The sequence below is a fragment of the Pimephales promelas genome, chromosome 23, assembly GCF_988280905.1.
Source record: "Pimephales promelas chromosome 23, fPimPro1.hap1.1, whole genome shotgun sequence".
Lineage (NCBI taxonomy): Eukaryota > Metazoa > Chordata > Actinopteri > Cypriniformes > Leuciscidae > Pimephales > Pimephales promelas.
The window spans coordinates 512,095-623,830 of record NC_142791.1 but is presented as its reverse complement, the minus strand read 5'-3'; the positions used below and the strand labels follow the sequence as shown (position 1 = coordinate 623,830).

The 111,736-nt window shown below is 36.2% G+C and overlaps 10 protein-coding genes across 11 annotated transcripts; all 10 read right to left on the bottom strand.

The window, feature by feature from the left end:
• Nucleotides 1–903: 903 nt before the first annotated feature.
• tmprss2 (transmembrane serine protease 2) lies at nt 904–11,361 on the bottom strand. The gene is made up of 14 exons (XM_039678187.2): nt 11,271–11,361; nt 11,056–11,154; nt 9,705–9,981; nt 7,919–8,011; nt 7,720–7,836; nt 7,502–7,631; nt 6,121–6,228; nt 5,613–5,656; nt 5,174–5,336; nt 4,932–5,101; nt 1,758–1,856; nt 1,518–1,660; nt 1,280–1,432; nt 904–1,169 (listed from the first exon to the last, which is right to left on the bottom strand). The coding sequence occupies exons 2-14, from the start codon at nt 11,071–11,073 to the stop codon at nt 1,161–1,163; spliced, it is 1,524 nt and encodes a 507-aa protein (XP_039534121.2). The 5' UTR covers nt 11,074–11,154; nt 11,271–11,361; the 3' UTR covers nt 904–1,160.
• A 3,903-nt stretch (nt 11,362–15,264) lies between these two features.
• On the bottom strand, nt 15,265–22,611 carry acat1 (acetyl-CoA acetyltransferase 1). Of its 2 annotated transcripts, none has more exons than XM_039678185.2 (12): nt 22,436–22,611; nt 22,179–22,229; nt 21,959–22,076; nt 20,650–20,745; nt 20,433–20,533; nt 19,400–19,543; nt 19,093–19,243; nt 18,131–18,226; nt 17,507–17,620; nt 16,625–16,689; nt 15,659–15,816; nt 15,265–15,562 (listed from the first exon to the last, which is right to left on the bottom strand). In XM_039678185.2, exons 1-12 carry the CDS (start codon nt 22,505–22,507, stop codon nt 15,442–15,444), a joined length of 1,287 nt encoding a protein of 428 aa, XP_039534119.2. In that variant the 5' UTR covers nt 22,508–22,611; the 3' UTR covers nt 15,265–15,441. The 2 variants fall into 2 exon arrangements, with proteins under 2 accessions (XP_039534119.2, XP_039534120.2); XM_039678186.2 differs by having other exon boundaries at nt 22,179–22,226; nt 22,436–22,580.
• Nucleotides 22,612–23,275: 664 nt separating this feature from the next.
• Nucleotides 23,276–27,909, bottom strand: LOC120481608 (collagenase 3). Its single transcript, XM_089126586.1, has 10 exons — nt 27,710–27,909; nt 27,393–27,637; nt 25,475–25,623; nt 24,836–24,961; nt 24,584–24,745; nt 24,340–24,496; nt 24,052–24,179; nt 23,810–23,969; nt 23,635–23,738; nt 23,276–23,523 (listed from the first exon to the last, which is right to left on the bottom strand). The coding sequence occupies exons 1-10, from the start codon at nt 27,809–27,811 to the stop codon at nt 23,420–23,422; spliced, it is 1,437 nt and encodes a 478-aa protein (XP_088982712.1). The 5' UTR covers nt 27,812–27,909; the 3' UTR covers nt 23,276–23,419.
• Nucleotides 27,910–30,492: 2,583 nt separating this feature from the next.
• Nucleotides 30,493–35,742, bottom strand: LOC148969360 (collagenase 3-like). Its single transcript, XM_089126587.1, has 10 exons — nt 34,766–35,742; nt 34,383–34,636; nt 34,159–34,307; nt 33,060–33,185; nt 32,763–32,912; nt 32,573–32,690; nt 31,443–31,573; nt 31,100–31,259; nt 30,915–31,015; nt 30,493–30,844 (listed from the first exon to the last, which is right to left on the bottom strand). Exons 1-10 carry the CDS (start codon nt 34,865–34,867, stop codon nt 30,741–30,743), a joined length of 1,395 nt encoding a protein of 464 aa, XP_088982713.1. The 5' UTR covers nt 34,868–35,742; the 3' UTR covers nt 30,493–30,740.
• Nucleotides 35,743–40,122: 4,380 nt separating this feature from the next.
• LOC120483228 (collagenase 3-like) lies at nt 40,123–45,171 on the bottom strand. The gene is made up of 9 exons (XM_039678184.2): nt 44,931–45,171; nt 44,706–44,854; nt 43,442–43,570; nt 43,149–43,310; nt 42,953–43,076; nt 42,178–42,308; nt 40,854–41,013; nt 40,669–40,769; nt 40,123–40,598 (listed from the first exon to the last, which is right to left on the bottom strand). The coding sequence occupies exons 1-9, from the start codon at nt 45,080–45,082 to the stop codon at nt 40,495–40,497; spliced, it is 1,212 nt and encodes a 403-aa protein (XP_039534118.2). The 5' UTR covers nt 45,083–45,171; the 3' UTR covers nt 40,123–40,494.
• A 4,568-nt stretch (nt 45,172–49,739) lies between these two features.
• On the bottom strand, nt 49,740–54,593 carry LOC120483227 (collagenase 3). Its single transcript, XM_039678182.2, has 10 exons — nt 54,339–54,593; nt 54,016–54,257; nt 53,790–53,938; nt 52,457–52,585; nt 52,216–52,377; nt 52,010–52,139; nt 51,792–51,925; nt 50,293–50,452; nt 50,117–50,220; nt 49,740–50,030 (listed from the first exon to the last, which is right to left on the bottom strand). Exons 1-10 carry the CDS (start codon nt 54,441–54,443, stop codon nt 49,930–49,932), a joined length of 1,416 nt encoding a protein of 471 aa, XP_039534116.2. The 5' UTR covers nt 54,444–54,593; the 3' UTR covers nt 49,740–49,929.
• On the bottom strand, nt 54,515–65,178 carry LOC148969359 (collagenase 3-like). Its single transcript, XM_089126588.1, has 4 exons — nt 64,904–65,178; nt 62,087–62,233; nt 59,132–59,280; nt 54,515–54,633 (listed from the first exon to the last, which is right to left on the bottom strand). The coding sequence occupies exons 1-4, from the start codon at nt 64,999–65,001 to the stop codon at nt 54,623–54,625; spliced, it is 405 nt and encodes a 134-aa protein (XP_088982714.1). The 5' UTR covers nt 65,002–65,178; the 3' UTR covers nt 54,515–54,622.
• A 2,561-nt stretch (nt 65,179–67,739) lies between these two features.
• acer3 (alkaline ceramidase 3) lies at nt 67,740–73,131 on the bottom strand. Its single transcript, XM_039677896.2, has 10 exons — nt 72,903–73,131; nt 71,097–71,207; nt 70,938–70,990; nt 70,762–70,814; nt 70,413–70,494; nt 70,272–70,307; nt 69,909–69,967; nt 68,360–68,461; nt 68,038–68,142; nt 67,740–67,969 (listed from the first exon to the last, which is right to left on the bottom strand). The coding sequence occupies exons 1-10, from the start codon at nt 73,003–73,005 to the stop codon at nt 67,870–67,872; spliced, it is 804 nt and encodes a 267-aa protein (XP_039533830.1). The 5' UTR covers nt 73,006–73,131; the 3' UTR covers nt 67,740–67,869.
• Nucleotides 73,132–74,260: 1,129 nt separating this feature from the next.
• Nucleotides 74,261–80,401, bottom strand: serpinh1a (serpin peptidase inhibitor, clade H (heat shock protein 47), member 1a). The gene is made up of 6 exons (XM_039677868.2): nt 80,317–80,401; nt 78,931–79,017; nt 76,584–77,186; nt 76,412–76,510; nt 75,168–75,400; nt 74,261–75,088 (listed from the first exon to the last, which is right to left on the bottom strand). Exons 1-6 carry the CDS (start codon nt 80,396–80,398, stop codon nt 74,786–74,788), a joined length of 1,407 nt encoding a protein of 468 aa, XP_039533802.2. The 5' UTR covers nt 80,399–80,401; the 3' UTR covers nt 74,261–74,785.
• A 6,775-nt stretch (nt 80,402–87,176) lies between these two features.
• On the bottom strand, nt 87,177–104,776 carry pcp4a (Purkinje cell protein 4a). The gene is made up of 3 exons (XM_039675556.2): nt 104,643–104,776; nt 89,589–89,637; nt 87,177–87,824 (listed from the first exon to the last, which is right to left on the bottom strand). Exons 1-3 carry the CDS (start codon nt 104,649–104,651, stop codon nt 87,691–87,693), a joined length of 192 nt encoding a protein of 63 aa, XP_039531490.1. The 5' UTR covers nt 104,652–104,776; the 3' UTR covers nt 87,177–87,690.
• Nucleotides 104,777–111,736: the final 6,960 nt, after the last annotated feature.

Sequence of the window (111,736 nt, the reverse complement as noted above, 5' to 3'; positions counted from 1 at the left end):
CATGTTTCTGGTTAACTACCCATATACATTTTTGAACATTGTTTTTATATTTTGATTTTAAAAAGATTTTATGAGAAACAAATATTATATAAATGTTAATATTTTATGTTTTAACAATATATGAACTTGAATTATATATATATATATTTTTTTACAAATTTATAAATGACTGGATATAATTATATATGTATATTATATGCATATGATAATATCAAAGTTCACATATACAATCTTTAATTATATAATTAAATTATAATAAATCATATATTTAATAAGATTTTATATATACATTTTAAAATATAAATATAAATATAAAAATACCCAAAGTCATATCATTTTGAATTATTTGTATATATATTTGAGGAATATATTATATTACTATATTAATGTTTAGGTTTTTTGTATTTATTTTTTTACATATATGAATTTATTTTTTGTTTGAGGCAGGATATTATTATTTTTAAGGAATATATATGATAATATCAAAGTACATACTTCATATATAAAAGCTTATTAAAATATAATAAATAATGTCAAATTCCACAAACAAATGTGTAGCATAATTGACTCAGTATTTTAAGTAATTTTATATATGGGTTGTAATTTTGAGATGTCTGGAATGTGAGGGCAAAACCAGTGCTTAAAAATTGTGAAAAAAATGCAAGTCAGAGGACCTAGGATATATACTTTCCTTTATACATTTATATACAATTTAACCTAGCAATATTGATGTAGTTAAAAACAAGTACAACCATCCCTAAAGCTTTATAATAAAAGTATTATTTATGAACAGTGCAGATGGGAGCGGCGTCACACCATTGTCAAATAGCCGTCTGTAATAATGTAAATATGAACTGTTGCGATATCAAAGAAACCGTGACGCAGTGACGCACGACACCATCGTTAAGTGGAGATCTTTATCAAGTCATACAATTGTACAATTGTGTTCATTATACAAAACATACATTAGAAAAGTGCATACTGTAGCATACTGTGGAATTCACTTCATTGGCACTAGTGAAAATAAATAAATGGTTCTTTTAAATTATCGGAAAACATTGAAACACGAAAACAAAGTAAAATAAGAAAACACAACGGTTCCAGTTCCTTCGCTTCATTGGTTTGGATCAGTGGCTCTTCTCAATATATAAATATAAAAGTTAATATTTCTGAAAAAAAATGCAAAGAGGTATTTTAATAATAAAAATGATAAATTAATAGTATATTTTAAAAATAGGGTTTCTGTGACACAGTTTGGATTTTTTATTTGAATTCTCACCCGCATTTGTTCATGTATCCAGTCCAGGAAGTAGGTCACATTTCCGTAGACTCCGGGCTTGTTTCTGAAAGCACATCCATCACCCCAGCTAGTGTCCCCAACCAGCCACCATAGAGAGTTCTCCTTTGTGACCAGCGGACCCCCACTGTCCCCCTGTGTGGAGCAGCACTTATTTAACTCAGTTCTCTAATTTACTCTTCTGAGTGATCGAGCATGTGTGTGTGTGTGTGTGTCTGACCTGACAGGAGTCCACGCCACCCTCCAGCTTGCCAGCGCAGATCATGGTGTTTGTGATCTGCCCGTTATACACCTGTCGGCTGTTACACGTCGTTCTGTCGATTAGCCGAATTTTGGCTTCTTGTAGGGATTCTGAGGAAGGTCCTTTAAGAAAACAAAGAATTTGCTTACCAAGCGTTTCAATTTCTTATTTTCTGTCCGATTTTATTCACTTCACATGCATTTGGATCCGTTTTCAAACCTCCACTCTGCAGCGCACCCCATCCCGTGATGTACGCTTCCCGCGGAGCAGAGAACTGCATGCCTTTATTGGGCAAACACACCGGCTTGACGTTTGAATCTAGATACATACAAAAGAAAATGAAACATTGTCATCATCCAAACCTTTTTCTGTAAACACAAAAAGAGATATTTTGTAGAATGTTCAAGCTGCTCTTTATTTCCACACAACGGAAAAGCTTTGTAATTCAAGTCATTTGTGTCAAGAACAGGTCATCATACAAATCGTTATAATTAAAATAATTCTAGAGATTTTTACTAATTTTTAAAGCAATAAAGTGTTGAATAAGGTAAATGAACAAATTAGTTCAATCAAATGAACTTTTATGAGTATTTAGTGCTTTATTTTTAGTTCAACAAACTGGCACATTTTTTATTGATCAAAAATGTATATTTTTTTTAAATATAATTTTTTGTTGTTGTTGTTATGTATTGTTAAATGCAATGTTAAATATTAACATTAACTTAAACTAATGTTTAACAATATGTGTCACATTTAAAGAAAAAACTATCAGAGCAAGCTTGAAACCAGTGGTGTTATGGTTAACTAAAACTAAAAGTATATAAAAAGATTTTAAAAGCTGAAAATAAATAAAATATGATTTTTTTTTTATGGAAACAAAATTTAAAACCGGGAAAAAAAACAAAATTATATATATATATATATATATATATATATATATATATATATATATATATATATATAATTTGAAATGAAAAAAAAAATAATAATAATATATACAGTGTTTCCTCTAGGATTTTTCCAAGCTGTGGGGGCAGGCCCATTTCCCCGGTGGGGGGGCCTTGTCTCCCCAAAGTATTATAATCGATCATGCGCATCCCGTGTGCAGAATGATGCACTTGAAGCAACACCAAGTCACAGCAAGCAATGCTTCACATTAAAAAAAAAGAAAATAGCGAAGGGATTATATCTATAATATGCTTAGTAGGGCTGGACGATTTGAGGAAAATGTCATATTGCCATTGCAATTACTGAGGTCAATATTGCAATTGTGATATGCGATTCCGATATAATAAAATGGTTTCATGAGTCCAACTTGCTTGGTTCTAAAGTAAAATGCACACACAGATTAGTGATCATTCTGTGTATTAATGTTTATTTCTCAACTCAAACTACAGACAACAACTAAATGATTGATAACACCTATAATGATCAATAAACCATCAACCAAACCATCATTACAGTGAAAGCTATCAACTTTTTTAAAAAAATTATTAGGCTAAAAAAAAAATTTAAGAAATTTTAAATTAAGTGAACTTCAAACATCCCCACATAAACCCATAATAAAAACCATATTTACCTGTGCCCTTCCTGTCTTAACAGGTAGGATACAGAAATTGAATAAAGTTATCAAACAGTATGTTCTGCATGAATTATAAATTATATATAGAATAATCCTTATTAAAGCTACAAAAGTTCTTTAGTCAAGATCAGTGAGTAATTTTCTAATTTCCCTTTATTCTTTTAACTTTACTGACAGAACGCTTTATTCGCTGCTGGCCCTTTAAGAGCACCCGTTGCCGAGACGCGGATCTCACATGCGCCTCATAGCACAACTCCTTTCGTCCTTAAGACTTTTCTTACGTTATGAAGATACTCGACAAAACGACATTTTGGCATAATTGTGTGTGTTATTGTTCGTTCAAGCTCGAAAGAGAACTGTAATCTGGCACGCGTCAGTGCATGCGCATTATGGCGCGCGTCTTTCTGCGAGTCTCATTTAGGGCATTCACAGGCAGCTTTTCAGTTCTTGTCGTGCAAAATGCGAAAAGGCATTTGCACGAATAAGAACAGGATCGTGTAACACTAGTCAAAGGATGACAAAAAAGAAGAGATGCTGCGTTAATAGCCCTAATTTGTTTATTTCATATAAAATCGCGGCATTTTGCGTTATATAATTGCATAGGTTTGAGATCGCTATTACGATTGCGATATGATTAATCGTGCAGCACCAATGCTTAGTGTATTCTATATGCAACAGTTTTTTGAGCCTTTTCTTTTAACAGTTTTAAATTTCAGTGCGCATGAAGAACAATAGCACTCTCTCGACTCCATGCTGTAATCTTACATAAAGGGAATGTGAAAGGTATGGGCAATAAACTCCACTCCAGCAAGATAAAGTCATTTTATGAAAACCATCTACTTTATGCTTTATCTACAAATAAAGTATAATAATGGGAATATTGACCTTGAAGAGAGTGTCGTCGTGTCGCAAACGAACGCGACGAGCTGTGTGAATTCTGAATGGAGAATGACTGAGGCGAGATGACTTTCCGTTAACTTTAACTTAGCGACTAAAATTACACATTATGCAATGACTTTAGAAGTCTTGGAATATAGGGTGAAAACTTGATTGTGCTTTACAAAGTTTTTTATGCCTTTAGTGGGGCTTAACAAAATAACATAGGCCTAATACTATGCAGAATATCGGACGTCACTGAGAAGCTGCAGCCGTGGCGGGAGGATTTTAAGTGTGGCGGCCCGCCACGGGAGAATGAATGTAGAGGAAACACTGATATATATATATATATATATATTTATGGCTGTGCAAAAATTAATTGCGATTAATCGCATCCAAAATAAAAGTCTGTGTTTACATAATATATTTGTGTGTGCTGTATATAATTATTTTGTATATATAAATACACACACATGCATGTGTATATTTAAGAAAATGTGTTATTTATATATAAAATATTTATATAATATAGATTATTTATATATATATATATATATATATACAGAATTTAAGCACAAATAATTCTTAAATATATACATGCATGCAATGCATAGGTATTTATATATACAAAATAATTATATACAGCACACACAAATATATTGTATAAACACAGACTTTTATTTTGGATGCGATTAATCGCAATTAATTTTTGCACAGCCCTAATATATATATATATATATATATATATATATATATAAAGTATTTAAACTAAAATTAAAATGACAACTAAAAATATAACCATAAACCCCAATTCAAAATAGTACATAAATAATCCCAAAATAACACTGCATGAAAAAAATACTTTTATCACTATTATTAAATCATAATGTAATTTTCTCATTGGCTGGGAAATAAACGTGAATATTCAGTCTTACTTGTAATTGTGAGTGGACGGTTTAGCTTCATCAGTGCAACGTCATTTTCATTGGTTCTCGGATCAAAGTCGTGCTTGACAATCCGGCCGACAGAATTGCCGACGGCGAGCCGCATCTCACTACGGGTCAGATATCCGGCGTACACCGTCCAATCCCTTGCATTTGAGATCCTACACAAGTTTGTCATTTATTAGAGTTGGTTGTGGCTTGTTGAATGAGATGGACTAAATGAACGGCCTTACTCTTGAACACAGTGAGCTGCAGTGACGATCCAGTACGGGGTGATGATAGAGCCACCACACAGATGCCTTCCGGAAGCTTGCAGGCTGACCTGCCATGGCCACACCCCCTTCGACTGCACCGTCACGCCCCCCACGATTCGGCTCCCGCTGCTCCGCCCACAATCTAAAATACAATTCAGAAAACAGCTTTAGTAGATGTGAAATGTTTATTTTCCTAGTCAGAAACTATACTTGTATAGCTCGCCCCAAAATGGAAATTTAGTTTTAATTTAGTAACAGTTTAGCAACCAAAGTAGTTAACCAACAAAAGTAGCTATCTAAATTGAACTTTAATTTAATTTGATTTCATTAAATAGCATGCAGAGAAAATAATATTTCATTACAGAAAAAAAAGAACTCAAACAATAAAAAATAAAGAGATGGAAAACTATTATCTTACCAATACATTTGAGTGCCACGGCTTTGTTAGATGGACAGGACGAACTGAATTATCATAAGAGAAACATAAAATAATTTTTAAACAAGATGATTATATGGGATAAAAAAAAAACATTATTAACCAATAATTAATTAAATAAACAAAAGCGTAAAGTCATATAAAATAAAATATAAAAAATATTTTTTTTTTTCATATAAAAATTCAGTAACACTTTACAATAGTCTCATTTATTTACATTAGTTAATGCATTAATAACAATGATTTAAAATGTATTTACCTTTGATCATGTTAATTAAAACAAAAAGTCACTTCACAGCAGCATTAACTTATGTTAACAGTTTAGTGTGTATTAGTAAATGCTGAGAATAACATTAAAGATCAATAAATGCCGTAAAGTATTGTTCATTGTTAGTTCATGTTAACTCCTGTGGTTAGCCAATGTTAACAAATGAAACCTTATTGTAAAGAGTCACCAGAGAGTGTGTGTAAGCTGAGCTCAGTGACACACCTTTTACTGACGAAACTTTGTGTGGACATATTCAGAGCATCTGTCTTCACCAGCATGAAGTCCAGAGATTCTCCAGAGCCAATCTTCTCGTAACCCACGTACGTTTCCCTAAAGATGAACCACACACACACACATTACAATTCATTCAAAATACATTTTGCAAACATATTAAACATGTCACTGTATGGATACACAACTGATTAGACGTTAACTTTGGAGTCTGAAAGAAATGTCTCGTGCGCACCAAAACTGCAAAAATAATAAATTAAAAATAATTAATATTAGCATTTTCCATTTTATACTCCTGTGAGTTTTCAGCATTATGACTCCAGTCTTCAGAGTCACATGATCCTTCAGAAATCACTCTAATATGAGGATTTGCTGCTCAAGAAACATTTATCATCATCATCATCATCAATGTTGAAAACAGTTGTGCTGCTTAATATCTTTATGGAAACCTTTAATAAATGTGCAGATGAACGGCATTTATTTGAAATAAAAAACTTTTGTAACATGACAAGTTTCTTTACTGTAACTTTGAATGATTTCAATGTGTCATTGCTTAACCCTTATGCTGCATTAGGGACATTTTTGGTCTTTTGCAGTTTAATTTCTTTGACCATTTTGGCTGTTTTAATGCAAATGGTATGAAATTTGGCAAAATTGTGACTTTTTGGATACATGTAAAAAATGTGATCCCATTTTGCAAAATATGTATAACACACACTGTGTAGATCAAATAGTAACACTCAGCACCATAAAGACCAAAAATGGCCCATTGAAACCCATTAAAACGTTGTTTAAATCTGAGGCTGTCAGTAATACATGAAACATGATTTTTGCACAAACATCCTTTCATTTTGAAGCAAAAGCATTATATTTGCATTATATAGTGTATTCCACCAGATGACGTCACTACATATTTATTCCCTATGGGTGGAAATGCACCTTATTTTAGGCAATAGGCAATGTTTAATAGGTGGCCATTTTTGGTCTGGGATTTTTTGCAAAGTGGGACTGTGATAATCCAAATCTAAAGTTTTCTCTTTGCATTTAGTTTATTGAAAATAATTGAATTTTTGTGTTTTTTCCTCTTATACAAATCGATGGTTTCGCAAACAAAACTGGTAATTAAAGGGTTAAAATCCTGAAATTGAATACATTTTTGGTAGTTATGATGAGGACTGATGCTGGTTAAAAGATTTAACTTGGTAAAAGTGGAAAAAAATAATAATATATAATATTTTAGGCAATGTTTAATATGTGGCCATTTTTGGTCCTTAATGCACTCAACGGTGTTAAAAATGTAATGCAGCACAAGGGTTAATAAAAGTGAAAATGTCATACTCCTTTAATGGTAGATGAATCACACAATCATTACCTCTCGTATCCGATCTCCTCGCACGCTTTGATTCCGAGCTCGTTACTCCATCCATCTGAACACACATACTCCCATTTCCGGTTTACATTTGAGTACATCTGAAGGAGGAAGTTAGATCCATACAGGCGGACTGCAAAAAAAGAAGTAAAGCTGTGTACTGGGTTTCCTAAAGAGGGCATCAGGAAAGTCACGGTTTAACGAATGTCAGGAATTCTTACAACAATGCGCTTCATCTCCTCCTGACGGACAGTCCAGCTTTCCGTCACACCACTGCGAATAGCCGACGCATTTGTTATCTGCGGTACAGCGCTGCCCTTGCAAACAGTCAAACACACCTGTAGGTGGAGACAGAGGACGTCAGAAGAAAAAAACCACCGGCGGATGTGTTGTGTGACAGCCAATCAGAGAGTTTCTGACCATAAAACCAAAGCACTCCAACTATGATCCCGGCAATGACCAGCAGGGCGGCGACTGTGCAGACGATCCACGGCCATTTTTTTCTCCTGGAAGCTGTCAGACAATCAAAGTTCATAAAAACCAAAATTAAAAAGCATAAAATAATAAAGACCTTAAACGGCTTTAAAATGCATTAAATATTAGGGCTAGTTTAAAAATATTGATTTCTTGATTCTCATTTCGATTATTAAATCCCATGAATCAATCTTTTAGTCTGTGTTGTTTTCAGGTGAACATTATTTGTAGCGTGCCTCATATCCAATAAATCGCACTAACCTTTGAGCTTTATTACTTTTGATAAGAAACAAAGTCTCAACTTTCCTAATAACAAACGTTGGATTCATTTTGTGATTTCAGATTTTATAACAAAAGCGGGGCAGATTTTGAAAGGGATTATTACTATTTTAGACGAATACGTTACTTGCTTTATGCTTTTGTTTAGATTCCTGATCATTTTACAAAACTGTCACAAATTCAATGATGCATTTTTCTATAACGCTTCAAAACGAATCCAACAGCTCTATTGTTAACATTATACATTAGCTTTTGTTCTTTTATATCTGTTGTTGGTGGCAGTGATTAAAAGTGATTATGGATTACTTCAGTAAGGATTATACATTAAACATTTGAATTGTTTATTAATAAACCAGTGTTTTCAGTCAGCGCTTCAGTTTACGTGCCAGCCCCTCTGTTTCCTAATTATATTGTCTACTATATTTGCTTCTTGTTTATTAATCCAGTCAATTTGTTGATGAAAACGTTGATTAAAATGAAGATAAAATTTATACAAACCGAAATTAACTTTCTTTTTTTTTTTACTTTTAATTTTTTCACTTTAACTTTTAATTTTTTTTAACAAAATTTAATAAGTGGTCAGAATTATCAGAATTTAGAAAGTTCTAGTAGACTAACTTCACTCATAAATCATGAAATTTCACACATACACCATCTCTTGAGTTAAAAACATCGACATTTTAGGAAGCTAAATATTTTTTTTAGTAATTCTGTCAATTACACAAAGGTTTAGATTATTTTATGGAGCGGCCACACTGTGCTGTGCGTAATAAATATGAATGAACATCAGAAGGTATGTTGAAAGAAACAGTACAATTACCAAAACCGCTATCATGTCTCATATTATAACTATGGCTGTCAGTTTAATGCGTTATTAACGGCGTTAACGCAAACCCATTTTAACTGCTTTAATTTTTTTTATCGTCCAATTAACGGTCTTTTTGTCCTAGCAAACTTTGTAGTTTTTTCACATGCTTTTGCAATCCTGATCCATTTCGGCGTCTCGCGCTCGTCATCCACTCAAAGCCGGCTCGCAAGCCGAAACGTGTTTGCGGCGTGCCTGTTGTTTTGTTTCCGGTCTAGATCCGCTTGCGCTTTGGTCGAAGAAGCAACAAAACGTCCTCGCGCGGCACAAGCTATGAAATGAAAGGGTTTCAGAGCGCAGCGCTTATATATGTTAGTGTGAAATTGAACACTATTCCAATGTTATTTTCAATAATAATTTTTCCACTTTTACAAAATCAAGAGACAAAACTGTGTGATTAATCGCGAGTTAACTATGACATTAATTGCGATTAATCACGATTAAATATTTTAATCATTTGACAGCACTAATAATAACTCACTAAGCAATTAAAGCATGGAAAGACGTGAATTGTAAACAATGTGTTGCTTGCATAACGTTACATTTCCCTCAGAAAAGCCTTTCAGTGCCTTAAAAAGCATGAAATACCTCCGTGGGCTAGTTTAGCGCTGCGCTGGAGTCCAGGTGTGGTCGTCTGGCCGGTGATCACAGACGCTGCTTGAGGCACATACTGGTGCAGGTTGTGAGCAGGCGAGTATCTCTCGGGGGGATATGGCGGAGAGGGGTTCTGGTAGAGAAACTGTGGGTTTTGGGGACCAGGGTACTGAGGTAAAGCTGGGTTTATTCCAGAAGGAGGTGCGTATGGAGGGGGCCGCTGCTCCTCATGTTGGAAACCATGGTTCACCTGAGACCCATTGTCGTAGATCTGAAGGAAATTAGAGTTTTGTCAGTTTCTCAGGTTCGAAAAGCATTTTGCTCACGTATTGTGTTGTAATAAGGATATTTAACATGCATAAGGAAAGTTACGTGAGACAACAGTGCCCATGTTAATTAATTACAGAATGACTAACAATGACAATGAATAAACTGTTCCAGGAATATTAAATGAATGTTCATTATTTGAATCATTACTCGCCACTTACTTTCAATAATACTAAAAAGACTGAGGTATTTAATAGTAAATCATCTGATAAACATGTTAGTTCAACATCATACAAGCAGTAGACAAAGGAAATAAGCGTAAAGGAAATAAACACTGGTAAAAAATAAAGATTTTCATTTCAGATTTCATTTAGTCCAGTACAGGCAACTAGACATTGAATATATTATATAGTTACCACTTTCCACCAGAACTTTTTTTTTAATAAATAAAAAAGTATAAATTACCATAATGACAACAACTATTATCATTAATAAAGAAAGAAAAATAGTGGCAGGAACTATATAACATTCAATGTTAATATAAAATTCAGTGTTAATAAATTGCTTTGAAAACAAATCAATTACATCGATAGTTCTCAACACACACAAACCCACTAATATTATTTGAAATATTTACAAATCAACATTGTTCATTTGCACAGTCCAGTCCTGAATGAGTTTAAGTCTGTTTTGATTTTATTTAAATTTCATTCAGGCACAATAATTAGTTCCCTGTCTTTCAGAAAACACTTCCCTCAGAAAATGACTTGAACATGAGCATGAAAACAGACCAAACACTAACACTTAAATCAGGCCATCAACCATTGTGTTGTCAATGTTATCTTTACAGTGTTTTTCATGCATTTAAATCGAACTTCCTTTCAATTTTGAAAAAAGATTAAAGTACCATCACGATGAATCATTCATCAGCTTCGTCTTTGGTCGGGATAGTTAATGCTTTACAAATATATCTTATGTGTTGACAAAGAACTGCGGCTTTATGAAACCGACAAACAAACAAATGCCATTAGTGACTGAAAGAAGAGGATAAACATGTTCAGATTGATCATGTCATTACCGGATTCGTATTCCTCATCTTTAGCCTTTGGCTTCGTTTGGACTGTTCAACTCAATCCAAAAAACTCTCGAACTTCAAGCTCAAGCTCAAATCTGCTGACTGAACACACAGCAGAACAAACATTATTAGTCTCAGAAAAGGCTTTAGGTCTGTATGAAATGAGTCTCTCTGACTGATACATATTATAAATTAGACTTCTATACTGTAAAACTTACCTGACAGAGGGTTCTCCAATAGTGACTCTGCGTCTGCTGTGTGTGTGTGTGTGTGTGTAATGAGCAGCCAATGCCACACCTTTGCTTGGTTAACCAGCTGACCTAAACTCACAATAGTCAGGTGAATGTAAATACAAAATGACCCCTGCTGACCTGTAATAAAAGTTTATAACCACTATAAGAGGATTACAATGTATTATTGATAAACAAGTATATAATGTCTTATCGATACAGAACATACTGTAGATGACACTGCTTTACATTTAAGTTAAAGAAACAAAAGTGGTGAGACAAAAATAGGTAAAACATATGCAAAACATTCTTCTATTTAAAGATGCTTCCTTCTGGCTCGCTTCATGTTCACAGCTGTAGATAAGGTATAATAGTAATATAAGAGATAGTGCACATGTCCAACTAATTTCTGCAATCCTAATTCATTCATACCAATAGCCTAGTTCATTACTTTTTTACATATATGAGATTTTTATATTATTATTATTATTATTATTAATAATTAATATAATTTCTTTCAAACATGAAATCCATGGATTCAGATCCAACTCCTCCCACCTTACATATACTTAACCCTACCTATCTCCGCCCCCTGATCCCTAACCCCACCCCTCTCCACCCCTTAGATCTGGATCCAACTCCGCCCCCTGGATCTCGTGTACTGCTGCAAATATCTCCCTTTGCTTCGAACGTTGAGCATTGTAACTTTGCAGATGTTGTTCATCATATCATATTCAACCACCCCTTTAACATTTTTATATTGAAATTCTTTACGTCCCACTCATTAACGGTTCATCAGGCTCTTAACGACGTCATGTCTTGGAATATCTGAAGGGTTTTCCCACTATCAGACATTAAAACATAACACATTTCACAAAATGCATTGTTTGGTCAATAATTCAAGAAGATCCATACTTTAAAACTCTTGTACTTGCACAAATGTACCACACTTGTAATTGTTTAGTTGTAACATTTGTTACAATAATAAGACTGTTGACTTTCCCCCCATTTTTGTATTGATCTCTATGGCATTTGTTATGAAAAATAGCAACCTACACATTTTGAAACTCATGCAACACAGTTGTAATATACATCTATAAATATCCTATATATTTAATGAAATCACCAACCTGTATTATACATTTTACAAATATTTACCACATTAATAACAATAAAATGTGATTGATTCTAGAACGGCTGGTAAAGCTTTCTAATTTATGTTGGTGCAAGACGATTTTTCATCACGATTTTAAATAATGTTTGACTTCCTCTATAGCTTTTAAATTGAATTTAAAGGGATACTCCCCTTTTTTTTTTGGAAATAGGCTCATTTCACCACTCCCCCAGAGATAAACAGTTGAGTTTCACCGTTTTCAAATCCATTCAGATGATTTTCTGATATTTAGAAGAATATCAGTAACAAGACAGTATCTGACTTCCATAGTATATATTTTTTCCTACTATGGAAGTCAATGAGACCAGAAACTGTCTTGTTACTGATATTCTTCTAAATATCAGAAAATCGTCTGAATGGATTCAAAAACGTTAAAACTCAACTATTTAACTCTGGGGGAGTTGTAAAATGAGCCTATTTCCAAAAAAAAGTGGAGTATCCCTTTAAATGTTGGGCTGGTTGTACCTGCTAGTTTGAGGAAATAAATATTAATAAGGGCAGCTAACTGTAAACATCATAAAATCACAAGCTGGAGTACAAGAAATCATTTCGTACATCTTCCAGGAATCACCTGAATAATAAAAAGCTATAAAATCATCACAACAAGTGTGTGATGAAGGTTTAGTCTGTCACATGACGTAACTAGACTTCCTGTTCAATTTCCAGAAAGATGGTTTAAACATTGAGAAATCACTTCAACAAGCTGTAAAGATAGTTGGCTATATCACCAAAGTCCGCTATCACACACACACACAGAGTCCCCCTGTTGTTATTCAGTAACTCAGTCACTGGGCCGATACTTTGACATCACAAAACATCCTGTTAATGTTTGTCCCGATCCTCTACCGGTTAGTCTGAAGCACAATGACTTTTCAATGACAAATAGAAGCAACTGATAATTAGAAGCTGATAAACTGTGTGTTAGTTTTGCTAAGTACACAGAGACGGAGTTTTGTGACGGGACGAGTGTGGCGTCTGAAGGTGGAGCCAGAATGTTTTATTTAAGCTGCCCAGAAAAGAGCCTTCTCGCTTCTCTGGAAGAACACAGGATCCCTAATTTGACCCCTGCAGGGATATAGCTGGGACAAAGGGAACATATTTGTGTTAAACAGTGTCTAAAATGGTACCGTGACTGGAAAAGGTCTCTTCAGAACAACATACCACCACACTACTCTAGTTCAGTGTATAATATGTATACGGTGCACTTTTTCAGTTACAGGAAGTAATTCAATATTTTCAAAGCTCTTCTTGAATCATTATTTGATTGGGTTTAAATGCAACACGAGGAGGTCATTTTACAACGTAGCATTCTAGTCTGAAACGTGATGTGTAAAAATGCCTCCATTTAAAGACACAGACGGGGTACTACAGGTGAACGGGCCACATTTATAATATGCCAATTGTCTCAAAAACAATAGATTTTACAGAAAATGTCAGAACTTTATAGGGATACTCCAGATAAAAATAAAAATGCTGCCATCATTTACTCAACATCATGTCATTCCAAACTGTGGAACATAAGAAGAAACGTCTCAGTGTTTTTTGTTTTGGCTCATACAATGGACGCATTCTTCGTTTGTGTTCGGCAGAGGATAAAAAGCCACACAAGTTTGGAACGACATGTGGGCGAGTCAATAATTATTTTAATTTTGGGCCGTAGTTTCTATTTAATGTGATCAACACATATTAGTTTACATCTCATTTTGTTTTCTAATTGACAGACCATTTGTCATGGAAAATGAATAAATAAAGTGTGTAAATGTTAAGTCTTTTTCTGCTATTTTTATACATTTTTTCATTAATATTGACAAACTTGTTTTCATGTTTGTGAAGCACTTTGTGTTGCATTCCATATGAAAAGTGCTATATTAATAAATGTTTATTATTATTATTACTATTAAATAGACATACATTAGTCGCCAAAAGGGATTGGTTTGGGGATTTATGTTTAATGAGCCTTCAAGTTTGATTAAACCATAAAAATATGAGAAAAATATTTGATATTTTTAAATATTTTAAAAATGAGGGAAAAACAAAACACTACACTTAAGGTTAAGGTATTTATCTGACAAAATTATTAGAGGATAAACTACAGCCACGGGTTTTAATTTACAACGCAAAAATGCATAGAAAAACAAAAAGTTTGCAAGAAACAGCATAATCAGTCAATGATATTTAGTTTATTCTCTCGCTTTTGCATGTTCATGATTTCTTCGAACGACAGCCTGTCCAAAAATTATGTTCACACAAATTGACATTTCATTGCGTTATGACATAAAACAATTGCACTTAATAAAGTCCGTCTATAAGCAAAATATTATTAAAAATGGGATTGAAAGATGCTAAACAATCATAATAATAAAATAAAAGGTGAGTTCTGCTATTATCATCATTATAATTATTTTTAACGTGGATGTTTGTTTGGTTTTTGGATGGATGTAGCCGGGGGTAAATTTCCAAAATATTGTGGAAAGTGAAAATTGAAAAGTCAAAACCGTCATTTATGCACTGTCCATATTACCACTCATGCCTACATTATCTGCAGCACTCAACAATCACAAAGTAATAATTGTGTGTTCAATTAACAACTTACTTGTGGCATAAATTAGTTTCAGGTCACTGCTAGTCAGGTTGCCTCAAAGGACATTTCCAGGGTGCTCAGAAACAGAAGTCATCATCTGTAAACTTCTATATATACAATGTTAATTATTGCCGAAATGCATCATCGCAGTCTGTGAAGTTTTGTGCACGTTCTCCCTCTGGTGTTCATTCAGGGGAACTGCATTATGAGTATAACCATCACTCATCAACAGTCAATCAATAGTCTGTTTTATTGCTGTTTAATTAGAAACACTTTCATTACAACATTGACTGCACAGAATAAATATTACCATTTGGGAAGTTTGTATTTTATGACCATTGATAAGTTTTCCCCCTATTTTGATAAAAAAAAAACAAAAAATGACCTTTTCTGAATCTCAAGTCCTAATATTTCTGGATGAGGATGGAGGAAGCGCCGCCGCCTCCATTGCAGATTCCAGCCAGTCCGTACTGTCCCGATTTCAGATTGTGCACCATGTGACCTACGATTCTCGCCCCTGACATCCTAGAAATCGCAAAACCGTCACATTAATTATCACGCAAATCTAATTCCAGTGCGTCAATGTAGTGAACAGTGATGCATGAGAGGGATGCTGCTCACCCGATTGGATGTCCGAGGGAAACGGCTCCTCCGTTGATATTGACTTTGCTGGGGTCGATGTCTAACATCTTGATGTTGGCCAGCACCACAACACTGAAGGCTTCATTGATCTCCCACATGGCAATGTCTTCTTTCTTCAAACCGGCCGCCTTCAGGACCTGCACCACATAGATGTTCTTATGACACGTCAGCTTTGCAGTTAACCCTCTGAGGGTCCTCGGTCACTTCTGACCTTGAATTATTAAAAATCACAGCTTTATCGGAGTGTTACGAAACTTGGTGACATTACTGGCATTATGTATGTGAACACAAAAAAAAATTAGTTCATGATCCGAGCATGCTAAGTGGTCGTAAAAAAATTTGTCACGATTTTGGTCTTTGGTCAAAAATGACCCCCATAGGAAGTGAATGGGAAATTGACAAAAACACAAAAATTCACAATTTTTTTTAACAAATTTTTTAATAAGAAATAGTTTTTGAGATTGTTTCAAATAAATATTCAAATTCACAAAAAAAATTGTTCATAAACAGCTGGGGAATTCACATGCCTCTCCATAGAGAGCTGTACACGCCATCTAGTGGTCACACCATGATTCTACGCTTTTCTCTATACTGTAACCAGATGGTGCTAATTTTCTTCAAAAAATATTTTTTTTTCTGAAGGCCTAGACTCTATATTAAACTAAAATACTGCATTAATAATTAAAAAAATATATATATATATATATATATATATATATATATATATATATATTTCCTTTGAAAAAATAGACCATAAATATTGCATAAATATTAATAAATTCAATCAAATTGTCTCAAAATACTAAATTAAAAAGAATAAATATTATTGAACAAAAATAAATTGCATTGGTTTCACTGGGATGGAAGAAGTTTCATTTTTAAGCCTCCGGTCACTTCTGACCGGGAAGGCCCAGGATCAGAGGGTTAAGACAAATATCAGCTCACCTTCGGGACGGCAAAGGCTGGAGCGATGGGGAAGTCGATGGGGGCGATGGCAGCATCAGCAAAAGCTGCAAATTGACAAAAAATTGTGGTCGAGATGTGTAGGAAAAGCCAGCAAACATGCATTATCTGAAAAACTTCACTATTATAATGCAACAACTCAACTCCATGTTTTAGTAGCATGACAGTAACACAGCCGTTTTCCCAGTAAATTTTTTTATTTTTTTTTCAGAGAAGCAGTGATGTTTCTTTTTTAGCATTTTTAATAGGCTACATCACCACTTCTTGAAAAAAAATGTCTTTACTGGGAAAATGGCTGTGTTGCTGTCATGCTACTAAAACATGTGGTTGAGCTGTGGCATTCTAATAGTGAGTTACTCAAAGCCCTTCAGGTAACTTTAATATTTGTAACTATCCCCAAACTTTTATATTATCCAAAAATGTCTCAGACCCTTATAATATTTATTATAACATTAATTTATTATTACTATTCCTTGCACAATTTACATTCATAAATGTACATTTTTAAAAAACAAAACAAAATGATGATTTTTTTTTTTTAAATAACATTTAAATTTACTTGGCTCTATGTTGTGACATTTATAAGATATTATGCTTTAGATAATTTCTAAATGTAATGTATTTTAACCCTCCAGGAATATTTAGGGGGGTTTGAACAATATCTGAAAAACTGTTTTCGGACAATGTCATCAAAAGGTAGTTAGACTGTGGCTTAATAACTTCATTTAAATGATGAATGATGTTGTTCTTAAAAACATGAGCAATATTTTGGGGTAAAAAAACAAACAAACATTCCTCCAATCATTGCAGCATCTGTTGAAATGATCCGAATACAGCGTAAAATGATTTCAACATTTGCCTCACCAACAATCTTTGCCAGCGGTGTGACGCCGAGCCTCTTCGCTGCGTCCGCTGTCATGAGCACGAGAGCAGCCGCGCCATCGTTCAGCGTACTAGCGTTAGCGGCCGTCACTGTGCCTGCACAAACAAACGTCCCGAAACAAGTCTTTATTATCCTCAAAGCAGACATTTAAAAAGAGTATGGCTTAAAATTGTTCACTTAGGTCTATTTGTATTAAATTGTCTGATTACTCGGTTAATCAATTACCAAAATAAGAATTAACGACATCACTGGATTAGTTGAAACGTGTAGTTCAAACGCACCTGCATTTTTTGCATTTTGTGAAATTCAGTGGAATAAAAGACGAGTCATATATTTTGTCATTGAAGATTTCTTATAAACGGTGTAAAAAAATATCATCTCGGCTCATTCTAGCGAAGCCAATATTGTGTAACAATTCGTTATAATCCTCAAAGCATACATTTAAAATAGTGACACATGACTAAAAGTCATGACGAGAGACTATTAAAACAATGATTGAAAAGAATAACTAAAAATGTACAATCTTTAAGTACACTTAAGTGGCCTTATATTTCAGGTACAGTTATTTTTCAATATACTGTTACGGTTAAAGTGACGATGTTTACCGTTCTCTTTCTGGAACACAGCTTTCAGTTTGGGGACTTTGCTGAAGTCAACCTTCTTATATTCTTCATCTTCCTTCACAACAATGTCTGGTTTTCCTGAGAACATTTTAAATCACAATAATGGTGCATTTTAATATATGCAAATATACATAATATACATCCATCAGATATTTTAACGGTTGTTCAATAAAACCATGAACCAATTATTATTGCTTCATTGTTATTATATATGCATTTAAAGTAGGGCCGTGCAAATATTCATCGTGATTAATCGCATCCAAAATAAAAGTTCGTGTTTACATAATATATTTATTTATTTATTATATATAAATACATACACATGCATATACTATAAATATATATATATATATATTCATATACAACATATTTATATTTATATATATATATAATAGGTTATGTATTTATATACATGTAAGTATTTACGTGTAAATAATATATACATGCATGCATATGTATTTATATATACAAAATAATTATACACAGCACACACACATATATTATGTAAACCCAAACTTTTATTTTGGATGCGATTAATCACAATTAATCTTTGCACAGCCATACTTTTAAGTAATTTCAGAAGCTATCCTTCACTTAGGTCTATTTGTGTTATCAAAATTGTCCGATTACTCGATTAATCATCAAATTAATCGACTGATTACTCAATTACAAAAATAAGAATTAACAACAGCACTGGATTAGTTGAAACGTAGTTCAAATGCAACTGCATTGTTTTGCATTTCGTGAAATTCAGTCGAATAAAAGACCAGTCATATATTTTGTCATTGAAGATTTCTTATAAATGGTGCTAAAATATCATAATCTTGTGTAACGACTTGTCTCATGAGATAATATATCCTCACTCCCCCACGTATTTTAACTCATATGAGGCATTTTTTTGCAAATAAGGAATTTCGCAGCTAGAGTAGTGAAACCAAACCAACCTCTCTGAGGGATGCTCACAGGAACCACTTCCTTGGCCATGATCCCGGACTCCCACGCTGCTTTGCTGCGGCTGTAGGAGCTGATGGCAAACGCGTCCTGCTCCTCCCTGGAGAAGCTGCTGTTCTTGGCTGTGTTTTCAGCACAGTTTCCCTAAAATTTGGGAAATATGGTGGCGTTATACACAACCATGGCCTCTCCGGTGTTTCCAAACAACTTCTTTATTCACTCAAAACTTGATATCAGGCTAAGCTATCACGCAAATACAACGGAATCGGTCTTACTGGTTTATAAAAAATATGTACGTGCCATGTGGAATTTGTTGTAGACGTCCGTCAATCCGTCCTTAACAATCAGATCCTCCATCTTCACTCCACCATAAGGGGGCGCTTCTCTGGCCATGACATACGGAACCTGAGACATGCTTTCCATCCCACCAGCAACCATCACATCCTGGGAGACATCACGCAGATTCACTCATTTTGCTTTATTAAAGGAGTAGTTCACTTTTAAAAATCTTTTGCTGATAATTTACTCGCCCCCATGTCATCCAAGATGTCCATGTCTTTCTTTCCTCATTTGAAAAGAAATTAAGGTTTTTGATGAAAACATTCCAGGATTTTCAACATATAATGGACTTCAATGGGAACCAAATGGTTCAAGGTCCAAATGAGAGTTTCAGTGCAAACTGTTCAAAGGGCTTTAAACGATTCCAGACGATGAATAAGGGTCTTATCAAGCGAAACGATCCCTCATTTAATAAGTAAATAAAAAGTAAAAAAAAAAAAAAAAGTTTTATAAGCACAAATGCCCGCCTTGCTCTGTTCGTGACTCTCCTGTTTGAACTCGTTCATCAAAATGAAAGAATCTTTTTCGAGTCATTTGGTTCATTCAACGAAAAAAAAAGGAACCAAAAAAGATTCGTTCATTTTGATGAACGAGTTCAAACAGGAGAGTCACGGACGCGCATCACAGAACAGAGCAAGGCGAGCATTTGTGCTTATAAAACTCAAACTTTGTTATTTATTTATTAAATGAGCGATCGTTTTGCTTCATAAGACCCTTATTCGTCGTCTGGAATCGTTTAAAGCACTTTGAACAGTTTGCACTGAAACTGTCTTTTGGATCTTGAACCGTTTGGTCCCCATTGAAGTCCATTATATGGAGAAAATCCTGGAATGTTTTCATCAAAAACCTTAATTTCTTTTCGACTGAAGAAAGAAAGACGTGGACATCTTGGATGACATGGGGGCGAGTAAATTATCAGCAAAAGTTTTTTTTTTAAATGTGAACTACTCCTTTAAAGGCTCACTCTGTTTGAATCTGTGGTGTTTCACACTACCTGATGGCCACACATGAGACTTTGAGCGGCCAGCATGATGGACTTCATCCCAGAGGCACACACTTTATTGATGGTAGTGGCCTCAGTGGACAGAGGGAGACCTGCACGGCAAAGCAAACATTACACAACCCCGGCAGAACCAACACAAGCACTAAAACTTGCATTTGTAGATTCATCTCAGGCAAAGCACACAAAATTAAAGAAAAAACCCCCTCACCTGCACCCAGAACAGCTTGTCTGGTCGGTGCTTGTCCTTCTCCTGCTTGCAACACATTACCCATGTACACTTCCTTCACCTCCTCCAAAGGGATTCCTGTAGATGACATGCAAACCTCCGAACATCAGAACAAATAAGACTTAAAATTTGTAGATTTAAATAACACTTATTTCATGAATATGATTACATTAAATAATAATAATAATAATAAAGTGGCATTTATTATATATGCAAATAGCACACCTTTCTGATTTTTTATTATTATATTTTACATATGCATATAATATGCACTATTGTTTGAAAAGTATGGTCAGTATGATATTGAAAGAAGTGTTATGTGTTTACCAAGGCTGCCTTTAATTGATCAAAAATATAGTAAAACAGTAATATTGTGAAATAATATTTTCATTATTATATTTTAGTGTATTTTAAAATGCAATTTATTCCTGGCCGAATATTCAGCATAATAATTATCCAGTTTTCAGTGCCACATGATCCTTCAGAAATCATTATTTATTATAATTATAAATTTTGAATACATATCGTGCTGCTTATTTTTGTGGAAATGAATAAATTTTTTTCAGGATTCTTTGATCAATTGAATAGAAGAACAACATTTCTTTGAAATACAATCCTTACACATTTTGATCAATTTAATACATCCTTGCTAAATAAAAGTATTCTTTTATTTGCTCTGAACCCAAATATTAAATTTTTATTATATTTTTTTAGAAAGAATATATAAAATAAAAATGTGTATTTCTGCTAAGACTATCAAGGGCCGGTTGCATTAAATTTTGCTTAAGACTGTTCATAATTTGTTTTAAGTCAGTTACATAAAATTGTAGATTGGTTTAATTTGATACAGAAATTTGATAAGTAAGACCTTTAATTATTAATTCTGAGAACATGAACAGCTCCGAGTATAACGTCATGGGTTGCCATCTCGTAATCACGGTTGAACACAGCATAAGCCTGTTGCTTTGGTTAAGGAGGAACTGTAAAGACGACTGATGTTTGTTTACAGTGACTGTAGACTGTTAAGGTCTACACTAGCGTGGATGACATGGATATGCATGTGTTGAAAGACAAGTAGGACGTCGTTATCATTGCAGTGGGATGAACATTTTTGGTCCTGCGAGATATATGCATGTTGTGATATTTAGACCACTTCTATTACTGATTGCTATCAGGATGTGAATAGAATTAGACCAGTTCAACAAAAAGTCTTTATAAAACAAATAGCCAACCCTACATTTAACATAATGGCTATGCTTTCATGCAATTGGCCCCAGATGTCTAACGTTACCTGCTTTCTCAATGGCTCCTTTAATGGCAATGGAACCGAGTCTGGTGGCAGGCACTGTGGAAAGGCTTCCTTTGAAAGACCCCATTGGGGTCCTGACAGCACTGACGATGACAACTTCCTGTTCAGAGACAATTGAGAAAAGAAGTTCATATTCACTGAATACACACCTGACAGAAAAACAGTTCTGGCTCCATGAAGTGATAAAATCGCATTGACTCACATTTAGAGCTGGTCGTGAGCTGTAGGTCCTGCTGAGGTATTTATGTGCCTGCTAAGACATATTCATAAAACGGGTGTCCGTTAACATAATATCTGGTTACAGCATTTATACCAACAAAGACAAAATCTACAGGTTATAAAGGGAAACGCACTCGTTTAAAAGGTAAACAATGAAACAGGCCTGCAGTCAAACTGCTGCATGTGCCGTGAGTCGCAAACGTTCGGCTATTAATAACTATTTATTTAGTTCAAACTCACCAGATGTCTGCACAGATGAGTGCGTGTGCTGTACAGGGCACTGGATGCCATAACTGCGATGATAAACTGCATTCACACAAGAATAATTTCACCTTCAAACCTCCGAATGGAGTGGACGTTTGCAGAGAGCAGCCAATCACAACAAGAGGTGTGTCTGCGTCACATGGCGACGGTGCGAAGCATTATGGGTAGTGTAGTATATGTCATAGTTGTGGAAAAACTTGAAAGTAGAGCGTTACATAGTGAAATCTTTTTTTTTTTTTTTTTTTTTTTTTAAACACTTGTAAAAGGTTCTAGGAAATGTAATATTTGTCTCCATGTTGGTTTCATACAATGAAATACCATTTTTGGAATAGCTAAAGTAAAAGATTTAACAAAATGTGCCTTTTTATGAAAGGTTTTCAAATGTGTGATTTTGACACACAGTGCTCTCTAACTTTGATTTGGCTGACAAAAATCTGATGTTAATGATATAAAATAAAATCTCTTCAATGCTTTATTTATTTATATTATTATTTATTTTGTTAAGAAATAGTAATAATTGAAGATTAGGCCTATGGCAAACTATGTAGGCTATGCCACTATTTAAAAGGAGATTTGTGCCTTTTTATAATCTTAAAGTTACACCATACACCACAGTGTCTTAAATTCAGAAACTCATTTTACAAGAGTATTTATAAAAAGAATTTAATAAGCCTAAGTTTTAATGTATTTTTCAAACAGGTGAATAAGTTATATTGAGGATGTGCATAAATGGCTTGTTCACTTTGCAGGAAAAATGCATCCACTTTTTTTCTTATTTTTATTTATTATATTAGAAGATGCATTATAGAACTGAGTTGCAAGTTTTTGTGAATATTAATCATATTTATTTCTAAAATAAAAATCATACATTCATACATTGTGGCATTTTCTGTACAACATTGAAGAGGTACATTATTAGGAATACTGAGACTGACATTTTCTACATTTTCAGTTAAATGTTTAATAGCAGTTCAGCCATCCATAGTTCAACAGAACACGATTCACTCGTTTCGAGGAGAAATCATACTCCGTTTGCCTGGGACCATCTGAGAAATACAGGTAACCTAAAAATTAGAAGAAGAAAAAAATTCGGGAAAAGGGTTAATTAACAAATTAACTGATTTGTTAATGTTTTTTTTTTGTGTGTGTGTGTGTGTGTGTGTGTTTAAGCTCACCATAATTTTCAAAAGCTGCGTCCACTTGTGAGCCAATGCCAGGCAAATGATGCTGAATAGTTTTAGGAAAGCCTTTGTCCATCTGGCCTGTTCTTTCATTGAAGCTACACCATTGTACAAATGATGTTAGTTTTGATCTTATTTTAATCAACACAATATTATATTGTTTTCTCACCTCCAGTATTTGCTTCCAACAAAGAACAAAGTGCGTCCGGTTGATTTCACGTGTACGGCCGCATCAATCTTTTTCACATTTGTGGGAAATCCAAATTTGGTTATGGGTTTGGGATATCCAGGCAAGGTAGTGCTGCCTTTTATTCCCCAATACTGCTGACCTGAATGTGAAGACCACATGCACAACTACATTTACTGAAGCCAACGCAGCACTTAAAGCCTCTTGAGGAAATGAGAGTTTACCATTGAAAAGGAAGCTAACGTCTCTGCCGCTGAACTCATACGCAGCATCCACAGAGTCAATGGATGGCCAGGTAGATTTGATTTCATGCATTGAAAGTCCACTGTAGTAGCCTTTTTTCCAGTAATACCTGATGGACATAAAGGCATGATAAATGACATTTTTTACATGAACATTGCCAAAACCACATTAGGTATATAATTTTTTGATTGAAAAAAAATTCTTCAGCATTTCCCATATATATTGAGATTACTAAAATTAAACAATATCAATTAAAATGATATTCTTACCCATGTTTAAAGAAGTACAGTTCTCCACGAACGCTGGTTGCCGCATCAAATACCAAGTCACGCTTGCACGGCTCTGGTGGGTTTGGTTCAGGATTGGGTTTTGGTTCTGGTTCTGGTTCTGGTTTTGGCTCTGGTTTATCTATTGACGCTCGAACACCTGAAACATTATAGAAAATGGGTGAAAAATACATATCTATTGATTTTTTTATCTATGATAATAAGGAAAAACCCAAAAAACATTTACCATACAGGGCCTGGACCCCGAGCCGGTCATCACGGGGAAGTGTGTAGCCATTGGTGTTGACGTATCGGTAGGTTGGATACATGAGAGCTGAAGGGTCTCTGGAGTGATCTAGTCCCAGTGCATGTCCGAATTCATGAGCAGCCACCAAAAGCAGGTTTATACCTAAAGCAGTTCATGATTTTTTTGTTTAAATAAACTTGTAATCATTTACATACACATAAGCATGTGATTCAATGTGATTTGTGCATTCACCTCGTGAACTTTGAGTCCACGTCTCATCATCATCAAAGTGTGTGTCTCCTCCCTGCTCTGGACCGGGCGAGTTGGCGTGAGCCAGAACCCCATTAGGCCCATCAAACGGGTAAAAATCTCCATGATCTAAAAAATAATCATGATTTTAATGGTAAAATTGGTTGTAAATTTAACGGCAAAACTGTAAATTGGTTTACAGAACGTTCCCGTGCTATATACAGTAAATAATATAATATGCGATATAACTTTACAGTAAAATACTGTTAAATTTACAGTTTAAGTGGAAAAAGAACAACTCTTTGTATAATTTACAGTAAAACAGTAAATTGACATTCCCGCAATTCCCTGTGGCACTTCACATTTGATGTATTTTTGTTGAAATAACTATGGTTCCTCATAGTTTTTTTTTTTAGATTAATATCGAAAACATATTAATTTTTCAAAAGGTTAGTAAATCAAATTTTTTTTAACAATATAAAATACGGTTTATTACTGTAAATTTTAATTTAAGTCTGTAAAACCATTAACGTTTCTACCGTATTTTTAACGGTAACCACAGTTGCCGTTATTTTATTTTTTATTTCTTACTGTAGGCTAATATTGATATGTTTGTAAATCAGAGATGTGTTGAGAACCTACATCCAGCTTTAAAGAGAATCATGATATCAGCTGTGCCACTGTAGATCTGTTTGAAATCGAGTGGGATAACGTCACTGTAGAGCTGGAAAGCTTTGGCAATAATGGCATCCACATCTCTCTGGCTCAACTGGGATGTATATTCAGTAATTCTAAGAGAGAAGGGAGCAAATCATATTTAATATCATTAAAAGTCACCAATTGACAATTCCTATTTTTATGGAATATTGCAGTGTTTATTATAAATGGTTTATCCATACACATCATCATTTCCATGCACACTCAAAATAACTCTCCAACGATAGTCAGTCAGAAAGCTGGAAAGCATTTGCATATCTGGCAAGGTCTAATCTGACTGGTTGAACAAACTTGTCTTATTTGTTATTTCATTAATGAGCTAAACATTTCACATTTATGCATTTGGCAGATTATTTTATCCAAATTTTGGCAGAGTATTTTTATTTTTGACTTACATTGCAGTTAAAGGTGCATTGCGCAAGTCTCTGAGTTTTTGCAGAACTACGCCCCCTCTGGCGACAAGTGAAACTGCAACCACAAGCTGTTCTTAACCAAAGGAGCATCAGCCGCACACATCTTTTGTTACAGCCATAATGTCTTCAGAGGTAATAAAGTTATAAATCTGCAAGTCATTTTAAAAAGGCATTTGAGTAATTTACACACTTATGTGTGTGTGAGGGAAAAACGGGGGTAGTAGAAAACTTTGGTTTTTGTTTCCACCTATCTCCATGTTGAACTGTTTTATGTGCTTACTGTATCCACTTATGATTGTATTAGTATGAAAAAGTGTTATTTAACGGCTATTTTAAACATGAAATGTTGCGCAATGCACCTTTAAGGTATTTTATCACTTTTTGCTTTCCGTGGGAATCGAACCCACGACCTCGATGTTGATTGAGAACACTAAGCAGTCCCTCCAGAAAAACGCGATTATGCGATCGCTGAATTCAATGCAAAATCAGCCAAAGTCCGCATATTTATGCGGGGGCCGCATTTTTTCAAATACGCCGCACGTTCGCCGCATAAATTGCAGATTTACGTGCAAAATATGCGGGGTTTGCATAATTTCATAATCCTCGCATTTTCGTTGCAAAAAAGTCACATGAATCTTATCAGAAAGTTGAAAAATGTTGCGTTTGCTTCACACAAGAGCAGCCATTTCCCCCTGTTTCCATGGGAACGTTATGAAGTGACGCAATTACGCGACGCCAGACAGACTCACGGAGGCGATCGACATCTCACAAATCGAACTCGTATAACTGTCTGTCACACCTTCTACCGTCACATTGTTACTTAATAAACAACATAAGATAAAAGAAGTAGCATCAAACAGAAATTACCCGCACACATGGGGTGTTCGAGGCGCACATATAACACTGCAGAGAGCTCTTAAAGGGGCCACACCTTATTTACACTCGTTACAGTCTGAAATAAAACAAGATGAGAAATTAAATATTCCCAGCACTTTCTATGATGTAGTATGCTTGCTTATCAAAGGAAGAAATAAGAAATTACTCTTTACATTAACAGGATGTTGGGGGAATCACTTTTTTTCTCTTTTTCATCAAACCGCAATTTTTGCAAGTTCCCTCAATTTTTGCAAATTCCTGCAATTTCATCGCATAAAATTGCATAAATATCCCACATATTCCATCGCATTTTTAAAGAAAACGGGCCGCATAATCAATCAATTTTTGCCCGCAACAATCACAAAAAAAAACTCCGCGTTTTTCTGGAAGAACTGAATACTATTATGGTAAATGTTAAATATAAATCGCAAATTTTTTCACACATTTTTGGAAATTACCACCACAAAATCAGTCATTTTGATCGCAAAAATCACACAAAAAAATCGTGAAATCCTGGAGGGACTGACTAAGACACATGTCCATGCTAAACCAACCTGTATGTTACAACGCTCTGCTTCCAGCTGGGTCTGCCCTGGAAGTGGTTGAATTTGGCCACATCGGTGACTCCACAGCGTGGCAGCTTCATCGTCTCAAGAGTGTTTGAGTCCAGCTTGCCCGTGACCTCCAGTCCAAAAAACGCCTGCATGACCTTCAGCTCCTTTTCTAGATCTGGGAGGAACATGGTTCTGCTGCGGGATTCAGTTGCATTATTGTCCCTGTAGAACTGTGACAGATAAGCCTGGGGAGAACGAGGAAGGAACGTTTTAGCACGATTATAAGAAACATAAGAGTAAGGCGTGTGGGTACTGACCTCTGCTATTTGATGGTCTTCTGGTGATGCTGTCGTAGGTGCGCCTTCACAAAGAGCCGAACACACCACGAGTGTCAGAACTAGAGCTGTCGAGTGCCCCATACTACAGTCCTGTTCCTCTGCAGGGAAAGAAAAGTGTCCTCCAGAGTCTCTGTTTCTGCCTTTTATGAGTCTAGATCGTCTAAAAAGGGGCCTGTCCCGAGTTTTATCATTTCCAATCAGCAGTGGTGTTAGCGGGGGTGGGACAGGAGAACTCACGAGTTTCAGGGGGTTTAAGCTCCTGTCTGAACATGTCAGACAAAAGTTTATATTGAGGATGACTTCACCTGTGACTCAACTGAATGAGTCGCTTTAGGAAGATCGTGGGTTTTGTATTCCCCCCGTCTGCTCATTTTCATCCCCGGAGGGAATTTGTTTTATTAATTTATTATTATATTTTTTATTATAATTTTATATTGTTTTATTAAGTTTTATTAAGGAATTTGGGAATTAGTTAACTCAACTTTAACTTTTTTTTTTTTTTTTTGCAGCCTACATTACACTACGTTTACTTTCTACATTGTCTAAATTTCCACGTTCAAATTAAAAAAAAAATGTCATGAAATGTGTCGTAGCGATTGAGAAAACATTATTCATAAAAAAGGGTATACAGCTGTTTCCGTTCAAAGTTGCACATACAAAAATGTTTTTCCATCACATGTTCAAGATAAAAATATCATTACTTCCAGGAATTCAAAAAATATATATATATCTGTAATGAATGGGAGTTGTTTTTATGCATCAAAAACTTGCGTCAGATGAAATGCAATAAACGGTGTCATCTTGCATTTGTATTGCAATCATGCAATCATGTGAGACAGTTCTGGCACTTAATCATTGTGATGACGGATTTTAGTGCAGGGCTTTCAGTATGATCAACATTAGAAGAAGAAGAAGAGGTTTTATTTAAGGAATACACTATTTATTTTAATTGGTGTTAAAATATTAAATGATATAATGTCATGTAGAATGTCAGCCAGGAAACATCTCACAGCCTTTAATGATCAAGTGAATGAGTTCATTTGACCAAATTTACAAAGTATTTCAAGAGTTGTGTCCTGTATATTTCTATCCCATGGTAATATACAAATATATATATATATATATATATATATAGAGAGAGAGAGAGAGAGAGAGAGAGAGAGAGAGAGAGAGAGAGAGAGAGAAAAGAATGCAGATAAAGTGTGCTGATTTTTTTAAACATGTAATTTAGATACCAAGATGTTTGTTTTTTTCTTTATTGCTTTTGTTAACTTAAAGGTTCAGCTTTAACATCAGTTCATATAATTTGCAAGGTATACCAATAATTATTTTTATATCATGCACTCCAGACTCCAAATTTCTTTTCAGGTACAGTATAGTGGGCAGAGCTTGTGGCCTGTAAACATTTAATTTAATAAGCATTAAATGTTATTGACGATGTCAGGCTTTTTCGTCTTTGACTGAAGTTTTAAATAACCACTGGAATTCCCTTCAGGGCACATCCAGTGCCTATATACGTTTCCTAAACCCTGACATTAATGAAAGACGCAAATGCAAAAACACAACCCTGAGGCTGTTTAACAGAGGTCTCCAAAACACCCTTACTCTTGCCCTAACATGTACCCACAGGAAGTTTGCCCATATATGTCCCAGAGATCCTTTAACAGAAATTCTACTTGTTTTTATCTATTGAACTGGCAAAACACCTAGTGATGACAAGACTAATCTATCCCTCATAGCTCTATACTCAGAAATGCCTAATACTATATATCTGTGGGGTTGAAGAGATGAAGCGAGGACTCAATTGCAGGAAAATATGTGTTTTTATCAAGTATAAAAATTAAACAAATACAAACAAAAACTGCCCCGAGGGGGAAAGCCAGACAGACTTGATTTGATTTTGATTTGACTTGACAACATTATCTAGGCAGGACAGAATTATAGTGTGCCAAGTGCCACACGGTTTTCGGCTAATATCTCCGCGAATACGCCACCAAAAAAGACGAAACGCATATGCTTTTGTTCAGTTCGGCGAGACGGTTTGAAGGAACCCAGTGTCCGCCGGAAATGTTGAGTTTTCGACAAGATATTTGCGTTTTTTCGCTTCCGGGGGTGCTTTGGGGGCCTGTCTCGGGCCCCCGGGTGAGTCTGGGGGCGGTCTCTTTCGAAAGGTTTCGTCCCGTTCTCCACTCGATAAAAATTTGGCGTCGAAACGTTGAGTTTTCAACGAGATATTTGCGATTTTCTCCAGAGCTCGTCGGGCGCCATTTCAGAGCGCGGCCGACCGTTTTCGGCTTATATCTCCGTGACTAAAATGACGAAACATCATCTGCAAGACGTCTTTAGGACGTTTCCTGCAGATGTCAAATAGACGTTTAGAAGATGTCTCTAAGATGTATTGATTTAGAATGCATGTTGAAACTGACATCTTATAAACGTTTATTTGACATCTGACAGGAAACGTCCTAGACGTCTTGCAGATGAGCAAGCACTCTTAAAAATACGTCCTCCAAATGTAAATAGCACATCAAATAGCCTTGTGCACACAACATCTCCTCTCTCTGAGGACTCAACACCAAAATAAAAGTCCTCCGCAAGAATATGTAAAAATAGAACACAATGAATATTAAACAAAATAAACTTTGTTTAACAAAATAAACACTATTATCTGAGTCGGAAAGGCTCTTGAGTTAATGTTAACAGTATTTCCCAGCCAAAAACAATCCTTGCTTCCAAAATAAACATGCTCACATGCGCTTCAATTGAATTAGTGACTTTAGTTTATTTGAAAATAATCAATAACCTTTAACCATTATTGTATAAATAGTAATACACATTCTTTTAAATAGTTAACAAGAGTAAAATAGAAGTCCAGTGACAATTTTGACCAGCAGATTGTACAAAAACATGAACAATTCATTAATTTGAACTGTTTCCTATGCAAATGCATTTAAGTAAGTAGGCCTACTGTAGTTACGCTCCATTCATTTCTTGTTTCGGGGTAACTCGACTAACAGGACAGGAAGTGATCGTTCTTCAGCACACGGAGGAGGTTCCTGCTGCTGCTGCTGCCGAACTCATACACATTTGTCCCACTGAAGAGATAAATGTTATCTGGAAGAAAAGAAGTCATTGAGTCTTTGTATAGTTACAGATCTGTAGAAAGGAAGTTAGAAACGCCTACCGTCGATCAGATGGGCTGCTGTAACCTCTCCAGTCACTGCTGGAAATCCATCTGCCACTCGTTTGGGATTTCCATCCATCCTCTTCATCATCTCATTATAGCTAACAAAAAAGGGGAAATTATACATTCTGTCTTTTCGGAGCAGATTTTAAGGGCTTTTGTTTGTGATCCAGCACTTGACCCACCTATAGTAATATTTCTCAAAGAAGAGCAGTGTTTTTCCTGAGTTTTTGTCGTGGACGGCAGCACTGATTTTTGTCACAGATGGTGGCAGACCAAAGCTGCTGAGAGGCTTGGGATAGCCCGGCTCAACAATGTTGCTTTTAAAAGCCCAGACTTGTTTACCTATAAATAAATACAGGCCGTAAGTTTGTTAGTGTTTTTTTTTACAGAGATTTTAAAAGTGCAACACTCTTGAAGAAATCCAACGTAATTGTGTGATATATCGGCCATTGTCAAGGCCTTCATCAGACATGATTTTAAGAGATTGTTAGTGTGACTGTGGTTTCAGAGTGATCGAGAAAATACCTTTGAATAGGAAAAGTTTTTCTTCCTCTGGATCCTCGTAAGCAGCATCTACATAAATCGGGGCGTTCGGCCACAATTTTCTGATTAGATGTTTTGTCACACTTCCGCTCGGAGAACTACGCCAGACAAAGCTGCACAGAGGCACGTGAAGTCAATCATTTAAGTATTTTATGTATATATAATGTTCCCTCTACTAATATCGGCACCCTTGGTCAATATGAGCAAAGGCGGCTGTGAAAATAAATCTGCATTGTTTATCCTTTTGATCTTTCATTAAAAAAAAAAATCAAACCTTTCATTGAAGTAAAACAGTTTCATTATGAAATAAATGTTTTTCTTATTGGCACCCCTAGAAATTCTAATGAGTAAAATATCTGGAACTTCAAAAGGGACCTGGTTTATGGTCTTCTAAAGAAACTAAAGAAAAAGCTTTTTGGTAGCAAACCCACCAGATGGGTTTAGTGCAAACAAGGATAAAAGGTTCTCCTGTAAATATACCACTGGATCTTTAATGTTGTGGGGCTGTTTTTTAGCTGGAGGTCCTGGACGTCTAGTTCAGATATATTTGGAATCATGGATTCAAGCAAATACCAACAGATAAAATAATAAAACGTGACAGCATCTACTAAAAATCTTATAATGGACCATAGTTGGATCTTCCATCAGGACAACGATCCATAACACACATCAAAATCAACCTAATAGAAAATGAGTGATCTTCACTGAAGAGAAGAAGCACCAACACGGATCTGGGAATCTGAAGGATCTGGAGAGATTCTGTATGGAGGAATGAATGACCTCTGATCTCTTGTCAGGTGTTCTCCAAACTCATCAGGCATTATAAGATGAGACTCATATCTTGGAAAAATTATGTTATAATAATTTGGTGCCAATAATTGTGGTAAACGTGAACTAGAGAAAAACATTTATTCCATGATATGACTTTCCTCCCACATTCAATTGTTTTACTTCAATAAAAAGGTTAGAATTTTATGATTTTTTAAAAATAAAATATCAAAAGGATAAACAATGCAGATTTATTTTCACAGCCACCTTTGCTCATATTTACCAAGGGTGCCAATATAAGGGGACAGCACTGTGTAAACAGGATATTTGTTTTTGTGCCATACCTGTCCTTGAAGAACATTGTTTCTCCACTAAAAGTTGTAACAGCATCAAAAGGGTCACAAGACTTAGGAGGCGTTGGTAAGTCATCAGGTTTAATGAGGGTTCTGTCTCTGTTTGGGCCTGAAGGAAATACCACAAGGTAAACAAATAACTGAATAAGTTTCGATCAAACATTATAGAAGATCATATTACCATAGAGCGACTGAATCCCTCTGATGTCATCAGAGGACAGAGAGAAACGACCCGTGTATATGGAATACATCAGAGCGCCAGGATCACTGGAATGAAAAAGACCCAAAGAGTGACCGAACTCATGGGCAGCCACCAAGAACAGGACAATACCTGCAGAGAAATTACGTGGAACATCTTGAGTACAAGTTGATTTACTTGAAATCAAAGTGGTGATGAAGATTAATCTCAAAAAACTACATTTAGCAAAACCTAATGCACAAAACAAAAATATAAAAATAAATAAATTACATTGAGCACCTGGTGAATGGAAAGTGAAAAACTCATCATCATCGAAATGTGCATCTCCACCAATTCCAGATGAGGGAGCGTAAGCATGAGCCAAAGTTTTGCCTGGTCCATCAAATGCTATACCATCGCCATGATCTGAAGGAAAGAGTTTAAATTGAATTTTTAATAAAATAAGATTTTAGACATAAAAGGAACCTAAGCTTTATTTTGAAAGGCATTTCATTTGCAATTAACGATTCATTCGTTTTCTAATGACTTTTAAATCTTGAATCGTTTATGATGGCCAATAATCGATCATGTTTTTTGTTCCATTCATTGAAACATTTTCCAGATTTCCGAAATAAAAAAGAAAATACCTTATTTAAATGGAAACTTCACCATTATTTAGTCTAAGATAGAACTGTGTTGTTTTGTTAGTATCGATGGCGAGCACAAAGCATGATTTTGTTTTTATAGATGTGCATACATGGCCTTCAGGTAAAAAAAAAAAGGTTATATTAGTTTTGATATTGTCACTTTTGTTGCAATAAACAGAACAAAATAGTTTGTCTAGTTTATGCATTATGGAAAATAAGTACAGAATTATATAAATATATTTTAAAACAAAGTAAATTGTGCATAAAATCGAATTGAACGGTTCTGAATTTGCAAATTTCTCTATTGAATTTAATCAGAAACCCAGTGAATTGAACTGCCCAAAGATTCATAGCCCTAGTACAATATCCACACTTTAAAAACAATAAAATGAACTAAAAAAATGTAATGTGAACAGGTAACTTACTTGTTTTAGTTAAACCAACAATCATTTTTACAGTGCACCAGCTGGAGTGCCCTTGATTTCCACCAGAGGGCACTCCTTCGGTCTTTGCTAGACTACTTTTCCCAGAAACCTTTGTCCGAACTCAAGAAGCAGATCTTAACAACTTGCTGTCACCATTATTTTATTTTTAATTTTCAATTAACAAAGTCAACTTTCATATATTATAATTCCAACAGTAACTTAGGATCCTCAAGTAATAAAATATCACCATGTTTAAAAGTACACATCAAAATGAGAAGCACATTAATAAACAAAATATAAACATTTATAGATATAGAGGAAACAGACCTCCTGTTCCAAATGAGATCATGATGTCCGCTGTGCCAATGTAGATCCGGGTGAACCTCAGAGGAGTGACGTCTGCCCACAACTGCAGGGCTCTTCTGATGGAATCGTCCACCTCCGCTACTGAGATGTCAGGGGTGTAGTTCTCAATCCTGAGGAAAAGGACCACAGTCGCTTTCTGCTTCTCTTTTTTTCTGTGACACCAAGAGAACTCATATTATACACACCTGTACGTGAGCTTGTTGGTCTGCCATTTGGGACTGCCTCCAAACGTGGAGTACGCAGCGACATCTGGAACTCCACAGCGGGGCTTCTTCATCAGCGCCAGTGTTTCTTCGTCCAGCGTTCCAGTGACCTTAAGCCTAAAAAACTTCTGCATCAGTCTCAATTTACCAGCCAGTGGATTTACTTGCTCTTTGTTTGCAGAACTAGGGACACTAGGACGTTTATATTCCACATTGTAGAAGTTGTTCAGGTAATTCTAAAGAAAGCAAAAACAGAATCATTGGAAGAATTAGGCCTATGATCAAAGACAAAACAAATATATATATACACACACACACACACACACACACACATATATATGTGTATATATATATAAACCCCAAACCTCTGCAATTTCATAATCATCAACAGGCTGTAGAATGGGTCCTGCATGAATAACAAGCACCAGGCTTGCAAGAAAACCCAGCAGGCGGTGAATCCTCCTCATGTTGAGTTGCTTCTTACGATCTTGAGCTTCTCTTCTGATGGGAAGCGTCTGATGGGGGTTTATATACTCTTAAAACTGTGAGGTGTTGAGCAAAAGTCAAATCATCAGCCACACACTTCTGTGAGTAAGCCATCAAACTGACAGACTGATAATAATAACAGGATTTTCAACTTTCCTGACACAGTCTTTTCCTCCTCGCCCAGATATTATTTCTTTGCCGTGGCTTATTTTTTAACGGCAACATTTCCAACCGTTTCTATGTAGGCCTGTTATAAACAAAAAACAAGGTCAACATGGTAATAGGCTAATATGTGTTTACAGTTTTTTTTAAATACTTTACAAGCTTTACTGAACTGCTATTCAATTTAAAATAACTAAATAATATCAATAAATACATTTTACAGTGATATATAAATAATTTTACTCAATAAAAATACAGATTTAACTTTTTTATACCTTAAATGTATATGTATTGTTAAATATAATATAGGCTACAGATGTAGCATAAATTATAAATTAGCTCATTAACACCGTGTCTAAACTACACGCGACGCGACCCCGCGACACACGATAAAAAGTTAATCAGAGTTAGTTAATCCAGGTTAATCAGAGTTTTTGTCCTAAACCAGACGTCTGACAGAATGAAGAATTTACAATGGTTATGAGTAGCCTACACATTATTTATTTTTAGTTAAAAATAGGTCACTGTGCCACAAGCGATAACGGATTTAACGTTACCTCAGATTTTGAAAGCATATAATATAGCGTTCAAAATGAATTCTATGCAAACATACAACTGTACTTCATAACAAAATTAGTCAATGAGTATGTTTTGTTAATGTTTTGATTTTTAACAATGTTATTTCTTGATTTGATTATGTACCCATTGCGGGTGAGTGCGGGCCAGCAGTGCGCCTTCACAGAGAGACTCCGCCCACACGCTGTTCTGAATGGCTGTGATTTTTGATTGACGTGTGGCGTCTCACAGTCGCGTCGCCTGTAGTGTTGACAGACACACAGCTTGCTGTCGCTGGAATTTTATCGCGTCGCGTTTAGTTAGGACCATAGGTTAGGACACGGTGTTATACCATAGAATGTGGTTATACTTTATTCTTGTTTCTCTAAAAACTCTAAACTTACATTTAACCAATAGGCTACTAAGTTGTACCACAGTAAAACATTTTTTTAAATTATATATATATATATATATATATATATATATATATATATATATATAGCCTATAGTATATAAATATAAAGTATATTCAGTATAAAGTATATTCAGGCATCAGTCTTCTCCGTTGAAATCATAAATGGGGTCGCTGTGTCCATTTCTTTTACTGTCTATGAAGTTATGTCATTATTACGAGAAAGTTTATCATTATTATGAGATGTTAAGTCATTATTACGAGATGTTAAGTCATCATTTTGAGAAAGTTTCTCATTATTATGGTTTGTTTTCCTAGTTCATGGGACTCTGCCTGAATCTATCTTGCCTGTTTTGGATACTATAGGTTTTATTAGTGACTGTTGTTAAAAACTGGCAAAATAATGAACAATTATAGACCTATACCCCTAGCTAACGTCAACATGTTACAGAGATGTGGGTTACACTTTACAATAACAGTACATGAATAATTGATATTGATAGCAGCAGTGGAATCACTTAAAACAGAATGAGATTAAATCGTTGCTTCATTCAGTAAGGTTAAATGTAAATATATAGACTATCTAGTGTCATTCATTGATTTGTGACAGTTGCTGCCCATGTCAAATCTATAAACCATTTTACATTATGCCCTTTTAGTACATCTTTCTTCATATCTAGAACATGTTTGATTTAGTTTACCCAGAAATGTTAATTAATACATTAACAAGCATGTACTAACGTGTAGTTAAGATAATCACGCAGGGATTTGTATGACTCATGGTTAGTTCCTCATTGGTAGGCCTACTGTACATGTCTTAACTCATCATTAGTTCCTTGTAAAGTAATTATTAGGTATTATTAGTACATGATTATGTATGTACTGTTATTGTAAAGTGTTACTGACATGTGTATATTTGCTTTAAAGGAAATTTCAGGTCTTTTAAAATGATAATAGCCAGAAATCCACAACTTTTATGTGTTTTATTGATGCCTCTATGTTGCAATTTCAGAATTTTTTTTGATGGTTTACATGATCAAATGCCTTAGAGGATTACCAAAAGTAATAATAAGAATTGTAGTCTTGTGGTATTCACACCAGTTTACTGTTTGTCACGGAACTGGTAAATAGTGAAGCGAGGATTCAAGTGCATAAGGATTTATTAAATAAAAAAACAGCACAGGACTGCAAACACAGGGAGACTAAATAGGAAGCAAACAAAAGAGGGCAACGTTGATTGTTGGTTGGTTGGTTGTTAATGTTGGTAGGACCCGTTCTGCCTTAATAAGAAATCTTTTTTGATAAATGATTAGAAAAAGAATTATAAAAGCTTTAGCCCACAACAATGATTTTAGCTCTGTCAGGTATACATCTAGACTGTGGAGAGACATTGGCGCTCCTGCTTGTATATTACAAGTGAATGTTATTGTTATAACTTTTCTTAATTTATTTCTATGTACTGTATACATAGATGCATAACAGATGCAAAAAGGCATGAGCCTATGTCAATTCCATCAGACACACCTCCCATCAACCCACCAGAATACCAAATGGAGGTCTGTGCACTATAGGTGGAAAGAGGTAGAGCAGGCTGTGAGAAAGGCAAGGGCTTCATCATCTCCAGGGCCTAATGGAGATCCGCACAGAGTGTGCAAGAGTGTTTCAGGGGTTCTGCGAATTCTGTGGAAATTGTTAAAAGTGGCGCTTGTCTTCTGGGATGCGACTACCACCAGTCAGAGCATGCATGGATGACATGACAACCATGACTAACAGTAGCCTGCACTAATCGTCATTGGGGAAGTCAACAGATAATATGAAATTATTAATTTGCAAGAATGCAATTTAAGCCTTCTAAATCAAGGAGCATCTCGATAGTTAAAGGAAAGGTAGTAGATAAAAAAAAAGAAATAGAACATGGAATAGGTGGAGGCTCAAATGAGTCAGTCGGACACCAAAGTGGAGATTCTGGATTTGAGTGACATGTTCCAGGAAACAATATAAACTAATGTTACGTTGACATCGCCCTTGAAAACAGTTGATTTGCCATTTGTTCTTTTCTCAAACACTTTTTTTTTCTTTTTAGGTGTGTAGGGAATGCTTCCTCTAAACATGTTAACATGGGCATGACAAGTTTTTTAATTTAAAAATGTATATATATGAAACTAAGAAAGTAATATAAGAAAATGTTTGTTGTATAGACATTTTTAACCCTAAAACATGCAACATTTCTCATCGTTCTTGTCTTTTTTGGGACATAAGAACTTTTTTTTTTCCCCATCAAATTCTTTTATCACTTATGACAGCTTGGTATGTCTTGAGAGCCCCCGGTGGCCCACGAGGCTGGGGGTGGTCTCTTTCGAAAGGTATCGGTCCGTTCTCCACTCGATAAAAATTTAGCATCGAAACAGATTTTTCGCCGAGATATTTGCGATTTTCTCCCGAGCTCGTGGCGCCATTTCAGAGCCCGGCCGACGGTTTTCGGTTAATATCTCTACTCCACCAAAAACGACGAAACGCATATGTTTTTTTTCCCCCGACGGATACGTTGAGTTTTCGCCGAGATATTTGCGTTTTTCGCTTCCGGAGGGGATTTTGGGGACTGTATCTCGGGCCCCCGGGGGCCCACGAGGCTGGGGGTGGACTCTTTTGAAAGGCCTTAGTGATCCAGCCTCTATGATGAAAGGGCAGCAAATATCATATAATTGTCATTTTCGTCACAAAACCGTTCAACAGCAACTTCAATCACAGGTACTGCCACCAATAAATATGTAAGGCGTGCGGTTCAGCTGCCCGTGGATTGGTTGGAAGACGATGGACTTGAAATTGACTAACTACTTCCGCGGGAGTGCCACCTGTCAGCGTGTTCATCGCACGCCCATACATGAGAATGCAGATTACGCTACGTTTTATGAATGCCAATTGATTAAAACAATGAATAATGATCTCTATATTGATTATCTTGAGCCTGCTATAGCCTAATGTTGCTATAAATACATTTTCTTTCCAACTGTTTCATTCTGAATAATAAATAAGCTAAAATAAAAATATTATAAAATTATTAAAATAAATTAAATTATTAAAATATTATAATAACTGATAGTTATCAAATAAACGTAGGTCAGACCGGAGCTATAATACGTTAATAACACTTCTGCTAAGCTAATTCCTAACATTAGATCAGAACACTCCTGTCCCATACACCGCACGACCCAGAATGTTATCAGGTGGAGCATGGATTGAATAAATCATCAAAATGTAGTAGCCTACTACAGTTTTCTTGCTAATGCCTTACACATCTTCATGACGGTGAGAGGCACATTTTTAGGCAGTAAATGAACCAAGAACAACATAATCTAACTTGAACATTAACACACATAACTTTACTATCACAAAAACTTAAAGATCTTACTGCAATAACACATAAATCAACTCTCAATAAACAGTTACCCATAATAATGCACCCAGCAATATATTTGTCCACTAACCTGCAGCAGTCTTCTCATTAACAAAAGTATTTTTGTCTTTGCCTGCTTATATTCTAAAGCCTACTTGAGCTTACATTTTGAAATGAATTTGACTAATAAAAAGTGTGCATTGGTGCTTTATTCCTGTCTTTTTAAAATAGTTGAACGAATGAATGAATGATCGTAGATCAGAACGCCCGCAGCATATAGGAGAAGAATGAGTCAACTTCTCTGATAATTAATTAAACATTTTGGTCATGAACATGTAAATAGTAAAACGATTGACATTGAAAAAATGACACTGAATGATCGTACTGATGATATTCATCTGTTCTCACCAACGTAGACGAACACTGACACCCTGTGGTGGAATAATGGCGTTTTTTTTACTGCCGCAGCTTTCTCGGATTGGCTTTGGATTTAAACTTCATGTTCCGATGAGTTTTGAAAATTCTGCACACACAGTAAACATCAGAATTCGTCTGTCAATAAATTTTCCAAAATATAAAACTTTATTACAGACACTCATTTTAGGTGGTGTTTGTTCAACTCATTGACGATTGACCGCAGTACACTGAAAGTAAACATAACCGGAAGTAAGTGATAAGTATGATAAGTATATAAGCTCAGCGCAAGTAGTCCATTGACGACTAATAACTTTTTATTGAGCAGAGAGAGTGTTATAAACTCCACACTATTATCTGAGTCGGAAAGTCTCTTGTGTTAATGTTAAAACTAAGTATTTCCCAGCCAAAAACAAAATAAACATGCTCACATGCTCTTCAATTGAATTGGTCACTTTAGTTTATTTGAATATAATCAATAACCTTAAACATTTTTTCTTTTAAAAGGTTAACAAGAGTAAAATAGAAGTCCAGTGACAATTTTTGACCAGCAGATGGCAGAAAAACAATGAACAATTCATTAATTTGAACTGTTTCCTATGCAAATGCATTTAAGTAAGTAGGCCTACTGTAGTTACGCTCCATTCATTTCTTGTTTCGGGGTAACTCGACTAACAGGACAGGAAGTGATCGTTCTTCAGCACACGGAGGAGGTTCCTGCTGCTGCTGCTGCCGAACTCATACACATTTGTCCCACTGAAGAGATAAATGTTATCTGGAAGAAAAGAAGTCATTGAGTCTTTGTATAGTTACAGATCTGTAGAAAGGAAGTTAGAAACGCCTACCGTCGATCAGATGGGCTGCTGTAACCTCTCCAGTCACTGCTGGAAATCCATCTGCCACTCGTTTGGGATTTCCATCCATCCTCTTCATCATCTCATTATAGCTAACAAAAAAGGGGAAATTATACATTCTGTCTTTTCGGCGCAGATTTTAAGGGCTTTTGTTTGTGATCCAGCACTTGACCCACCTATAGTAATATTTCTCAAAGAAGAGCAGTGTTTTTCCTGAGTTTTTGTCGTGGACGGCAGCACTGATTTTTGTCACAGATGGTGGCAGACCAAAGCTGCTGAGAGGCTTGGGATAGCCCGGTTCAACAATGTTGCTTTTAAAAGCCCAGACTTGTTTACCTATAAATAAATACATGCCGTAAGTTTGTTAGTGTTTTTTTTTCCTGAGGATTTTACAGAGATTTTAAATTGGAAAAAAGTGCAACACCCACTCTTGAAGAAATCCAACTTAAAGGACAACTCCGGTGCAAAATGAACCTTTGGTCTAATTACACATTGCTACCTAACGTTAGTCAACCGTTATCTGAGATTTGTTTTCATGTTTGCCGAATGTAAATAGTTTTATCTCTAAAAACAGTTTAGCCTATAACGCTAGTATAATGCTAGTATATAGGGCATAGAGTAATGACAAATAAAAATCGCTTGTTATTACCACTAACAAGCTCAAAATAGCCCCACACCAACACGACAGCATAACAACGGTCCCTACATTCAAACCGAAGCATTGCGAACTTTGTCAGTGTCCATACAGTTTAATAAGAAGATATTTTATACACAGAGTCAACTTCGCGAATACAGGAAGAAGCCATCTTTGAAAAATAGTCCCTATCAGTCGATCTACGAGCGCCGATCCAAGTGCGCTGAACTGTGGAGAATCTCATATGATCCGCTGTTTCCAGAAGAAACACAAACCGTTTACTTCCCTTCAATATGTACACGTAGCCTACTGTTCACGCTCACCTTATCTCCTTATTCACATCTCACCAGCGCACTTGGATCGGCGTTCGTAGATCGACTGGTCGAGACTATTTTCCCAAGATGGCTTCTTCCTGTATTCGCGAAGTTGACTGTGTGCATAACATATCTTCTTATTAAACTGTATGGACACTGACAAAGTTCTCAATGCTTCGGTTTGAATGTAGGGACCGTTGTTATGCTGTCGTGTTACTGTGGGGCTATTTTGAGCCTTTTTAGTGGTAATAATAAGCGATTTTTATTTGTCATTACTCTATGCCCTATATACTAGCATTACACTAGCGTTATAGGCTAAACTGTTTTTAGAGATAAAACTATTTACATTCGGCAATCATGAAAACAAATCTCAGATAACGGTTGACTAGGTAACAATGTGTAATTAGACCAAAGGTTCATTTAGCGCCGGAGTTGTCCTTTAATCGATTAAAACCATGTGATATATCGGCCATTGTCAAGGCCTTCATCAGACATGATTTTAAAGAGATTGTGAGTGTGGTTTCAGCATTCCCAGAGTGATCGAGAAAATACCTTTGAATAGGAAAAGTTTTTCTTCCACTGGATCCTCGTAAGCAGCATCTATATTAATCGGGGCGTTCGGCCACAATTTTCTGATTAGATGTTTTGTCACACTTCCGCTCTGAGAACTACGCCAGACAAAGCTGCACAGAGGCACGTGAAGTCAATCATTTAAGTATTTTATCTATATATGTGTATATGACACCCTTGGTAAACATGAGCAAAGGCGGCTGTGAAAATAAATCTGCACCAACACGGATCTGGGAATCTGAAGGATCTGGAGAGATTCTGTATGGAGGAATGAATGACCTCTGATCTCTTGTCAGGTGTTTTCAAACTCATCAGGCATATAAGATAAGACTCATGGCTGTTATAAATTGTGGTACACGTGAACTAGAGAAAAAACACATTCAATTGTTTTACTTATAATTTTGTGATTTTTTTAAATTAATAATCAAACAATGCAGATTTATTTTCACAGCCACTTTGAGATGGTCCTCACTGCGGAACATGAAATCCATGGGGAGGAGTCGGATCCAGATCCAACTCCTCCCACCTTACATACACCTAAACCTAACCAACTCCGCCCCCTGATCCCTAAACCCACCCCTAATCCCTAAACCCAACCCTAATCTTACCCATCTCCACCCCTTGGATCGTGATCCGACTCCTCCCCGTGGATCTCATGTTCTGCATTGAGGTGCTACTGGCCACTTTTGCTCCAACGGTGCCATTATAAGTGGACAGAACTGTATAAACAGGATTTATATTTGTTTTTGTGCATTACTTGTCCTTGAAGAACATTGTTTCTCCACTAAAAGTCGTAACAGCATCAAAGATCCGGCCACAAGACTTAGGAGCCGTTGGTGAGTTTGAATCAGGTTTAATGGGGGGTCTGTCTCTGTTTGGGCCTGAAGGAAATACCACATGGTAAACAAATAACTGAATATGTTTCGATCAAACATTATAGAAGATCATATTACCATAGAGCGACTGAATCCCTCTGATGTCATCAGAGGACAGAGAGAAACGACCCGGATCTCTGAAGCTGTATGTGGGATACATCAGAGCGCCAGAATCACTGGAATGAGAAAGACCCAAAGAGTGACCGAACTCATGGGCAGCCACCAAGAACAGGACATAACCTGCAGAGAAACAGATTAGAAAAATCACATTTAAACAAATCTTAGGGGTGCCAGGGTAACAATCTATAGTAATGAAGTCTGCACTTTTTCAATTACTAAAATCAAGAAATCTAAAAACTAGCAAAACTTACCCTTTGATGAGTGAAAGCTGAATAACTCATCATCATCGAAATGTGCATCTCCACCAATTCCAGATGAGGGAGCGTAAGCATGAGCCAAAGTTTTGCCTGGTCCATCAAATGCTATACCATCGCCATGATCTGAAGGAAAGAGTTTGACTTTAAATTGAATTTGTAATAAAATAAGATTTTAGACAAAAGGAACCTGGGCTTTATTTTGAAAGACAATTCATTTGCAATTAACGATTCATTTGTTTTCTAATGACTTTTAAATCTTGAATCGTTTATGATGGCCAATAATCGATCATGTTTTTTTTGTTCCATTCATTGAAACATTTTCCAGATTTCCGAAATAAAAATGAAAATACCTTAATTAAATGGAAACTTCACTATTATTTAGTCTAAGATAAAACTGTTATATTGTTAGTATCGATGGCGAGCACAAAGCATGATTTTGGTTTTATAGATGTGCATACATGGCCTTCAGGTAAATTAAAAGGTTATATTAGTTTTGATATTGTCACTTTTGTTGGAATAAACAGAACAAAATAGTTTGTCTAGTTTATGCATTATGGAAAATAAGTATAGAATTTTATAAATATATAAATTGTGCATAGAATCAAATTGAACTGTTCTGAATTTGAATTTATTCAGAAACCCAGTGAATTGAACTGCCCAAAGATTCACAGCCCTATAAAGTGCTATAAAAAAAAAAATGTTCATAATTTGTAATCACAACTTATTACAAATAATTTTGTAAAAATATTCTACAAAAATGTTAATGATTTGTAATCTTTTGTCAAATCATCGGATTAATAATGAATATTAATTTGATAAGACAATTATAGTGGTTCATATAACATATTTTTTTGTTTCTGTTGAATAAACCATCTCCTACATTTTATTAACTCAATTTTTTTATTTCAACAAACTAAAAAATCTAATGTGAACAGGTAACTTACTTCTTTTAGTTAAACCAACAATCATTTTTTACAGTGCACCAGCTGGAGTGCCCTTGATTTCCACCAGAGGGCACTCCTTCGGTCTTTGCTAGACTACTTTTCCCAGAAACCTTTGTCTGAACTCAACCTAAAGTCTAGGAGCAGATCTTTTATTCAGCCTTGTTCATATAATGTTAATTTTTAATTATATTATTATTCCAACGGTAACTTAGGATCCTCAAGTTATTCATAAAATATCACCAAGTTTAGAAGAACTCGTCAAAATGATAAGCACATAATCTAAACATCAATAAATGGATGTAGAGGAAACACACCTCCTGTTCCAAATGAGATCATGATGTCCGCTGTGCCACTGTAGATCCGGGTGAACCTCAGAGGAGTGACGTCTGCCCACAACTGCAGGGCTCTTCTGATGGAATCGTCCACCTCCGCTACTGACATGTCAGGGGTGTAGTTCTCAATCCTGAGGAAAAGGACCACAGTCGCTTTCTGCTTCTCTTTTTTTTCTGTGACACCAGGAGAACTCATATTATACACACCTGTACGTGAGCTTGTTGGTCTGCCATATTCTGCCGTCTCCAAACGTGGAGTACGCATCGACATCTGGAACTCCACAGCGGGGCTTCTTCATCACCGCCAGTGTTTCTTTATTCAGCTTTCCGGTGACCTTAAGCCTAAAAAACTTCTGCATCAGTCTCAATCCATCAGCCAATAGATCCGCCTCTCTGACTGAAAGATTGGGACGATTATATTCCAATTTGTAGAAGTTCTTCAGGTAATTCTAAAGGATACAAAAACAGAATCATTAGAAGAATTAGGCCTATGATCAAAGACAAAACAATATATTTACATACACACACAAAAAATATTGATGGTTTAACTTAAAAAAGTAAGTAACCCGGTTGCCTTAAAATTTTAAGTTGATTGAACTGGAAAAAGTGAGTTAATACAATGAAGGAGATTGATTTAATCATCAGAAACTCAAAATTATATGTTATCTGGACTAATTAAATTATTTAAGTTGATTTGACAAAAGAAAAAAATGTTGTGATTACTACACTGTAAAAAAATATTGTTGGTTTAACTTAAAAAAGTAAGTAACCTGGGTTGCCTTAAAATTTAGGGTTGATTGAACTGGAAAAAGTGAGTTAATACAAAGAAGGAGATTAATTTAATCATCAGAAACTCAAAATAATAAGTTAACTCAACAATTAATTGATTTGACAAAAGAAAATATGTTGTGATAACAAATCTTGAAAATATTTTTTACAGTGTATATATATTCCCCAAACCTTTGCAATTTCATAATCATCAACAGGCTGTAGAATCGGTCCTGCATGAATAACAAGCACCAGGCTTGCAAGAAAACCCAGCAGGCGGTGAATCCTCCTCATGTTGAGTTGCTTCTTACGATCTTGAGCTTCTCTTCTGATGGGAAGCGTCTGATGGGGGTTTATATACTCTTAAAACTGTGAGGTGTTGAGCAAAAGTCAAATCATCAGCCACACACTTCTGTGAGTAAGCCATCAAACTGACAGACTGATAATAATAACAGGATTTTCAACTTTCCTGACGCAGCGTTTTCCTCCTCGCCCAGATATTTGAATTATTTATTTTCATCATGGCTTAATTTAACGGCAACATGTATTATATGTATATGTTCCTATGTATTATAAACAAAAACAAGGGCAACGTCGTAATTATATTTGGGTACATTTATTATTTTAAAAGCTTTACTGGACTGCTATTGAACTTAAATTCGATCTCAAACATTTGGTCATGCACCCAACTGGACTTGGTCTACACACACAACATTTTGGTGAAACCTCTTCATGTTTCAGATCATTTCCTCATTACTTTTAATCTACAACTCTCTATCCAGTTACTTTCAGATGAAACCTGTGCTGACTTTCTCCATCGCATCTTTCCTCATGCTGTGTCAGCTTCTCTTCCCTCACCCTCAAAATTATCCTCTCTGGATGTGAATACCGCAAACGATGGGCTACTTTATGCCTTCTTAGGCTGGTGGTGGTAGTGTAATGGATGTTTTCTTGGCACACTTTAGGCCCCTTAGTGCCAATTGGGCATCGGTCTACCTGAACATTGTTTCTGCCCATGTCCATCCCTTCATGGCCACCATGTCCCCATCCTCTGATGGCTACTTCCAGCAATGTCACAAAGCTCCAATCATTTCAGATTGGTTTCTTGAACATGTCAATGAGTTGACTGTACTAAAATGGCCGCCACAGTCACCAGATCTCAACCCAATAGAGCATCTTTGGGATGTGGTGGAACGGGAGCTTCATCCCACAAATCTCCATCAACTGCAAGATGCTATCCTATCAATATGGGCCAACATTTCTAAAAAATGCTTTCAGCACCTTGTTGAATCAATGCCACATAGAATTAAGGCGAAAGGGGGTCAAACACAGTATTAGTATGGTGTTCCTAATAATCCTTTAGGCGAGTGTGTGTATAAATAATAGTAAATAGGGGGCAGTTGTGGCCTAATGGTTGGAGAGTTGGACTTGTAAACTGAGAGTCACGGGTTCAAGTCTAAGATTGCAATTTGCTTTATTTTAGAACAAAATAAATCAATTGGAAATCTCCAATTTTGAGAAGTAAGCTTGGCATGTGTGTGTCAATGTGCAAAGAGAGAGCTATAGCTATGCTTGGGGTGTTGTAATGGCAATCATTGTCACTCTTTATTGAATGAGTAATATTTTATAATGAAAGTGGTCCATTTGACTTGTGCAGAATATTTCAATTCTTATGAATAGACATTTTTAATGCACACACACACACACAATACATACACTCTCAGAAAAAAAGGTACAAAAGCTGTCACTGGGGCTGCACCTTTTCAAAAGGTACACTTTTGTATCCAAAGGCTGCATATTGGTACCTTAGTGGTACATATTAGCAAATAAAATGTACATTAGCTCATGAAATGGACATATTATCACCTAAAATGTACATATTAACACCTAAAATTGACATATTACCACCTAAAATTGACATATTACCACCTAAAATGTACATATTAGCACCTAAAATGGACAAAAGTTTACCTTTTGAAAAGGTACAGCCCCAGTGACAGCTTTTGTACCTTTTTCTCTGAGAACGTAGGGTACCCTTTTGAATTGGTTTTGTGTATCAGGACAGGTTTTAAAATTAGGTAACTACAAACTCAGATGAACAACAACACATGACATACGTGTCATTATTTAATTTATTAAAAAATAGGCCAAAAGAGAAAAGCCATGGGTGACAAACTACATACACCCTTATTGCTTGTATAGGAATTAAGAGGAAAAGGAGCAGTCAGGCGCAGCTAATCAAATGCATTTGATTAATTGACCATCAGCAAACGTGACCAACGTTAAAGCAAAACTTTTAGCAGTTTGCTGATCGGGAGCATTTAGGTGTGTGTTAACACAATGCCAAGGAGGAAAGACACTGTAAAAAATATTTTCAAGATTTGTTATCACAACATATTTTCTTTTGTCAAATCAACTTTGTAATAATTTGTTTAGTTGAGATAACTTATGATTTTGAGTTTCTGATGGTTAAATTAATCTCCTTCATTGTATTAACTCACTTTTTCCAGTTCAATCAACTTAAAATTTTAAGGCAACCCAGGTTACTTACTTTTTTAAGTTAAACCATCAATATTTTTTATAGTATAGTAATCACAACACTTTTTCTTTTGTCAAATCAACTTAAATAATTTATTTAGTTCAGATAACATATAATTTTGAGTTTCTGATGGTTAAATTAATCTCCTTCATTGTATTAACTCACTTTTCCCAGTTTAATCAACTTAAAATTTTAAGGCAAACAGGTTACTTACTTTTTTAAGTTAAACCATCAACATTTTTTTTACAGTGCATCAGTAAAGATCTAAGAGAAGCAATAGTTGCTGCCATCAATCTGGTAAGAGTTATACGGCCATTTCCAAACAATTTCAAGTAAAAGTCCAAGTAAGGAAGATTATTCACAAGACAGTTGAAGTGGTCGTCCCTGCAAATTCACCCCAAGGTCAGACTGTCCAAGAGTACACCTCAGACTCACTCAGACAGTCAACATGTGAAATGTTCAAATTCATGGCAGTACAATTAGAAAAAGACAGGACAGGTATAGCATGTTTTGAAGGGATGCCAAGGAAAAGCTTCTTCTCTCTTAAAGGATATGGCAGCACGGCTTAGGTTTGCAAAGTTGCATCTGAACAAAGCTGGAACGGTGTCCTTTGGACAGACGAGACCAAAGTGGAGATGTTTGGCCATTGCGCACAGTGCCAAGTTAGGCGAAAACTAAACAGAACAAACACCTCATACCAACTGTTCATCATGCTAATGGAGGGATGATGATTTTGGGCTTGGGCTTTGGAGGCACAGGACTTCTGTCCGACAGCTAAAGCCTGGCCAAGATCATGCGACAGGACAATGATCCCAAGAATCAAAGTGTTGCAGTGGCCAAGTCAAAGCCCAGACCTACTAAACATTAAAATTACTAAACATTAAAATTCTGTCATCATCATTTACTCACCCTCAAGTTGCTCCAAACCTGTATGATTGTCTTTCATCTACTGAACACACACACACTATATTCTGAAGAATGTTGGTGAGCAAACAGATGATGGACCCCATTGACTTTCATGATATGGAGGGGAAAGTCAATGGGGTCCATTACCAACATTCTTCAGAATATGTTCTTTTGTGTTCTCAAAACTCACACAGTTTTGGAACAACTTGAGGGTGAGTAAATGATGACAGGATTTTCATTTTTGGGTGAACTAACCCTTGAAGAGAGCTGTGGATAAACAAATGCCCCCAAACCTCAATAAACTGAAGAATAGCGGGCCAAAAGTCGACCCGAGAGACTGAGACGGTCACACGGAAACGATTTGGTGTTGCTGCTAACAGTGGCTCAACAGTCAATTGAATCATAGGGTGTACTTTAGTTTGTCATTTCCATTTTGGCCTAGTTTATGTTAAATAATTAACGACCTGGTGTAATGTGTCATGTGTTGTTGTTCATCTGAGGGAGTATTTAACTAATTTTAAGACCTGCTAACAACCAGATGATTTTTTATCATGTTGTCCTAAAAGAAAGGGTGTCCTGACTGTATATATAATAAAATAATATATGTTTTATATTTGATGTCATGTCTACTACGTAAGATGATCACAAATCAATTTTTTTTAAACTTTTTTTTTTTTTTACATTTTCACACCGTAGATGATTTTTATTTCAGTCTCTCAGTCTCCCATACTTTACACTCCCACATTTGGTGTCAGGCAGGATTAATAAACAGGCAAATATTAATAAATAAAACGAGATTTGAATTGTTTATCAAACTGCTCATATCTTTATTTTGAAACTGCAAAACACAAGATTAACTTAACACTTTTTTAAACCATATCAGACACAAATAACATCAACATATTTTTCCAGTAAAATAAGTTAAAAATGAATAATTTACTATTATTTTCTTTAAAATACTGATGGATCGGATTTCCCTTCAACATTAACGGATTAACATGGCAGGAAATAGTTGTTGTTCAGAACACGGAAGAGCTTGTTGTTGTAGGAGCCAAACTCCAACATCTTTGATCCGCTGAAGAGATAGTTGAAGCCTAAAGACGAGCATGAAAGACCGCGTCAGATGGGATTTTATTGTGGATTTTCTCTCGTTACATACAGTATATTGTAAAACCCTTACCTTTGTTTTGGAAGGCTGCGGTCACCATCCCTGTCATTCCAGGGAAAACAACTTCCAACGGTTTGGGATAACCTTTCTCCATTCTGCGTGTTTGCTCATCATAACTGCACAAAATAAATTCTCGTTACTGGAAGATTCTTGAAAAAGACCAAACTCGATCAGACTGATTTACTGACCTGTAAACCTGTCTGCCAACGAAAAACAGGATTTTGTAGCTGGTCTCGTCGTAGAGGACTGCGTCGATTTTCTTCACTTTTTTGGGCAAATTGAACATGCTGAGACTCTTGGGATATCCCTGTACAATATCATAGCCATAGAGAGCCCAGACCTTCTCACCTGAGGAGTGGCAACATTTGCAAATTATATTTCATTTCTCATATGACATCTTCATTCTAAAAAAAATTAAGGTTCTTCATTGGCATCTACAGCTCCACAAACGCTCAAGAAACCTTTCCAATAGACTAAAGGTTCTTTAGTAGTCCCCTTATATGGGCAACCTAACTTTACTTCACTATATTACTATTAAATCCTAATCTATTCATGACAAACTATATATCGTTGGAAAAGTCTAAGACTTCTAAATAGATATTTCAGGTCTGTTTTTTTCTTAAAAATTATGAATGAACAGTTATATATGAATTTATGACAAGAGTGCACCTCAAAAAAAATCGACATCATTACAGGAGTTTCTGACCTTTGTCACAAAAAGTCAACGCATACACTTTTAATAATTGAAACTTTGGTTTTTAGTGTTAAAAATTTCATAATAAAACATAATTAGTATTTGTCAATAAAAAAAAGATAAAATTATATTTAAAAAGTAAGGTAAGAAGTTCTCTAAAAAGTATAATATATTATATATATATATATAATTTTTTTATTATTATTATATCACATATTTTAGTAGTTATCATAAATTAGGTATCATTTGAAAGCTTACTAACTCAGAATTCATCCTATGAAAACGTTGCGTTACCATAGAAACTGTATTTTTTTATTAGGCCCCTCCCCTTTTGGGCATCATCTTTCATAATTTATTATGAAAACCTTTTCTAATCTTGACAAAACACATTGTCAGAAAGGTCTGAGTCTCAAGGTTCCATATTTAGTGACAAAAGTGATATTTGGATAGGAATTTATTCATTTGTTAAGGCAAAATGCATAGAATTAAATTCAATGGAATTCAATGGCACCCGGTGGCTATTTTTTGGTACTACGCCAAAACAAAATCTCATGGGAACTTCAATTTTTGTGATATCAACTTCAAATTTGGAACACAACTTGGTTAGATATATAGCTTTCATTTTATAGTAAATCATATTTTGTAAAATATTTATTTCATATTAAAAATTAGTATTAGATTTACTGTAAATTACAACTTCTATAACTTTTTCATACTTTAATTTTTTGAAGTGCTTTCACTTTAGTAATAATCTGCTACCAAACTTAGGTCTATATTCCAAAGCATTCTTAAATTTACAACCATTTAAGCTTGTATAGTGCATTTTAATTTCAATTATCAAAAAGGGGGGTGACAGGTAAAGGGTTAAATCATTAAAATGTTTTTTTTCAGTGAAAAGTTCATTGGGGAATCCAAAATTATTCTTCAATGGCATGGCTGTGAAAACCTCTATTTTTAAGAGTGTTTCGTTTTTTAATATTCATTTGGTTTTACCTCTGATAAGGAAGACTTTGTCCTGCAATGGACTCTCGAACGCTGCGTCGATATCCTCAGGAATCTCAGGCCAGAAGCTTTTAATGAGATGTTGTTCAGGGGTCGTGCTCTGGGAATAGCTGCGCCAGAAGAAGCTGTGAATAAAGCCAGAGAATACAGTCAGATCCTGCTCGACATTATTACTATCATGAGCTCAGAAAGAAAGCATCTCGGTTTACCTGCCCTTGAAGAAGATAATCTCGCCACGTAACATGGTGACGGCGTCCAGGACCAGATTGGGGTCGCATAAGTTTGGGGTAACTCCTGGTGTGGGTTTTGGACCACCAGTGTTGACATCAGTGTTTGGGCCTGTGCAATAAAAACGCTCAAGTCATTAGATACGTCACTTCGTCACCAGTATACGTTTGTATTTGTAATATCTTACCATAAAGAGACTGGATTCCACTGACATCGTCTTGAGAGAGCGCGTAGGTATCGACGTCTCTGTAAACGTAGGTGGGATACATCAGCGCACCCGGATCCTGGGAATGTTCAAGCCCTAGAGAGTGTCCGAACTCATGGGCGGCAACCAGGAACAGATTGTAGCCTGAGGGATAAGTGGGAATGTGAATACAGTTGGTGCACTGGTAAAAAAAATATGGAGACTTTTCCAAACGAAGCCTAACCTTGGGGAGATCTGTAAAAGAACGCCTCGTCATCGTCAAAATGGGCATCACCACCGATGCCCTCGAATGGAGGGAAGGCGTGAGCCAGAAAACCATTTGGTCCATCAAAGGGGTAACCATCCCGATGATCTGGAAAGAAGAGGAGGTTTGTTTAAAACCCAAGCTTAGAAATTGATGTAGAAATTAAAAACATATTATATACAACATTCATGTACTGTACATCCTCATTTAGTCCATTATTTCCCAAAGAAAAAAATCCCACTTTTTCTCAAATCGCCCTAATCTTTGTCCTTTGTTACTATTAAAATGAAACAAAGTCTCAATTTTCAAATTACGTCCATTTTCTTTATAAATTCAAAAACATGAATAGCGTTTTGTCGCTGTGGCGTGAGATCGCTCTGGAGAAGCAGCAGCGCTGATCTCTCTTCCGGCTTAATAATACCAGTCACAGCGCCAAATAAACATGAATGAGCATCTGAAAGTGTGTTAAAGATAGAGGACAACTTATCCAAATCCGGATCATGTCACATTGATTCGCTCAATCAGCGTTTCAACCGTGGAAAGACGTCAGTTAAACAGCTTGTAATCAATGTCATCATTATATTTACCTCAGAAAACCCATAAACTCGTTAGTCAGCTAGAAAAAATAACTCTAGAGAGGAGCATTTTGCTAAATATGCATTATAATCTTAATGTTCTTCAATATTTAATACATATTTGAATAAATCTGGCCACCATTTAAATGTTTATATTTCATATAATCTTCTTATTATAAAAATAAATAAAAGAGTAATTTAAGTGTTTGTATAGCTACAAAACAGTTCATTATTACCTTCATATTAGGCTAATGAAGTCTATAGGCTACAACTAGACTCCCATAGTTTACAGCATTAGTTAAGAGATTTGATTCCCTTGTGAAAATTTGCCATTTATTGGAACTGATATCCAAAATAATCAATATTGAATCGAATCGGAATCGAAATTGAATCGAATTGTGAAATTTGTGTCAATAGCCAGCCCTGATCGGTGCCGTGACCCGGATGGGAAAAGGAGGGCAGCTAGTAGTTGCTGTGCATGTAAACCTCACTCTGATCTCAATAGGCACTCTGACAACAGACGCTGTTTTTTAGCCTCCTTGTTAGAGCACTCGACTCTCACGCCGGAGACCCGGGTTCGAGGCCCGCTCGGAGCGGGTCGAGTAGGACCCGGGTGGAGGGGTTACACTATTATCTTGCTAATGTTAAATGAACTGCATTTATAGTGCTTTCACAGACCCAATGGCCACCAAAGCGCTTTACATTTTGCCTCACATTCATTCATTTAAAAAACTGACCTCCAACAACAAATGAGATCATGATGTCCGCTGTGCCACTGTAGATCCGGGTGAACCTCAGAGGAGTGACGTCTGCCCACAACTGCAGGGCTCTTTTGATGGAATCGTCCACCTCCGCTTCTGACATGTCAGGGGTGTAGTTCTCAATCCTGAGGGGAAAAAAGACTAAATGCTGCAAGTCCTTCTTAAACGGCCTGTCTTAAACAAGTCTGTTAGCAGGTCTTACCTGTAGGTCAGATCATGTTTCTTCCACTTGTAGTCCCCTGCAAACGTGGAGTACGCCGCAACATCGGGAACCCCGCAGCGAGGCTTCTTCATCACTTTTATCGTCTCTTCATCCAGCGTCCCGGTTATCGCGAGTCCAAAAAACTGCTGCATCTCTTTCAACCTCAGACTCAAGGCATTGGAGCGTCTTTCAGTGCCGGAAGAGCTCTGCTTCGGCAGGCCATACAATCTAGTCAGGTAATTCTGGAAAAAAAGAACGAATAAAAGTTAGTTTACACATAGAGAAGCTAAACTAGTTAACAGTACTTTTAGTGTGCAGCTTACCTCGGCAATCCTCACTCGGTCTTCATCAGCAGATGGGGCTATTGGGTTGGTGTAACCAGACGCCACCAACGCCACCAGAACGCACAGCTTGTAGAAGCTCTTCATGTTGCCTCTTCTTCAAGAAACTGATGCCGTCTGTGTTTTTCTCCCCTCTTAAATACCCCACAGAAGCACTGATTGTGCAACGTGAGATTGAGTCACATGTCGTCGCACCTTCCAGCACAGGAAAGGAAATCAGGGAATGACATACCCCCAAACACAGGCCTTTCTGTAACACATCCTCCTTAACACAAGACTGGAGGAAATATTGCAATGGCTTTCATTAAATCTCCTTGTGTCATTTATATGAAAAACATTTATACTAAGAGTAGTCAACTCAATATATTACTGCATTAAGCAGCTGATAATAATAATAATAATAATGTATAATATGTGAGCCGATAATAATAATAATCACATTTTCTCGTATTTATGTTCAAAATATATATATATAAATATGCTAGATAAATATTGTTTTGTCTTTTAAAATTATCTTTTTATTAATGGCATCAATAATCATTGTGCCATTTTATTTGTGATTTATATGTTTTACATGGAAAAATATATATATATATATATACATTATTTTTCATTTTTATGCAAATTTACGTAATATTAATATACAAGGTTATTAGAAGAACAATATTTTTAATGTATACAGATTTTTTGTATCGGTTTAAAGAAATGAATGCTGTTTATTAAACGGCTGATAATAATAATAATGTATAATATGTGAGCCGATAATAATAATAATCACATTTTCTTGTATTTATGTTCAAAAAAATATATAAAAATGCTAGATAAATATCTTTTTGTCAGAAACACTGTATAACTTTTATTAATGGCATCAATAATCATTGTGCCATTCTATTTGTGATTTATATGTTTTACATGGAAATATATATGTATATATATATATATATATATATAAATTATTTTTCATTTCATACTCCATGGAAGCAAATTTATGTAATATTAATATACAAGGTTATTAGAAGAACAATATTTTGAATGTATACAGATTTTTTGTATCCATTTAAAGAAATTTCTGCTGTTTATTAAACGTTTTGAGTAACAATCCACACCCCTCCCTGGATATTGTAATTTAATAAAACTTACATAGAAACTAAAAAAAAAAAAAAAAAAAGACTGTAAAATGTATTTTCACATGATTGTGCAATGAATTGAAGAGTCTTACAAAAACGTCCCATAACTCTTGCATGGTAACTGCAATAACCGTGGTAAGAACATAAAACTACGTGTGGCTCCTCATTCTCATGGTTAGATCAAAGTATTCATGCTTTCTATAAAATAAAGGGTTAGAAACTTTTCTTGCACACATTGATTCTCACTAATTTACCACAATAGGTCCATTATTTTTTAGGCGTTTAAATTTTTTTCTCATGCATCATCTTGAATAGGGGAAGCCCACATGCGCTCAAAACATCCTCTTTCTCCTTTAGTGTTGTAATGAGATGTGCGACGTGAGCAAATGGGTTATTATGACAGCAAGTGTTAGTCATTTGTGAAGTGGGCCAGATTAGACTGGTTTGAAACTATTTCATGATGTTTCTACCTATTAAGGCAACACTAAATGTATTGTGGGCTTATTTTATATAAAGGTTATCATTGGTGATTTGAGTACCTTCTTCAGTTCATTATGGTGAAATATCATCCTTAAAAATAAATGGTACATTTTACGAAGTAATGCTTTAAAATAGAGTCCAATAGAACAAAAACAAGTTCTAAACTTCCTAATGCAGTTTTTTGTTCATCAATCTAATTTATTATTTTAGGTTAATTTTAGTACATTAGCATTTTTTGATCATTGTCAGTTTAGTAGGTACTGTACTCTCTTTGCAGACTCATCATGTCCTAAAAATAAGCTAAATTAATTAACTACATTTATGTTGAAGAACATATGAGCTCATATACAAATTAAAGAACAACATGTACAGCATGCTCTAACTAAAGAAACACAACACTGTACATGTACAGTATATTTTGGGGAAGTTGGATTCAGACACGCGAAAACCTACATTAGTCAAATGTGGACACGCACGCTTTCATCATCACTCAAACCACACCGTTGTGTGGTTCACATACGGCTGAGGCAATTTATTTCAAAAGCATTTAAACAAATAGTTCACACAAAAATGTAAATTATCCAATAATAATTTAAGGTATGACTTTCTTCTTTCAGCCAATCACAATCGGAGTTATATTGAATAATATCTCGGGTCTTCCCAGATTAGTAATGGCATTAAATAGTGCCCAAGCTCCAAAAAAACGCATCCATCCATCATAAAAGTAATCCATATGACTAGGGGCGTCACTAGGATTTTAATTTTAGGGGGACTAAGCCCCCAATGAGCGTGCCTAGCGTGCATTTGACTCCAGTGGGTTAATAAATGTTAATAAAAGTGAAGAAGGGTTTTTGTAACTATAATCACTGGCTTTCAGCAATGACCGTGATTTGGTTATAGCTTATAACGGTTTAAATATGATATTTTTCTTCTTTTTTTTTTTTACAAAAAACCATCACTTCATGTGGATTACTTTCATGATAGATGGATGCGAGCTTCAAAATCCCGGGACACTATTCAGTTAATGAAAACCTAACCAGACAAGGTCAAGAGAAGGTTGACGCAAGTAAATATTTCACCATCAATATTGATTTTGCCTCACTTTTAAAAAAAAAATATTCTCATTGTTTTTCTATGAAAAAAGGCTCTATATAATATGGCTTATAATATTTGCAGATTTGGGTCACAGAATATTCTTTATAGAAAGTTTTACTCTCATGGTGTATTTTTTGTTATAATAATTAAGCAATAAAGAGAAACATATATACAATTCTTTTTCATTACCATCACACTTCGCTTCAGTATCAAACATGCATTTGAAAAAATATTGCAAAACAATTTCTATTTTTATAATTTTGCAGTTAAAATAATGCAAAATTCTTATAACAAGATACATTTTATTTCATAAAGAAAAGATAGTAGCCAGAGTTATTATTTGCTGATTTGAGTCACTGTGGATTTTTCTTATATCGAATTTATAGAGATACAAACTCAGAATTACGTCTGAATTGTGAAATATAAACCATTATATATATATATATATATATATAAATATATATATATATTTTTTTTTTACTACTCGGGGTCCATTTTCACAACAACAATGTACTAACAATGGGAACGTTTTTTACCTTTGTGTTTTTTGGCGTACAGACGACACCGTTGTCAAAACGATCCCTGTTCACATGGATCCGCAAAATATCCATGTAAAACGCATGTGCACCTGCACGAAGAATAAATGAACAAAAGATCGATTCTTTTGGATGAATCAAAATCCCATCAAATGTATCTTTGGAAATTTGATTCATTTCCTCAGTTTGAGTACATTGAAACTGAGGAAATCGGTCTCGTTGGACACTTTTAAAATAGTTTTAAATGATTTGGAGAATGAAACATCGGGCTGTAGATGTTTTAGCTAGTTGTGTATTTGATATTGAAATTTTATTAGAGTTGCTTGTTTGTGTATATTGTTGGATGTTATTTGTTACACTCAAACGTGCTGTTTCTGTCAGGACACTCTTGTAAAAGAGATTTTTAATCTCAATGTACTTCTTTCCTGGTAAAATAAAGGTTATAATAATTCTAGAGAATGGAATTTGTTCAGACGGTTCATGAAACTTTAATAAATTAGTTTTGATTTGACTTTATCATAAATTTTCAGGGTTTTTTTTTTCATTCACTTTTCATTACAGTCATTGTTTTTGGACAATATATACATTTTATTTTTCATTTTATATAATTATAAATAATAGAAGAAAATTGAATATTTTTTTAGGCTTATATAGTGCACTTTTTCAGAACAGTACAGTCTCTAATTTAAACGACCGTCTATACTACATCTTAACTTAACCGTTTCCCAACACTGAAAATAGAGATGTTCTTGTTCTTGCATTTCTTTTTGAATATCTCAAGTGTGACAGAATATTCCCAGACAAACCATACCATACCATACATTTCCTGTATATCTTTGACGTCCAGGAAAGACAGCTGCAAAACAGAGTGCAGGCCAAAATTATAGGCCGGGAACATGACGGCTCCAGGATCGGATGAATGTGGAAGGCCGAGAGCATGTCCAAACTCACGCACCGCCACAGCCAGGAGATTACAGCCTTCAGGACATGCGCAGGTTTCATGTAAACACAGAAAACATTTTAAAAGGTTAGTTCACTCAAAAATGAAAATTCTGTCAGTATTTACTCGCCCTCATGTTGTTCAAACCCCGTAAGACCTTCGTTCATCTTCGCAACACAAATTAAGATATTTAAGATATTAAGATCGCTCCTGCATACTAGTCCATAGGCTTCTTGAGGGAATGACTCGAAAAGTCATTAAAGACATCGTTAAAATAGTCCAAGTGACTACAGGGGCTCAATCTTAACTTTATCAAACGACGAGAACATTTTTTGTGCGCAAAAAACAACAAAAACCAAATTTGACCCATAATTTGGTTCACCCCAAATTTGGGTCAAAAATGAACAAACCTAAATGTTGGGTTAAAATATAATTTAAAAAATGTACAATTGAAAGTTGAAGTTGGGTTAAAAATGTATTTTTAACCCAACATTTGGGTTTGTCCATATTTGACCCAAATTTGGGTTCAAACAACCCTGCATTGTTCAGAGTATTACTCAGCTCCATAACAACTGAAGTTCAGCTTTTCTCCCCGACCTTTGTTATTGAAGGAAATGACGATGTCAGCATCACTCCTTTTCTTGTGTGGGAATCTCAAGGGCACGGCTCGAGCCCAAAGTTTCCATGCCAGTCTGAAGGCCGTCCTGACCTGGGCCGCTGTAATCCTGGAGCTGTACTTGGAGATTCTGAGCATAGACAATATGAGCCATCACTGCTGCGTGTACTGAACCTCACCTGTATGTCAGGGTCCTGTTTGTCCATCGCATCATGTTTCTGAACTGCTCAGCATCAGATAGACCACAGCAGTCTGTGGATCCACATCTCCACTCTCCTCCAAGCCAAAGAAGTGTTGCATCTCCCTCAGTTTGACCTGGAACGGGTCAGGCCCGGCTGCACGCCTCCGTCGGCCACTTACAGGTTTATAGTTGTAGAATTTACGCAGATAAACCTGTTTCATCCAAACCCGTTTAACGATTTCAGACGATGAATAAGGGTCTTATCAAGCGAAACGATCGCTCATTTAAAAAATAAATAACAAAGTTTACGTTTTATGACTCTCCTGTTCGAACTCATTCATCAAAATGAACAAATCTTTTCCAGAGTCGATCAATGAACCAAATGACACGAAAAAAGATTCTTTCATTTTCATTCTGAGAAACGAGTTTGAACAGGAGAGTCACGAACAGAACAGAGCAAGACGAGCATTTGAGCTTATAAAACTTGATTAGTTCACTTTTGAAAAAACTTTTGCTGATAATTTACTCGCCCCCGTGTCATCCAAGATGTCCATGTCTTTCTTTCCTCAGTCGAAAAGAAATTAAGGTTTTTGAAGAAAACATTGCAGGATTTTTCTCCATATAATGGACTTCAATGGGGTCCAAACGGTTCAAGGTCCAAAAGACAGTTTCAGTGCAGCTTCAAATGTCTTTAAACGACACCAGACGATGAATAAGGGTCTTATCATGCGAAACGATCGGTTATTTCAAAACTTATTCCAAAAATGTAACTTTTCTAAGGACAAATGCTAGCCTTGCTCTATTCTGTGAGGCGCGTTTGTAACGTCACGTAATACGTAATTACGTTCAAAAGGTCACGGGCGACGTAGCCGGAAGTACAGAATCAAAATCGTCCGACATCGTTGTTTTACCTTTTAATTCCTTTTTTTGTAAACGGCGTTTGAGTTAGTTTGCACGTTCAACTTGTAAACACTGACTCTGTACTTACGGCTACGTCGCCCGTGACCTTTTGAACGTAATTACGTAATACGTGACGTTACAAACGCGCCTCACAGAATAGAGCAAGGCTAGCATTTGTCCTTAGAAAAGTTACATTTTTTGGACTAAGTTTTGAAATAACCGATCGTTTCGCATGACAAGACCCTTATTCATCGTCTGGTGTCGTTTAAAGACATTTGAAGCTGCACTGAAACTGTCTTTTGGACCTTGAACCGTTTGGTCCCCATTGAAGTCCATTATATGGAGAAAATCCTGGAATGTTTTCATCAAAAACCTTAATTTCTTTTCGACTGAAGAAAGAAAGACATGGACATCTTGGATGACATGGGGGCGAGTAAATTATCAGCAAAAGTTTTTTCAAAAGTGAACTAATCCTTTAAACTTTGTTTTTTTTTTTAAATGAGGGATCGTTTCGCTTGATTGATCGTCTTGAATTGTTTAAAGCCCTTTGAACAGTTTGCAGTTTGCACTGAAATTGTCTTCTGGACCTTGAACCATTTGGTCCCCATTGAAGTCCATTACATGGAGAAAAATCCTGGAATGTTTTCATCAAAAACCTTAATTTCTTTTCCACTGAAGAAAGAAAGACATGGACATCTTGAATGACATGGGGGCGAGGAAATTATCAGCAAAAGATTTTTTAAAAGTGAACAACTTCTTTAAAGCTGAAAGGATTTAAAAACGGTTTGAATTACGTAATATCACCCACAAAGAGTCTGTTGCCCAAAGCGCTGCTACTGTAATCGTTTCAAGACTTCCACCACTGTGCAGGAAAGGACATCGCCACATATAAACACCGCTTTTACTTTATGCCAAGAAAACATTCCCTTTAACCAAACAGTATAAACTTGAAAATAATTTTAAGACAAGCACAGAAACTTTGGTAGTCTGTACTGTACTACAACATCAGTGTGTTTTGAATCATGCTCTTTCTTTACGCAATTACACACCTATAAAAAGTCGCCATCATCGACAGCTCAGTGTGTTTACGCAAATCACCACATGTGAATTTCACACAGCTGTTGTTGATGGACTCAAATAGTGGAAGTTGCCGTGATTGCACACTATGACTTCCTTTAGCGTACTGTGGTAAAGTCACGAATGAACTCTTTCTGAAACATCATATACATCTGATCTTCCTGCATTACAAAGCAAGACTTTATGGATGAAACTGATGGAAATATTCAATAAAGCTCAATCTGAAAAAATGAAGCTTTCAGCTAATTGGTTAACATTCAGCAGTTTTTTCTGTTATCATATCCGAATGAACGAATTAGCAGCAAGAGATTTAACATTTACTGTAGTTGCGTAATATGTTTTGCAATATTACTTAATTATTCAGACCCATTTTTGGTAGAATATGGGAAGTTGTGTGTGTGGAGAGATGAATCGCAACGAAATGCTCCAGAGCGGTCTTGGAAAATCTGCTGAGAAATATAATAATGAATGCATCTCTATCACAGTGAAACATGGCGGAAGAGTGTCATTGTGTTTAGCTGCTGGTATTGGTGTGTTACTTCACTGTGAAAATGCATTTAATGATTTTGACTACAGGAGAATATTGCAGAATTGCTTGCTTCCCATGCACAAATGAAAAGTTGTTATCTAGAGAAATGATCAGATGTTATTTTTCAACAAGACAATGCTCATACTCAAATTGCAAAGATAACCATGAAGTGGCTTGAGAAAAAGTCAGACTATGGTGAATATTATATATATACACGTGTATATATATAGGTGTTTTTTCCTTAATTACCTCTGCAAACTCCAGGTGGCCATGGCTGGACAGTCCTGCGGTCCGCAGCGGGGAGGCGTCCAGGACAGCCGGCTGCAGAAGAGCGAAGAGACCCAGCCAGAGATTCCCCATGTCTGCTGTGCACTCTCAGCTTTATATACGACCGTCCTGACATACAAACATTAAACAGATACCTTCATTAAATGCACGCTCAAGTCAAAACAAGCTCTGATTATATGGTATAGGAACTATGCAAAGCCAAAATGTGCATAAGATTTGGCCCTGCGGTGTTGAGGAACCTCTCAGGAACATTACAGGTGTTTTGCTTTTCACTGAAGTTAGGTAATGTGCTGCTTCATTAAATAAATGATCGTAAGCCAAAGTTGATCGTAGAGACCATTGGTGGCAATTGTTCAACGATCAACTTAAGCTTACGATGCTTTTGGGAAACCCAGACCAGAATGAGATATGAGAACATACAAGTTTATAATACCATAAATCAGCGCCATAAAAGCATCTAGTGTGTCTGTAAATAGGACAGAGGTGTAAGGTTTCCTTATACTTTAGTATATAGTATAGAAAATTCTCAGTAATGGTGTCGACTTATGAATTTACACGTGTGTCTTAAAGAATATTAAAAACACCACATAAACACATTTCACCCCAGGGGGACTTTAAGATCAAGGGTTATTTCGTCTTCCGTCCCCTTTCTTTAAAAGTGCATAGAAATGGCACTTTTTAACAAAATGGATAAAAATGGTAAGTTTACGTGCATGGACAAATATCCTTTGATCTTATTAGATACATATTTTAAAAAATTGTTATTAGATGAATAAACTTTAAAAAAAAAAAAAAAAACCCTTGTATTACAGATCTATCCGAGTCATCGTGTACTTCCTGAATTATTCCAATCAATGGTTTCTAAATGGACCTGAAAGTCTGTCTCAGACTCCCGACATGCTTGACTAATATTATGTGAATAGGCTGCATCTGGTTCCATTTAAAGGAACATTTAGGTTTAAATAAATGATATTGTTAAAACAGAATAAACGAAACACTTTTATAATTATAAAATTTGCATTTAAGTGTATTTTCGAGTGCATTGTTGCAGTGTAGGGCTTGTTTCACATTGCTTTTTTATATTCCACTGCCCATTGCATTTTAGTGTTTGTGAAGAGCACTGCCCAGAATTCGGCAGTAAAACTGTCTTAAATGCCATCGGTTATGGTGTTTTGGATGTAAACGCCATTAATCCACAGCATAATTCTGATCCTTTTGGCTTGCCATATTGTTTTTCCACTTACATTCTGTGTGAACCATCCCTAACAGAGGTGAGGCTTGTTGCCTTTGGCCTGTATATCTGATTTTGGAATAGGAAATTGGTTATTCAGATGACTAACATAATATGTCAACAAATTATCTAGTTAACACATGTCATAAAAACCTGGTAGTGCCCTAGGTCAGAGTCACAGCCAAGCCTAGATGGCATCTACTGTACTGACTCCCGGACGCCACAGATTTCCAAGTGTTGCCATTGCATGCTTGTTTGTTCATAATCATGTCGTCTCAGCTCCAACATTAGACATGTGAGCAATAGCTGTTTATCAGAAGTGCTTCCACTGACTCAGGGATTCTAGATAATAAATCAAAAATAGGCCTTTTCAGACTTCACTGATTGTCTAATCTCGGCAGATTTACTGCTAACAGCCCGTCTAAAAATCAGGCGGTCATCACTTCCTTTGCCCACAGAATCTGGCACCACCCCCTCTACATCTGCTATTATGTAATCAGTTTAATCAATAGCGTTAATGACACATACAGCTCTGTGTTGACAGTCTGTTGGTTCAGGATGTAGTCAGGGAATTTTTTTATTTACAACATGCTTTTTCCCCATCAGGGATCATTCTTCGTTCCTAAAATAAAAACCGGACCTGAGACTGCCTTTATGTGTAAATCCGTATTAAAACCCACTCAACACCACTCTCAGAAAAATAATGTACAAAAGCAGTCACTGGGGCTGTACCTTTTCAAAAGGTACACTTTTGTACCCAAAGGCTGCATATTAGTGGTACATATGAGCACCTAAAATGCACATCTTAGCTCCTGAAATGTACATATTAGCACCTGAAATGTACATATTAACACTTAAAATTGACATATTAGTACCTAAAATGTACATATTACCACCTAAAATGTACATCTTAGCTCCTGAAATGTACATATTTGCACCTGAAATGTACATATTAACACTTAAAATTTACATATTAGCACCTAAAATGTACATATTAACACCTAAAATGTACATAATAACACCTAATATGTACATAATAACACCTAAAATGTACTTATTAGCACCTAAAATGTACATATTAACACTTAATATGTATTTATTAGGACCTAAAATGTACATATTAACACCTAAAATGTACTTATTAGCACCTAAAATGTACATATTAACACCTAAAATGTACTTATTAGCACCTGAAATGTACATATTAGCACCTGAAATGTACATATTAGCACCTAAAATCGACAAAAGTTTACCTTTTGAAAAGGTACAGCCCCAGTGACAGCTTTTACCTCCTGAGAGTGTGCATATACAATGGGGGAAATGTATATTTTAACTTTTCACCACTTTTAGACTTTTTTTTTTCAGGTCACTTCAATAGTGAGTGTAATAAATAAAAAGGAATTGTGATTTAAAAATAAATGTGTGATTTAAAATTATGCCTAATAGACCAATCCTGATGATGTCAATGGGTTTTCCATTTTGATACAGCCAGAAGCCATGCAACAAAGTCAGTCTTTGCATGTAATGAACTGAAGAGGAGCTTTCACCTGACATCTCTGACGCCGTGGAGAATTCCCCCGTTTACCTCCGACTCCAGAGGCTCCAACATGCTTGTTTTCCAGGCCAGGAAATGACTCAATGACATCTCTGTCTGATATATGACTCAAAGACAGCTGCACAGGTGTACGTGTCAATAGTGTGGAGACAGGGATAGCCAATAATGGGCCAAAACAGAAACCTATAGCCCACACCCTGACTGATAGCTTTTCTCTGTAAAGACATAGGTAAAGACCTTAATTCGTCACACCTGCAGATCTGCCCTCTGCTGGTTACAACAATGATCTGCAGCCGGAGGATGGGAAAACCCATTGACATCATCAGGATTGGTCTTCAAAATATAAGCCTACCCGATAACTGGCATGACACTTTACAGCAGTATGACATGTTATTAGGCATAATTTTAAACCATAAATTTATTTTTTAATCACAATTCCTTTTTATTTATTATGCACGGCACGCTCTATTGAAGTGACCTGAACAAAAGTCTAAAAGTGGTGAAAAGTTAAACACTTCCCCCATTTGTATATGCAGATACACTCTCAGGAGGTACAAAAGCTGTCACTGGGGCTGTACCTTTTCAAAGGGAAAACTTTTGTCGATTTTAGGTGCTAATATGTACATTTCAGGTGCTAATATGTAGCCTACATTTCAGGTGATTATATATACATTTTAGGTGCTAATATGGACATTTTAGATGCTAATATGTACATTTCAGGTGCTAATATGTTCATTTCAGGTGCTAATTAGAAATGAACATATTAGCACCTGAAATGTACATATTAGCATCTAAAATGTACATGTACATTTTAGATGCTAATATGTTCATTTCAGGTGCTAATATGTACATTTTAGGTGCTAATATGTACATTTCAGGTGCTAATAGGCCTATGTACATTTTAGGTGTTAATATGCACATTTCAGATGCTAATATGCACATTTCAGATACTAATGTGTACATTTCAGGTGCTAATATGTACATTTCAGGTGATAATATGTACATTTCAGGTCCTAAATATGTTCATTTTAGGTGCTAATATGTACATTTCAGGTGCTAAATATGTACATTTCAAGTGCTAATATGTACATTTTAGGTGCTAATATGTACATTTAAATGCTAATATGTACATTTCAGGTGCTAATTTTACCATTCCAACTGGAACTCATACATTGTATTCATTTTTAACAATTATTTTACTGTCTATGTATTTAACCACCAGTCTACTATGGTTAAAATGCTACTATGGAAATATTTTTTTATTGATATTTTTTAAAAGTTACATTTTGTTTTGTTTTTTTTACTGTGTTTATGTAGCTATACATAAATACTTTTACGTTTTAGATGCTATCAATACATCAGTGCTGTATGATTGGATGCGAAAAACAACAACATTAACATTATTTAATTAGTTTTTAATTAGTTACATTATTAGTTTTGGCAACATAGATTTTAATGAGGCACAAAAAAATCACAAAATACACACTTAAATCATTACACAGGCTTTACAAGACAATGCTGGGAAGGTCAGCTACAATATTCCATATTATAACTCAACATTTCAGTCATAAGCAAGATTAGAGGTCCACTATTATCAGTGGATTTAAGCACTAAACTGGGATAGTGGCAGTAATTTTGCTGTTGATTGTTCATTTGTATTCAGCAAAAATGTTGACATCTTTGTTTTTGTTTGAATCATTTTATGTGATGGAATATGTACTTCATAATTATTTAATATAATGGACATCAAGGCAACAAGGAATAAACCACAGTTTAATCTAAGGCATCCTTAGTGGTCCAAACATGAGTCCAAACCAACAGCAGCGCTTTAATATCTGAAACATGTGCGTGTGCGTCTCATCGGATTAAATACGATTTATTTTAGTCAACTGTGCTTTACAGATGATTGAGTTCTTATGGAACCATTAACTTGGCACAATACATAAACAAATGATGAATCAATAATAGTATATGACTTCATTCGTAACCACCCTTTACTGTTTTTGTTGACAGCCAGCATGACTAGTGGCATTTCAAGTAGTCAGTGTTAGAGATGAGAATATAATCTAGTTTATGAGACATTCATTTGCTAATGATAAATAAGAGCAGTTAAGTAATAATGCATCAGCTCAATGTTAATAAGCATGCATGATAAGTCCTTCATAAACTGTTCACATTAACACACCCTTTTACCAAAAATTTAATAAATTAAATCCATTTGATTGCATATTGGTCACATGAGGGAAATGTTTAAAGGGCAAACTGGTTCAGGTTAATACACAAACACTCAGACTCAATTTGTTTTGCAGAGCAGCTTATGACTATTGTTAATTACAAATATTATAAATATGCATTTATATGTGTGACATGGACACAATTATGTAACATGCTACTGTATCTCTGAAACAGTAAAATGACCATATTAGCGTCAAATGTGCATGTATCTCATCCCTAAACGCCTCAATAATTCTTAAGGACGAAGACAACACTCGTTTATTTTTCTGATCTGTTTAATTTGACCTTCACGATCTCTAAAAGTGTCGAGATAAGTGAAATTTTTGCATAATCTCAAGCTAGTTAAATTAAGTTCAAGTACAAAATATGAAAACTGTCAAACTGACCAGATATGATCCATCAAAGCCATATTATTTTCCCTCATGAAGGCAGAAATACTAACCAGAACAGAATCCTAGTTTTGGCTGCTTCCGATTTATAGGAAAATGACGTGCAAAATCACAAGACCCCTACAAAACTCTCATCTAACCTATAATAAAGACAACATGTTTCCTTCGTTTGGCAGTTTTCTCAGTAATGCACTTGGCAAACGGAGTCGGAAGGGGAACAGGGGAACCAAACCGTCAGCCGCCGGTCACTTCCTGTTGCCGCTGAAGCTCATTGGCTGGACCTCTTTCTGTCTGAGGTCTGTGATTGGTCCATCTTCCTCTTCTCAGGTCCCTTTCAACTCGCCTTCTGAGATTCAATGTGCAGCATCGGCCAAACGCCACATAAAAACCTCACTTTTGGTCTGTGCTTGAGGTATGTTGACCGAATCTGTAGGCTATGGCAAAAAAATAATAATAATAAAATTCAAATTCAAACAACATATTTTTGTCCACAGAGACGTACCTGAGGAGTATGTGCAGATATGAGCCCAGGCCTGTTAGGATGTGCCACCAGGCGTGAAGCTGCGTAACCGCCCCGAACACAGGAGGCAGACGCTGCCGTGCGGCTCTGAATCAAACATGACAAATAAAGTTATTTCTGTTCATTCTATTTCAGTCAGAGTAAAACTGACTTAGATTTTTTGTATTTATTTTATACATATTTTTTAATCAATAAAACATATTCAATGTTTACTTTGATTTAGCTTTTCTCGTAAATTAAGATGTTATTTTTGTTTATGAAAATGAATATGCTAAATGTAAAAATGGAATGGAAATAGAACTACCTTAGAGAGTCACACATGAAATTATCGATGTTCCATAATACGAATCCCAACAGGAAGACGGTTAATGACGTAAAGCCGAGGGCTCTGAGCCACGGATAGACCCTGCAATGCACAGACATGATGTTAAAGTGTTTACTTTCTTAATACAGAAAATGTTTTAGCAGACTTGAATTAGATCCACTACTTTGTTTAAGTTTTTTAAGATTATTTGCGGAACACATGCTCCTGCTTTTGAGTATAACTATTTTCAATTATCACGTGGACTTCATTATTTTCATAATGCATGTTATGTGTGATAACTGCATACTTATTGTATTAATGTACTTAGAAGGCTTGTATGTGAAGAGATAGTTATGGAGAGCTAAATGTTTGTAAGAATGTGATTGTGTAATATTATGTGACATAATGCTAAATGCTGTTTGTATTTATGTTTGTTCTTAGGACCCCCTCGAAAACGAGATGTTACATCTATCCTTCAAATAAAATTTCAAATTTCAAATTTTTGAATTCAAGTCTGGCTCTATTGTGCTATGAACTTTCGTAACTTTCGGGTTCTGGGTGGAAAAAATTCCATTTGTTTTCTCCATAGAGGAAATAATTTTGAACAATCGCTTACCTAGACAGACCTGCTGTGATATATCAATGGTATATGCTTTTGTTGAACCCATCGGCCTGCATTATTTTAACTTATTTCTTAAAAAATCGTGCTTTTCAGCAGAATTCCTGTACTCTTACTATTTCTGAAATACAATAATACATTGATACTACTGAAATATTTGTGTGTATATATAGATAAGCATATTTTGCAATAAACAAACATATTCTATCTATACATAACCAACATCTTTAAATCAAAAGCTTTATATTTATCTGTTGTTTCTAATTGGATTATATTATTCTCAATGCCTCATGGGATTGTAGTTCTTTCCCTTATTAAAGCAATTAAGTACACAGTCTTATACTTTTGATTGACCATAGCTGGCTGGTTTTTATTGCTTTACCAAAGACTTTTTTTTTTTTACATTTCTATACTGTAAAAAATATTTTCAAGATTTGTTATCACAACATATTTTCTTTTGTCAAATCAACTTTATAATAATTTATTTAGTTGAGATAACTTATTATTTTGAGTTTCTTCAGTTTCATTGTATTAACTCAATCAACTTAAAATTTTAAGGCAACCCAGGTTACTTACTTTTTTAAGTTAAACCAACAATATTTGTTTACAGTGTAGTAATCACAACATTTTTTCTTTTGGGAAATCAACTTAAATAATTTATTTAGTTCAGATAACATATAATTTTGAGTTTCTGATAAAATAAATTAAATTAATCTCCTTCATTGTATTAACTCACTTGAACTTACATTTTTTAAGGCAAACAGGTTACTTACTTTTTTAAGTTAAACCATCAATATTTTTTTACAGTGTATAAGAAAAAATAATCTGAAAATACTTTGAACCAAGGATACCAGGAAATTGGGCGGGAAAAATGTATAATCCATTAAAAAAAATTGTACGAACTGGGCAAATAAGGATTCATTTACTCACCATGTGACTATGAAAACTGAGCGAATCACCAAGAAAGCCACTAGTACGGCATACATGACCTGGGGGAAATGATCAAACCGCTGGATATTTAACATCAGCATCTGATATGTAAACAATATGATTGTTTAAATGGTGATTTAAATGCAGTTTTAAACAAAAGACATCACAACAGTGTGTGTTTACCGAAGCTCATGAACCATTCAACACCCCGAGCATGAATAGAGACACACCTAACTTAACTGCCATGCCCTTAACAACAGAAACGGACAACACACACACACACACACACACACAAACACGGACCGCAGTTGTTTTGACACAACAAAAGTAGGACAAACCAAACTAAAGAGGTTCGGGCCTCACCTGGTGAAAGACAGGCTCTTTCCATATCAGGTAAACCTAGAATTAAAACGTTTGTACTTAAAACAATAAAACAATAGTGGAATGTTTTGACTGCATATTACTGTATGTGTTTTACAATTTATAAGAGCAAAGAAAACTTACCACACTAACAATTATACTGAAGGTCAGCAAAAGTGTAATTGAGGAATAGTTAACAGCGCGCTCTTGCTTGAAGCACTCGTATCTGACACATATTTAGATAAAGTCAGAGGAAAAGCATCCACAATAAATGAGCAACAATCATATACAGTCAGTAAGTTATTTTGAGTTTAAATAATATTTCACAATATTACTGTTCCTACTATAATAAATGCAGCCTTGGTGAGCATAAAAGACTTCTTTCAAATTCAAAAGCTTAATGATAAAAACATTCTTATCCTCATTAAGCTCAAGACAAGCATTCAGAGGTCAAAGGTGAAAGCAGACGGCGTGACTTTGAAGGTCAACTTACAGACAGTAGACAAAGACGCAGCAGCTGTAGATCATCGGCAGCTCGTCCAGTAACTAGAAACAAAAGACAATCCAGCCACTTGTGTGTTATTGCTATTGCTTTGTGGCTACGAGAATGAATGCGTGCTTGAGAACAAGATGCACACTTTGAAAAGCCAAAAGAGAAGTCAAGCTTACCTGCATTTCATACTGTAGAGTCATGTGAAAGCTCCATGAGCCAATGCCTACGGCTGTGCCAAAAACAGAACATTTAATCTACATTTGTTTTGGAAATACATATCAGTGGGAAAAAAAAGAGATTTGTGTTTAAAAAATAATGTGAATGATGCATCGTACCAGCGAGTCCTAAAAATGAGCACACATAGCGCACTTCCAAACCATCTTTACACGTCCGAATGGCTCCGTAAATGGGAGGTAGGATCATTATCAGGTTACTGACCGTATTCCCTGGAGAAAGCAAAACAACAATGTTTTCATGAGGACTCAAGTGCAAAACAATGAGTATATTTATTAAGTAAGTAACACAAAACAAAAACAACAAAAACTCGACAGAAATCAGGCAGGTCAACATGTTTACTGACGTGAGGGTCAACCTGTCACTAACATGAGATCCACCAATAGCAAACCACAACCATCCAATCAATTCCAATCAACTGCCTTACATTTGTTCTTGTTTGATATACATCACAATAGGAAAGAAAAGACTATCACAACTTCCATTTCATGCTGACTTTAGGCCGTATTTGAGATACTCTATAAACAATAAAAGCTAAAACAGCAGCAAACCTCAACAAAAGTTGAGTGAACTTCATCTAAACTGGCCTCTAACAGGCCTACTATTTCATTGTTTGGATATACACTACAGCTGGCCATACTGAACATGGCACATTCCTTCATAAGGCAACAGGTTTACGCTGAACCCCTCTGACCTCAATGCTACCAGAATTTCTGATGGTTCAGCAGTTTTTAAAACTTATATTTAAGATATGACTGTGTGTAATGTACATTGCAAAATATAACTCAAATACTCAAAAAAATGCTAAAAAAAAAAAAACATAGGGAATTGCAGAGGGAATTTAAGCTATATTAGTATTAGTGTGTTAACTGTCACTCTGTGCCCTTTGAGCATCTTATCAATGTGACCTGAAATGTACAAATGGCTATGCAGATTGTGTCCTTCCATACTTTCATATCTGGGATAATCAGCCGTCAAGCTCACAATAAAAAAAGTTCACATAAAATAAAGCAATCACAGAAACCTAGGTAGAACTTCTCCATTTAAATCTCCACGGTAAAAGTAACGGTTTATTAGCTTGACTTGTTGTTTGGAAATATGCAAATGATGGTATTATTCTTACAAAAAAAAATACTACTGATGGTAATAAATGGCACATAAATGGGTATTGTTCACCTGATCTGGCTGGCAAATCATCTTAGGCTGGTTTTAATGTTGTTTTTATTACAGCAGTGACAAAAAAAAATATCCCACTGAATTACCATAAAATAACTCATTCATATTTACAGTAAAAGTTACACTATTAGTCCTTATAACTACGCAGCTAATACTGAGGCAATACTTAAGTCAGTTAATAATTAAAGCAAAATTTAAGAACGTTTAGCATTAGAAAACATCAACATGGAGGGAAATAAAGTATGTTTTCTGTTCATACATAGTCTTGATTTCACAAATCAGCGTCAAATGCCGTAACACGAACGTCAGGTTTTCATTCATTGTCTTTCCGGTCATTAGGAGTTCAAAGCGGACTGAGGGTCGCAGATGGCCTCGGCTGCTAAATTACGAATCCTACTATGGCAATTAAATGCTTATGAATTTTAAATAGGTCACGCTGACGTTGTTTATAACTTCGCTATGAACAAGGCTTGGCTTTTTAATATTAATTACGTCGTTTTGACGTTGCTTCAAAACCTCCCAATGAAAAAAGGTGACTCATCAATATTAATTAGGCCATGCTGATGATGCGTCGTAAGCGTCCAATAGCGGATGCTTACCTCATCAATATTAAGTATGCCGCCTTCTCATAGTAGGATTCAACATACTCCTCTCAACCGTTTTAACATCCGTGTTTACACGACCACGAACCGTTTGTCCCTAACACTAGCTCACCGTTAAAACGTACTTACAGAATTCTGCGATGTAATACGAGACCACATAATTCTCCTCGCACCAGTCGAGAGTTGAGGTCGGTGTTCCCCAGTAGCCCGGCCTGTCCGCCGCCGGAGCCATGATGAGACAGAAATCGGCTAAGTTCGGACGGGCGGAGGGAGGAGTTGCTTGTACGGTAACGGATTCAGTGCTCCATCCAATCTGGAACGGCCTACGTGCGATAACAGTTGCAATGCAAACAATGGCCTTCTGAAACTCAATACAGCGAAGTGATCGTTGTTCTACAGCTCTAGTCTAGTCTATACGCTCAAAATGCACAATGCACACACATATTGTATTAGCTTAAGATATCAATAGCTGATGTGCATTATACTTTGATTAATTGTAATGTGTATATATGATTGTGTTCATAATCTCTCTTCCGGATTATATCATTTGTGTTGGTGTATAATGAAAAATAAAGGTATAGTTCACCCGAAAATGAAAATGTCTTCCACAGATGTTTTCCTACTGTGCAACCAATGGCTACCGTCAACTTTCTGGTTAACATTACTTAAAATATCTTCTTTTGTGTTCAAAAAAAGAAAGAAACCCAATACAGGTATGGAGCAACTTGAGGGTGAGAAAAATATGACAGAATTGCATTTACTAATGCATTTTTTAAGCATTAAAAATAAAAGTTGTGTCTGTTAGTGTTATTTAATGAACCTAAGCTAACATTGAACTAAGATTAACAAAGATGAATGTATGATTGGTTAATGTTAGTTGATAATGTTAACTAATGGGACCTCATTGTAAAGTGTTGCCAATATTTTTTTTTTAGAAATATTTTGTTGTTGTTGGCTTTCTATTTTCCCTTGAATATTGGGATTGGCTTATTTAGCTGTTTTTCCTGAAAAACACTTTTTTTATTTTACCCACAATACAATTTTTCATCATGATGTATTATTTTTTTGTGGGTTGAAGGTTAAACTGTCACAGTTGAACACATTCTCATCTGATCAGATAACATAGTTCACATGCTTGGAAAGTCAGTGTCTCCACGTTCTTGATGAAGGAACTTAGAAAAAAGCTAGGTTTTATTTTTAATTCAATTTTGACTAAAAAATGTCAGCCAACTATATAGTAGGTAAGTGTGCGATTTTGGATGCAGCCATTATTTCTAATTCATTCATCACACAGGCAATTAAAAGTCAGGTCAAGCACAATGCATTATGGGATATATCTGTAGTATTCAACACAAGTAAGCTCTATTATATACTTTATGTTTTGTCAAATGCCACTAAAATCTGCATACACTGTATACTTCAGCAGTATAGCCTATGCATTTTTGGACCTTAAAAAGAAGTCCAGCACACATAAACACCCACACATGTTCTCCGTGATGCTGAATTTATTGAAAAATCAAGGAACAATCCAACTTTTCAGACATCCGTGTTTTGGTACAATGTGAATACAATCTGCAACCTGGTACAGACGTGGACTCAGTATTCAGTGCAGACACAAGTGTGCACTTCTGAGAGGAATGTTACAGCATGGACTGGAGTGGACTTTTTCGGATATCAAACACTCGGCACAGTGAGTTATTCGCTCAAGCCGGCGAAATGCAAATAAAAAAAGAGAACCCCCTGAGCAAAAATGCTGTTCGAGTGGATTTAAAGCTAATTTTATAGAGATCATACTTAATATAAGCATGCTGCACTTCTCAGAAACCTATGTTTTATGTTTATAAACTTAGTTTATAACATAAAACATTACGTGGCACCTAAAACTCGATTTTCAATGTAAACGTAACGGATAGCACATGCTGGTCCACTGATCTAATGGAACGAACTCAAGTGTACCATTTACACACATTCACAAATCTGCTCACACACACACTCACATTTAAATTAACATCCTACAATTCATCCCTCATTTTTTCACCCTTCGGTCGGACCAGTCTGCCCATGAAAAGGATGGAGTTTGTCTTGTTGTCCTTCACCAGGAAGATGAAGGGATGGTCAGCGTAGAAGAGTTTGGGGTTTTTGAGCTTGTCGGTCCCGAAGATGCTCGCGTCGGGTGGATTTCCCTCGGTGTCCCACTCCATGGCGGACGCGTGGAACACGTTGGACAGGTAGAGGTCTTTCTTCCCTGAGATGTTGGACAGATCTGCTTTGGCTTTGTCCACAGCCTCGGTCAGACCCAGCTCAGCAAGATTTTTCTGCAAGACAGCGGAACTGAATTCACAGGTGAGTTTATAACAAACGCAAACACTTGCTGAAATTGCAGACTGTTCGTACCTGCAGGTTGTGGCTGACCTCCATGCTGACCTTTGGCAGCGACACCGCAACCGCCCTCTGCTCCATCTTACCCATCCAGGTGTCCAGTTGTTGCCGTGTTAACAGTTTCTCCACTCTTTCCAGGGCTTCTACGTGGTACGGCATGATGAACACCACAGATGACATCTTATGGGCCAACGGCATGCTCAGAACTAAAAGCTTGTTGCTTGTGTCGTCAAAGAAGCCATAAATGCCTGAAAGACAGCATAAACACATGTATAAAATGCAATCCCGCCAGTTATGGATGTAAACGATTATTTATTTATATCTTTATTTGACATGGACATACAATTACATTGGACATTTGTTTTTAGTGATTATAGCATACATGCTAATTTTCAACACCTGTCCATGGGAGGCTTTTAAAAATAAAATAAAATACAGTAACAAGCGAGAAAAAGAAAATAAATAAATTAATAAATAAATAAATAAAGGTTGAAAACAGTTTTAATCTTACTGACAAACAGTTTTTTTATATTGTTTTATATAATATTTTATATATTATAAAAAGATATATCTATAACAAAATGGTGGTATATATATATATATATATATTTTTTTTTTTTAATTGTAAACCAAAAAAATATTTTTTTCAGCGACTTAACTGAAAAAAATATTCAGTTAATACAGTATGACATATTTAATATTCAGTCCAAAGTGAAAGAATATGACATGATGAAATTTTGAATAAAGCTAAGGGATATTTTAGTCTTTTTTTTTCTATAGTATCCCATTTAACAAAAGTGTTTTAAACTATATATTCAAAATGTTAAAAAGTGTTTTAAACTATATATTCAAAATGTTATGTATTATATTTAAATATACAGTATTTAAAAATATTAAAAATTGATATATTTTAAATATATCATATTTAATTACAATGTTATTTTCATTGACTAACTAAATTGACTAAAACAATATGACATGACAAAATATTAACTAAATCTAAAGAATATTCGTCAAAACACAAAAACAGATATATTAACATTAAATCTTGATATATTCTAATTTATCTAAATATAAATTAATTATTACACTTTAAAATATTGAAAAAAAGGTTTAATTCTGCACTTTTTTGGGACAAATTACATGCGATTTTATTGACTGCAAGACAGGACTAAATATTGACTAAAAGCGCACCGTAACAAAAACTGTATCTGAAAAATCCTCCGTAATGTAGGGATCATCTCTGCTCATGACCTCACCTGTGCGATGCATCATGGGTACGGAGACGGTGAAGGAGCGATGCACTAAGAAACCACGATTGTCCACCATCTTATGATGGAACTGCTCATCCCAGTGTGCTGGAGACAGAAACAGAGTCTCATTTTAGTTTTTTAAAGAATCTACAAATTGCTTCTCATTCTCAAGTCTTACGTTTATAAAACATGGCGTTGATGATCATGGCTCCGTCCGTCTTCTCCACATCTTTGGTCACTTCAGGCAGCTTTCCGTCGGTGGACTTCGAGGCCCAGTCGTTGATGGCTTTGACCGCGCTGCGCTTGTCACGGAAGTTTATCTTGGAGTGGTCGTAGTTGTAATGCTTCCGGCTGCTCTTCAGAAAGCCGTCGACGAAGCTGACAGAGCTGGGCCCGTAGAAACGGTTGCTGATCTTCCAGGTGACGTTACGCGCCGTGGAGTTGCTGACCTCGGTGAGAAGCTCCGACAGGCCGGAGTGGAGCAGCTCGTCCTTCACCGCGGTGGCGCTCAGGACGGTTTTGACCTGAGAAGCCGTGTTGGATTTCCCTCCCAGAGCCACCAAACCCAGCGAGGAGGCCACTACCACGGGCGAAATCAGGATGTTCTCGAGGTCCTTCTCCTTGGCCATGTTCTGGTACAGGTTGAAGGCCAAATTGGCACTGTTGTCTGCCAACATGGTGGCATGGCTGCTGAGGGGCTTGTCTGCGCTCACGCTGCCCAATAGGCACAGGAGAACCACGCTCGACACCAACATGATTTTAGAGGTGGGACCTTTACAGCCTGTAAGGGTGACAAACAAATCAGTAGGTTGCAACTAGAGCCAGACCGATATTATCGGCCGATATTAGGCATTTTCCAAAATATCGGTAGTCATAATGGCCGATAAATGAATATTTTAAAAAATCAAAATGGACGAAACACGCTTCAATCATCTCTCCTTGTCTTGTTATATTGAAAATGTATGTTTTACAATTTGCAGTATGACGTTATCCATGACGCTCATCATAGACTAGCTAACCACAAAGCTAGCTAATGCCACTATCGTCAGTGGAAGACCGCTAACGTTAACATTAATGAGCTCGGAAACCACAATTAACTTTTTATGCCTAAATAAAGTAATGATTACTGCATTTATTTATTTATATATATATATACTATATATATTTATTTATCAGAACTTTTATATATTTTGATGTTCCTCATTCTTTTGTGACAATAAAAGAAACAGGTTTCTTTTTAAAATGCTTTATCATATTATTTTAGTTAAAACTCATAAATAACTACAAATAACAATGTTAGGGAAATCTGTTAATGTTTTGTTGCACGTTTCTGAGAAAAAATTAAAAAAATATATCGGCCGATATATCGGAATATCGGATTTTAAAACCCAAAAATATTTATACCATTTATCCGTCGGGCTCTAGTTGCAACGCTCATTTTACATAGACATGCAACATGGCATCATGACTTTTGCGTAAACATATAAAAGCGCTGAAAAGCGATTATGCGTGTTGAAAGCACGTCAAAAATGAAAATACGAATTGTCGTGTCAAACATACGCCACTTCATGAGAACAGTCTGAGATATGAGATGATTTTCTATATGTCTGTGGAAAGTTTTAGTTCCTGACCACAGAAATGAGGACAGTGCTGTACTTTCAAGCTGCAAGTTTAATGACAGGCCTGTAATGCTAAAGGAAGTCCAGGCAGATATGTTACATAATGCCACGTAAACAGATCATTCATCACAGCACGTTTTTGCAAATAAATGAGAAATATTCCTTGGGAAACACGATATCGATACGAATGTTTTTATGTTATTATGAACAATGTTGAAAACAGTTGTGTTGCTTAATGTTGCATTTTTTATACATATATTAATCTTTTGTAACGATTTAAATGTCTTTACTGACACTTTTTATCAATTGAATGCATCCTTTCTAAAAATAAAAAAATAAAAACCTTTTGAACGGTCATGTATAGCATCACATTTCCCCAAGATGCAAATATATATATATATATATATATATATATATATATATATATATATTGATTGGAGAAAAAGCTGTAACAGCCACATATTCAGATTGCACGGCTCCAGGAGTCATCTTACGCTGGATGACCGTTATCCAATCAGGAATGCCAGGATGGCAGGAAGTTGCACTAGTGTGGGAACATCAGACTTCAGACATGTTATAGTTTGTGAAGCTTTTCCTCACCCTTCTACCGCATTAACAGCCCAAAATGTTGCCTTCGGCCATGCAAACGCACCAAAACACACTTTCATTACGCCCATATGGGCGAGTCAGAGCTTGAAGGAGCAATTTTGGACTGTTGCATACGCAAAAAAGCCTTTAAAATCAACATCACACAAACACTTATCTTTGAGTAAAAGTATCAACATCTCTTGCAAACACTTTACATTTTCAACATTTTGACTTTTTAGCACATTTTTAAATGTTCATGCTGGTGATAAAGCCTGAATGCAACATGTTTTCAGAGCTGTAATGGCATCTGTTACTCACCTTTTGTCTTTTGCAACCTCTCGGATCCGTTGGCTTCCCCTGACATCAAATCCTTCATGCAGACTTTATAGTCTGGAAAAGAAGCTTCTGGAATTTGGGAAAGGAGTATTATAATGGATCCCGTGTTCTGTGAGACCTCCCACAGATCTAGTTACTGTGGGAACTGGACTCTCCCCTCAAGGTCCTAAAGGCAGCAGGAACTGAGTGAACTGACCCCTTTCCTGCCCACAAAGACTATAAAAGAAGAAACTGCTGGGAAAATGTTGAATATAAAAAAAAGCGGTGGATGCAATACAGAAATGTGGACATCTTATTCTAGCAAGAAGCAAAAAGTGATTTTTAGTCTAAAATCTGGCAGTATAGGTGTGTGTATTTGTATTTAATAGTAGAGTTAAACATTTGTATTATAAAAGTAACTGCAAAAAGACTAGTAAGGTTAAGACTAATGGTTATTCCTCTTCCACCCCCACCCGTCTGTCTCTTCTGTGTGCCACGTTTGTAGTGGGTCGTGTCTCGGCCTGCAGACAGATTTTATCTCACTTTGGGTTTGCAGCTTTACAGTTCCCATTTGTCCCCATTTAAGACAACACCTATTTTAAAATGCTCTTTATGCGTCAAACTAATACATTGTGTATCTTCTTCTTTATAAAGCAGCAACAGGAATCATCCTGTACAAACACAAGGAACTTTTTATTGCTCTCTATTAACGAATATGATACATTAAACATGCTAGCAATATGCTAATTCATGCTAGCAACAAGTTATTTCATGCTAGCAATTAAATATTTCTAGAAGCAAAGGTAATTCAACCTAACAATATTCTAACAACATGCTAAAACATACTAACAACAACATGTTAAAACATACTAGCAATGTGTTAAAACATGCTAGCAACATTAAGTGTTTTGGTAAGTCATCCTAGTAACATGTGAAAAATGCTTGCAACATGCAAATTCATGCATAAAAAAACATATTAGCAAAATGTACAAGCGTCAAAGTAGCCAGAGCAACTTTTCTCTTTAATTATTTATTCTCTATTTTGGACATGAGATACACAAAGGCGAGTGACGAATTAACACAGTTTTCCACGAAAACCATCGATGATACCAAAATATAAACAAATATAGCTAATAGTGAATCAGAGTAAGACAAAACCCCATTTTGGAAAAACGATTCATGATCTACTGACTCGTTATTTTAATTTGGTTAATTTTGAACAAAAAAGTTACATATTTTGATTAGCAAATGTAAGAATTCGATTTTGATTGCTCATCGCAGTTTGCGACGTTAAATACGTCATCATGAAACGGGTCTCATTAGCGTCATGTGGGCTGAACGGGCTGTTCCTCATTAACATCTAACATGACACTGTTCAAAGACACAAACCATTAACAGCACAGCTTTCAAAGTATACACCTCCAGGCCTCTTAGTAAAGATCAGTGAAAGCACGGCTGAGGGCGATGGCATTCCTCGGCTTCGGGATGTTGAAAGAATGCAGTTGTCAGGGTTGCTTTTCTGATTTGCTGCTTAAAGGGATACTCCACTTTTTTTGGAAATAGGCTCATTTTCCCACTCCCCCAGAGTTGAGTTAAAGTCCCCGTGAACCGGAAGTTGCAAAAGATTTTTCTCCAGTGCTGTGACGTATTTCCAAGTGAAACGGAATATTGAACAGAGGGCAGGGTTTTACTCTGGCGCTCCTCCTCTCCATCTCTCGCTCATAGCAAACTAACGGTTTGAGGGGAGTGGTTAAGCGTTTCCCCACCCAAGTTGTGAAACCTACGTCATCAGAAAAAGAAACCGTTCCAGACCGGAAGTAACTTTTCAGATTTTGATTAAAGATTACTAAGGTAAAACATTTTTTAAATATATTTTTACTTGCACGGATTAATTGTTCACCACAAGACTAGTAATATGCTCTAACAAAGTAAATAGGTTCAATTTTGATTTCACGGGGGTTTTTGAATCCATTCAGTTGATTTTCTGATATTTAGAAGAATATATCAGTAACCAGACAGTTTCTGGTCTCATTGACTTCCATAGTATATATTTTTTCCTGAGACCATAAACTGTCAGGTTACTGATATTCTTCTAAATATCAAAAAAATCGGCTGAATGGATTCAAAAACGGTAAAACTCAACAATTTAACTCTGGAGGAGTTTTAAAATGAGCCTATTTCCAAAAAAAAGTGGAGTATCCCTTTAATGGTGTTTGCATAGCTTGAGGTTTAACCCACACTGACATCACTGATTAACTGCCGTGAACAAAAGAGAAAGCGAGAGAGTTATTTCAGTCTAGATAAATGCGAAAGTGGTTGAAAGTGGCAAGCTCAAACTTTTTTAGACTGCATTTGCATTGTCCACTTGTGATCCGATCGACCAACCATGTGTGAACAGGCCAGTATTTTGGTAAGACATGCTAGCAATGTGCCAATTTATGCTAGTAAAAACAGGCTAATTTATGCAAGCTATGTTTTAAAACCTGCTACAGACATGTTGTAAATATGTAAATAAGAAGTGCATGAAAACATCTCAAATTTTGGAAAAAATAGTTTGTAGAATTTAATGTTTTACTCTGTACAATGTAAGAACTGTTATGCGTTTTCCCCATTATGTGTTTGTCTTATTTTTGTTGCAAAATGTCATTATAAGCTTTTGTAAAAGTTGAATTAAAAAAATGTTGTAAACATGTAAAATAATGCTAGACACATGCTAAGTTTAAAAAACTTTTGTCAAGCCAACATATTGTAAAAGTTTGTCCCAACAATCTTTACTCTCTAGTTAGAAAAAAAAAAATGCATCTTTACTGAATAAAAGTATTAATGTCTTACAATTCTGCTGACCCCAACCCTTTGTACATCTATATATAACAATAATGTAGAAATCATATGTATGTAGACAATGAGTAGCCTACCGGGGAAATGACCGGATGCTCTTCCTGCAGTCCTGTTTACATCCACATATCCATAAACAACTCATTCCCAGGGACCGGCCGGCCAAAATCACATACTTCAATCAAAACCAGCCTTCATTTTTAATACGTTTTAAAAAAAAAAAGTTACTCTGATCTTCTTTAAACTCTGGATTCTGATCACCCTGGATTTAATCACCCTGGCCTCTAGCCATCCTTGGTGTATATGACATTCTTCTCTCAGACGAAAACAATCAGAGTTATTTTAAACAATGTCCTGGCCCTTCCAAGCTTTATATTGGCTGTAAATGGTTGTTTCTGTTTTGATAAGTCCATAAAAGTGCATCTATCCATGATAAAAGTGCATCTATCCATCATAAATGTGTATCTATCCATAAAAAATATATAATAATATAAAATATTTAAAATATTCATATTTAAGTTGAGCTTTAGATTTAAGTCAAATCCTTATGTTCTTTTGGCCGGAAGTTATTTTACTTTATAAAGTTTTAAATATGGATATTTTTCTTACATCTCCATCTTCCTCGTTACTCCACATAAAGTCAACATCTGAGATATTTTCATCAGCTATATGTTCAAGCACTTCAGAACTGTATATTCTGCACATGAAAAAGTTTCAAAAATGTATCGGTACTGTGATATCTATATTTTTTTATAAAAGAAATTTCAATCAGCATTACTGAAAATGTGACTTCAGTAACAGGCTTTCAAACCTACTGTCCATTCTAATGGACAGACACAAACCCTCTGGGCTACTTTATTTGATAAATAATTTTGCTGTTATTTTGGTTTGCTTTAGTTGCTGTTGCCTTTTGAATATGTCACTGTTCATTCAATAAAATATATATATATATATATATATATATTTTACAAATATATAAATTTACTGAAAATGTTTATTATAAAGGGTTAATAAAAATGTTTGACTGAAAGAATTGCATTTTTATTAAGTTAGAAGTAAAACAATGGGTAGCAAAATGCTTTCCATTTGCTCTCTTTCTAATGCAATGTTCAGGTTTGACTCTATTATAAAGTAACAATTTAAAACAACAAATTACAATTTAATTACTTTTTAAATCAACCAAATAAACAAAAAACTTGACAAAAATAGTCTTTGAGAATCTCTTACCCACAACCTGAAAAAAATAGTAAAGTAATGTCCAAAAACAACTACAATCTACAATCCTTTCTACAGAAAGCTGTAAGTCCATCTAGTGGTTAAAATGTGACATTGCATGATAAATATGCTCACTACTTCCAACAGGTGGCGCTAATCTGCTTGAAATTTTTTTTATCTAAGAACCTAGACTCTACTTTAACCTAAAATACAGCATTAATTAAAAAATAATAAAAATTATATATATATAAAATTCTATTATCGTCAATGGGAAAAATGGATTATAATTATTGCATAAATATTAATGATATTCATAGAATTCTCTAAAACACCACAGAAAAAATATTAAAATATTATAGAACAAAAATTAGTTTCATTGGTTTTACTGAATTTTTTTTTTTTTTAGGGGTCAGGTCACGTATGACCGTGAAGGTCCCATTGTGTGACTGTACGGCGAAGTACCCCAAAGGGTTACAAAAATCCTGATTTAAAACGTGCAATTCTACAGTCGATTTTTAACTTTAATTAATAAGTTCAGTCTTTCTATTTTACATACAAACTATGAAATACTGGCAAAAATATATACAAAATGTAAATACACCTTAGAAAATGTTGCTTGCTTCTGTGTTGCCATGCTTCTCTTCAATGTAGAGTTATTATATATATATATATATATATATATATATATATATATATATATATATATATATATATATATATAATTGCTACATGCAGAGCTTTACTGGCATTTGATTGGATGACAAGCGTCCAATCTCATGGATTGCATGCTTTAAAGTTTAAACTAAGGTGAAATGCTCCAGAAGTTAAAAAAAAGGGGGGGCTGACATGTGATGTCCATTGTAATGAACACAGGGACAGGGTCTGAATGGGTTAAACCACAACATAAATAGTCCATAACACAATGGAAGTGCAACAGAAATAAGACGCAAATTGATTACAACAGAATGGAAATAACCGTTTTTGTGATGACAACACAAAAGTTTTGTATTAGCGACATGAAAATTGTTTGCAACACAGGAAGAATTATCTTTAAATGCAGACTATGGTCACTGCACTCTTCCAATGTTAATTCTCTTCCTGGCTTGAGTAACTTAATTTAGGGTGACCAACTGTTCTTTTTTTCCAGGACATGTCCTGTTTTCATATAACAATAACAATTTTCTATCCATACAGAGGAGGCATTACTCTTTGAGTAAACTTCGAGTATCATTTGAGTTGGCCCATGTGTTTGCTGGGCCGAGTGTCCTGGTTTTTGGTAATCAAAATGTGGTCACCCTACTTAATTAAACTGCATTGTTTTGATCTTCTGTTTGCCGTTTCACTTGTGTTGAGCCCCGCGGGACCGCCGTACCTCTCAGTCCGTCGTTTGAAGAGTGAATTCCCGCACGGCCTTCAGAGACGAGCGCGGGCAACTCTCCTCAATTGCCGTATCGATTCAGAGGCTTTCAGCGACGAGCTGGAGACAGCCGCTCTTCCTGGAGCACTTGGACAGAAATTGTTTTTTAGTGCTATGTCAGCCCGGTGGGTAATGGCGGAACACGTTTTCGTTTTTCCATTTTCGTCTGAAGTGCGCCACAAATTAAGCGTCGCACATGTTTATAGACGGTCTCGCTCAGCTCAGCTGTTATTATATTAACAACCGTCATAAATAAATCTGTATAGTGTGCTGGAGTCTGATCTCCCTCAAACACAGATGTCAACACAACACTGCTGCCATCACAGTCAAGAGAACTGGGCAGAGTTACTCGCTTGAGAATGCATGCTAAATTAAAAGAATAGTTTGCCCAAAATTTTTAATTATCCCATCATTTACTCACCCTCAAGCCATCCCAGGTGTATATGGCTTTCTTTTCTCAGCCAAATATGTATATATTTTAAAATTCAAGCTTTAGAATGGGAGTGAATGGTAGGATACCTTTGAACCCCCCAAAAAGTGCATCCATCCATCACAAAAGTAATCCATATGGTGCCAGGGTGTTAATAAAGTTCTTCTGAAGCGAAGCAATGCAAATGAATGTTTGGAAGAATCAGGGTTTTGGGTGAACCGTCTCCCCCAGACATCAACTTAGTGTGGCCTAGATCCGGGCCACATCTGGGTGGGTCATGTGGATTCATTCAGATGTGGGCCGGATCTGGGTTGACACTGGGCTGTCGATGTAAGCACAGAAATCTCTCAGATTTTATTAAAAATTTACAATAAGGTCCATTAGTTAACATTATTAACTACATTATTTAATATGAACTGCACATATATAGCATTTATTGACGTTTGTTAATGTTAATTTCAACATTTACTAATATATTATTTAAATCTTGTTAACATTAGTTAATGCACCGTGAACTAACATGAACAAACAATGAGTATTTTTATTAACTAATGTTAACAAAGATGAACAAATACAGTAACAAATGTATTGCTCATGGTTAGTTCATGTTAGTTAATACATTAACTAATGTTAACTAATGAACCTTATTGTAAAGTGTTTTGTGCTTCGATGATTAATAAAGTTCAAGGTTTGAAAAAACATGCGGGTGAGTAAATGATGACAGAATTTAAATGTATCCTTTAAAAATGGAAAAGGTCAAGTTGAGCTCATTGCATTATGGGATACAGTGTTTCATTCAGTCGTATACTGCACATTCGAACTATCAGTATATCAAATAGTTGCATGCCATATACTGCAGGTGAAATGAGAGTCTGCTATGCATACCGAGGTAAAATCAAGGCTATTACTTCCTGTTCATTAGCCACACTGGAAATCGACGATCACGTCAAGCACTTTGCCTTGTGGGATATTCAGAAATGTAATAGTTTAGCAAAACTGATCCAGGATTGTGTCCACAGGCTGCTCACAATATTTTCAGTTTGGAAGTGAACAATACAAATTGTATCTCGGTGTTTTCTGTTGGATCACAATGAATCCTTCAGTGTTTTCTTTTCTTTCCGTGGTACATGAGAGTGTGTCTCCCCCTCCCAGAGCAAACCTAATGAACCCGTCCGACCTCAGCATGTGTTCTGAACAGAAACATCCCGTAACGAGACCCATGAGGAGGGCTTTCTCTGAGCCGCTGTGAAGCATCTGATTCGTGACTCACAAACGACACCATAATCAAATACAGCATTTTATTAGATTGTGGTGGCTAGCAAGTTGTCGATGAGATGGGCTTTTCTATTTTAAATGAGTGCTAATTCATTAAAGTGATTAATTGAATCACTTTCATAGATCAATAAACTAACATTGCGATCCAATGTATATTCATCACACAAAACAGAAGTGCCTCATTATTACCCAATCGATGAGCATTCTGATTAGCTGAGAGATCACCAAGTATAATCGAGAGAAGAAACAGGAGACCGAATCACACTATCTGTGAATGGAAATCATAAAGAATTTAGCAAATTCCTGAATTTTCACTAAATATGACTAAATGCTGATTCAAAAATGGCTGAAATGCTACATTTAAGGATCTATTCATTCAGAACCGATTCAACGGGACTAATCAGACTTTCCTTTACATGAGAGAGAACAAAGTCATGACCTTTTATCATAATTATGTTTTAGCACGTCAATCTATCAATTTTGATTTAGTATGTCATGATTGACTTGCCATAATTTTGATTTTGTATGTCAACATTTCAATTTAGTAAGTCATTAATTAGTAGTTAATATGCAGTGTTGGGATGAGTTACTTTTAAAAGTAGCGTGTTACAATATTGCTTTACTTTCTCAAAAAATAACAAATTCTGTTACTTTTCTTTCTTGGGCTTTCTTGCTAGTTTTTTAATAACAAAAAGAAAAAGTTGTATTTTTGGTGAGTGTAAAGGCCCTTTCACACCAAATGAATGAAATGCAAGTTCACATCTGTAGGGCAATAAATAGGAAAACAATGCAACTTGTGTTCATTACATACAGATATTTTGTTGCAAGTTTTAAAAGTAATGCGTTACTTTACTCTTTACTTTAGAACATAATCTGATCATGTAACTCAAGTTCAACACTGTTAGTATGTAATTATTATGATTTACCAAAGCATGATATTTTTCTTATGTGGCTTCCATATAATCGTCAGTGAAATTGTATGCGCTAATTGTTGGAAAACGTTGTTCGTTACAGTCAGTGTTGGAAGAAAACATAAATGGTATTAATAATATGTTGAAATAATCAATCAATCGATAGTTGAAGTAATCCTAATTTTTATTCAGTTCACATATGTTTGGTGTCACAAATATTACAACACTGTTTGTTGACGAAACATTGACTTGGTTAAGATGATCAAACACAATAATATCAGTTCTACTATACAAACAAAACAGCAACAACAGAGGTGAAAGATCGAATAAGGCTGTTCGAATCAGTTTTAGATGCCATACAGGATCGTTTGGCATTAAATCCCTGTGGTTTCTGATCTTAAACACAGGCAAAAACTAACTAACACTTTAAGATGGATGTTTTCGAACACTTTGACAAGTAAAATTTATCAAAAAATAACAAAAGTATCTTAAAAGGAAAGAGAAGTTTTATTAAAAAAATCCATGTACTAGGGGGAAAAAAAATATCACATTTTATTCCCGACAGATGTCGGGTTGACCTCTCATCTGCCCCATGACCCCACCAGAGAACAGTGCCGTTTATCTGACATGCAACTCCCTCCCCTGCTGCGGCGCGGGCCGGGACGCCCCGACCAGCCCGATTATGATTTCACCGTCTGCTTCTTCTTCTGGAACTTCCTGAACTGCGATTGGATGGCGACGGCAGCCTTCTCCGTCTCGGGGGCGCCCATGTCGATGTCAATGTCCTCGGCGGGGACGTCCTTCTTGGACGGGTCTGTGGAAACACACATTGAAACAGCGCACTGCATTTCTGTCAGGCGCTTCATAAAGGAGTAGTTCACCTCAAAATGAAAATTTCCTGATTATTTACTCATCCAAATGCCATTTAAAAAATAAACACTTTTTTTTAAGTTTTTTTTTTAATTAAAAAATATTTAAAAAAAATAAACACTTTTTTTTAAGTTTTTTTTTTTTATTAAAAAATATTTAAAAAAATAAACATTTAAAAAAATAGGCATTTAAAAAAATAAACACTTATATACTTTTTAACCACAACTGTTCACTTGTGTTGGTCGACGACGCACCAGGATTATGTCATCATGTTAGAAAAGCATTAATTGTCTGTGTACTCCGGTTCAAAGAGGGCAGGGAAGGGCAAAAAATGCCATCTCATTTTCTCCCGTTTTCTCCTCAAACTTCAAAATCATCCGACATCTTTGTTTTAATTTATTATTATTATTATTTTTAAAAAAAGAAATTTTTAAATCGTGATGTTAAATCGAACATTTCGTCGACCAGCACAGGACGAACAATTGTGGTTAAAAAGTAGCCTATATAAATATTTATTTATTCTTTTAAATGCCCGATGGTTTCGGGAATCCTGAAATGTTTTCCTCAAAAAACTTAATTTCCTGAAACTGAAAATCCTGAAATGTTTTCCTCAAAAAACTTAATTTCCAGAAACTGAAAATCCTGAAATGTTTTCCTCAAAAAACTTAATTTCCAGAAACTGAAAATCCTGAAATGTTTTCCCTCAAAAAACTTAATTTCCAGAAACTGAAAATCTTGAAATGTTTTCCTCAAAAAAATTAATTTCCTGAAACTGAAAATCTTGAAATGTTTTCCCTCAAAAAACTTAATTTCCTGAAACTGAAAATCTTGAAATGTTTTTCCTCAAAAAAATTAATTTCCTGAAACTGAAAATCCTGAAATTTTTTCCTCAAAAAACTTAATTTCCAGAAACTGAAAATCTTGAAATGTTTTCCCTCAAAAAACTTAATTTCCTGAAACTGAAAATCTTGAAATGTTTTTCCTCAAAAAACTTAATTTCCTGAAACTGAAAATCCTAAAAATGTTTTCCTTAAAAAACTTAATTTCTTTTCCACTGAAGAAAGAAATACATGATCGTCTTGGATGGCATTGGGGTGAGTAAATTATCAGGAAATTTTCATTTTGAGGTGAACTACTCCTTTAAAGGCTTCCTATTATGGGATAATTATCTTATGAATTTAGTTTTAATTTGTTTGAAGTAATATTGGTAAAAGTGTTACGATTGCATCCGTTAACATCAATTAAAAAGTCTATTTACAAAACTTGTTTATTTCAACATTTACTAAAAACATTACAAATAAAATGTGTTTGTTAACATTATTTAATAGACCCGAGCTAACATTAACTAGCGAAGAGCAGTTGTATTTTTTATCAAATAACCCTAACAAAGATTAATAATAAATATATTAACTAATGCATTAACTAATTGAACTTTGACGAATGGAACAAACGTGAACTTGTGTATTGTGTTACAGTAATATTTCAAATCAAATCATAACCATTTTTGTGAGATCTGTTGCTTTATTTTGTACTGTCTAATCTGTACTAATCTGCACTTACCTTCAAACATAAATTATTTTGCATTCTGTACAACTATTATGTATAATATGTCAGAGAGAGAAAGAGAAACATGCAGACTTGCAAAAGATTCGGTGATATTTGAACGATTTGAGCGTGTGTGTGTGTATAGCGTAGTGAGTGACTCTACCCTGTCCAGCCGAGGGTTTGACGTTCCCCGCTGATCCGGATTCTTGTCTCTGTAAACAAACAAAAATACAACTGAGATTAATGTGTGTGGCGCATACCTTAAAACACATCGACCCAAAGAATGATGAGACAGGCATTGAATATGTCAGCTTCTGTCTCATTAGCTGACCACACTTTAGTCCTTCACATCCTGAATTAATAAGTCAGTGTGTATAATGAATCTCAAACACTTCCTCAGTGTGTGTGTGTGTGTGTGTGTGCCGCTCGTTTTCTGCTGATGGCATTCTGTATGGGTCTAGTTACAGTGGAAAGCGTGTCATTATATGCAAGAAGGATTATTCCACACACACACACACACACACACGCACTGGCACAATTTAATCATATTAGTCTCTCTCTCTCTCCTTCTACCTCAATCAATCCTCTTGCGTTCAGTTCTATCTTTGTCTTCCAGCCTCTGATTAACGTGTAGAATTAGCATAAGAATGTTTGGCTGGGGAAGATCTGCGAGTTCGTCACGTTGCCGTAGTTACCGACGCTCGTTATTGCTCTGACGCGAGTCGTCGTCCTGCTAGATGGCGTATAGTTTGTGGCTGTTGTGCTGCATAAATTACAGTCATTTGAAATGTCATACAGCGCACAGTTGAACACATACAGCACTCGAGAAATGACATTACATTGCATCTCCTCATTTCTCACAATGTCTAAACGGTTTAATAAAGGATTCAGTCTCTAAACCCCGCCTTTTCGAGACTCTACTCCGCTCTGATTGGTTAGATGGCTAAGTCTGTTGTGATTGGTCTACTGCTTACAGTGCGTGTTGGAAACAAAACGCTCATTACCATATCTGAACTCCAGCTTCGGAGGCGGAGATTTCCTCTACATGTCGACAACACGAACCAAACTCTTCCAGGCCTGATACAGCGTTTGAGGGCGGGTCAAAAGAGACGTTTCCACAGGCAGCCAATGAAGATCAGGCTTTGATGTACACTTATAGAGAGCCTAAGCCTCTCCCCTTCCGGTCGACCAACATGGGACCTTATTTCGGAAAAATATTGAATGGTAGTCAATGGCGAGAGACAACACATATTTCGATCTCGTTTTAATTGTGTTTTAATTACAAAGACTACAAACCCCAAAGGCGCACATTTTCTCTCAATGAATGAAGCTAACTTTACTGAGGCTAACGTCTGTCATCGTTTCTACAGTCTTACGTTATAATCGTAACGTTGCGCCGTCTGTCCCAGACTGCACACACACGAGCAGCGGATCTCGTTTCGCTTCCTGGGAGATGTAGTTCATAGAGCGATTTTCACATAAAACTAAATGTTACTCTTCTGTTTTATAACAAACTGCGACATTTTTGACTTTCAGAATTATCTTTTAAATTGACGAACATCATATGTGTAATTGAGGGCACAGTTCAGACGGTTGTCTCTCGCCATTGACTACCATTCATATTTTTTCTGAAATAAGGTCCCATGAGCCGGAAGCGGAGGGGCGGGACTTAGGCTCTCTATATAGAGAAGGAATTTGGACCAATGAGATATGACGGTGGGCGGAGCTACTCATTGTAACACCACAGAAATATAAACGAGTCGTGTCCTCTGACTCATGGCTGGGTAGGAAAAAAAACATACATTTATATTGAAAGGAGCTTTTTTATCATTACATTTAAATTTAAAAATAAACCAAAACTGTACTCATTTTAACTACATTTAATTATTAGAGTTGTATATGATATGTATGTATGCTTATTAGTATTTTTATTATTAGTATTATTATTATTATATATTTTTTTATTATTATTATTTTTTTTTATTATTATTATTATTGAAGTAGCTAATCATGTAAATTTTATTGTGTATAAAAGCCCTTCCAGGGACAGGAGTTGAAAATTAGCTATAGCTATAAACTTTATATGCAACACTTCAGTGACATGCTTGATCTTGACACTATGTTTGTTTGCATTGTCCCTGTCAAATAAATAAATAAATAAAAATAAAAATTTACATTTAGCTGACGCTTTTATCCAAACAAAGCGAATTACAATTGCTATATATGTCAGAGGTCGCACGCCTCTGGAGCAACTAGGGGTTAAGTGACTGTGGATTCGAACCCGGGTCTCTCACACCAAAGGCATGTGTCTGATCCACTACTATCTCATGTACATGAGATATAAAGGTCAAGAGATGGGCAATTTTATTTATTTTTTCGCTGTAGATGCAAACCCACTGTGAGAGAGACGCCCATTCCGGTTGTGTTTCTTCTTGGAAAGGGTGAAATGAGGGAAATCTCCTCTCTCCTCACTGCAGTGGAACGAGCTCCTGTTTCTGTGAGTCTGGAGTGAGGAGCAGAGGGATCATCAATATCATCCCTCCTTCCTGACAGGCTCAAACCACACAGCCTCAGAGCTAATGCCGTTAAACTTGGATTATTGAATCGGGCTCCAGGGAGACACAAACAAACGCATTAATTGGAGTAAAGTGTCAGTCAGTTGTGCGGCATGTGAAGACGTTAGTCAAATACGGGCGAGAGAGACGTTTTATTAAATTATATTAACTAATCCGATGGACATCTCCCTTTAAGGCCAGTCAGTTCATTCGGCGATCAGCTGTTTTCTACAGAGGCAACAATTTACTTAAAGGTCCCCTGACATGGGGTTATTTTATTATTTTATAATGTTTCCTGGGTTGCCCTTATAATGTTAGTATGTGTTTCAGATCAAAAATAGTCATCATTTAAATAAATAAAAGCCATTTGATTTGAATGCTCAGTTTGAAGGGGCGTGTCAGTGGAACCGCCCACTGCTGTGATTGGCTGACATGCTTGCATATGAAATAGCTGTGCATTACATGTAAAACTATCTTGAATACTTTTACTATTACAGCTATCGACATTAAAGGTGGAATACCTAAGATTTTTGCATTAAAATATCCCAAAATCACAAGGCCAGTGTTATATATTTAGTTAAGATGATAACGTACAATATTCCAAATGTTTCAAACAATGTTTAAATCGCGAGAAAATTGAGATTTTAACCAAGGAAACGGGGCGTGTGAGCTAAATAGTTTTAATTTTTATATTTTCAGTTTTCATTTTAGGAGAACTTTTAGCCATTTTGTTATGTGCTTTTGACATTTTTAAGTAATTTTTCTACTTCAACTTTAATTTCTTTAGTTAGTTGCCATGGCAACGTTTTTTTTTTCACCTTACATTTAATTTTAATAGTTTTAGCTAACAATAACAACACTGGGTTTGATATCATATTTTAGCAATAATGCAACAATGGTATCATACATTTATCTCAAATTAAGCTAATCCGCATTGAAGCAAGTTCTAAACGCAATCTTAAAAGAAGTTAAACTGTAAAAAACAAAGCTGCTGCATAAAATTTAAGTACAATCAACTTGGATGTTTGGCGAGCAGAAAGTTCTCTCTTTCTCTCTTGCTTTCCCTCCACCATATTGTGTGTTCATTATGAACAATAATGAAAATGATGATTGTAATCATAAACTTCATTAGCTGCAGTGAAGCAAGGATTGGCAATGAAACCCATGTGGACATCGGGGCAATTAAAATGTGAAGAGAACAGGATATTAGCTGCTTCTCCGTGGACAAACATGCTCACAACCAAAGCGAATGAATTACAACAAGCATAAACCTTTTACTTGGCTTTAAATGTCATCAGTAGCAAATAACTCTTGTGTGTTGCAAAGCATCCTGGGCTGGCTGGCTCACGCTAATGCACTGCAGTGGATTGAACTTGATGCCACAGAGATGCCCTGAGCCCAGTACACCAGTGCCCTTCAGAGCGGCGCTTGGCACTGCCACCCGATGCCACTCGGCACAGTCTGAGCCGCACCGCTGCGACGCTAATGAAGACCTCATTTAGATCAACTCGCTCCGACAGCTGGATTCACTAATTAACAGAAAGCCGATCGTTGAACCGAACGCTGACAGTTTCCTCCTCAAAGGTGATTTATGGACATTTTCAGAACAACATCACGCAGCTGATGAAATGCAAATTAAACACCCCGTGAAGATTCACACTCAAGTTTTACGCCTCTCCCAAATTTCAGCAGGCATTTAGCAATAAATAAATAAATACTGTATTCTGTCGTTTTATTCCAAGCCATTTGGAGAGCTATTTTTGATTCATTTGGCAGCTCGAGATCTTGGGAAGGCTTCCATGCTGTTCTCAACGTCTATTAAGAATTTAAGGGAGAAACGCACAACTAGGACACAGACGGCTAAAGAGAGAGAGGGGATAATATGCGTCATATTTGAAGGCGAACAGATGCTCGACTGAACGTAGTGGAGGATGGGAGCTCAAACGACGCCTCGCCACCAGAAAACACTGCAGGACGTAAACACTGAACTGATGAACGTGTGAAACCACAGGCGGGTGAAATGATTATCTCGCGGCTGGAACGCTTCGCAACTTATTTTCGGCACAGAAACTTCTGGTATACCAGTACTCCTATTAATCTGGTCAAAATTAGCTTGACCCTTTTCACATTTCTGGGTCTCTCAGAAGGTATAGCCGTGAATGAGAGAATACATTACATATATTTGTGTGTTCAAATAGCAAAATAAAAACTCTACAATAGTGTTTTCACAACTTTCAAAAAGAGTAAAAGAAATAGAGAGAGCTTGAGAATTGAGAATGGCAGTCGGAAGAGAGAAAGATAGCAATTTTACCTAGAAAACAAATTTTTTCTACTTTGATGCAAAGTTTGATGCAAAAGTATAGTTTCATGTAAACATTTTTTTTTTTATTACAAATGAAAATATAAGAAACTTTTTTATATTTGCGATGCTTGTGTCTATGGAAGCTTGTTTCCGCCATTGAATAAAAAAAATTAAATAAATAATTTTGACTTTTTATCTCACAATTCTGACATTATATCACGCAGTTATGACTTTATAACACGCAATTGCGACTTTATATCTAGCAATTTTTACATTATATATCGTAATTCTGACTTTATGTCTCGCAATTCTGACTTTATAACACGCAATTGCGACTTTATATCTAGCAATTTTTACTTTATATTTCGCAATTCTGACTTTATATCTCGCAATTGCGACTTTATATCTCGCAATTCTGACTTTATATCTCGCAATTCTGACTTTATAACACGCAATTGCGACTTTATATCTAGCAATTTTTACTTTATATTTCGCAATTCTGATTTTATAACATGCAATTGTGACTTTATATCTAGCAATTTTTACTTTATATTTCGCAATTCTGACTTTATATCTCGCAATTGCGACTTTATATCTCGCAATTCTGACTTTATATCTCGCAATTCTGACTTTATAACACGCAATTGCGACTTTATATCTAGCAATTTTTACTTTATATTTCGCAATTCTGACTTTATAACACGCAATTGTGACTTTATATCTAGCAATTTTTACTTTATATTTCGCAATTCTGACTTTATATCTCGCAATTGTGACTTTATATCTCACAATTCTGACTTTATATCTCGCAATTGTGACTTTATATCTCGCAATTCAGACTTTATATCGGCAATTCTGACTTTATATCGGCAATTCTGACTTTATATCTCACAATTCTGACTTTATATCTCGCAATTGTGACTTTATATCTCGCAATTCAGACTTTATATCTCACAATTCTGACTTTATATCTCACAATTCTGACTTTATATCTCACAATTCTGACTTTATATCTCACAATTCTGACTTTATATCTCACAATTCTGACTTTAGATCTCGCAATTACAACTTTTATCTCACTATTCTGACTTTATATCTCGCAATTGCGACTTTATATCTCGTAATTCTGACTTTCCATCTCGCAATTGTGAGAAAAAAAAAGTCCGAATTGTGAGATAAAAAGTCGCAATTACCTTTTATATTTTTCATTCTATGGCGGAAACAATCTTCCAAAGGTGGCCGTTAATACGCGTCATCACAGTCTGTGAAAAGGGCCGCTAATTGCTAATGGTTAAATAAGGATGTTTGGCACGTAAACTTCTTGTATTTCACAGTAGCTATTAGTAATAAAATGCGGTAAAAAAATAAAGTGACAAGCAATGCGTGTAGATTGCTAATTGCAGTAGCTAATGGCTTACTGCTGTTAATTAAATAGGAGTACTCTAAAAATCTGCTAAGAATAAAAATATTTTATTCTTAAAAAATAAAAATATTAATGAAACAATGTTGAACATCGTACATCTGATATATATTTGGATATTTTGATTAGATGCCCATACATTATTGACGAACAATCTAAAAGGTCAGTTATTCTTGTGCTGGATCAATTTACATAGATATGAACGCAGATACCTTGGCGTTTCACGTTTCAGTGGAATTTAAGACTCGACTGAAATATTATGCTGCACAATGCAGAAGAGTGTGTGTGAGTTACAGTATTATCTCCAGAAGTCCCACTAGCGCTGAGGTAACACACTGTTCCAGAAAGCTTAACGAATAAACATCACAACGGGGAAAAGAGAAGGAGAACAAGAAACCAACGAGAAAAACTAAGAAAAGAGAGAATCATCACAGACGACTGACAGCTGCTTTTAGTGGTTACATGTACATCCGGTTTCATAGGCTTACTTCCGTTAGCATCATACATGAATTTAGTGATAAAGGAATGTATTTTTCCTGCTGAGATAATCCAAGCAAGACTAATGACGGCGAGTGCATGGAGTCCTCATCAAATATTTAGCGGCATTAGCGATGGCAGCAGCCTCTGCCTCCAGGCGCCGCGCTTTCCTCGGATAAGAGGAGAACACACTGCAGGGGTATTTCCTTCTGCCCAACACACACACACACACACACACACACACACACACACACACACACACTGCAGGGGTATTTCCTTCTTGTTGGGGCTTTTCTTCAACCTCCCACCCACCCCACCCCACCCCACACACACTGCAGGGACTGCAATAGACTCAAACACAAAAAGTGTGTGTAAAGTCTTCATGGCTCTGAAATGCTCTATTTTCTCTCTATCCACATTTAATCCTCGTCTTGCACTAATGTGCCGTAGCGCTCAAGCGGTGAGGTCGGGCAGAGCTGGAGTCGGGCTCTCTCTGGCCGTTTACAGGGATTACCGGGATACGAGAAGAATCTGTGTGTGTGTGTGTTGTCAGAATGATTATGGTTTGAGGGATGCTGAATCACAAACATGACCATGATCTACAGCAGACACATCACAGTGGACGTAATCCATCACAGAGCGGATGCAGGTGATGCATCAGACATTATAAAGCGAGCGTAGAGATACAAAGCTTTAAAGCGGAACAGATCACATCTATATGACATTTATACAGCCCATCACTAAACTTTTTCTGTTTAATTGCTTTCACGATGAATCAAATCTTCTCAAAACTTAAAGGTGCAATGTGTAAATAAGTTGATTATCTATTAACAGAAATGCAATATGACATCCATAACTATGTTTTCAGTGGTGTATAAAGAACTTACTTAATTAACCGTAATGTTTATATTACCTTAGAATGAGACATTAATAGCTCCATAACCGAGGGAATCCCCTTCTATGAAGGTCGCCATGTTGTGACGTCATATTCCTACCGTAGCCGAACGCGAACAAACAGCGCTACAGAACGCGTTTCATCACTACCTTGAAAGAGAAGTAGCGGAAAGCTGGAAGCTAGCCTTACACTCCGTGAGTAGTGTTTTTTCCCTTGTGAGTGGTGTAAAATATGTAGTTAGGATTGTTTCATGTAACTTAGTTCTCCCTCGCTGTGTTATGGGTTTGTTATGTTGGGGATAGATGTGCTGTTACGTTCGTGAGACAGCTGATGATTAGTATTCATGTCATTGACCGTAAAACAGTACGTTACAGGAATCACTAACCTGTCGATAGAGACTTTTACTAAAGTCTTTTATCACTAAAGTCGATCGCGAAGAGTTTTCAAAATCAGAGAAAAAAGCCTATTGTGTGTAGTAAATAGTATCTATGGGATGCGGAGATGACATGATTGTAACAGCGCGCGCACTTCCGACCTTTGGACTCATGCGATGCAGACGCGTCCCAGCTCAGCCACAGTAACAGCTCATATTAGCCAGCTAAACTATTACTACCCTGTTAGAAAAAATATATAGCTGCTCCCTCGCTGTATTATGGGTTTGCTACAGTATGTGTGGAGAAATGTGCTGCTGGTTACGTTTGTGAGACAATCAGCTGATTAATATTATTATATTAAATTATATATTAAAACCCTTGATCCTCACCTGACTGGCTTTGTAAACAGTATCCATGATGTGGTTTATAATGGACTGTGGTACAGAAACAGTGACAATGTTACACACTCTTGGCTTACTCTGGCTATTCTCTGCTGTCTCAGCCGACGAGATGTTTGTCCCGTTTTAGCTACCGTAGCTTCTTCGAAAGGGAGGGGTGAGCAGTGGGCGGAGCCCTTGGTGCAAACTCGCAACCGAACCACTAGATGTCGCTAAAAATCACACATTGCTCCTTTAAGTAAACAACAGTGTAATTCTAAAAACATCTTGAGTTTTAAGAGGTTTGATCATAAAAGTAAGCATTTAAATATCTTAATACGAAATAATATTATGAGAGTGACTATTAAAGAGCTCCATAAGCTATCAGAAGCTAATTTTGGCTATTTAAAAATCAGCAAGTGAACAAAATTAAACATTTTTCCATAAAAGCCTTTTTATGTATCAAATAAAATACTCACCACATACCTTGGATATATTTAAGTGGTTGTTTCAACTTCAGGAGATTATAATGTTAGAAATATCCACAGCTCGGGTGAACTTGGCTCAAATCTCAACACTAAAAATTTGGACAACAGCCGCTGATAAGGTCTCCAAGTATATTGGACTCAGTTTGAACACTTTATCCCATTTCTCTATTTTTTATTTATTTATTATTTTTTTTAAATGTTTTATATTTCCTGTGACTGTTTTTCTGTTGACTTATCTGTCCATTTTGTACCCCATTATAAAGAGACCGCGGGGTGGGTGGGAGGGATTGATAGATGGATCGTTGTTTGTTCTGTTTCTTTTTGGTGTGTTTATTGTCAAAATTTCTAAAACAAATCTAATAATAATAAAAAAAAAATTAAAAAAAAAACCTATGGCACTAAAAAAATAAAAAAAAATACTCACAGTGACTTAACAGTATGTGATTTGGCTTCTCAAGAAAATGTATTTTTAAAGGTTTTTTAAATGTTTTAGACATTAGTAGAAGCACAAGGCGCTGTGGGCTGGTAGATGTTAGCGCCTCGGGTGATTGAGTTGTTTTGTAGGCTATCGGCTAACTTAAAGAACTCGTCGATTTGGCAACTGGATCAAATTAGCATGTGACCGTCCGTCTCAGAAATGCTGCATGGTCATATTTGTTCTCCAAGGGTGGATGTAATTCACTTTTAGACGCCTTTAATCTGCAGATTGGGGGATTAAAAAGGTACACAGTCACTCAACCGTGCTTTCTTTTGCTGCGATTTCAACACTGCCGCTTTCCATGAATCAATATCAAACCCGTCAGACTCCGAGTCTCTTCTGAGGAGAGAGCGGAACAAATCCCTTTCTGCCGATAATGGCTCCAGGTTGTGACGGGCGGTTCAATACTGTGTACACATTGCTGATCCATCAGGGGAACGAGCGCAGTGCTGAGTTGCAGGAGAGTTTGCTGTTGAGTCTGCTCAGGGCAACTGACCAAGGAAATAAACCGTAAATCTGCTCGCGCGCAATGCGGGATCCGAGGTCTAGTGCCGCGCCGTCAGATGTTTAATGCGGCGAGAGGTGGATCAAGACATAAACGAGCAGGAGGAAGAGAACTGTGTGTGTGTGTGTGTGTGTGTGTTTGGGGGCCGCTGTTTACGCGTGTTCAGTCTGGTTCCCCCATGCACACACACACACAGTCGAGCGCGCATTTCCTCTTTATCCGCGTGGAAGATGCAGAAGCGCTGGGCCGTTATGTATAAAAACATCGATTGTCAGGCCTGATTACGTCCAGTGTTTGCACTTGAGGGCCATAAGTTGCTTTTGATCTCCATCAAGCTCATCGCTGTGTTCACCGCACACATGGAGCTGCTCAGTTCAGATGTCGCTCCAATAGATTGTTTTATAAGGGGAAGATTATGTGGTGTATGGGAACCCTCAGTAACACATCTCTACTGCTAATGCTATGGCAGAAAAACGCAAATGATGATCAAAATCACACGAATGAGCAACACTTTACTCTTTCGATATAAGCAACATGGCCGTCATTGGCACAAGGCTTGAGTGAGTCAAAATGAGAATACTGGAAATGAAGTCCGAAGTATTAATTAGTATCAATTTGAGTATAACATAAAAGACGAGTTGCAAATTAAAAGAAAAAAAAAGTTTATTGGTTAGCAAATCAACAAATCAATTTATAAATATATATATATATATATAGGCTACACCAAGTTCTGTCATCGATCGGTCCAGGAGTAGTTCACTTTTTTTTTTAAATGTTGCTGATAATTTACTCGCCCCCATGTCATCCATGATGTGCATGTCTGTCTTTCTTCAGTCGAAAAGAAATTAAGGTTTTTGATGAAAACATTCCAGGATTTTCTCCATATAATGGACTTCAATGGGGACCAAACAGTTCAAGGTCCAAAAGACAGTTTCAGTGCAAACTGCAAACTTGTTCAAAGGGCTTTAAACGATTCCAGACGATGAATAAGGGTCTTATCAAGCGAAACCATCGGCCATTTCAAAAATAAATAAAAAGACTAAGTTTTATAAGCACATTCGTGACTCTCCTGTTCGAACTCGTTCGTCAAAATGAACAAATCTTTTTCCGAGTCATTTGGCTCATTCAAGGAACGAATTGACTCGGGAAAAGATTTGTTTATTTTGATGAATGAATTCGAACAGGAGAGTCACGAACGTGCATATAAATTTTATTTCTTTTTGAAATGGCCGATCATTTCGCTTGATAAGACCCTTATTCATTGTCTGGTGTCGTTTAAAGCCCTTTGAAGCTGCACTGAAACTGTCTTTTAGACCTTGAACCGTTTGGTCCCCATTGAAGTCCATTATATGGAGAAAATCCTGGAATGTTTTCATCAAAAACCTTGATTTCTTTTCGACTGAGGAAAGAAAGACATGGACATCTTGGATGACATGCGGGTTAGTAAATTATCAGCAAAAGTTTTTTTCAAAGTGAACTACTCCTTTAATGCCACCTGCTGATAATTAGATTGTTAAATATGCGGCACTAGCTGATTGGTTCCTGTTACATATGCAACCGATGAACTTGCTGCTCAACATTTAAGTAGATGAGTGCACAGCTTGCCAAAAAAAAATCTCAAATAGCCTGAAAATGGAGATGGTCCTCACTGCGGAACATGAAATCCATGGGGAGGAGTCGGATCCAGATCCAACTCCTCCCACCTTACATACACCTAAACCTAACCAACTCCGCCCCCTGATCCCTAAACCCACCCCTAATCCCTAAACCCAACCCTAATCCTACCCATCTCCACCCCTTGGATCGTGATCCGACTCCTCCCCGTGGATCTCATGTTCTGCATTGAGGTGCTACTGTGAAAATGAGAAAACTACATTTCCCATGATCCTCAGTAGCAGATTCCTCTTTAGCACTAAAAATGCTTCAAGTCTTTGAAAGTTGAAAAACAACAGAAAATATGAAAAATATGATACCGCTCAAAAATCTCTTGAGTGCTCTCCACACTGCAATTACGACTCCCGGACTCGTATGCAAGAACTTCAAGAGCACTTGAAGCCGGCCTTTATTCCAGATGTCAGAAGACGACCCCCATTATGGTCCAGATACAAATCCATCTTGTGTTACATAATCCTACACAGCAACAAAAGTCATCTACAAATCCGCTTAATATCTCTGTGTGGACAGCGTTTCAATCTCGGTTCTGCCCTCCAAATCTGGCCCTTTTGGATTTAGTATGGTCTCATTCTGTAGCTTTGTAATGTACACATGTTCTGACCAATGGACAGCAGTGGCTTTGAATAATGGGAAGGCAAAGAGAGAAATAATTCCTCCACTCTCAAATCAATCCAGTTGAGGCCACCACAGATTGTGCCAGATCTCTTTGTCTGATTGTGTATTATCAGGGCATATATATTAAATCCCTGTTTAAACAGAATTAATCAGATACCTAATCAGGTAAATGTGTCAGAGAGCTCATTCGAGGCATAAAGAGATTACACTCCAAAACATATCCAACGCTCCCTCTCTAATTCAGGCATATTCTTGCAAACAGGACAGCTGTTGTGTTTTGCCATCTAATTTTTCTATATTAAGCTGTATTACTTTGTTTCTACCTTGAAATTGGGAATATTGAACCGTAAATATATTGCAAAAGTGGTTCATGTGACTTGTGCAACTGAAACTCAAGCTGCTTTTCAGTGAAATTTTACAATCTAATGGTAAACGTTCAAGGTGGTTTGATGTACCAATAGTGAATTAAATGTAAATGTATGCAAACACTACAGTCCAATCGATATAAAATCTGCTGCCAAATCGTTTAATTGCATCAAAAACAAAAAATGTGTTTATATAATACGTGTGTATATATATTTATAATATATTTATATATGCGTGTTGGTACACCATTTATGTATGCATTTGTATATGTGTGTGTATATGTATATTTATACGCACACGCATACATTTGCCCTCTTGTTCCCGCCCACATTCTGGAATTCCTGCAATCTTCTGTGCATGTAAACACTTAGTAAAAGAGTAAAATCTACGGCTCTTCAGTGAGAAGTCCTGCTGATGTTCAATAATTCAAGACTGCCGTTTGAAGTCGATATGGAGGAGCTCCCAGCTTGTGTTGCTCTATCCAGCATTTCTGGGTACCATGTGCTCCCTCTGTTCATTTATTTGACAAATATGCTTGAATGGGCCGACAGACTGATTAAAAGAAGCGCAGTGCAGCAACAAGCCTGATTAGGCTCTTTTAGCAAATACAACATTAACGCATGTTTTTAAATGAGACTAGAATAATCATTTATATAACATTCCCTGATCCATCTGTGCATGAAGCGGCTCCTCATCGGCTGCAGTGGGTCGGCATGCTCTATGCACACACACACACACACACACACGCTCAGTATCAAAGACAAGACGCGCGGATACTTCGGGGATTTGGAGGGCGCACAAGGCAGTAGTGGGCTGCGTCCAAAACTGATAAATGCAATGTTACTTCTTAATTCCTGTCTTCCTGAGTAAGATTTTCAGATCAGACACATTTCTGTAGTCCGAACGAGACATAGGAAAACTACAAATCTGACTAGCTTTACAGTAAGCGTTACAATTGCCGATAGGTGGAGCGTACTCGACAGTACACTACAACTACATGTAATGAAGCTTTTCCACTGCATGGTACGGTACGGTACTGCTCGCTTCGGCTCACTTTAAATGGTACCTGCTCTGTTGAGGTTCCAAGCGTACCGTACCGGTGTTCTGTTGATTTTTGCCGCCTTGTCGAAAAAGCTACCGTAGCGCAAATTGATCACAGAATGCCGATTAAAGTCGTATGAAATACAATTACAATACAATTCTAAGTTATGAGTAGCTACTGTATACTGTAGACTACTGTTTTTATTTTTAAAACGGTGTGAAAAGTAAAAATGATCATAAAATATTCGTCTTTGACTTGTTAAAGTACACCTTTCTTCATAGTAACTGAACTTATTCTTTTTCAGCTGGCTGACTGTACAAATATTCATATGGTAGTAAGCATTTTTTAAAGGGAAATTATACATTATAACAGGAAAATGTACCTTTTGTAAAAAAAAAAACTAAAAAAAAACTAAAAAAAAAAAAACTGTGAGTCTGCACATGCGCATAACTGGTAAGTAGCAAATCCCGATGGGTAGAATGTGACGTGAAACACTGCAGATCTCTGATTGGTCAGACAGAATCGTCACTACCAGCGTCATTGTATTTGCGACCAATAGACATCGACACGAGAAACCAAACCCGCTAGATTTAAATAGCCACCGCTGTTATCGTTCAGTCTATAATCCCACCCACTTTAAAGCGGTACTAACTGCAGTGGAAAAGCAACCGAGCTAAAGCGAAGCGAGCCGAACCGTATTGAGCCGTACAGTGGAAAAGCGCCATACCTAGCAGCCGGGTAGCTTTTGAATTGATCCCAAAGCTGGTGCTGATAAAGATTTTTTTAGAGTGTATACGTCTATAGGACTTTTCCTGTCAGATGTCAAATAGACGTTTAGAAGATGTCTTTAAGATGTAATGATTTAGAATGCACGTTAAACTGTTAGTAAACAGCAGATGCGATCTTTAACAGACACCTGTGTGTGCTATCTGGGTATGCAACTGTGTGTTTAAGTTTTATCCTCAAATTAGTTTTTAAATTCAGCCCTAATTCAAAGATAAATCCCGAAACCATGTGTCCAAAAACGTCAGGTAGGCTAAAGGCAAGGCGGAAAACGTGTAGAAACATTAAACAAGTCGAGGTGGCGCCACTGTTAGTACAAACCGCAATAATTCAATTTTTCACCAAACTGTAGCCTAGTAGGCAATTTTATGCAAACATTATCGACTTGACTTAAAAGCGTCAAAATCGCCAACTAAATTCGAATTAAAAATCATGAGAGTAGCTTATCATCCATCAACCGTCTCCGTGTCACCCCAGGTTCGGGTTGAGGTTTAACTGACAGCTGTCATTTGTTGCATCATTAATCATCGCGCGTGGATAATGCTGATTCGACAATCTGCCCGCGCGCGCAGATGCAAAAAAAATATATATATATATATATTCACAATATCCATCGTGCTCTTCTAAGCTGTAGCCTATTAAACATGGTGTGGATGGCATTTCAGCTTTTCAAACGATTTTGCTGGTGAAGTGAAGAAAAATGCGCGCGAACTCATCAAACAGGGAAATATGCGACTGCAATCAACGCAAGTTCAATGCATTGTCTCAATGAGCCCTCCCTGACACTGAAGGAGAATCTCCTCCTGCCCTGGGGAAACCTCGTTACAGTAGAGTGGTGCATCCATCGTGCACGGAGGGTTACTCACCTCACTCATGCTGGATGAGAAGTGTGATGATGAAGGTGGATTCGGCAGAAGAGCAGCAGAGATGCAGTCCTTCAGTCCGCGCGCTGCGTGGGTTTGTGCGCCTGCTGGAGTTTTATACTTGGAGCTCCAACTCCCTTTCATGTCATCACGTTTGCACTAAACCAATGGAAAGCTGCCGGTGTCAACGCTTCTGATGTCATCACCACTTTAATCTCGCGAATAATCACTGAAGCGCACCATTGCTGCCTTTAGGGTTCTTATAGAAATAGGAATAGCCTATATAATCAACATATTGGTTATTCTGTATATCAACATATTTCGGATCAGCTAGATATCTGAAGTGCTCGTGCATTGCATCTTGATGAAATAAAAGAATATAACCTATAACATAAAAAGACGTGTTTGATGCATTGAATGAATGCACCTGCAACTGTGTGCATGCATGTGGGTCAGGTTTTGCATTAATTATAAGACCAAATTAGGATAATAAAACCTGAAATCTTTGCGGTGAGCTGCATGGCAACAGTCTCCAGGTAGAACAGCTTTATAGATTATCTTAATGAAAATGCTGCAAACGGTTTGTGTACAATTTAAATAATTTGGAAACAACCAAGGCAAGCGAGTGCGATGTTTTCAGTACGCATTCCAGTTGGAAATGAGATGGGTTTTAATGTATTCCCTCCACAATCTGACAGCAAATGTGCTTTCCGCATCTCGCTCGCATGAGCCTGCAGCCCTCCACTGATTCAGATGAACACCAGTGCAAAAGCTTCACTGCAGCAGTGAGTGCATCTTGGCATAAATGAAGTTTGGATCAATGTAATCTTTAAGACTGAAGCAGGGAGTTGCCTCATCAGCAAAAGACCTTTGACAGCCCTGATGAGGACCACGGCCCTAAATATAAGAGGATATCTCGTTTATTAACATATGCATTGGGGACAATTCCTGTTTTCATTTTGCCACCCACAATCTAAAACCGTTTTGAGGCTTGGTGCATCAGATTTGCATATGGTCTTTCTAATCGTCGAGCAGCGAGTTTGGTTATTATCACATCAGATGTTATCAAGATGAGCTCCATTAAACACGAGCTCCTCTCCAGCAAGAGCGATGCCATACCGCCAGATCACAGAATTGTGTGACATCTCTGTCTTTGTTCCTTGTACTGCCATATATTTGTTTTATTTGCTGGCTTGTTAAATGGCAATCGATTGGAAGACTCGAGACGTTTTAATGGAGATTGGAAATTTAAAGGCAGTCAATGGCATTCTCTATTGACTTACACTTGGCCAAAAAGGCCTTTCAGGGCTCTTGCAACATGCATTTTAGGAAAACCTTGTTTTTTAATCTCCTTTGTTTTTGCATTTCCAGCGCATTAATTCAGATCTGAGCCCTGCAGAAGGTCACTGCTCTTTTCTTTACAGTGAATTCTTGGTCTTATAAGCAACCGTCCCTGTTTAATGGCGCTGCCTGGTGTCATATAATGTCTCTGCTGCCCCCGAGCTCTGAATTTGATAATGACACACACCGCCTCAGCGTTACACCACAACATGTCTCTTTAGTACGATCTGTAAGATGGCCTGTGTTTTTCACATCTTCTGTTATAAAAATCCATAACGCTCAACCTGACAGCAATACTGTACATATATTTTCTAGAAAATGCTTAATTAAAGCCTACTTCTTAATTACTTTTCAGCTATTCATTACAGTGACGAGCCTTAATTAAGGCCATTTCTGATAGACTATCAATGACCATTAGCAGAATCCTATGAATCATCTCCAATGCATTGCTGGCACAGAATCTGAGATGACCGCAGGAGATGGAGGAGGAGGAGGAGGAGGAGGGGAAAGCGGTCACTGGCATTGATGCAGCTTGGGTTATATTTACCTTAATGTCTGCATCCTGGAACTACTGAGGAAACCCCTCTCAGACCGTCTGCCCTGTGTTATTCTGTCATTGCTTCTGGGCTTTACTTGCAAAGGCACGCTAACACCAAGAACGATATCGTTATGTTTATTCTAAGCGCTGCCGTGTTGTCTTTAAAGCAGGATGGATTCTGATTGGCTGTCAATGTTTTTATTGTTCATCAGCTTGAACAAAATCCAAAATCCTATATTGTTTCTCTGTGCCGTTATCATTATCTTTTATATTTAGAATGATTTTGAGCTTCAGCAAGAATCAATGAGGATCATTCTCATGTTACACAGATTCAGCAAGAACCAATGAGGTTCGTTCTCGTGTTACGCATCACGTTTGAGCTTTGAGGGAGGTTAGGTCTAAGCTTAAGCTTCTGTTTATGTTCGTTGATCAATATTTATATGTGAATAAAAAATTCAATCTATCAATCATATAAAGCAATCTTATGCCTTCCGAAATTTTTGGACTAAATTGCTAAATTTATATGGAGTAATTTTACGATTTTAATGAACTTGAAGCGTCAAAGTGGTAGTTGTGTCGCTGTCGCTCAGATTTCGTAAAATAAAATCTTCATTTGTGTTCTGAAAATGAACAAAAGTCTGAGATGGTCCTCACTGCGGAACATGAAATCCATGGGGAGGAGTCGGATCCAGATCCAACTCCTCCCACCTTACATACACCTAAACCTAACCAACTCCGCCCCCTGATCCCTAAACCCACCCCTAATCCCTAAACCCAACCCTAATCCTACCCATCTCCACCCCTTGGATCGTGATCCGACTCCTCCCCGTGGATCTCATGTTCTGCATTGAGGTGCTACTGAAAAGTCTTAGAGGTTTGGAACAATACGAGGGCGAGTAAATGATGACAGAATTTTCATTTTTGGTTGAACTATCCGTTTAACCCTTATTACAAAGCTCTCTGGAATACTTGATTCTGATTGGTCAATGATGGCATTCAGCAGCCAGATATTTCCTCACATTCGCCTTTGTCTATTGGAAGCTTGTTTCTGCCATGGAATAAAACATTAAAAAAGTTCATTTTGACTTATTTATATTGATGTGATTTATTCCACAATTCTGACTTTTTTCCCCACAATTGTGAATTTGTCTATACTGTAAAAAAATATTTTCAAGATTTGTTATCACAACATATTTTCTTTTGTCAAATCAACTTCATAATAATTTATTTAGTTGAGATAACTTATTATTTTGAGTTTCTGATGATTAAATTAATCTCCTTCATTGTATTAACTCACTTTTTCCAGTTCAATCAACTTAAAATTAAAGCAACCCAGGTTACTTACTTTAAGTTAAACCAACAATATTTTTTTACAGTGTAGTAATCACAACATTTTTTCTTTTGTCAAATCAACTTAAATAATTTATTTAGTTCAGATTACATATAATTTTGAGTTTTTTGATCTCCTTCATTGTATTAACTCACTTTTTCCAGTTTAATGAACTTAAGATTTTAAGGCAACCAGGTTACTTACTTTTTTAAGTTAAACCAACAATATTTTTTTACAGTGTAACAAATTTATTTCAATTTATAAACTTGTGTAATTGTGAGATATAAACGTGGAATTGCAGGGAGAAAAAAGTTTGACATCACCATTACTAACGCACAACCTCATTTGGAGTTTCAAGCTGTCGCCATGCAGTCAAATATTTTTACACTTGATCATTTAGACTCATCCACACCAGAAAAGATCCAAACAATATCTTTACAATCACTTTTTTAAGAGCATTTTTTTCCAGCTGAAAAATGATCAACTCATTGGCAGCCAATCAAAATCCTTACATTGACAAACACCACTTATATACAAGTTATTATTAAACTTTACAATGAATAATGATTTTAAATATTCAAAGAAGACTTTACAGTGACGGCAAAAACTTTCATTAGCTGTGTGCCGTATTCATAGTGGACAGACTCCGACACTGAATTATTACTGGCCTCCTGGAAAACTTGAACATTCGCTTTAAGAGCTTTCTCCTCTCTCCAAATAACCTCATGGAATATACAATACATTTTTAATCGGCCTAATTAATGATGCAAATGAGTTTTGTTGTGTACATGGATCTTTAGTGCTGAGGAGAGAAAGATCTTGATTACGGTATGCTTTTTAGACTAGAAAATTAGAGTAAATCATATGCATGAAACTGCAAACAGACCAGTGAGGTTTCAGATTAGTACTCTTTACTGCAACAGAGGCACTAATGAAAAAGCTGAAATTTACCTATAGTTAATTGAATAAATTAGCCTAATTTTGGTTATATATCAAATCGAAATACACTTAACATTATTTTGCCACCTTTTACATCAGTGGTTGTTCGGACGGTGGCTCGGTCAAATTTCAACCCCATAAAGCAATATCTGAGCTCAGCATTTAACCTTGTGGGATAATATGAAGAAACATGCATTGGCATAATTTTGCTAATGAGTTCTTCTAAATAATACGCAGACAGAGAGTCTCAAGTGAGTCTGCAGTATGCAACCACAAAAGAAATGTTTTGTTCAGCTTGTAAGGCTAGAACAGACAGTTTTGCTGCTCTCTGGAGGTTTTATTAAAATAAAGCTTTAAAAGCAAGCTTGTGAGCAAAGGTGATAATAATTCCTTTCCAGTCATTAGCGTCTACATTTTGCCCGAGACCAAGCTACTTCTGGCGAGACCATCAGTTTTCGAGGTTCCTGTAGTTCTGCCTGGTTTTTCCGAAACACAACGGCGGTTCATTAAGTCCCAGAGTGCCGTTAGCCAAAGATCCCGCTGGACAAATCAACTGTGGAGTCTGGCTGACCTTTACGCTTCTCACATCCATGATCATTCGCTTCATTGAGAAGACAGTCAGTCGAACAAACTGAATTAAGACTCTGAGAAGTTGTTAATAGCGGGCCAAGATCTTTACATGCTCACGAATCTGAAGATTTCAGTGACTTTGAAAGTCCATGGCCTGAGCGAGATGATATCCTACAGTCATTTTAGTCCATTGCCACATATAAATTACAGGTTTTTTTTCTTAATGCATGAAATGCCAGTTCATATGAATTTATCAATAATTTAATCCAGTAAAGGAGCAATTGTTTCACTAATACAAGCATACCAAACACTGGACACATTGTATTATGGTAAAAGGTTGTTTTTTTTTTTTTTAAATCCGATCCGATCTTGCCATTATATTTCTGAAGTTTTTTACATTGCCATCTTGTTATTTTACCTACATTATTTTTACTTTAATGCCATTACTGTCTAATCATTACAAATTTATGATAGCCTATTAATAGATATACGTAGCTATTAATATTTAAAATACCTTAGAGAGTACCATGCAATTACCATATGGTAATCATTCACTGCCATGGTACAGAAAATATCAAAGTACCATGTTTTTTGGTAAATAAAGCCAACATCATGCTATTATAAGATAATTCCCATGCATGTTTTTTAAAAATGTGTCATTTTATTCTTTAATTAATTATATATGGTAATCATAGTGTATTAAAATAGCTATTGATATTTAAAATATCTTGAAGTACCATACAATACAAAGGCCATGCTGTAATCTTTCAGTGCCATCATATATCAAAACACAGCAGTATTCTTGTAAATGAGCAGCTGATATAATCACGGGGCAGGGCATCACCTCCATGATATTTTACTTTAAACTGGAGATTCTCCATATCTGTGTCTTGGAGGTACACACAGTGCTGGTTACATAACCGGAAGTGACTTTGGTGTGTTGGTAATGAGTGGGAGAATATCCGCTGCTCGCCAGCTCAGATCTGGGTGGAGTGAGGCGTGAGGAAGAGGAAGACTCCACTGCTTAACAGGCCACAGGGGTATAGACGCCAGCCTGCAGCTGCCCATTAAGACAACTTTATTTATTTATTTATGAACATTCATTATTTTTTTAGGGAAAAGATGAAAGAGGGCTAATATTCACACAGTGACTGCAGAGCGCTCGGACACACACTGAGAAAGCGCCTTCCCTGACTCTTGCTTGCGGTTTAGCGTTGACTCTACATGCAGTTTAGAGACGTTTTGGTTAAACTCACCTCTGAAAGCCACTTTACCTGCAGTTGAGCGTTAACTAAACCCACCGATGAATGCGGTTGCCTATGAACGCGCTAAACCTAAATTGCGGAGAGGGCACTTTGATATCAGATTGTGAGGGTTTTACACATAAAAAAACACACATGGAGGGCCAGATAAAGATGATCTCTGGGCCACCATTATACTAGCCCTAGCCAAGGGGTCCTGACCAAGCGTCGGGGGGTGAGAATGTGTTGCTATTTGAGCATTGGAAACTTTTTCTTTTTTTTTCTTCTTTTTTTTACGCTGGGAACCACATGCACAATTTCTCGTATTTGAGGCGTGATTTACGAATGCCCGGCGCCGTTTATTGGGTGCTAAGAATGTCTATCAAATGTTCCTGTACGTAGCTTATAGCCAATCATTTCAATTAGAAAAACACAAGTATTAACAGAGTCCGTCCATGGCTCTGAGTCCGTCTACGGCGAGCCTTGGCATTTCCTATTAGCCCCGTTGTGTGTATCATCTTGGTTGCAGTTCCATTATAATTCCACTGGAGGTGATCGCGGGCGAGAGCAGAATGAATGGCAGTCTATGGGGCTAAATGTGTCTCTTTCACCTGCTTGTCATTAAATCAAAATAGATTTTATTGTTGATTCCGCAAGTTCAATATAGATTATAGGCCAAAATTCGAATTAACGAGTACTTATGTCCTTTTGATTTCTTACAGGTTAGGCTGTTGTTGGCCGGAACACGCTAGCATTCTGCTATTGTGTGACGTCATCACAGTTTTGAACGGATTTTTAGAACAGATAAGTGAACTTAAAAATGCAATTTTCCTCCCCTTTGAATGCAACTTTAAAATTACTTGACAAAAAAATACATCCTGAGAAAAGTGGTTTTATAGGGGTGAAACCCCATTGACTCCCATTCATTCTGCACTCGACCGCGAGCGCCCCCGCATGGACACAGACGTGTTACTGCAGCCAGTCCAGAAACCGGAAGTAACCAGCCAGTGCCAATTCTCTTCAATTAGACAGTCTTCATTTCAATTAGAAAAACACAAGTATTAAGTACAGTGTAACATAGATGTTGAAGTTGTTATTTGCATTGGAAATTGTTTGTGCTTGTACTTCTCAAGTTAAT

What these genes read in the sequence shown, in the direction of transcription:
- tmprss2 (XM_039678187.2), bottom strand. An exon ending in CAAAGTTTCGTCAGTAAAAG is followed by an intron (nt 5,657 to 6,120) that starts GTGTGTCACTGA and finishes ATGATAATTCAG; the next exon opens with TTCGTCCTGTCCATCTAACA. An exon ending in GTGGCGTGGACTCCTGTCAG is followed by an intron (nt 1,433 to 1,517) that starts GTCAGACACACA and finishes TGCTCCACACAG; the next exon opens with GGGGACAGTGGGGGTCCGCT.
- acat1 (XM_039678185.2), bottom strand. Translation starts at nt 22,507, where the DNA reads ATGCAGTTTATCATCGCAGTTATGGCATCCAGTGCCCTGTACAGCACA. An exon ending in CTCATCTGTGCAGACATCTG is followed by an intron (nt 22,230 to 22,435) that starts GTGAGTTTGAAC and finishes AATATGTCTTAG; the next exon opens with CAGGCACATAAATACCTCAG. An exon ending in CAGCCTTTGCCGTCCCGAAG is followed by an intron (nt 15,817 to 16,624) that starts GTGAGCTGATAT and finishes TATGTGGTGCAG; the next exon opens with GTCCTGAAGGCGGCCGGTTT.
- LOC120481608 (XM_089126586.1), bottom strand. Translation starts at nt 27,811, where the DNA reads ATGGGGCACTCGACAGCTCTAGTTCTGACACTCGTGGTGTGTTCGGCT. An exon ending in CTGTACTTCTTTAAACATGG is followed by an intron (nt 24,180 to 24,339) that starts GTAAGAATATCA and finishes TATGTCCATCAG; the next exon opens with GTATTACTGGAAAAAAGGCT. An exon ending in CGTTAGCTTCCTTTTCAATG is followed by an intron (nt 23,970 to 24,051) that starts GTAAACTCTCAT and finishes CTTCACATTCAG; the next exon opens with GTCAGCAGTATTGGGGAATA.
- LOC148969360 (XM_089126587.1), bottom strand. Translation starts at nt 34,867, where the DNA reads ATGAGGAGGATTCACCGCCTGCTGGGTTTTCTTGCAAGCCTGGTGCTT. An exon ending in GATCTCATTTGGAACAGGAG is followed by an intron (nt 33,186 to 34,158) that starts GTCTGTTTCCTC and finishes TCTTTCCTTCAG; the next exon opens with ATCATGGCGATGGTATAGCA. An exon ending in AAAACTTTTCCTATTCAAAG is followed by an intron (nt 31,260 to 31,442) that starts GTATTTTCTCGA and finishes ATTTATTTATAG; the next exon opens with GTAAACAAGTCTGGGCTTTT.
- LOC120483228 (XM_039678184.2), bottom strand. Translation starts at nt 45,082, where the DNA reads ATGCAGAAGTTTTTTAGGCTTAAGGTCACCGGAAAGCTGAATAAAGAA. An exon ending in ACCAACAAGCTCACGTACAG is followed by an intron (nt 44,855 to 44,930) that starts GTGTGTATAATA and finishes CCTTTTCCTCAG; the next exon opens with GATTGAGAACTACACCCCTG. An exon ending in AAAACTTTTCCTATTCAAAG is followed by an intron (nt 41,014 to 42,177) that starts GTATTTTCTCGA and finishes ATTTATTTATAG; the next exon opens with GTAAACAAGTCTGGGCTTTT.
- LOC120483227 (XM_039678182.2), bottom strand. Translation starts at nt 54,443, where the DNA reads ATGAAGAGCTTCTACAAGCTGTGCGTTCTGGTGGCGTTGGTGGCGTCT. An exon ending in ACCGAGTGAGGATTGCCGAG is followed by an intron (nt 54,258 to 54,338) that starts GTAAGCTGCACA and finishes CTTTTTTTCCAG; the next exon opens with AATTACCTGACTAGATTGTA. An exon ending in TGGAATCCAGTCTCTTTATG is followed by an intron (nt 52,140 to 52,215) that starts GTAAGATATTAC and finishes TTTATTGCACAG; the next exon opens with GCCCAAACACTGATGTCAAC.
- LOC148969359 (XM_089126588.1), bottom strand. Translation starts at nt 65,001, where the DNA reads ATGTCATTGAGTCATTTCCTGGCCTGGAAAACAAGCATGTTGGAGCCT. An exon ending in CACGGCGTCAGAGATGTCAG is followed by an intron (nt 62,234 to 64,903) that starts GTGAAAGCTCCT and finishes TTTGTATGTCAG; the next exon opens with GACGGTCGTATATAAAGCTG. An exon ending in GCCACCTGGAGTTTGCAGAG is followed by an intron (nt 59,281 to 62,086) that starts GTAATTAAGGAA and finishes GTCTATGCTCAG; the next exon opens with AATCTCCAAGTACAGCTCCA.
- acer3 (XM_039677896.2), bottom strand. Translation starts at nt 73,005, where the DNA reads ATGGCTCCGGCGGCGGACAGGCCGGGCTACTGGGGAACACCGACCTCA. An exon ending in TCAGTATAATTGTTAGTGTG is followed by an intron (nt 70,308 to 70,412) that starts GTAAGTTTTCTT and finishes TTTTAATTCTAG; the next exon opens with GTTTACCTGATATGGAAAGA. An exon ending in TATCTGCACATACTCCTCAG is followed by an intron (nt 67,970 to 68,037) that starts GTACGTCTCTGT and finishes TTTTTGCCATAG; the next exon opens with CCTACAGATTCGGTCAACAT.
- serpinh1a (XM_039677868.2), bottom strand. Translation starts at nt 80,398, where the DNA reads ATGCCATCGCCCTCAGCCGTGCTTTCACTGATCTTTACTAAGAGGCCT. An exon ending in TGAAAGCTGTGCTGTTAATG is followed by an intron (nt 79,018 to 80,316) that starts GTTTGTGTCTTT and finishes CCCAAATTCCAG; the next exon opens with AAGCTTCTTTTCCAGACTAT. An exon ending in ACCCATGATGCATCGCACAG is followed by an intron (nt 75,401 to 76,411) that starts GTGAGGTCATGA and finishes GCTGTCTTTCAG; the next exon opens with GCATTTATGGCTTCTTTGAC.
- pcp4a (XM_039675556.2), bottom strand. An exon ending in CAAACCCTCGGCTGGACAGG is followed by an intron (nt 87,825 to 89,588) that starts GTAGAGTCACTC and finishes GTGTTTCCACAG; the next exon opens with ACCCGTCCAAGAAGGACGTC.